The sequence below is a fragment of the Euprymna scolopes genome, chromosome 45 (assembly GCF_053919585.1).
Source record: "Euprymna scolopes isolate OS-2025 chromosome 45, ASM5391958v1, whole genome shotgun sequence".
NCBI classification, from domain to species: Eukaryota; Metazoa; Mollusca; class Cephalopoda; order Sepiida; family Sepiolidae; genus Euprymna; species Euprymna scolopes.
The window spans coordinates 32,621,487-32,765,665 of record NC_136526.1 but is presented as its reverse complement, the minus strand read 5'-3'; the positions used below and the strand labels follow the sequence as shown (position 1 = coordinate 32,765,665).

General features: G+C 35.4%; 1 protein-coding gene and 2 long non-coding RNA genes across 3 annotated transcripts; 2 read left to right on the top strand and 1 right to left on the bottom strand.

The window, feature by feature from the left end:
* Window positions 1-44,426: 44,426 nt before the first annotated feature.
* On the top strand, window positions 44,427-101,782 carry LOC145269376 (uncharacterized). Its single transcript, XR_013865019.1, has 6 exons — window positions 44,427-44,643; window positions 56,485-56,596; window positions 91,863-91,952; window positions 92,273-92,361; window positions 92,486-92,582; window positions 95,948-101,782. It is a non-coding gene; the product is annotated as an uncharacterized LOC145269376 (long non-coding RNA).
* Window positions 101,783-118,315: 16,533 nt separating this feature from the next.
* LOC145269078 (uncharacterized) lies at window positions 118,316-134,228 on the top strand. The gene is made up of 3 exons (XR_013864943.1): window positions 118,316-118,565; window positions 128,050-128,163; window positions 133,699-134,228. It is a non-coding gene; the product is annotated as an uncharacterized LOC145269078 (long non-coding RNA).
* An 8,357-nt stretch (window positions 134,229-142,585) lies between these two features.
* LOC145269151 (general transcription factor II-I repeat domain-containing protein 2-like) lies at window positions 142,586-143,230 on the bottom strand. Its single transcript, XM_080124758.1, has one exon. The coding sequence runs from the start codon at window positions 143,228-143,230 to the stop codon at window positions 142,586-142,588; it is 645 nt and encodes a 214-aa protein (XP_079980884.1).
* Between the last annotated feature and the right edge of the window lie 949 nt (window positions 143,231-144,179).

The following is a 144,179-nucleotide window of genomic DNA, read 5'->3' as shown; positions in this document are numbered from 1 at the left end:
GACTCTTGCAGTTAAATGCCATGTGACCACTCTGATTACACCTGAGCACACAGTCTTTCCCAAGAACTTCCTGCAGTCTCTCTGCAGGTGCGGGCCCCCACATTCAAAACATGCGCCTTGCGGTCTTGGGAGGCTTTTGCTCTCATCCTTCCGTGCTGTTGCTGCTGCTCCTATGGCCCCAAAGGGTTGGGTGCTCACTAATATTCTTTCAGTTGGGAGCAGATCACTCACCTCCAAAGTCTCGATACTTGGGACCTGCTGCAGCCTCTTGGTAACGGATGCCATCTTTGCTACATGATTCGCTACCTGTCTCCGAATTCCTGCCAGTTCCAATCTTTTGCCTTCATTTGCATACACATTGACGGATCCCTCCGTCAAACTCTTCTTTTTTAATTTGTTGTACGCCTGAAACGGTCCTTCTGCAAATGCCTGGATCAATCTGGCTATGATCGGCTCAGTGTCTTCCTGTTCACAGGAGCTCAGCTCCAAATATAGGGCTAGCACGTCACCCTCCAGGAACAACGGTAATCACTGTGGCAACGTCGCCTATCTTTTGGAGCTTTGCCACTAGGTCGACTTTCTTTAACCAAGCTATCACATCGCCTACGTCATTGAATGGCTTTATCATGTTGTTCAGGCCGGTAGCCATAGCCGAAATAGCTTGAAGTGTTCCTGGCTTAGGACAACATAATTCAAGAAATAAAAATAAAATTCGTCTTTGCAAGCCAACAACCACCAGGTTTGAGATCACTACTGTGAACAACCTTCGTCTGTCTGCCTCACCAGACCTAACCTGTCAACTCCTTTTGTACATGTCTCCCGCGTGATTTCATGTGACTTCCACCAGAGCACACCTTTTAAACCTATGAGCACCATCTTGATTTCTCTCTCACACCAGATACATACGCGGTAGGACTTCTGTTCGTTTGATCTGTTTTCCCCTTTCTTTTTCTCCTTTCCTTCTGCTAACTTTAAACAACAATAATAATAAATATTATTATTATTATTATCTATATATTGATACGTTGGTCTGACGTCCTGCGTTACAAAAATCCTCACCGCAAACATTAATTAATAAGAAACTAATTATCTCCCTTTATTAGTCACTCTTTAATAGTTCGATTGTATTCAGTTAAAAAAAAACAACTTTTTTCTACAGCGAGAGGGTAAAATCCCTTCAAAGCGTATTGAGGTTATATAAGAAAATAAAGCTGTGTACGCATTACAAATGTTTATTTTCTGTTTCTTATGTGATACATGAGTACATTAGGGGTCATTTCGAGTTAAAAATTTATTTATTGCACCCATCTGGACTAGAGAAAATCATGATTGAAATGTGTATGTCTCGTGGCCGACGTTCAGTAGACGTTCTTGAGATCAGGCAGTTGATCAAAAAGTCAGACCGAGCGTACCGGAAAACGAAATGAGACCAATTTGACAACTCGGAAATTCTAAAAGAAACAATTTAAACAAATTTTATTTTCTACTTATGTAGAATAAATTCAGCCGCAGCAACAAAAGAAAACATGAAAAATAATTATAATTAGTTAATTTGTTTTTTTAAATTTTTTTTTCAAATGTTTTTTTTTAATTAGAATAAGTGCACATGTTTTAAAATTAGTTCATTATCTAGGATTATTCATTTTTTTTTTTAAGTAAAAACATGAAACATTGGTAAAATCCCTTCAAAACGTATTCTGTTTCTTATGTTATACATTGGTACATTGGAGGTAATTTCGAGTTAAAAGTTTATTTACTGCACCCATCTTAACTGAAGAAAATCATGATTAAAATGTGTATGTCTTGTGTAAATAGCTAATGGAGAATATGAAATATGGCGGACGTTCAGTAGACGGTTAGATGATCAAAAAGTCAGATCAAGCATACTGGAAAACGAAATGAGACCAAATTGACAACTCAGAAATTCTAAAAGAAACAAGTTAAACACATTTTATTTTATACTTATGTAGAATAAATGCAACAACAAGAAATGAAAACATGAAAAATAATTTAAACAATTTTTTTCAAATGTTTTTTTTTTAATTAATTTTTGTTTCAAATATTTTTAAATAATTTTTTTCCAATATTTTTTTTTTTATGTAGAATAAATGCACATGGTGCACGCGATGCAACAAAGGATTTCGCCAAATTTATTTGTCCCCACTCGCTCTCTCCACATGAATTCATCAAGATAGGAGCTAAGTAGATTCCCTAAAGGTCCATATTGATAGTGCAGTTTACGTTTTACCCGCATCCAAGTGTTTTCAATTAATTGGGTGTTTATTGTGGTGTCGTTTCGGTCAACGAAATTCCTTTCGTGGACAACCACATCATTAACTGTATCAGAAGCGGCCATTAAAAATGCGTGATAAAAGTGAATAATTCGACCTACCTTTCGAAGCTTATAACTACTTGAAAAGTGTAATGCAACCCCTATTTTTTCAATTAAAGGAGCAAAGACCTTAACTTTAAAAAAAATAACAGGTTCAATAGCAAATTATGCAATATTTTTTTAAAATCTGGTTTCTTTAAAAAAGATTTAAAGAAAATCTACGAAATTTTACTTCGATTATAAAAATATCAATAAAAAATCACTTACCTATAAAAAATACTATTCAATGAGTACTTCCATTGTTAAGAATTTATCCATGTTTATATTTTATATTCCATGTCATTTTTAAATAAAAAATTTTTTAAGCAAGTATTCAAAAAAATGCGTGATCAGATGGTTTTCACAGTTGAAATAAAGGGAAACAAATGTTTTTTCGCGTTGAAATCTTAATCTTTGTTATAATTTTGTTAGGTTTTAAGATTTAAACAGTTTAATGATTAATAATATTATAAACATTTTTATATTAAATATGAAATACGGTTTTACTGAATATTCATTTGGTTACCTACGGGGTTCCATATTTTGTTCGGTAAAAAGAGACATACAAAATATGAGGGGAGGCTACAAAATGCTTAATATTTGTGCCATAATATTTTCAAATTGGTTTTAATCTGACGATAAAATAGCTGACAAGAGTCATGTTTATATTAAAACTTAATATTAAAAAAAAAAAAAATTCAACACAATTAATTAAAAATCTATGTTGTAACGGAACATTTTGGAACAATGGCATTTTAATCGTTTTAATCTTTAAAAAAAAAATAATTTTTAGGAAGTTTCTTTTTCTTGGCAATTCAACTGATAATAGTATATATTAATTTGAAAAACGCTCTTAAAAAACAGACGAATTTATATCATTTTTTATTGCAACTTCAAGGTCATTTTTGCTCAATATGTGTATTTAAATTTTTAAAAAATAAATATTTTTTACTTATTTGAACTCTTATGTTTCATAATAAATAGAAATGTCGATAGATTTAAATATACTTTGTTCAAATTTCGAAAAAATAAATATGAGGGGGGGCACGCACTAAAAAATATATTTTCCATGGTATACTTTACGGAAACTGCATTTTGTCAAGCTGTGTTAGCTCTTGTTGTGTGGTTGGTTAATAGACAGAAACGAAAAGACGCGTGTTGTTAGTTTTAAATATAAAACATGGAGGACTTTATTTTCAGTGCGCATGCGTGGTCGTTACAAAACAAGGATTGTCATGAAACGAAATGATAACGTTGTTACAAAACTAGGATTGTAACGAAACGAAACGATAACATCGTTGCATCCCCCCTTTACCAATATGAAGATTATGATATTGAGCATATTCAATATATGATAAAAGGTAAGGGCTAATTCAGGGTAGACTGCCTGAATAGCTACAGCGAAGTAGGGGATTATTCTGCCCCATGAATTGCTTGCTATACTTCTCTAGAAAATGTTCACAAGTTCATTTTTGATGGTGGTCGTACCATCCTGCCACTGCGAGTGTATTGTTGGGAGTCTCTTTGTGGAGACTGAGTTGTACATACAGGTGGTTCTGCAAATGTTACATGCTTTGGCATTTGTGGTGGTGTTGGCCTTATTGGAGCACTCCTAATATGCTGCCGGTTTCTCCGTAGCATATATCCGTTTGCAGTTTGTAGGAGATATGATCGGGGACCATCTGCTTGAGAAGCTACGGTTGCTAAGTCCCAGTTTCCGTGTGTAGGGTTTTGTGCTCTTACCCTCTGGCCAGGATATAAAGGTGGTAGGTCTTCCTTGAGCGCATGCTGGTCAAAATATTTCTTTTGCTTGTGTTGCCTTTGTTTAAAAGCATCATATATTTGATCCTGATCTTGGTGGTTGTTTTCTATTTTTGTTGCAATTGGGGATTGGATTCGTCTACCCATGAGTAGCTGTGCGGGGCTGGGTATGGCGTTTGAGATAGGTGTGCAGCGCCAGTGCAATAATGCAATTTCGGGTGTTGTCCTAGATTGCTTGGCCTTTTTAAGGATGGTCTTGATGGTCCTTATCTGGCGCTCTATGAAACCATTTCCCTGTGGTCTTCGAGGTGAGGTGGTCTGATGGTTGAAACCTCGATTCTGTGGCAAATTCGTGGTAAAGGGCGCTTGAGAAGTGCGGCCCATTGTCACTAACCACTTTTGACGGTATGCCAAACTCCGCAAAGGTTTGTTGCGTTATTTTTATGACAACACTGCTTGGTGAGTGGGCAGGTAACTGTTTGATAACAGGGTACTTGGAGTAGTAGTCTGCTATGATCAGCCATTGATGTCCATGGAGCTCAAAAAGGTCTGTTCCAACTACGTCCCATGGCTTTGTCGGAATGTCGTGCTGCAGAAGAGGCTCTGACATTTGTGATGGCTGATGTTGTTGACAGATGCTACATGAGCTTGTGAATTGTTTGATGTCTCTGTTTATATTTTTCCAATAGACAGTGTCTTAGGACAGGAGAAAACCAAACTCCTAGCCAAAGTGAGCAGTGTGTAGTTGCTTTAGGATATCTTCTTGGAGGGTCTGAGGAATGACAATTTGTTGTCCTTTAAGGATAACGCCGTCATCAATTGATAGCTGATCTCTTAGGCTCCAGAATTCTCTGATATCAGTAGGCAGTTGCTTGATTGTCTCAGGCCATCCCATGACAATGGTATCTCTTAGCTGGTTAAGCAGAGGGTCAGCTGTTGTGCAGTCTCTCAGTTTTTCAATGCGGTCAGCAGAGAAACGAATGGTGTCAACTCAAACATCCAGATCGATAGGGTCCGAATTACCAGGTGATGGCAGGCGTGATAACCGATCAGCCGATATGTTTTCGGATCCCTTGTTGTAGAATAATCTGAAATTATATCCCTGTAGCTGGATGAGCATTCGTTGTAGGCGAGCTGGAGCTGAGGTGAGAGGTTTGTCAATTATCATGACAAGAGGTTTGTGGTCAGTGACAATTTGGAAACCATGACCGTATAAATATGTGTGGAATCTATGTGTGCCAAACACGATTGCCAGTAGTTCCCGCTCGATACATGCGTATCGTTGTTCTGTTTGTGTCAGACTCTTGCTTGCATATAAGACAGGCATTAAATTGCCAGCTGAGTCTGGTTGTAGAAGCGCTGCTCCTATTCCATGAAAACTTGCGTCACAGTGTAAGTAGATTGGGCGCTTGGGGTCAAAGTAGTGAAGCAGGGACGTTTCAGACACTTCACTCTTCAGGTTTTTGAAAACCGTCTGGTGGTGTGGCTCCCATTGGAATTCTGACTCTTTGTGAAGTAAGTCACGTAATACAGTGGTTTTTGAGCTGAAATCCTTAATAAAACGGGATAGGTATGTCATTACACCTAGAAACTGTTGCAGTTCTGTTTTATTGTGTGGTTCTGGCATTTCCTGTTGGTCTCGTACCTTTGCTGGGTCAGGTTTCATTCCAGAATGGGTGTATATATTTCCGAAGAAGGAGATTTCCTGGCGTTTTATCTCGTATATCTTGGAAGTGAGGCCCTCTTGTGTGGCGACTTCCATGAGGTGCCTTAGGTTGTTGTCATGTTCACGTTCTGTTAAGCCATATACAACAATATCATCCGCTATACCGCATGCTCCTGTGCACTTCTCAAGTATTTTGTCCATCTCGAGCTAGTAGATGTCTTGGCTCACGTTTAAACCAAATGGAAGTCGTTGGAAGCAGTACCTTCAAAATGGTGTTTGAAAAGTGGTCAGGATCTGGCTTTCCTGGTCAAGCTTTATAGACCAGTATCCTGCCTTAGCATCCAGTTTTGAGAAGTATTTTGCACCTGCAAACCGGTGATTGAGTTCCTCAACTGTTGGGATTTGATGATACGGTCGCATTAGGGCTTTGTTTAGTGCCCTTGGGTCTAAGCAGACCCTTATTGTGTTGTCGCGTTTGGTTACATATGTAAGGGAGCTTACCCAGTCAGTTGGCTCCTCAATACGACGAATGACATTCTGTGACTTCATCTTGTCTAGATCAGCCTTGATCTTCTCCTGCATGGCTATTGGCGTTCTTCTTGGTGCGTCTGTGGCATGGAGTGTTAGGGTTGACAGTGAGCTTGTGTGTTTTCTTGAACTCGCCAATGCGGTCGAATCTGTCAGGGTATAAACACATCAGATCATCTATGCTGTTGCTAGGTTGTTGCTGAACGGATATGGCACAGTTCATTGTCACAACGTTGAAGGCTACAGATGTTGGCAGGCCCAGTATAGCTGGTCCTGGAGTGTTGACCACATAAAATTGAGTGTTGAGCCACGAAGAGTCCTTGTATTTGCACCTGATGTTTGTGGTGCCATGGCATTTTATTTCAGTGTTGTTGTATGCTGTCAGTACGCATTTCGTTGGGTTTAGTGATCCAGGTATTGGGTTTCCGTCTTCGTTTATGGCGGAGGGGCACATACTGCGGAATATGCGTAAAGGTAGTGTGTTTGCCTGTGCACCTGTGTCTACCTTCAGTTTGAGGCTGTGCGTACCTGGGTGGTCTGTCAATATAACGTTAATAATGACAAACGCTTCATTTTGTGTTGTTTTTTGCTTGTGCAGTGGATGTTCACTGTTAATAGTGCTGAATGTGAGGTGCTCCATCGCCGCATGTAGTTTTGTTGTGGCTCGGTCGTCATGTTCAGCAACGCTGTCGACTTTTCGGCCTGTTCCATGTTGTCTGTGCCTTGGCTGGCTGCGGCTTTTGTGCCAGGGTTTTTCTTGTTTCCTGGGTCTGAGTCTCGCTGAGAAGCACAATTTGGCCCAATGACCCATTTTCCCGCAGGAGCTGCATATGTCGTTCTTGGCAGGGTAATGCTCCTTGCCAAAACGGTGGTCCCGTCCACAATTTTTACACAAGTTGCTGGTATTTCTGTTGCCTTCCTGGCGTTCGCGACCACCGTGATTTATAGTGTCTATCTGTGACAGGCCATGTAGTTGGTAAGCCTCATATGTGTGTGCTAATTTCACAGCCTCTTCTATTGTGTAGCCCTTCGGCTTGTTCAACAGTTCTTTTTATAAGTCCGGTATGGGCGTGTTGGCTATCAGTATTTCTACTAAACGTTCGTTCATTTCATGGGCTGTGCAATCGCATTTCTTCGCCTGTAAGCGACACCTGTTTAGAAATATGTCGGTCGTCTCGGTAGGTTTTTGTTGGTATCTACTGAGTTCGAGCCAGCATATACGGTGGTTGGTTGCCGGTTCCAGCTGCTCCAAAAATGCGTTGAAAATTTTGTTGGCGTCTCTCCGGTCTTCGTTTGACATAGACCAACTGTTGTATCTACGAATTCCTTCTTCGCCAGTTGCGAGTAGAATGATAGGCACTTTCTCTTCTTCTTTAGTTCCCTTCGCTGTGAAATAAAGTTCCAAACGTTGTTGGAATATCTTGAATGACTCTGCAGTGTTAGGCGAGTCCCAGTCGAGAATGGGAACTGGTATCGATATATTAGCCATAGTAGTAGTAGTGTTGTTGCGAGCTTCAACGAGCGTGTGTGTGTGTGTTTTACGAAGTTTTGGTTCGAAAAGAAAAGAGAAAAATAAAAAATATAATGTCTTACTTTTATCGTTGTTTTATTTTTCCCTTTATCTCGCCGCCGTCACCATGTCAAGCTGTGTTAGCTCGTGTTGTGTGGTTGGTTAATAGACAGAAACGAAAAGACGCGTGTTGTTAGTTTTAAATATAAAACATGGAGGACTTTATTTCCAGTGCGCATGCATGGTTGTTACAAAACAAGGATTGTCATGAAACGAAATGATAACGTTGTTACAAAACTAGGATTGTAACGAAACGAAACGATAACATCGTTACACATTTTATATGTAATTTCATTCTAAAATGGACAAGTATCAAAATTTCACGAAAATCTGACAATTAGTTGCTTTTTGTTAGATTTATTAAACACGGGTATGTTTTCACATTCGAAATGCTTACTACATGGGAACGTTATTTTAAAGCGCCAATTATGTAAACACGATTTTCATCTCGCAATTTCATTATTTTCGTTCGATGAAAATTTTTTTTAAAATTATTACTAGTTTATTTTGCCCTTCTTTTAAATGGTACAAAAGTTATATTAATAATATTAATTTATAATAAAGTTACATCGTCTTACATATAGGGTGGGGTGATTCTGTGTTGAATTTTGGCAGTCTCTACATATCAATGTTAACATATAGAGCACACATCAGCCCCTTTTGAGTGGGTTTATTAAACCGAAGCCGAACGTACCTTGTATATTCTCTTTCGTAACTCTTGCCCATGTTCTTGACATGTTTGTTCAAAGTCGATGTAACAATGTTTTCCGGTGCACAAGTAATCTTTTTTACTATGAAAATCTGAAAAAAATCTTTATAATGTACGTACTTGTCACTGCATGAAAATGTCATATTCCAAAAATCACGTAAATCGATCAAGTAGTTCTTTTTATTTAAGAAAATCAAATATTATGAGACATTTTATCGAAGAAAAACTTTCCACCATCTTGTTTTTTTAATTATACACTGCTAGCGACACCTATTGGCAATGTTTGGAATATAAGATCAGCAAGGGGGGGGGCAGACAATCGACTTTCCACGCTTGAGAGAGAAAAAAAACTTGGAAAATTAAGACATTTATAAGTTTTTGAGGATGTTGAAGACGAAAATAACGTTTAAAATTCCAGCAAACGAAACGAGTAGCTTCCAAGATATGAAGAAATGTTAGTTTAAAGAAAGTGGGGTATCACTTTTCTATAATGATTTAACGTATAATGATCACCCACTATGTCCATCAGCCACCACTCCAACCACCACTAGTGTAAAACTTGAATTTACGCTGCTGAAATACACATTTGCCGAATTTTTGTTGGAGGAGCGTCAACGTGTGGGTGCTCAATTTACGTAAAATTCTTCAAATCTTGGAAACTACTCGTTTGCTGGAATTTTAAACTTTTGTTATTTCCTATTTTCATAGCAAACAACATGAAGCAGATTCAGGAGATTTTCAGTCCAAAACGGATACGTACAATATAACCATTTTCGATATTTTCATTTTTGAATGTCTTGATTAAACTGTACAAGTTCCAATTTATCACATATATATCTTTTTGGTACTAGTGCATGAGCTGGCCTGGGCGTGGCTTATCACTCGCTCGGATTTCTCCGTAAAATGACGTCACATGCTGCCATCTGACGGAGAAAATGGACGAAGGGTGGGGGTGGGGTGCGTACAGAGAGAGAAAACGCAAAAAAATAAATGGCCGACAGGGGGAGGGGGGGGGGCTAGCAGCGCCAAATACAAGTTTCCAGAACATTTCGACATGAAACTACTTGAAAAATTAATTCTAGCATTTTCTTTAATTACTATAAAATTAATATAGTGGTAAAATTATTTAAAAAAAAAAGAAAACAGAAGCCAAATTTGAAGCCAAATTAAAAAAAAAGAAGGCCAAACCATTTCAAAAAAGGTCAAATTCACGAAATTAGCCATTAAAAGAATAATAAATGGTAACAATAACATTATGAATAAAAGTTACTTTCCAACTTATCTGCATCATTCGTTGGTATTTTTAAGTAGTTTTAAGTGCTTTTTATTTCATATCGAATGTTAGAGCGGTTTCCGCTAACTTTGCCAAATTTTAAAATGCCGTAAAACATACCCTGTTTTTTTTTTTTTTTTTTTTTTTTTTAATAATTACTACTTTTTTAAATAGAAAAATGAATGATGCAGGTAAGTTGCAAAGTAATTTTTATTGTCAAATAATAACAGAAAAACTTACCGTAATTATTTTTCACATGCATGGGAGTCAAATAGAAGAAAACTTGTAATGTTTCCAAGGAAAAAAGCTAAACAAAAAAAAAAAAAAAAAATGGACGACTCTAGCAGCAACAGAAGCGCCAAGTACAAGTTTCCAGTGCTTGAAAAATGAATTGACGAATAACACCGACCACTCTAATTTTTTTTTTTTTTTTTTTTTTTTTTTAAAGGTAATTGAGGTCGCTGACAACGAATCTGATAGTCAAACTTGGTGCAAATTTACCGTTTGCATGGTATTTACCCCTGAACCCACGAACTACTTTTGACCATTTTGCAGCTTCCGTTTATGCTACGCGCATACAGGGGGGGGGGGGATGTGGTGTTGGGGCGCGCGCCCCAACACCACATCCCCCCCCCCCTGTATGCGCGTAGCATAAACGGAAGCTGCAAAATGGTCAAAAGTAGTTCGTGGGTTCAGGGGTAAATACCATGCAAACGGTAAATTTGCACCAAGTTTGACTATCAGATTCGTTGTCAGCGACCTCAATTACCTTTAAAAAAAAAAAAAAAAAAAAAAAAAAATTAGAGTGGTCGGTGTTATTCGTCAATTCATTTTTCAAGCACTGGAAACTTGTACTTGGCGCTTCTGTTGCTGCTAGAGTCGTCCATTTTTTTTTTTTTTTTTTGTTTAGCTTTTTTCCTTGGAAACATTACAAGTTTTCTTCTATTTGACTCCCATGCATGTGAAAAATAATTACGGTAAGTTTTTCTGTTATTATTTGACAATAAAAATTACTTTGCAACTTACCTGCATCATTCATTTTTCTATTTAAAAAAGTAGTAATTATTAAAAAAAAAAAAAAAAAAAAAAAAAACAGGGTATGTTTTACGGCATTTTAAAATTTGGCAAAGTTAGCGGAAACCGCTCTAACATTCGATATGAAATAAAAAGCACTTAAAACTACTTAAAAATACCAACGAATGATGCAGATAAGTTGGAAAGTAACTTTTATTCATAATGTTATTGTTACCATTTATTATTCTTTTAATGGCTAATTTCGTGAATTTGACCTTTTTTGAAATGGTTTGGCCTTCTTTTTTTTTAATTTGGCTTCAAATTTGGCTTCTGTTTTCTTTTTTTTTTAAATAATTTTACCACTATATTAATTTTATAGTAATTAAAGAAAATGCTAGAATTAATTTTTCAAGTAGTTTCATGTCGAAATGTTCTGGAAACTTGTATTTGGCGCTGCTAGCCCCCCCCCCTCCCCCTGTCGGCCATTTATTTTTTTGCGTTTTCTCTCTCTGTACGCACCCCACCCCCACCCTTCGTCCATTTTCTCCGTCAGATGGCAGCATGTGACGTCATTTTACGGAGAAATCCGAGCGAGTGATAAGCCACGCCCAGGCCAGCTCATGCACTAGTACCATCTTTTTTATTCAAATACAAATGTTTATTTACATAAAAGAAAATATTTGAAAAACTACGTAAATAATCGTACGTATTTGTAAAATAATTCACGAATATTTATTTTTATTAAATTAAAAAGCAATATTTTTTACAAAAATTGTACGTACATTGTGGAACGTAATTAGGCGAAATAAATACATTTATATGAAAATATAAAAAAAATACGAATATAAAGTAGTGTCGCTACATAAAATAAAATAAATTTATTCATTATTTTACTAATAGTAAAATAGTGAATGAATTACTACTGAAAATACATCACTTTTTTTTTTTAATTTTTCTTTATTTTAAAATTATATATATATATATATATATATATATATATATATATATATATATATATATATAATATTATTTTTAATATCCAACAACGGAGTTCAAGTCAATGTTTTCGATTGTAAAACAAAACTAATTTTTTTGATAAATCTCTGTTTAGCGTACTCATGAATTATTTTTTAAGAATAAAATTGAATAAAGTTTATTTTTGTAAATTTAGACATTTACCTAGCGAATAAGCATAAAAATATATAGGAAAAAACGTGTTTATTATTTAAAAATAAATCCAAATTATACACCGTGTATATCAAGTTGGCTTCCCTTTTTTTCTTAAGCGAAAGTGACTTTGTTTGATAAAATTGTGTTTGGCGTACTCATAAATTTTTTTTCTAAAGAATAAAATTGAATAAAGTTTATTTTTACAAGAATGTTTAGACATTTACCTAGCGAATAAGCATAAAAATATAAAGGAAAACCCGCGTTTATTATTTTTAAAAATTCGAAATTATACACCGGGTATGAAGTCGATTTCGTTTACGAAAAAAAAAAAAACTTCAGTCCCGGTGCAAATTTGGATCTTTTTTTTTTTTTTTTTTTTTTTTTAATGATAAACGCGGTTTTTCCTATATATTTTTTATGCTTATTCGCTAGATAAATTTATAAACATTCTTAAAAAAACAAACTTTATTCACTTTTATTCTTTAGAAAAAAAAAATTCATGAGTACGACAATACGCCATATAGAAATTTATCAAAAAAATAGGGTTATCTTTCAGATGCAAGGTTCATTGTTTACTTGCGGTTTTAACGATGTAAGATTCCGTTGTACGGAAGACCAAATCGGCCAAAATGTCTATGATGTTTTTTATTGGCGCTTTTCTTCGTATTTTTAATAACATTTTTTTGCACCATTTACAAGTTCTTTTTACAAATAATTTTTTTAATACTGTAATAGTAAAATAAAGATACATTTATTAATTATACGGAAAAAGTATCTCGTAATGTTTTCACACGAGATTTTTTTCCTGTTGATTTCTCTTTTTTTTTTTAATATTAAAATTGATTTAAAGTGATTTTCAAGCCTTTAACATGACGGAGTTTATAATGAAAACCAAATTACCGTTAAAATTAAAATAATCTTTATTAGAAATTTGTAACAAAATAACAAAATTATAAAACTATTAGATTAAAATAGAGAACTTTTAATTAAACAACGTGAACATTTTATAATGAGTGTTTTCATTAAATGTATTTTTAATAATAAAAAAAGTGAACTTTTTTTACTTAAACTTCATAAAAAAACGTATCCAATATAGAATTTTACTAAAATAATTTTACTATTACAGTATTAAAAAAGGTAGGCACCGCCAAAACTGGGGGGGCAGGTCAGTACTTTTTGACGGACCGTCTTTTTAAAAATCTACCAAAAATCAGGTAATTATCCGATCAATACGAAATTTTCAGCGATTATTAGGAGAAGAATGAACTTTATAACAGTGTACTTATTTTTCATAAACGATATTTATATATATATTTTTTTTTGCTTACAAAACCCCCCCTTGTTTTGAAGTGGGAACAAATATGCTTAAAATAATCATTTGAAACTGAACAAAACATATTGTGTTGTTGTAAGGGACAGAATTATAGATTAAAAAAAAAAAAAAAAAAAATGTTTGCATACCTTATTTTGACGTCTGAATATCAGAACTTCGATTGTGTTTAATTATCTCGCTTTTGAGTTTTGAAGTGTGAAATTCGGTGAATATGTTAAGTAAAATAATTAATTTAAGTTAAGCAAAACAAAAAAAAAAAAATTTTTATATTTATACGAAAAAAGCCATTTTAAAATTTTTGATAAATAAATTAACAATTTTTTTTTAGCGAGCCGAATAATGCATGACCATTATTAAACAGAGCATGCTTTGAATAATCGATACAAAAAAAAAAATTTCGATAAATATTGTGCCCTTTGTGTTAAAAATAGCATCATTTTTTTCGATCTCGTTTGAAAACGTTTGCCGCCTTTCGACTACGGTGGACCAAAAGCGCTGAAATAATTTTTTTTTATTCTGCTTTAAATTGCCCCCTCCCCCCATTTTGGGGAGCCTGGCCCCCACACACATACACATTAAAAACCAAACTCATACAAATGGTCACCCATCTGGTACTGGCCAGCCTCAGCTTAATAATACATTGAAATTTTCGTCACTGAAAAATAAGTTTTTTTGGCCTGTTTAGTCTTCCATAGTTTTCGTCTCATCGAAAGAAAACGTAAATAGAGTCGATCTGAACTCTTCGGCGACGCGAAATATCTGGTTACATATATGAATAAGTGGAATTATTTGAAATTCAGGTACTTATATTATAATATTTTTGCATATTCTCTTAGAAAATCATCCTAAATCTTAGTTAGACAATAAATGAATAAATAAATTATTTCAAAAACCCTTTTTTTTTAATATTTAAGTACGTTTTTTGTGCAAGACAAAAAATAACAATTGTTAACTTTTTGGGAAAATTTAACATTTAAAATTGAATTAAAAATAGTAGAAAAAGTTTTACATTATTCTGTTTTCTATATGATAAAATTCAGGGTTTTATCTTTCTGGAAAAAAAAAGTTACTCAGAAATAATGGATTTTAATAAATGTAATTTAGTTTTAAAAAACAACAACAACTTGATTTTGCGGCCATTTTTGGCGGTGCCTAAAAAAAAGTATTTGTAAAAAAAACTTGTAAATGGTGCAAAAAAATGTTATTAAAAAATACGAAGAAAAGCGCCAATAAAAAACATCGTAGACGTATATTATCATTTAAACAGTATATCAATTTAAATATTTAAATTCAGTAAATAAATTTAAATATTTAAATTATGGCCGATTTGGTCTTCCGTACAACGGAATCTTACATCGTTACAATCGCAAGTAAACAAGGAACCTTGCATCTGAAAGATAACCAAAAATAGTTTTGTTTTACAATCAAAAACATTGACTTGAACCCCGTTGTTTTATTTTTAAAATAATAAAAGCGGTTTTTAATATATAATTTTATGTTTATTCGCGAGACAAAAATGTAAAGATAAGTTTGTTTTTTTTCTGTAGAAAGTTGTTTTTATGATGAATTAAATTTGGCGTTGTATAATTATGAGGGAAGGACTTCACTCATAAGGGAAAGACAACAAGACACAGTAGTTAGCCTCGATAAGCGACGTACATGTGTACCTTTATTGGGTCCGCCATGACAGTCTTTTTCTCTCTCCTTCCTGGAGAGCTTGGGTTAAGGGTACATAACTCAGTGTTATGTTTACATGTTATTTTTATTTATTTATCTATTTTTTTATTTAAAGTTTATTATTATTATTATTATTATTATTATTATTATTATTACCACCACTATTATTATTATTATCTTCCAAGCTGGAAATCCTTAAATCTAGACGGTTATCGTCTGTTACGGATAGGTCTAGACCTAGCTTCAGATCTTTCATTCTGCCCTGTATCTGTCATTTTCAGGGGTTCATTCTTTATTTGAGTATCTAGTGTGGAAGGTGGGGTTAGTGTTATTTGTATTTGAGGGTGTTGTTGGCTGTCTGGGCGTACTGGGTTTGAGTTTGTAGGTGACTGTGGGGAATGGATCCTGATTCTGTTTGGTAGGTCATCTGGTAGGGTGTCATCATGAGCCAGGTTGCGGCTATCCGTGCTTATTTTGCGAAGGTAACGGCGGTTTCGGAGTGTGGTTCTTCTGCTGCCATCAACTAATACACAGTATTGTCTTGGGGGAGAGTTTCAACAATCGTGCCAGTGTTATCCCAGCGCAGTGGTTTGTGTCCATGTTGGTTTTGAATTGACACATGTTCCCCAATTCTTAGTGGGTTGAGTTGTTGCCTGTTTTCAGTGTGTTTCATGTTGTTGAGGAAACGCTGGTTAATGGCCCTCTCGCGCATGTCGGCGAGTTCCAACCATTCACGGCGAAATTTTGTGGGGGTTTGGTAAGTGGTCATTCAGGGAACGAGCGAATAGAAGTTCTGATGGTGACGCACCTATGTCAGGTGGTGGTGTTGGTGTGTTGCGATGGAGTAGCAGTGCTTTTGCCACTTCATCCGTATCCAGTGAACCATTGGGGCTAACATTTGTTGTTAATATCCTCTTCATATGCTTGACAGCTGCCTCAGCTCTGCCATTGCTTTGTGGATAATATGCCGACGAGACTCGGAGGGATATGCCCCATGTTTTGAGAAATGTCCTCCATTCATCAGAGTTGTATGGGAGTCCACCGTCACAAGCAGTTTCCTCCGGCACACCATAATTCACAAAATACCTGCGTAAGATGTTGCATACTGTGGAGATCCTGGCGTCTTGTTGCATTGAAGATACCTCTGTCCAACCTGAATATCTGTCAGCATATATCATATATTTCCGTCCCGCCATGTTGAAAATATCTGTTACTGTCGACTGGAAAGGGTATTTTGGGTGGACAGGCTCCATTGCAGGTTCTTTATGGTTTGATGGGGCAATTTCGTTACAGCGCTTGCACTGATTGCGCTTTTCCTGCAATTGTGCTCCCATACCAGGCCAAAAAAAAAAACGTTGTCTGGCGTTGCTTCTCATACTGAACCCCCTGGTGGCCAACATGGAGTTGGTTGATGAGTTGGTTGATGACGTAGGTTTTTCGGAATTAATATGCGGCCTTCCTTGAATACTAGAAACTGAACTGTGTATAGGTCGCTTCGCATATTCCAAAACTCTTTAATATTTGGCTGTAGAAGATCCTTGTGTTCAGGGAATCCTTGTTCTATTGTTTCCACGAGGTTCATGTATTGGTGATCCATCGCGGCTTCTTGCTGTATGCACACCATCTTGATAGGAGATGTTTCTTGGTTGTATCGGGATTCTATTCCAGCTTGCAACGCTTCTTCCATGCTATCCAATTCCGCTGCTGCGACCTTAGTGGTATGTGTAGGGATACGGGACATGGCATTTGCTCCACCATTGGCGTCGCCTGGTATTGATATGGCCCTGAATTGGTACATCAGGGTCTGCTCTCTGATATCCAAAATCCTGGGATTTTTTATTTCGTCCAAGCTACGATCATTGAATATCGGCACAAGGGGTTTGTGATCAACAGCAAGTATCAGGTGGGAGCAGCCTAAAACAAACATTTTGCAGCTTTCACATCCAAACTTTATAGCTAAAGCTTCCCCTTCAATTGGTGCATACCGGTTCTCAGCAGGTCTAGTGAATCGGGAGCCAACATATACAACTTTCCAATGTCCTGGCCCACAACGGTGGTCCATTGTGGACGGGCATGCACAATGTTTTTGGAGTGGGGTAAATCCTATTCCTGTTCGACTCCAGTCTGTAGTCAGACATGTTGGACGATTTATTTTGAATGTTCGAATGCCATCCCGGATGTTTTCTAGGATTGTTTCCTTGGATTGCTGGAAGAGTTGTTCCAATGTATCGTCCCAGTAAAACCTGCTGTTATGTTTCAGTAGTTCTCTGAAGGGTGACATGATGGATGCTTGGGCAAACGCATATGAAACTTGGTTAATCAAACCAAAGAAAGATCTAACTCCTGTAATGTTTGTCGGTGATGGGAAGTTTCTGATGCCCTCAAGTAATTTTTGAGATGGTTTGCACCCTGTTAAGCTGATGTCGAAGCCAGCAAACTCTACATTGTCTTTTGCGAATTGGAATTTTTCTGGGTTAAATACTATTCCATTTTCAGCACATAGTATGATGCATCTAACGGTGTGCCAAAAGGATAGTGCCATATCATCATCCCACAAGATAGAGTCGTCCACACAGCGAGCAACACGAGGGAAACCTTCTGTAATGGTGTCGAATCTCTTTGTGTAACCATCATTGGACGCTTGGAAACCTTGGGGGGCTCGCAAATACCTGTATCTGCCCCATCCTATTATGAAAGTGGTGGCATCCCGTGCCTTTACAGCCAGAGGAACACTGTGATATCTGTTCTAGGCATCCAGAATAGTTTTCTTTTTTCCTGGGGGTATCGTATTGACAATATTGAATGGGGAGGGTGTGTGGTGTGTTTCTCGTCTTGCCATTGCATTTAAATTTTGGAGGTCGACCATTCTACGTGGGCTGCCATTTTTTGGGGGCACGGTGATCATTCTCGAACACCATGTCGTTGGTGTCCCTGCTGGCACTGGTTCAATGATGTTCAGTGCTACGTCTGCATCAAGCTGGGATTTGACAGCTTCTTTCCAGTGGTGAGGGACAGGGATTGGTTTGTGAACAGCCTTAGGTTGGTGGTTGTCGAGGAATGTGATAGTAAGCGGTTCTCCGGTCATGGTCTGCAATTTCTGGTGTGTACATGTATTAAATGCACTGCTGGCAAAATAGCATTTGATCCAGCTCTCTATCTCTCCTCGATATTCCGGTGTGGCAGGAAACAGGAGCTTGTCTGGCAGTGGTGAGCATGGATATCTGTATGGGCATCCGCATGGGGCTAACATTCGGTCAGTTTATTTGTGGTCCATCTTCGTTGTAGCTACCAGATTATTAATTTGTGTTGGAAAGTCGTCGTTGATAATTTTGAGTTTTTTCAGGGCCGTTTGTGATATATACAGGCCCTTAACCCTTGGGCTGATGTTTATCACCTCCGAACATGTTTCCTTACCAAGTGGCATCGTGGCAATTAAGGCCACCTTAATGGGCAGGTTGTCATCATTAACGGCACGTAATCGATGTCTGGTGTGCAGCAGATGTTCAGAAGTGCACCCCAGATTGTTCAATAAGTCCACACCAGCTGTACTTGTCTGAGCTCCTGTGTCTGCCAAAGCGAGCAATTGGACGGGTTGGTGTTTCATATTTATATGTCTGAATCGTCCGAGATGTTGGTGGGCCTTTGTATCTAATGTGATAGTAACATTGAAAAATGGAGGTGGCTCTGGTCGGCTTGGTGTGAACTTGTTGTTGGTCCATGACCCATGCGGGATCCCCTCTTCTTTCTCTAGTCATTTAGGTTGCACAGTCATTGTCGATATGAACGAAGAATCTTCATCTTGGCTGTCATTTGAGTAGTCTCCCATTATGGCATTTGACGATGCTGTGCCATGGCATGTGGTTGAGAAGTGGTTCTCTTTGCCACATTTGTGGCATAATTTGCCCCAATCGGGGCATTGTCTTCGTCCTTTTGGGTGTGCCTTGTGTCCACAACCTTGCATTTGCCATTATCATTTTTGGTCTTGTCTGGTGGTGGAAACTTTCTTGATGACAGATTTAAATTGGGCCACTTGTGTGATCTCTGCTGGTCGGAAGTGATTTGATGCTCTGGCCGTAGATTCTAGAGTCAAGAGACGTCTAGTTAAGTCATTTAGAGTTGGCAAGGACGTAATCTCTGCTAAAATTTTGCTCTGGTGGGAGGTGTCCCGTAATCCGGCAATGATTTGAGATTTGATCATGTCTTCGGAAAATGACATTGTACATTGCTGGTTGCCACAATTGAAAGCGTAGAGCATCGCTTGTGATTTCAACTTGAAAATAAAGGATGTGATAGTCTCCCCATCACTTTGCCTCATTACAAAGAACTGCTGACGGTATACCTCGGGATGGACGGTTTTCACGGCAACAGATTTAATATATTCCAGCAGCTGCTCCTCTGTAGCATTATGCAGGGCATCCGGACCAATAAAATTGAACGTGGTGAGGGTGCGTCCTTCATCGTTCATACGTATTTTCATGTTTTATTTTTAGGATGGGTCGTTGTATTTTTCCTTTGTTTCGTTATTTTTGTTTTTATCCCACTTTTGACACCATGTATAATTAAGAGGGAAGGACTTCACTCATAAGGGAAAGACAACAAGACACAGTAGTTAGCCTCGATAAGCGACGTACATGTGTACCTTTATTGGGTCCGCCATGACAGTCTTTTTCTCTCTCCTTCCTGGAGAGCTCGGGTTAAGGGTACATAACTCAGTGTTATGTTTACAGACGTGTGGCGTACTTTTTGGCGAAGTGGCGCCCTGCCGGGCCAAAAAAGAATTACCGTATTTTAATTTATATTTCCTCTTGGGAATAATTTTTATAAATTTTCTCTATTACACCTAATAAAGTTTTATTCGAGACAGGATATACTTAGATCTATACAAAGAATTTTGAATTGCTTAAAAAAAGCTCAACTTTTTACTTCTTTATTTTAAAACTTTCACGATCTTTTTTTCACGATAGATTTTTTCTCTCATTTTTTATTCATTTTAAACATTTTTTAATTTTAAACTATTTAACTTTAAACAGAACGTTACACGATATCTTAAGCACCTTTTTTGAGCACGGTAACAAAAATACATAAGTACCGAACGTTTTATAATTAATAAAATTTAAATTTGAAATAGAGAAATAATAAATTGCAAGAGATTATACGCGTGTTTAATATTAATTTGTATCATTTATAACTACTCACGTGATTTAATAATCACGTGATTCAATTTTGAATTAATTTTTTTTTTTAAATATTGTTTAAACTTTAAAAAGTCTGATAATTTATTATTTCTTTTTATGCATTGTTTATCGTTAAAAAAGGTATTCATTGTGTACAAAAAAAACAAAAAACACGGAACATATAAGACATTTAAATATGAATAGAACTTTTCATAATTGTAACCTACGAAAACCTTTATTTTAATTAAAAGCAATATAAATAGAAGTTTTTTGTAAGTTATTTTCAAAAACAACTTCTGAAATACCTATATTATTGTTTATATATTATTGGCGTCGTACCGGTGATTAGGAAAATTAGTTCCTTTTATGTGATAAAGGGTTCGAGATTATTTTTCCACCTAAACTACAGTCTTGCCCAAAAACCTATCTAAGTGGAAAGTTTAAAAGAATTTTCGAGGGTGGGGTAATATTCTTCATATTTACCATAAATCTATTTATTTGAAAATGTTATTGTTTCTGTGAAAAACATTGAATGTTTTATTCATTATTTCTGTCAAAACATTGGCTTTGTTGGACCAAGTAAAGAATAGATACCCAGTAGCAGACGACGCCGCCTGGCGGTGCCAGGCGCACATTTCAACGAACACCGGTGATTCGACCTTGACATTGGCACAAGCACATGGCGTCGGTTGTTTTTAGACACGTCAAATAGCAAACATGCTCGAATATTCACCAGCATTTTTTAAAAATATATTTACAAAACCATTGAAGATTTAAAAGAAAAGTATATGTTTACAAAACATTTTTTTTTTAAATAACAAAACGAACGTATTTAAATAAAACATATTTAAATAAACGGGTGTCTCTTTCTGTTTCGGATTTTTGCGACCAAGATTGATTTTTATGTACCGTGTTTTGTGGGGGTGGGGGGTTCTGTGTGCGTTTTTAAGACAATTCAATATTTATTCTTTAAAACATTAACTTCAGCGACAATTAATATATTTTCAAAATATTTTTAAATATTACATTTTTACGAATATTCGCGAGCAAGATTTTTTTTAAAAATAAAAATATTTCAATAAATGGGTGTCTTTCTGAGTGCGTGTTTAATATATTTACAGAACTTTTTAATAACTATTTTATTCTTTTTATCAAACAAAAATAGAACTTTTATAATGACATATATTATGGACTGTTTCGAAATTTTAAAATTCAAGTTAGTTTTATTTAAAAAAAAAAAAAGACGAGTTGTTTTTTTTTCAATTAAATTATAAACTTTATTTTAACTTTCAACAAACTTTTACAGACATAATAGACTTTATAGACATTTTATAATAATTTTTTAAAAATATATTTAACGAAAAGTCTTTTTTTTATCATTTCATTGTTGAATAAAATTTCAAAGTAATAAATGGTGTCGGAATTTATCTTGCTTCCAGATAAATTCGACGCTAAAGTAACTAAGCTGAAAAAAAAGCATGAAACAAAGGAGGGGGGGGGGGGTAAAGAATGAAATATAAATGTCTTGCTTTAAAACGAAGAAGAAACTTTATTTACAATAAGTTGCAAATTTTTCCCTTTGCGGGCATTAAACTTAAAACGCCAATGTAACATATAATGAAAAGTAACATGTAAAGAAAAAATAACAACACTGCTGGTTCTTATAAAGAAGTTGTGCATATCCATTACGAATACAACAAGAATATACAAAATAGTACTATCTCCCATTCACACTCGCATATGAAGTTAATTTCAGGAGCGTACTCACAATTGAAAGCCTGTCAGGCAAGTGGCCTTTTTCTTTTTTTTGTTTAAAGTTCTTTGAGAATTTTCCTTCCCTGCGTGAAAACCGTAGACACACATGTATTACAGGAGCAAGACCTCGTCGCTTGTCCGGATAGGAAATTCCATAATACCTTGTCACGTAAAAGGTATTTTCTTTAAATTCCACTCCTTGTAAAATAATAATAAAATAAATACGTGCAGGACCGCAGCCACGTAGTTAATTTCCAGAAGCCTGTCTCGTCACAGCCGGGTATTAATTTCTTGCCGGGTTTACTTCTTTCGAGGAGGGCTCTTCAAAATTCCATCTTCAGCGCCGGGCAAAGAACACGTTCTCTCTCCTCGACAGCAGAATTTCAAAAAAGGGCGAAATCCGCGCTGAGCTCGTGACGTCATCACAGAGCTAGCATTTCTCTTTTCTCCAAATTGAAGGGAGTTTCGTACAAACCGAAAATATACGAAACTAAAAAGCATAATGGATATAAAACACAAAAAATCATATATAAGAACCAGATAAACAATAATAAATGTAAACAGGGGGGATGCACCATTATTGGTACAAAAAAAATTCCAACATTCTCCCCCAACAGGAAATGGCAGTCAACCTACAGTTGGATGACACCTGTAAAATTTACAATACAAAAAAAAATTTTTCTTTATATATACATATACTACACAATGTATGGGCAGGAGCTCTATAGGAAACACATATCAGAGCAAAAACGCAGAAAAATTTAAATAGGTTCATTCTATAAAATTTCACATGAAAACATTCATGCTTTAAGTTAGAACAGAGAATATTCTGCCAGGTAATCAACCATTAGCATATAAGAGTAAAGGCTTGAGAAGTTCACTTACCATCCACCCTCCTCATCCTTGTATTATCTCTGACGAACACCAAAATATCTCAGCTCCCTCGTAACCACAAGAGCCCAGTGAGATCAACACCGGTGCTACAAGAGGGACGAATCCAATCAGCTCTACGCTTGGACGAGTTCTTCAACTCGGTGAAATAAACTAAAACTGTAACCCAAATTTTGCACAAATTATTCAAGCTAAAAAAACAAAGTTGAGTATAGGTGTCAGAAACACCTAGGTAGCTTGAGATGTAATATTTATGGAAGACTCCTATCAAGGAGAGATCCAATCTTGTGTTCAGCACTGAAACAAACATCTCAGCATTAGAAAAATCATTTCTAACTAAGTATAGGATGGTTCTGAGCGCCCCTGGACAAATCAAGCTTGACTTCGATAGCTCTTGCAATACTGCAGTAAGCTACGTCAAGGCAGATCTCCACAAAATATTCAAAAACAAAAACACCTGCATGTGACTCCCAAGCAGGAACCGTCCTACTTAAAGGAGCAACTTCACAGAATGAAGGTTCTGCAAGTAATTTCTGCACAACATATCCTACACTCACGTAGGAACTCGGAGAAGCTGAAGTACACACCATGTAGTCAGTAAATTCAACAGGGTCCCTCATGGGATTCTTTATCGAGTTGCACTCAACCTGAATCTGGACTCCCCAGTCCAACTTGAGTTCACGTAACTCTTCAAAAACCATTCTCCTCTTGGTTTTTACACCTTCACAGGTGGATATAGTGCTTTCTGCCCTATACCCTTGATGGAGAATTTCTCTCCCAGTGATAACATTAGCACTTAAAGAAGTGCACAAAGCTTGCACTTCCACACAGGATAGACTCCTGTCCTTCAACCACTGACCATTGTCAGAACCACATGACCGGAGTAATATCCCACCGTCATGATTAAGTTCCTCGGTATTCTGACAAGGTTGTGGAAGATAACCACTTATGCAAGTTTTCGAACTCACATGGTTAGAGGGCAAAACAATTCCAACATCCCATGGAAATCCCTCCCTAAATTTCATAATATTCATGCCCACACTTAACAAGTCGTGGACACGAGTGGTATCATTCATGATACCTGGGAATCTCACTCCCAATACCTTCTTTAAAATACTACGGGCGAACTGCCCGCCAGAAAAATCAAACTTCAGTGCCTGACTACGCAGATCTGAAAGCTGTTCTTAACATGGGGAGATGGACGTGTTTATAATACGCTGGGGCACATCATAAAAATTTACCCCAAATAATATTTCAGGTTCGCAAGAAAATAAAAATAAATAAATACTTAAAAGGAGAGAACATTCAAACTCAACACTCACATTTGAAATTACGACTTTTGTTTTTTGAGTATGCTGAAAACGAATATCAGATTTAAATTTTCCACGGATTCCAGGAATTAAGATATCTTAGTAAAATAACATGGCAAATAAATAACAAGATTTCCCCCCCCCCCGAACAGAAAAATATTTGAAAACCAAAATAATGCGTAAGAAAATACAATTTTAATAAAACAATTTTTGAATTAAAGCAAGATTTTTATAAAGTAGAACTGTGAAAAAATGTTTTTTTTTAACGAAATATAAGAAAGTGAAGAAAAAATGAAATTCTTATGATAAAAAAATGTGAAAAAGTGTCAGTGATATTTTGAATGAAGTGATGTAACTGTTCAGTCAGAAACATTGTTTGGTGTGTGAATTATTTACAGCGCATGTGTATCAGATATTTTTGTGCGTATGCGCATCAGAAATGCTATAATACAGGTCTTTATATTTCGCAAACTACTTGTTTCTGTAAAATTTAAATGAGATATTCCTCTTCAGCATAGTGTTAAACCTTTAAACGTCATAATTTTTAAAGAATGTGTGAATTGTTGATCGCAGATAAATACTTGTTCTAGCACGCTTCAATATCAGTGGCACCAACAACGTGTTCATTTTTGGAGGCAGAAAATGTTAATGGAAAATTTAGGCCTTTTCAGCCTTCCGCTGTTGACTGGCGATCTTTCTGCTTGGAAGTTTGCGACAACTTGTGTCAGGTATATGGTTAGAAAAGAAAAAAAAATAGAAAAAAAGAAAAAAAAAACGTACCAGGCGTATCTGCATCGCTCTTTGGGAAAGAAGAAAAAAAGGATGGCCAGTGCATTTGTATACGCGAAGGGCATCTTGGGAAGGCAGAGCATGATGGGAGAAGCTATTTATTTTCCTGTCTCTTCCTTTTTTTTCTAGATAGGATATAAAAGCAGGGAAAAATGCCCTGGGGGAGCAGAGAGAAAAGAGTCGTGAACATCTCTTGAAAAGAATTATGTTTGGATTGTGCGGTGTGACATTGGTGGCGAGAGGCCAGGTGTGGTCGATTGGAAAAAAAGAGGGCAGAAACCTGCTGTTGTCGACAGAGTGACTCACTCCTTCCCGACCCCTAGAACCGAATCCTGATTATAACCCTAGAACTTGTTTCAAAACAAAGACCCAATAGGAGACCAAGTTATTGAGGTTGAAATCGATGAAACTTTAATCGTTTGACAAAAATATAACTGAAAAAGAGTCCTCAGTCAAATTTGGCTTTTTTCCAAACGAAATTTCGTGATCGCTCTGACAGGCCCCAACGACCGGAAAAACGATAATCTACATGTGATATTCGTTTTTAGCATACCCGAAAACCAATAAAGTAATTTTAAACGTGAGTGTTGAATTTGAATGTTCTCTCCTTTTATTTTATTTAACACAATTTTCTTTAAATGACGACATTTCTGGGTTTTCAACTATGCTGAATACGAAAATCATATTGAAATTTTGCAGATACAAGTAGTTATCGAGATATAAAGACAAAAAATAACCAATTCTTTGAAGTGGGGGGGGCATTGTCAGTCTCAGAAAGTGGATTTTTAGCGGATCTGTACGAGATTTCCCACCGCCTAAAAATGTGCATTTTTCACCTTTCTCACGTTTTTTTTTTCCGACGGTTATCGTAGGTTACGGACTTAAATATCATATTAACAGAAAAAATTGTTGAACAAAAATAGATTTAATGACTAAGAAGGGGTTCTAATTATGTGACACGTCGGTAGCAACGAAGTAGAACCTTATAATGAGACAGAACCAAACGACCTGCCCCAGCATAGTATAAACACCCTCAAACACCCATGTTAAACACGGTTTTCGGAATAAACCCCTGAACCTCCTCATGTTAAGAACGGCTTTCGAGGTTTGGGGTGTTTATTCCAAAAGTTGTTCTTAACATGGGGAGATTGGGGTGTTTATAATATGCTGAGGCACGTCGTAAAAATTTACCGAACCAATCCTCTTCTTAAAAGTCATTAAATTTATTTGCTTTCCAAATTTTTTTCAGTTAATACGATACTTAAGTCTGTAATCTATGATAATCGTCCCCCCAAAATTTATAAACAATTGTAAGACATATTTTAAGGGGGCACTCTCGTACATGCCGGCCGGCTGGATATTTCCCTGTTAGGTGGCAGGGAAGAGGGGGAAAGGGGGAAGGGGAGTCCCAGAAAAGTGCATTTTGTTTCTGCTAGATAGATCTGTCGGTCGTAGATAAGTAGATTTGTTTATGGTGCGTGTAAAAAGATGGCCGCCAAAGAATGCAATGCATGATAGTTTTTTTTAATATCTCGATAACAACTTATTTCTGCAAAATTTCCATGTGAGTTTCATATTCAGTGTTGTCAAAAACCTTAAAAAGTCGTCATTTTTGTGGAAAAAAAACTATTTAGAGGGTAAAGTAGATTACCCGGTGATAGCGTAAGCTCTGAGGGGTTGCAAAGGATGCCCTATGCGACCCCCCCCCCCCTACTGGGTCGAGTAACAAGTATTGTAGTACGGCGAGCAGCGAGTAACTAAGTTGTGCCAACCGTTCACCAGTAAGTCATTAACAGAACTTGTACTAGTCAGAGACACAATTCTTTTTTTTTTTTTTTTTTTTTTTTTTTTTTTTTACAAAGGCATCACCACATTATCAAGGCCCAGAGGCCACTCAAGGATAAGGGTTAAAGAGTGTACAGTAGAAATTGGTCAATATAGTAATCATTAGTAATGAAAATTTGGTAAATTTAATAACTTATATGGAACGGCTCATCAAGAACTTATTTACTTTAGACTTGAACACAACCATATTGTAGTCAGCCGGAAAGCAGGAAAACGGAAGACAATTCCACAGGCGTGCAGTTCTAAGAAAGAAGCTTTGTTCATGGAATCTACGTTTAGGTTTAGCCACAGATAAAGAGTGGGGGAAATTATTGATAGTGTTTACAGCTAGACGAGTGTTTCTTGTGAAAGTTTGGCGAGGGGGGACCAAAGATTGAAGCTCAGTTGAACACTTTCCATGAAAATAACGATACATCAGAGACAAACTCGCAACATCTCTTCTGTGAGATAGAGGTTGCAAGGAGGAGAAAAGGACATCTCCTACGAGGCTACGAAGTCTATTTTGAACTATATCAAGGCAGGACAAGTCCTTTCTAGCAGCTCCTGCCCAGATGTGGCAACAGTATTCCATCCTTGGACGTACCTGGCTCTTATATAGGTAGAGAATAGCATCAGCAGTGAGATATCTACTGGATCGATAGAAAGATCCCACCATTTTTCCAGCGGCCTTGGCAACAGATTTGATATACGTGTTCCATTTAAGATCAGGAGTAATGGTCAAGCCCAGAAGCTTGTCAAAACTTGAGGCCTCCTGAAGACGAGAGCCATTCATTTCAATTGATGACAAATGTGGATTAGAATGTTGATGATGTAAAGAGAGAAGCTTGGTTTTAGATGCATTAAAAGTAACCAGCCACTCCTTTCCCCATTGTACTACGTGCTCAAGATCAGAGGAGAGAGAATTGGAGAGAACTTGGTCGTTTACTGTCTTAGATGTAGTACCATAAATGGTAGTGTCGTCAGCATAAATGTCTACAAATGATGTAAGGATATGATTTGGAAGATCATTAATGTAGATCAGGAAAAGAGTTGGGCCCAGGATGGATCCCTGAGGGACACCGGCATTAATACTGTGAGCTTCTGATTTTTGCCCCTCAACTACTACTCTTATGAACCTATCAGAAAGAAATGATTTAATAATTGAGAAGACTTTTCCAGCTATACCATAGCTAGCGATCTTATGAAGTAAACCTTTATGCCATACCCTATCAAAGGCTTTAGATATGTCAAGAGCAATTGCTCTAGAAAGATTGCCACCGTCGAGAGATTCGCTAATCCTATGCGATATAACTGTAATGACATCTGCTGTAGATCTAGCAGAACGGAAACCATATTGAGTGTCACTAAGAAGGTTATTTTTGTTGAGATGTTTGATTACTTCTGTATTTAACACAGATTCTAGCAACTTACTCATGACGCACAGGAGACTTATTGGCCTGTACTGAGAGGGGGATGAGCGATCACCTGAATTCTTAAATACAGGGCATACTGATGAGGTTTTCCAGGGAGATGGGAAACTATTCTCCTTAAGACAACGTTTAAACAGTTTTGTAAGTATGGGCGCTAGTTCAGGTTGAAGTTTTTTGAGTACTATAATTGGAATATTCTTTTATAACAGAAGAATTGTGCCTCCCCCTACTCCTCCAAGTCTATAAGAGACTCGTCCTCTCAACCACTCAGATTAGAATTCCGCCCTCGAGGCCGGCGCCACCAAGTAAGCAATCTTCCTTTTTTATTTTTATTTTCTCACACACTCCCGACAAAAACGAGAAAAACAAAAGGTAGAAGAGAGAAAAGAAAAAGAAAAAGTTACATAAAAATGACAGAATACCAAAATACTTAATCAAAAAAACAACTGTTAGTACAATATAGCAGTAGTCGATCAGTCCAGATATCAATCAAGCAGGCAGCAGGCTAGGTCTACCCCGTTGTTTTTTCAGGGGCGCGCATTCTGGGCAATACCACTTTTGCCTGTTGGGAGGTTCTGAGTCGATACCGACACATCGGAAATGGTATCAATCGTCGCACGAGTCACACCCGATCACATTCTGATTCTGCTGCGGAGAACTGCACAGGGGACACAACCAGACCTGCTCCTCAACACTAGGGGGTGAACCCAACGTCTCCCCTCCCTCCGCAACAGGAGGTCCTTCAGGAGTCCTAGAAAGCTCTAAGGGGTACAGATGTTTCAGGGAATGTACTTCCTCCAAGCCCTCCCCTTTTTGAACACATATTGCTCTAACGACACTATCATGGCCTGGAATCAGTTCAGTAATAGTTCCTAAGACCCAAAACGGTCTGGGTTTCAAAGGAGTCTTAATCAGCACAACATCATCCTTCTGGAGGCGGGTTCTTGTACTGAGTTGGGATCGACCAGGAATCTTTCTTCCCAGCTCTAGCAGGTACTCCTCACACCATAGTTTGTGGAAATCTGTCAGACATTGGTCCCTAAGTTCCAAGGTTTGAATTAGCCTCTCCCTGCTGGGAGGCAACAAGGTTGTTCTATCCTCTCTATCCAGTCGTATCAATAGTCCGGGGCTCTGATTGGACTTAAGGAACATATTAGAGGTAATTGGAGTAGCATTTCTGTCGGCTGACACCTGGTAAGTAAGAGGCGGGTTATTAACAGACATCTGAATATCCGATAACACTGTCAGAAGGGTAAAGTAATCTAATCTACCCCTGCCAAGAATCTTAAATAGGCAGTTCTTCATGGTCTTGATACATCGCTCCCATGTTCCTCCATACCAAGGAGAGAACAAGGGAATGGTTTTAAGTTTTAACTTACAAGGACCGTATTTTCTTTGATAGTCCGTAAAAAGAGAGAGACGGTCGAAAATCTTTCCACTTCCGATAAACGTTTTCGCATTGTCTCTATAAAGGGTTTCGGGAACGCCATATCGGTTAGTAAATCGAACCAGTGCCTGGAAGAAAGAGGGAACGCTCATGTTGGGAACTACTTCAATGTGTATTGCTCTGATATTCAAGCAAGTGAACAGGAGCAAGTACATTTTCGTATCGCGTTTCCCGTCACTCACCCAAAGATGGCCAGTAACATCAATCCCAGTGTGTTGATAGGGGACTCTGAAATCGGTACAGTGCGATGGCAGGGCAGCAGCAGCATTCGGCGTCACTGGCGTTGAATTATGACGTTTACATCTGGCACAAACAGCCAGTACCTTATTTACAGCTTGTCGACCCTGCGGGACCCAATAACCGCTTCGCCTCAACTCCGCTAGAGTTGACCCAGTTCCAAGGTGGCAACACCTTTCGTGACAATCTAAAATGATGAGTCTGGTAACAGGATGATGTTTCCCTATCAGAATGGGGTTTTTAACTTCATAACCAAAGTGGGAAGATTGGTTGATTCTTCTCTGAGATTGAATCAAACCGTCCGGGTCCAGAAAAAGATCCAGAGCACGAACCCTAACTGGCATGGGTTTACCACTCGGCTCCTTTAGGTACTCCACTTCCATGGGAAATTCTTGCCGTTGCACTGTCTTCATAAGGTAGATCGCTGCCTAAGAGTTGTAGTCCCATTGTCGATTAAATCGGATGGCTAGAAACTTAAACACCAAGGCAGTAACAGTCAGTAAACCAGAGAATGAGGAAAACCTCTGAAAAGGTATGGCGGAAGTGTACTCTTGATCATGGATCAAAGAACAATTCGCTGAACTGCGGGCCATTCGCTGGCATATCTCACTCAAACAGGGCATATCCTGTCCTGGCCATTGAGATATTCCTTCGCATAGTCAGGAAGGGCCTGAACACCAAAATTCCATCTTAGATTGGAACTTTCTCAATGTTAATCCTCTTGTTAACAAATCCGCCGGGTTGTGTGTACTATCAACATATCTGAAGAGAGTCTTCAAGCCATAGCGAGACTCCAACTCCACTTTCATCTGCAGAATGTCTTTAAGTCTATTTTTTGCAAAAACATTTTTGCTAGCCATGTTTTGAGATAAAATCCAGGACAAGACCACCTGTGCATCCGTGGCTATACACAAATTCTCGGGGACAAATCCTTCACAATTTTCCAGGATTGTGGGGAGACACTTGAAGACGAGGAAGACGGCCATTAGTTCCAACACAGGCAAAGTCTTGTCCTTCATAGGTGCCACCTTAGCTTTCGTAAATAATAAGGATGACCGATCATTTTGCACGATATACACGGCAAACCCATATGCTTCCTTGGACGCGTCGCAAAACAGGTACATATCTCCAGGCAGCCCTGCCATAAGCGCCTTGCGCAAAAAACGGAAATCACTCAACCCTGAAAGGTCCCTGGCTAGTTCTCTCCAATCGCTCAAGATTGCTGGCTGGAGTGGATCATCCCAACCTGCACCATTCTTCCACATGGACCTGATTAGCACTCTACTGCGGATAGTAACCGGGAGACATAGGGACAACAGATCGAAGACCTTAGCTGACTCTGAAAGAACACCTCTCTTAGTTGTCACGTCAGGATTGCACTTTCCGAATGTGGGGAGTATCGGTAGCCCAGTACTCTCTCCCACTCCTCTTCATGGATACTTAGAGTACCAACCTCCCTAATCCTAGTGTGGAGCGCCTGACTGTTTGAGTTGCATGACTGGATAATAAAGTCTCCTTCCAGCAAACGCTCTCTAACAAGGGAATACAATGTAGTAAGCTCACTCGCGTCTGCCACGGCTGCCACAAGGTTATCCACATAAAACCGGTCCTCCATCATTCTGCGGCAAGCATCCTGAGGGTATTTTGGCGCATGCAATTTTAAGATGCACCCGAACACAAATGAGCTTGAGGTAAATCCGAATATCAAGGTGGTATAGCAGAAGCAGCGCAAACAATCTCCTTGTTTAAGAAAAAAGCAAAACCGGTTCCTATCCGCCTCCAGCTTAAGCCGAATCATTAGGAAGGCTCGGCGAATGTCTGCTAGTAGCACATAATTGTTGGCTCTAAAGGCCAGCAACAACTTTAAGATGTCCCCTGTTAAGTTAACGCCAGAATATGCTGCTTCGTTCAGCGATAATCCATCTCCTGTCTTCAAACTACAGTTGAACACTGATCTGATCCTGGTAGTTGCCGTAGGGTCCGACTTGAAAACTGGTCTATGTGATATCCACACATATTTGTCGAACTCCTGAGGGGAGACAAAAATCTCTTCAATTATACCGTCCTCCTGTTGCTGACGAAACACCTCCAAATATTCATCATATATTTTTCTTTTAATCAAGTTTGCTGCCACCCAGTCTAAAACATGCAAGGAAGTTGCATGATTAGAGGGGACTCTGGCTAATCTATCGTGATGCCAGGGGAGCTCCACATAATAGCTTCAATCCCGAAGCTCTACCGTTTCCTCAAATCGCTTTATCTGCACTTTATCGTAATCAGAAAAGTCCTCCTGACTGGGAAGCCCCAGAGATTCCAACGTATACATTTGTTTTAGTCCTCTTTGTACCATACTGTCTGGAAAGCACTCCACCATGGGATCCAGGTATGTTGATTGTGTTTCAAGGACAAAACATAAATGTGATGCATCGACCTGGGAAGTATGTTCCATCACCGAATTAAACCAGAGGTGAGTAACCTCAGAGAGGGGCTTATCTTCCACGAAAAAAGAGTCCACTGCTCCGAACGGGACCAATCCAGGCGGGGTTGCAAAGGCCCATCAACTCAAACACGGGATCAGCTTCAATGAGTCCAGGTGTTCAATCAGGTCTAACCCAATTATTCCCTTGATCGGTATTAAATCCCTTCCGGTCTCAAACTGGCCGGCCAAAGCATATTTTGCATCCTGAAAGACACGGAATAGAGATTCCAGGTTGGCCACTCGAACCGACAAGTCCATACCATCGGCTACCAAGACAGGAGATGTTACAGTCCTTCCAGAACCCAAGTCAACTCCCAGCACTACCTCTGTGAACCCACGCTGACACTCACCTAGAAAGGTAGACAATCTCAGCTGACAATTGACACCAAGGGTTTCGATTGGGCACAAAGTTCTCAGTACATCTGCCGCCAGATATGTCCGCCCATTACCCGTGTCCAGTAGGCAATTCACTGACACTGTCTTTGGTCCACAAGAGAATGTAACTGAGAGAATGGGTGGCAACGTGCGGGAATACCCGGTTGAAGTTGCATTGTTCACATCCACATGAAAAGAAGGAGTAATAGCGTTCCCCCTACCAAACTTTTGAGACGTATTCTGTCTTACTGTTGATGTAACTGCAGTGGAGACACCGCCCTTAATCTGCAATCTCTTTATTGCTTCTCCAGTTAGTCTCAATATGGAGGACAAAGGCGGCACTTGTCTATTTGTTAGCGCTATTATCTCGCCTTTCAGTTCGAGAGGAAATTTCCTAAATAGAATCTTAGCCATTAGTCTGGCTCCGCCAGAATCGTCCACAGAAAAGTCACACGAAAAGGAATTCCCCAGCTCTTCCAACAGCGATGCCGTCCTGGAAACGAAGTCCCCCAGCTCAAAAAGGGCTCCACCTTTCTTTGGTACATAATCCAGAATATCCTGGAATATTTGGTCAATGATTTCATCCAGGTCCAGATACTCCCTCTTCAGTATAGCCATGGCTTGCTGGTAATTGGTGTCAGTGCAACTCAGGTGATTTACCAGCCTCAAGGCTCTGTCTGAGAGTGAACACTTCAAGAAGTTCAATCTCTCGGCATCATTGGCCATGCCGATCACGCAGTTCTCAAACCTAGTCAAGAAGTTTCTGAAACTCATGCGGTCGGACTCCATTTCCTGTCCGCTAAATGTAGGCCCTGTGATCTGTATACGTGGGGGTTTAACAATGAAGGAAGAACCTCTCCCGGTAGTTGCAGAAGCCCTTGAGAACTCAAAGGCAGATTCCGAGTAAGGGCTGGGCTCTGGCTGTCGGTATGCTTGATCCAAATCGCCCAAGTCTTCATAATAATCCTTTAGTTGAGGCAGCCAAGCACCCTCAATCTCGGCAGGTGTACTCTCATCAAAGGAACCTAACTCCAGCTGTGTGATACAAGTCTCTAACTCGACAATGAATTGTCGAATCTCCGTCCTTAAGAATGAGTACGCCGATGGCCTAACTCCATCACGACACATCTTCAGTCGTCCCTGAATCTTCTGAGTCAATGACTCCCTTCTGCGTAGGAGCTGCTCTTTCGTGACGTTCATGACAGTAGTTAACCGACGAAAGAGTAAGCAGCAAATCCTTTGCAAGATGTGGAAAAAAAACTATTTAGAGGGTAAAGTAGATTACCCGGTGATAGCGTAAGCTCCGAGGGGTTGCAAAGGATGCCCTATGCGACCCCCCCCTACTGGGTCGAGTAACAAGTTTTGTAGTACGGCGAGCAGCGAGTAACTAAGTTGTGCCAACCGTTCACCAGTAAGTCATTAACAGAATTGGTACTAATCAGAGACACAATTCTTTTATAACAGAAGAATTGTGCCTCCCCCTACTCCTCCACGTCTATAAGAGATTCGTCCTCTCAACCACTCAGATTAGAATTCCGCCATCGAGGCCGGCGCCACCAAGTAAGCAGTCTTCCTTTTTTATTTTTATTTTTATTTTCTCACATTTTAAAGAAAATTGTGGAGGTGGACCTAACGTAAAAATTTACCAAATTATTTTTCGTTAAAGAAATTTTAACATTTTCTATTATAAAAGATCTATAAAGTCTATTATTTTATGCATGTAAACGTAAGGTATAGGCAATTCTAATACCTGCTTCGGTATGGGACCTGGTTTTGAATGCCGGGTAATCATAAAATTTTTAAAAATTTTTGGTTACTTTTTGATTATGTTTAAAAGATTGCAGCTTAAAGTTAATTTCTCAAAGAAAAAATAGCGTGTGAAATAAAAAAAATACAGGGAATAATTTTGTCTTCAATCTGAAAAATCGTATATTTCACGTAAAAATTCATGATGACAAATATCGTGTTTACATTTTTCTGGCAAGAGAAATATAAGTTTTCTGGAATTATTTCCAAGTGAAGTATTAAGTTAACGTCTTAAAATAATAAATTAATACAATAAATGTACTTAACTTTTGCTAAAAAGAGTAATAATTATCCAAAAACATGGCCATGGTAGCAACAAACTTAGTTTCGTTTCCCAAAAAAGTCATGGCGGCAAAAATTCAAGATGTACGGAAGCACATTCATGAGATAATTTCATTATTATATAACAATGTTCCGGTTCCGGCAAAACGGACAGGTTTCCTTTTTCGTTTCAAGAATGTGCATCCGTAGTTACCGATATGGAACATTTGTATAAATTTTTCCATTTTTTAATTTAATTATTTTTGTAGGTTCCTGTTTTTAAATTTAAAAAAAAAAATTATTGTTCAATATTATATAAAAAAAATATGTTACGCCGAAAGTTTCACATTCTTGCGAGCAAGGAAATTATTAAAAGCTTGCATATAAAAATTATGCGAAACCTGTAATTTAAAAAAAAAAAGTAGAAATATTTTTTTTCAAATATAATTTTTTTATGTGAAAATATTAAATAAACAATGCTAAATTTAATGGTACTATTGGTAGTTCGAGAAATTGATTTTTCTTCGAGTTATATCGATTTCATTAATTCGGCTTTTAGGGGCTTTTTTTCGTAATGTTCCTGTAAAAAAAAATTTATATTATTTTTATTGTTACAAATTACGATGCTTTATTCATAAAAGCAAAAGTAAATTCTTGCGCTTTTATTTACCACTGAAAACCATGCCTTTTATAATTGAATAACTTGAGTGTTATTTCTCCCGTCCGTCACACCAATGATTTCCTGGTTAAGGTTGTGGAAAAAAAAACTATTTAGAGGGTAAAGTAGATTACCCGGTGATAGCGTAAGCTCCGAGGGGTTGCAAAGGATGCCCTATGCGACCCCCCCCCTACTGGGTCGAGTAACAAGTTTTGTAGTACGGCGAGCAGCGAGTAACTAATTTGTGTCAACCGTTCACCAGTAAGTCGTTAACAGGACTGGTGCTAGTCAGAGACACAATTCTTTTATAACAGAAGAATAGTGCCTCCCCCTACTCCTCCAAGTCTATAAGAGACTCGTTCTCTCAACCACTCAGATTAGAATTCCGCCCTCGAGGCCGGCGCCACCAAGTAAGCAATCTCCTTTTTTATTTTTATTTTTATTTTTATTTTCTCACACACTCCCGACAAAAACGAGAGAAAAAAACAAAGGTAGAAGAGAGAAAAGAAAAAGAAAAAGTTACATAAAAATGACAGACCACCAAAATACTTAATCAAAAAAACAACTGTTAGTACAATATAGCAGTAGTCGATCAGTCCAGATATCAATCAAGCAGGCAGCAGGCTAGGTCTACCCCGTCGTTTTTTAAGGGGCGCACATTCTGGGCAATACCACTTTTGCCTGTTGGGAGGTTCTGAGTCGATACCGACACATCGGAAATGGTACCAATCGTCGCACGAGTCACACCCGATCATATTCTGATTCTGCTGCGGAGAGCAGCTGCACAGGGGACACAACCAGACCTGCTCTTCAACACTAGAGGGTGAATCCAACGTCTCCCCTCCCTCCGCAACAGGAGGTCCTTAAGGAGTCCTAGAAAGCTCTAAGGTTTACAGATGTTTCAGGGAATGTACTTCCTCCAAGCCCTCCCCTTTTTGTACACGTGCTGCTCTAACGACACCATCATGGCCTGGAATCAGTTCAGTAATAGTTCCTAAGACCCAAAACGGTCTGGGTTTCAAAGGACTCTTAATCAGCACAACATCATCCTTCTGGAGGCGGGTTCTTGTACTGAGTCGGGATCGACCAGGAATCTTCCTTCCCAGCTCTAGCAGGTACTCCTCATACCATAGTTTGTGGAAATCTGTCAGACATTGGTCCCTAAGTTCCAAGGTTTGAATTAGCCTCTCCCTGCTGGGAGGCAACAAGGTTGTTCTATCCTCTCTATCCAGTCGTATCAATAGCCCGGGGCTCTGATTGGGCTTAAGGAACATATTAGAGGTAATTGGAGTAGCATTTTTGTCGGCTGACACCTGGTAAGTAAGAGGCCGGTTATTAACAGACCTCTGAATATCCGATAACACTGTCAGAAGGGTAAAGTAATCCAATCTGCCCCTGCCAAGAATCTTAAATAGGCAATTCTTCATGGTCTTGATACATCGCTCCCATGTTCCTCCATACCAAGGAGAGAACAAGGGAATGGTTTTAAGTTTTAACTTACAAGGACCGTATTTTCTTTGATAGTCCGTAAAAAGAGAGAGACGATCGAAAATCTTTCCACTTCCTATAAACGTTTTCGCGTTGTCACTATAAAGGGTTTCGGGAACGCCATATCGGTTAGTAAATCGAACCAGTGCCTGGAAGAAAGAGGGTACGCTCATGTTGGGAACTACTTCAATGTGTATTGCTCTGATATTCAAACAAGTGAACAGGAGCAAGTACATTTTCGTATCTCGTTTCCGTCACTCACCCAAAGATGGCCAGTAAAATCAATCCCAGTGTGTTGATAGGGGACTCTGAAATCGGTACGGTGCGACGGCAGGGCAGCAACAGCATTCGGCGTCACTGGTGTTGAATTACAACGTTTACATCTGGCACAAACAGCCAGTACCTTATTCACAGCTTGTCGACCCTGCGGGACCCAATAACCGCTTCGCCTCAACTCCGCTAGAGTTGACCCAGTTCCAAGGTGGCAACACCTTTCATGACAATCTAAAATGATGAGTCTGGTAACAGGATGATGTTTCCCTATCAGAATGGGGTTTTTAACTTCATAACCAAAGTGGGAAGATTGGTTGATTCTTCCCCGAGATCGAATCAAACCGTCAGGGTCCAGAAAAAGATCCAGAGCACGAACCCTAACTGGCATGGGTTTACCACTCGGCTCCTTTAGGTACTCCACTTCCACGGGACATTCTTGCCGTTGCACTGTCTTCATAAGGTAGATCGCTGCCTTAGAGTTGTAGTCCCATTGTCGATTAAATCGGATGGCTAGGAACTTAAACACCAAGGCAGTAACAGTCAGTAAACCAGAGAATGAGGAAAACCTCTGAAAAGGTATGGCCGAAGTGTACTCTTGATCATGGATCAAAGAACAATTCGCTGAACTGCGGGTCATTCGCTGGCATATCTCACTCAAACAGGGCATATCCTGTCCTGGCCATTGAGATATTCCTTCGCATAGCCAGGAAGGGCCTGAACACCAAAATTCCATCTTGGATTGGAACTTTCTCAATGTTAATCCTCTTGTTAACAAATCCGCTGGGTTGAGTGTACTATCAACATATCTGAAGAGAGTCTTCAAGCCATAGCGAGACTCCAACTCCACTTTCATCTGCAGAATGTCTTTAAGTCTATTTTTTGCAAAAACATTTTTGCTAGCCATGTTTTGAGATAAAATCCAGGACAAGACCACCTGTGCATCCGTGGCTATCACAAATTCTCGGGGACAAATCCTTCACAATTGTCCAGGATTGTGGAGAGACACTTGAAGGCGAGGAAAACGGCCATTAGTTCCAACACAGGCAAAGTCTTGTCCTTCATAGGTGCCACCTTAGCTTTCGCAAATAATAAGGATGACCGACCATTTTGTACGATATACACGGCAAACCCATATGCTTCCTTGGACGCGTCGCAAAACAGGTACATATCTCCAGGCAGCCCTGCCATAAGCGCCTTGCGCAAAAAACGGAAATCACTCAACCCTGAAAGGTCCCTGGCTAGCTCTCTCCAATCGCTCAAGATCGCTGGCTGGAGTGGATCATCCCAACCTGCACCATTCTTCCACATGGACCTGATTAGCACTCTACTGCGGATAGTAACCGGGAGACATAGGGACAACGGATCGAAGACCTTAGCTGACTCTGAAAGAACACCTCTCTTAGTTGTCACGTCAGGATTGCACTTTACCGGAGCGACATACAACTCCTCCAAATGTGGGGAGTATCGGTAGCCCAGTACTCTCTCCCACTCCTCTTCATGGATACTTAGAGTACCATCCTCCTTCATCCTATTGCGGAGCACCTGACTGTTTGAGTTGCATGACTGGATAATAAAGCCCCCTTCCAGCAAACGCTCTCTAACACGGGAATACAATGTAGTAAGCTCACTCGTGTCTGCCACGGATGCCACAAGGTTATCCACATAAAACCGGTCCTCCATCATTCTGCGGCAAGCATCTTGAGGGTATTTTGCCGCATGCAATTTTAAGATGCACCCCAACACAAATGGGCTGGAAGTAAACCCGAATATCAAGGTGGTATAGCGGAAGCAGCGCAAACAATTTCCTTGTTTAAGAAAAAAGCAAAACCGGTTCCTATCCGCCTCCAGCTTAAGCCGAATCATTAGGAAGGCTCGGCGAATGTCTGCTAGTAGCACATAATTGTTGGCTCTAAAGGCCAGCAACAACTTTAAGATGTCCCCTGTTAAGTTAACGCCAGAATATGCTGCTTCGTTCAGCGATAATCCATCTCCTGTCTTCAAACTACAGTTGAACACTGGTCTTATCCTGGTAGTTGCCGTAGGGTCCGACTTGAAAACTGGTCTATGTGGTATCCACACATATTTGTCGAACTCCTGAGGGGAGACAAAAATCTCTTCAATTATACCGTCCTCCTGTTGCTGACGAAACACCTCCGAATATTCATCATATATTTTTCTTTTAGTCAAGTTTGCTGCTACCCGGTCTAAAACATGCAAGGAAGTTGCATGATTAGAGGGGACTCTGGCTAATCTATCGTGATGCCAGGGGAGCTCCACATAATAGCTTCAATCCCGAAGCTCTACCGTTTCCTCAAATCGCTTCATCTGAACTTTATCGTAATCAGAAAAGTCCTCCTGACTGAGAAGCCCCAGAGATTCCAACGTAAACATTTGTTCTAGTCCTCTTTGTACCATACTGTCAGGAAAGCACTCCGCCATGGGATCCATGTATGTTGATTGTGTTTCAAGGACAAAACATAAATGTGATGAATCGACCTGGGGGGTATGTTTCAGTACCGAATTAAACGAGAGGTGAGTAACCTCAGAGAGGGGCTTATCTTCCAAGAAAAAAGAGTCCACTGCTCCAAACGGGACCAATCCAGGCGGGGTTGCAAAGGCCCATCCATTCAAACTCGGGATCAGCTTTAATGAGTCAAGGTGTTCAATCAGGTCTAACCCAATTATTCCCTTGATCGGTATTAAATCCTTTCCGGTCTCAAACTGGCCGGCCAAAGTATATTTTGCATCCTGAAAGACACGCAATAGAGATTCCAGGTTGGCCACTCGAACCGACAAGTCCATACCATCGGCTACCAAGACAGGAGATGTCACAGTCCTTCCAGAACCCAAGTCAACTCCCAGGACTACCTCTGTGAACCCACACGCTGACACTCACCTAGAAAGGTAGACAATCTCAGCTGACAATTGACACCAAGGGTTTCGATTGGGCACAAAGTTCTCAGTACATCTGCCGCCAGATATGTCCGCCCGCTACCCGTGTCCAGTAGGCAATTCACTGACACTGTCTTTGGTCCACAAGAGAATGTAACTGAGAGAATGGGTGGCAACGTGCGGGAATACCCGGTTGAAGTTGCATTGTTCACATCCACATGAAAAGAAGGAGTAATAGCGTTCCCCCTACCAAACTTTTGAGACGTATTCTGTCTTACTGTTGATGTAAATGCAGTGGAGACACCGCCCTTAATCTGCAATCTCTTTATTGCTTCTCCAGTTAGCCTCAATATGGAGGACAAAGGTGGCACCCGTCTATTTGTTAGCGCTATTATCTCGCCTTTCAGTTCGAGAGGAAATTTCCTAAACAGAATCTTAGCCATCAGTCTGGCTCCGCCAGAATCGTCCACAGAAAAGTCACACGAAAAGGAATTCCCCAGCTCTTCCAACAGCGATGCCGTCCTGGTAACGAAGTCCCCCAGCTCAAAAAGGGCTCCACCTTTCTTTGGTACATAGTCCAGAATATCCTGGAATATTTGGTCAATGATTTCATCCAGGTCCAGATACTCCCTCTTCAGTATAGCCATGGCTTGCTGGTAATTGGTGTCAGTGCAACTCAGGTGATTTACCAGCCTCAAGGCTCTGTCTGAGAGTGAACACTTCAAGAAGTTCAATCTCTCGGCATCATTGGCCATGCCGATCACGCAGTTCTCAAACCTAGTCAAGAAGTTTCTGAAACTCATGCGGTCGGACTCCATTTCCTGTCCGCTAAATGTAGGCCCTGTGATCTGTATACGTGGGGGTTTAACAATGAAGGAAGAACCTCTCCCGGTAGTTGCAGAAGCCCTTGAGAACTCAAAGGCAGATTCCGAGTAAGGGCTGGGCTCTGGCTGTCGGTATGCTTGATCCAAATCGCCCAAGTCTTCATAATAATCCTTTAGTTGAGGCAGCCAAGCACCCTCAATCTCGGCAGGTGTACTCTCATCAAAGGAACCTAACTCCAGCTGTGTGATACAAGTCTCTAACTCGACAATGAATTGTCGAATCTCCGTCCTTAAGAATGAGTACGCCGATGGCCTAACTCCATCACGACACATCTTCAGTCGTCCCTGAATCTTCTGAGTCAATGACTCCCTTCTGCGTAGGAGCTGCTCTTTCGTGACGTTCATGACAGTAGTTAACCGACGAAAGAGTAAGCAGCAAATCCTTTGCAAGATGTGGAAAAAAAACTATTTAGAGGGTAAAGTAGATTACCCGGTGATAGCGTAAGCTCCGAGGGGTTGCAAAGGATGCCCTATGCGACCCCCCCCTACTGGGTCGAGTAACAAGTTTTGTAGTACGGCGAGCAGCGAGTAACTAATTTGTGCCAACCGTTCACCAGTAAGTCATTAACAGGACTGGTGCTAGTCAGAGACACAATTCTTTTATAACAGAAGAATAGTGCCTCCCCCTACTCCTCCAAGTCTATAAGAGACTCGTTCTCTCAACCACTCAGATTAGAATTCCGCCCTCGAGGCCGGCGCCACCAAGTAAGCAATCTCCTTTTTTTATTTTTATTTTTATTTTTATTTTCTCACAAGGTTGACACTGTTGTCCAAACTTCTGTATACGTAACGCAACGCACTTTCTCTCAACTCCAAACGAACTTCTGCTAATTCAACTTATTTCTTCGAAATCCAACTTCAAAATGAACGTCACTCTAAAAAAAAAAAAATAATCAACCCTCTTTTATCTCCAACCAGGAGCATCTCATCTGCATATCAGGTGATCACATTGCGGGCATATAAAGAGATAAGGCAGCCATTTTGTTTCTTTCTTCTTCATTCATTTCATTCCACGACCGGCCCGTTGAATTATGCACACGTGCTAGTTAGGTAAGTCCCACGTTTCCCTTTTATAAAGGTATTTTTTGTTTAAACAAAATAATACAGTTCCACTAAGATTTAAATAAAAATAATTAGTTCCTTATATTCCGCGATCATTATTTGATAAATACTGAAAATTTCATTAAAATTGGTCAAGTTTTGGTGAATTTTTAAGTAAAGGGAGGGGTCAAAATGTTTATACATTTTGAGCATCGGCATTGGCATTCACTTTGCCCGTACATAGCAGATAAACATTTAACAAATTGTGATAATTAAATTGATTGACTTACCGAGGGTGGCTCGCTCGGTGGGAAGGGAAAGACACTCATGGCTGTGAACGGCCCGGCCTGGTGTTTGTTAATGAAGAAAATAGGATGTCTATTCCTTATAGCTTAAATATACATTCCAGTCTCGTTTCAATCTCGCTGAACGAGAGATTGAGACTATAAAAAGAGTCACCTTTGTATAGGTACGCGCTACACTCACTACAGTGACCTATATTCTAGTTCGATTGTTTCTGTTCAGTGAGTAGTCGAGCAAACTCTGCGCTCGTAGTTGTTTGTTATTGTATTTTTGTGAAGTACGTAATCGGTTTTTGAGGGATTTTCAGGCTGTGCAGCTTATGATGATGTTTTAAACATGTTTTCCTCTCCATGCTGGTTTTTTAAATTTCCGAATACGCCCACGACAAACGGGAGAAAAAGTTGAGTGAAGTTTACGCTCATTTTTCTAACGCTACTGTTTATAAAGGTCAATAAGTTGTATTTTAATAACTTATAGAAGTGGTAGAATATTTATTTTTCTCCATAACTGCCAAGTTTCATGCAAAAATAAGCATTAGCACATATATTTCTAGACCTCGCAAATTCCCCCCCCCCCCGAGTATACAGTGACAGCCATTTTTGATTTCTGACGAAAATCCATTCGATCGTTGATATTTGCTAATCTGTCTCTTATATTTTGCTTTAGACACCAAATACTCAAGAATACAGATATTATATGAAATATTCAACTAAATGATCGCTAAATCTTTTCAATCAGTAACTTTTGACTAAAATAGTGACCGTGTTTTCAGATACAATTTGAGTGCCATGTGGTCAATTTATCTCCTTAATTTATCACCGATTTCATTTGATATATTGTATCTTGCACGAGCAGATATATATATATATATATATATATATATATATATATATATATATATATATATATATATATATATATATATATATATATAGATCAGCAAAAGATGGAGCCCCTAATGCTACAGTTGCTAATGCTACACTGAGTTTTATATCCTCAAAGATCAGGGCTAAGAAAAATAAGGTTGGCTCATATCTTGACTCACTTGAACGTGTAAAAAGAGAAAGATTGATAATGTTGAACATAAGGTGGAACATATGTTGTTAGTTACTGAGAATGAGAGTTCAGATGATGCAATTGATTTTGATTTGAACAAGTATGCCCTGGCAGATGATATGCTATGTGAAGACCTTACTATGTCATAAATGGGCAAAATTTTAAATGATTATTCACATTTAAAAAGTATTCTATGTATTGTAATGGAGACAATCTTACTATAATAGTCAATTTTGTCAGTGTAACCATTACCAATATTTAAGAGCCAAGTCAGGGTGACGATTTCCGAGTAATTGTAGCAAGTACCAATGCCAAATTAATATTCGTATTATAATAAAAATCAGTCAATTACTTTGAATCTTTGTTTGTGTTTTCTGTTCTTATTAAGAATTTCAAAAGCTTTCTAGTGGTATCTTACTTTTTAAGATCTGCCAAAAATTAAGAAAGTTATGATAGTTTAAACTGGACGAATATAGAACTAGGTCACAGATCTCCATTGACTTAACTGTGTAATTAGATACAGAAAATCTCCTCATATTTCCGTAATTAAAAATTCCATTATTTCCTTATTATTTGTCATAGAACAATAATCTATACATCATTTGAAAGCTTTTTAAATGCACTTTAATGTGGTATTAGTAAATATGTCATGAATTATTTTTGAAAATTTTTGTCACATCCCTAGGCTTGTTGTTGTTGTTGTTGTTGTTTGTTATTGTCGTTGTTAGAGATCTATCAGACCGGTACGACAACTGTTAACAGCGCGTTATATTTACAAGAATACGTTTGCTTGTAAGCAACGAGGTAATTTTTCGTTGCAAGTTAAACGTCTTTTCTCCCCCCCCCTACTCGTCAGTAGGAAATATGGACATAATACGTAGTTGACTACCGTCGTCTATTTCCTTTGTCTCGAGTAACTGAATATGCGTGATCACCAATAATCTTTAACAATGAAAGAATGTTTTGTAATTTAATATAACGCAACCAAATTAAAAAAAAACAAACAAACAAATAAATAAATAAAATCATGACAACGAAAAAATAAATAAATAAATGAAAATAATTGTTTCAATTTTCTGCGGAATTGCTTTTCCGGTCGCCATCTTAAAATGTTGACTTCTACTCGTCAAACTCGTCTCGTTTAAATTAACTCATCTTATAATCGTTTCTTTGTTAAAAACAGATTGGCAAACAAAAAGTAAGTATTTATTAATTTAATTGATTTTGAAGCTCTTTTGGCGAAAGTTAACAATCCTGCTACTTTTCAAAAATCGCTAAAAAAAACCTGGCGGACGACCTAGGCTATGCATGACACTGAAAGTAATTCACGTTCCCTCTAATTTATTTAGTTACATTTTTTTCACCATACTTTTATACTTAACAAAAAAGGCATTTGGTTCTAGTGAAGTTTCGCCAACACGAGAAATACGAACTTTAAAAAACCCAAAAAAACAAAATATTTTTCATTATATTCTTAGGTAAAAGAATGGTTCGCATGTTTCTAATTTATTTAGTTACATTTTTTCACCATATTTTTTATTCTTAACCAAAAAGACATTTGGTACTAGTGCGATTTCGCCAACGCGAGAAATACGAACTTAAAAAGAATATTTTTCATTAAATTGGTAGATGGAAGAATGGTTCGTACACTCGTGGCAAAACTACACAAGTACCAAAACGTGTTATTCGTTGTTCATTCACGTATGTAAAGTCAAAACAAATACACATATGCCCCCTAACTTCCGGTTACGTGTCAGAGGGAGCGTTAATTACCTTCAGTGTCATGCGTAGATCGTCCGCCATTTTTTTTTTTGTTTTTTTTTTAGCGATTTTTGAAGGGGCAGAATTGTCGGCAAGACTGTAGTTTAGGTGGAAAAATAATCTCGAACCCTTTATCGCATAAAAGAAACTAATTTCCCTAATCACCGGTACGTTGCCATGTCAATAATATATAAACAATATTGGTATTTCAGAAGTTGTTTTTGAAAACAACTTAAAAAAAAAAACAACTTCTATTTATATTGCTTTTAATTAAAGCTAAAAAGTTTTCGTAGGTTACAATTATGAAAAGTTCTATTCATATTTAAATGTCTTATATGTTCCGTGTTTTTTTTTGTTTTGTTTTTTTTTACAGAATGAATACCTTTTTTAATGAAGGTGCTAGTGCAGAGAGTGATCCGCGCTATTTTTAAAATCGTATTTCCAAGTTTAATTAAAGTTTTATGATATGTTATTTTTATTCAATTGTAAGGTTAAAGTATAGAATAGGTACAAAACACCCTCCCCTCCCCATGTTAAGAATGGCTTTTTAAATAATAACGTTATTTACGCCCGGATCACTCTCTGCACTAGTACCTTAATGATAAACAATACATAAATAGAAATAATAAATTAACAGACTTTTTAAAGTTTAAGTATAAACAATATTTTTTTTAAATTAAAAATTGAATCACGTGATTATTATTAAATAACATGAGTAGTTTTAAATGATATAAATTAATATTAAACACACGTAATCTCTTGCAATTTATTATTTCTCTATTTCAAATTTAAATTTATTAATTATAAACGTTCAGTACTTATGTATTGTGGTAAATAATACATAGCTTACCTGAGTGTTGCTGCCGGAGGTGAGGATGGTCTTCCAACGATCAAGAAGAACAATAGCATTGTGGTTATTTATGCTAATAGAGTAAGGTAAATTGTTATAAAAACCTTCCTCCTTTGTGAAGAGTCATTTCATTAGTTTTTTTTTTATGTTACTGTGGTTACAAGACCTGAGAAGAAGGTCGCGAAGAAGATTGTATTTTTTTCGCAACCTCACTTCAGGTTAGCTACTCTTAGTTATGACTTTTTTTTTCCAACAATTTGCAAAAAAAATACATTAGTTCAACACAATTTCTTACGGAACTTTGAAGTCATTAGTAACAGCAATTAGTGACAACTCTGGAAATTGTTCGATTACCCGTACAAGGATATGGAGACCTCTGATACTTCAACTGTGGCAGATTCCAGGGAGCGACACCGTAACCAGATTTCCATTCTGAAGATGAAAATCAAGGGTAGGCTTCATTTGTCCCGTGGCCCAGAGATCACTCCTGCTGTATTTTCTGTATTCCACAGGGAAATTTTGGAATATATCAACGAAGTTGAAATCTCCATCTGCAAGTTGCAACTTTCCTGTGTCTCTGAAGAGGAAAGAGAACTTATGGAGTCCGATTGGCTAAGTTACCAGCTGAATTTACGGAAGGAATTAGAAGATCCCTCACTCTTGTTACATCCTCCAGAGGCTATAAGCTATTCGGAGTGACCTTCCCTTCCATATACGCCTGGACCTTCTACGGATAGAGCTAATTCATCATTCACTGTTAGACTACCTCAAGTTCAAATCACTGGACCAACGTTCAGTGGTCGTGAAATGGAAAACGATAGAATGAGTTTTTACAATTTCTTATCTCGATTTGAAAATTGTGCAGCAGGCATGGCAAATGACGCAGAAAATTTAAACGTTTTAAAATGCTCTCTGTCTGGGAGACCTCTGCTGCTGATTAATCACTTAAGTTGCATCAATACAAATTATCAGCAAGCACTGGCAGTATTGAAACGAGAATATTTAGATGTGAGTGACATCATTGATAAGATATTCCAAGATATTATCGATTTCTCCCCCAAGGGGGAAAATTCTTATGAGGATCTTGGTAGTTTCATCTGCAGAACAGCTTCCATTCTGGAAGAACTGGCCAGCTCTCTCGATTGTGATTTCTCTGAGGATGGTTCTGCAGGGGCCCGATTAATGGCCAAAATACTTTTTTTGAAATTTCCGAGAGCATTGAAGGGAGAGCTTATACAGTTTTGTGGCTCTAGAATTCCTTCTCTGTCTGTTTTAATGTGAGACACCAGTGAGGCTATTAAACGCTTGCTAATTAAAGGCGGCGGGTTGCCTGGTTCTTCGGATATCCATCGAAACAATTCTCGGGTAACCGTTTCAAAATCTAGAGCCACTACAACCAGAGATGTTTCTTTCCGCATAGATTCAGATTGTCAGGCTCCTTCTGGTTACTCAAGTAAACTACCTCCTCTGATTTGTGTTACCTTCGGTCGAGGAGGAAGAACCATCTCTGTAAACTGCCTATTGGATACTGGCAGTGACAGAACGTATTTGTCTGGTGATGTCTTGCACTCCTTGGGTTCCTTGAGTTCTGACGGTTTGGATTGTCATTTGAGGCTGACTACACTTCTCGGAGAATGTGAGCAAGTATACAGAGAGGTGAAATTGGATGTGGACTTGGGGTCTGGTCATGTGGGGCACTTTCCGGTACTGGTTGCCAACTCATTGGACCTATCCTTATATCTAAAAAATTGGCATTTGCTGTTGGAGGAGTTCAAGCGAACTGGATGTTCTCTGGCTGGGCAATTTGAATCTGGCACTGATGCGGTGGCTATAAGTGGAATTATGGGTCTGGATCTGGTGCAACATTTGGGCCCCTTACAGTTGGTGCCTTGTTTGGGGGTCGGGCTTTCTCTGTTCCTGCTGGTTTGATTCCCTTTGGTGAGGTGGACACTTTTTTTCTACAAATCCTGCCCCTATTTCAAGAGATTATACGTTGTTCAGTGCAGTGATGGAGAATACTCCCCAAGTGGAATCTTCGCATGTTTGCTTCATCCTGGAAGCCGACCTTACCTATGTGGACCCCTGGGTGGATGTATTTCCCTCTAGCGATGTGGAAAGAGGATTAGAGAAAATGTTCAGCATTGAGTCATTGGGCATTCAGGACGGAGAAGAGATTTCAGGATATGATCAGGGTATGATTCGGCAGTTCCAGGAATCTATAATATTCAGGGATGGTAAATATCATGTGCAATTACCCTGGCATGCAGATAAGCTGGCTCTGGTTCCTTCCAATCATGCTATTGCTTTGCACGTTTTGGATCGTGTGGTCAGGAGCCTGGAGAAGAAGGGGCTGTACCAGGAGTATTTAGATGTATTCCTTCAGCAGCTACAAGAGGGTATCATAGAGGAAATACAGGTGGATCCTCAAAATTTTGTGGACTATGTATGGGTGCCTCATCGGCCAGTTTTCAAGACGGATCCGGCAGCTACTACTAAAATCAGACCTGTATTTAACTGTAGCTTGAAGGTCGGTAACTCTGCCTCTCTTAACGAGGCTGCATACTCTGGTGTGAATATGACAGGAGATATGTTGGACCTGTTGATGTCTTTTAGATCGAATAAGTTTGTCTTGATTGCAGACATCAGGAAAGCTTTCTTGATGGTTCGCCTTGCACTGGAGGCAGACAAGAACAGGTTCTGTTTTTTTGTGAAGGATGGTGATCACCTTCGATGTTTCCGCTATGCCACATTGATTTTCGGGTTCACCTCGAGTCCCTTTATATTGGGAAGTATCTTGAAGTTTCATGCAGGCCAATATCCCTTTGATGAATGTCGAGTTGCAATGGAGAACCAATTCTATGTCGACAACCTGGTGGTTACTGAGTCTGACCCAGCAAAGCTTGTAAGGCTGTATTCCCAGGTTAGGAGGCGGTTGCAGGAAGGTGGATTTGTGGTGCAGTCCTGTAACTCAAACTGCGACAGCCTTAGGGAGGAGATGAGGAAAGATGGTACATTGAGTACTCATGAGGCCGGATGGGAGATGGTGCTCGGGTACCAGTATGATCCTATTTCAGAAAAGCTCTGCACTGCTCCTGTTAAGTGTGATCCGAGTGCATCTACTAAGAGGCGAATCCTTTCGGAATCGGCAAAGGTATTTGATCCCTTATCTCTTTGCCTGCCTGTGACTATAAGGAGTAGGATTTTGGTGGGAGAATTATGGAAGCGAGGCGTGCAATGGGATGAGGAAGTCTCTCCAGAGTTTCAGTCTTCTTGGAGGAACCTGGCAGAAGACTTATCTAAATTGAGTGACATGCATTTCTGCAGACAGGCCCATGACGGGAACCGAACTGGAGAGTTATACCTGTTTTGTGACGCTTCTAAAGAAGCATATGGATTTGCAGCCTACTATGTTTAGGACAACAATTCTGCATTGATCTTTGCCAAAGTACGAGTGGCTCCAGTGAAGGATAAGACATTACCAACTTTAGAACTAATGGCAGTATTTCTTGCTCTGAAGTGTTTGCCCACTATCTTGGTAGGATGCAAGGGTGTCCGCCCTTCTAGGTTGTGTGTGGTAACAGATGCACAAGTAGTATTGTCATGGATTTTATCAGAAACGATGACTAGTAAAAGCATCTTTGCTAGAAACAGGTTAAAGGATGTGCTGCTAATGAGCTTGGATTTGGAAACGAATTAAAGCATCAGGCCAACCTTTAGGTATGTTTCTACCACCGAAAACCCGGCTGACTTGATCACTCGTGGATTAACGATAAGGAAGTTCCGAGACAACTTTGACTTTTGGTACCATGGCCCTTCTTGGTTGCACGGTGGGGTCTTGACTTGGCCGGAGCAGGAGTTGCCCTGTCTTGATGATAGGTGCCAGCAGATTGTTCGTTCATCAACAAATTTCGCAGTGATTGTGGATGAGGAGTGTGCTTCGGTGATCTCCATGCGGCGGTTCTCTACATTTACCCGTTTGTTGAGGGTAACTTCTTTAGTCTTCCGATTCATCGGCTTGATGAGGAAAAGGGAAGACAACTACAACAAGAAAGCCGCAATTTACTTAATAAAATGTTCTCAACAGCAGGAATTTATGGCTGAATTGAATTACCTGCGGAATCCTATGGTAAAGCCTGCACCTAATCGTGTTCGAGCACTAGATCTTTTTCTGGATGAGGAAGGGTTGATCCGCTCGCATGGACGGCTGGACAGGTCTTCTCAGTTTTCTTATGAAGTTAAGAATCCCTTGTTGCTGGGCAAGAATCATCACCTGACCCGACTTGTAATATTAGACTGCCATCTTAAATGTTCCCATCTGGGTACAGGATCAACCTTAATGGAATTGAGATGTCAAGGATACTGGGTGCCTCAAGGGAGGCAGGCAGTCAAAAATGCCCTGAATTCCTGCACAAGGTGTAAAAGATATAATTCTAGGCCAGTACTGCCTGAGAACATGGCCAATCTACCAACTTCTCGTGTTGAATTTGAGGTTCCTTATAGGAATACTGGAGTGGACTTCACAGAACATTTTTGGGTGAAGGAGGGTAACAGTGAGAAAAAAATGTATCTGTTGTTGTTCACTTGTTTGAGTGTAAGAGCAGTGCATATAGAGGTGGTGCCTGACATGAGTATATTGTCCTTTTTTCAGGCTCTAGTCAGATTTACTAATGCACATGGTGTTCCAGAGTCAATTCTCAGCGACAATGCAAAAACCTTTCTGGGTAGTGGAAGACTGTTTAAGGCCTTTGTCTTCTCCAGGACTACCAGGCCAAATTTGGGTCATGTAACATTAAGTGGGAGACAATTCCTCTATTTTCCCCCTGGGTTGGAGGTGTATGGGAGCGTAGCATCAAGACTTTAAAATCTTGCCTATACAAGGTTATTGGTAGGGGTAAGGTAGATTATTATACCTTCCTAACTATTGTCTCAGATATTCAGCGGGCTGTAAACAACAGGTCCCTTACTTATTAAGAGTCTGCTGACAGGCAACCAATGATTATCACACCCAATATGTTTATTAGACCCAATAAAAGCCCTGGTCTATTGGTACCGTTGGGAAGAGATGATCTCTCCACCATGGTTCCTCCCAGCCGGAGAAGGTTGATCGAGACGATTGGATTACGAAATGAATGGTTGTCAAGATTTAGAGAACTGTGGTACAAGGAGTACCTCCTGGATCTTAGAGGAAGGATGCCAGGAAGATCTCGAATACCATTTCAGAATCGCATTAAAAGAAATGATGTAGTCTTGGTCAAGAGCCCTTTAAAACCACGACCCTTTTGGATGTTGGGTACTATACTTGAGGTTCTCCCAGGACAAGATGGAGTGGTGAGGACAGCTTGTGACAGACAGGGCGATGGTGTGGTGAACGTCCATTCACTGAAGAATTTATATCCAATAGAAATTTCACAATCTGATGATGATCTTGGGGAAAGTGAACCAAATCAGGCGGGTGCATCCTCGCCTGTTGCTGCAGGTAGCAGTCAAAACCAGGAATCCTCTAGTTCATTTTCGGAAGGAGATGGCACCATTTGGTTGTGTCCTGCCTGCAATAGACCTCCAGGGAACCAAGATATGATATGCTGCGATTCCTGTGATGAGTGGTATCATTTTGAGTGTGTTGGAATTGACTTGGCTCCACCCGCTAGACAGAAATGGTACTGCAGTGATTGTGCACCTCAAAGGAGACGAAGGGGTAGACCTAGTCTGTTACCCGATCAATAGAAGTAGTCTTGGGTAGGACTATAAACTACAACCGACAGCGGGGCCTAGGCTAAGGGACAGAATGAGGGTACCCTGAACCACTGTTACCTCCAGGTGGCCCTTGACTGAGGCCTAGCACCTGTTAGTCCCCCTGCAGGGTCACGCCAACTTAGTTTTTTTTATGAAGATATATATATATATATATATATATATATATATATATATAAATAAAATGCACTTTCCTTTTTTTTTTTTCTTTTGTTGGGAGAGTGTGGTAAATAATACATAGCTTACCTGAGTGTAGCTGCCGGAGGTGAGGATGGTCTTCCAACAATCAAGAAGAACAATAGCATTGTGGTTATTTATGCTAATAGAGTAAGGTAAATTGTTATAAAAACCTTCCTCCTTTGTGAAGAGTCATTTCATTAGTTTTTTTTTTATGTTACTGTGGTTACAAGACCTGAGAAGAAGGTCGCGAAGAAGATTGTATTTTTTTCGCAATCTCACTTCAGGTTAGCTACTCTTAGTTATATGACTTTTTTTTTCCAACAGTATTTTTGTTACCGTGCTAAAAAAAAAGGTACTTAAGATATCGTGTAACGTTCTGTTTAAAATTTAAAAAAAATGCTGTTTAAAATAAAGAAGTAAAAAATGACAGAAAAAAGATATTGTGAAAAAAAGATCGTGAAACTGTTTAAAATAAATAAGTAAAAAGTTGGGCTTCTTTAAGTTGTTTTCAAAAACAACTTCTGAAATACCTATATTATTGGCATAGTAACGTACCGGTGATTAGGGAAATTAGTTCCTTTTATGTGATAAAGGGTTCGAGATTATGTTTTCACCTAAACTACAGTCTTGCCGAATTGTCAACCTCCACCGCTCTTTTTTTTTTTATTACATTATGATTTCCTTTAAAATGACATTCAGTAGTTCGATTGTAAAAAGTCTTGTCATATAATAGTTTTGGTGTTAATATATATTATAAAATTATTATTCTATGCATATATTTTGAACATAGTTCCTCACATTTCTTATCAAATTAAAATGATTTTGTTTATTATTACAAACTTAAATGAGTAAATCTGAACTGTATATACATAGTCAAAATTCTCAAGCATATTTAAGCAACTTTTCTAGAAAACAAGCTGCTCAATGTTTACTTAGTTTTTGAATGACTAGTAATTATTTTTATTTGTAAAAATGTTTAGTGTACCATTTTTTTTTAATGAATAAGTGTTTTTATTTTATTTTTTATTTGTAGAGTTTTGTAACGTCAATTAATTTATGAGTGTTCTGATAAGTTACAATATTATTATTGTAACGCTTTAGTGTTAAACATACAATAAAAATAAAATTTTATGATTACATTTTTAACAATGATATATTAGAATTCCTCATGTCTTTCTATTGTATTAAACTATTCTCTTTCATGTTAAATTGATTCATTTCTTGTTAAATGACATTTTACGTTATATGAATTATGGAAACCGGGTATATTTGTAATCATAATAGCTTGTCAAAAAAGTCTCTCATAACTTTTACAGGCAAGTAGCTTCTCTTAGTAGCAAAGATTCTTATTCGTTTTTTTTTGTCTCATTCCACGACAAACTGGAGGCTCTTTGAGGAGTCTGCTGTTGTGTTGCTTAGATATGTGTGCATTTGTTTTGTCCACATGAGATGAACATGAGATAATTAGAAAATATTCAGCTGACTTAATTGCATAAGGGAATTTGTTTACAAAATCCGAAATAAAAAATATCCAAAGATCACTGATTGGGGCTGACACAACAGTAACTTTGATCATTCTATTTCATGTTTAATTGATTCTATTTCATTATAAATTGAGTCTATTTAATGTTGAATTAATTCTATTTCATGCAAAATGATATTGTCAGTACTGTGAATTATTAATAAGGTATGCTGCTATCAGCAGTTGAAAAAATCTCTCATAATTTTTAAAGGAAAGTGGCTTCTCTTAGTAGCAACAAATCATATCCGTTTTTGGTCTGATTCCACGACTAACTTGAGGCCATGTTTTAGGAGTCAGCTATTGTTTTGGATATGTGTACATTTGTTTTGTCCACATGCGGAAAATAGAAGATGGGATACTCAGAAAGAATTCATCTAAGACTCAATTGCATGAAGCAGTTCGTTTATAAAAATCTGAAATAATAAATATCCAAAGATCACTGCTTGGGGCTCAATTGTATTAATGTGATGTTTATATATATATATATAGTCAGCAATAGCACCTTTAATCATTCTTTTGTTTAGGAATGATTTTATTATATTAAATATATTTGTAATACTATAGTAATTTATTTGTATAAAATCTTTATAGTAGACATAAAATGCATACATTTTAACATTAATCTCGTATTAAATTATTTGATTTAATATTTTACAGACTTATTTACTTGTAAATCTGAACTGCTTATACCTTTAACCCAAATTCTCAAGCCTATCTTAACTTTTAAAGAAAATAGACTGCTTAATGTTCAAATAGTTTTTGAATAAAACTCAATTATTTTATTTGTTAATTGTTTGGTCTTACATTAATTCATTTATTGCGGACTATTATTCTCCTCTTTAATAGTTGTTTCATAATGTTTCGGCCAACTATTCCTCTGGCCTTCCTCAGGTGGTAACCACGACTGATAGGAACTTTGAATCTCCTAACTGCATTCTCAGCAATCACTTCCATCTATAGTTCTGGTCGTCTCACCACATTTTTGGTGAAGTAAGCCTCTGGCCGACTTTGGGTAGGATTGAAACCGTTATCAAACACGTGGTGAGATGACAACAACTACAGATGGCAGTGATTGCTGAGAATGCAGTTAAGAGATTCAAAGTTCCTATCCATCGCGCTTACCACCTGACGAAGTTGGCAAAAACGTTGTGAAGCGACAACTAATAAAGAAATTAATATAAATAATACTCATCTCAATAATGAATTCCAATTAAAATAATATATGTTGTTTCGTTTTATTTAGTAAATGATTCTCTATTTTATTTTTTCATTGATAGATTTGTGTAAGGTCAATTAATTGGAACACTACAACCTTTATGAATGTTCTGACCAGTTGCAACATCACTAATGTGAGATTTATTTTTGCTGTTAAAAATATAAGTATAATATTAAAATTTTATTAAAATATTTTCACCAATGAAAAAGCTAACTGCTTTACATATTTTATTGTATTAAAGCACAATTATTTGATCTATTTTTACGGACAATTAGAACTGCCGATATCTATTAAGATCCTCAAGCAAAGCTTCATAACCTTTAAAGAAAAAATACAGCTTAAGGTTCAAATATTTTTTTAAATAAGAGGTAATTATTTATATTTGTAAAAAGTCTTACATTTTCTTTATTTCTTTAATGAATATTTTTATTGTGTGAGTTTTATTTTTTTGAATTGTAAATTTTTGTAAGATTAATTAATTTGAACACCATATACTTCATGAATGTTTTGCTCAGAAATTAATATGTCTAAAATTTAATAAAAGAAACGGATGGAATTATGAAATTTCAATAAGATAAAGTAAAAAAAAAATAAAAGTGTTATATTTCTGAATTTTTGAGAGAGGGATATTTTTAATTTATTTCTGTTTTTAGAAATACTTTTCTAATTTTGTGTATTTTCACAACGTTTGGAAGATCATAATTTTAACCTTTTTCAAGTGTATCTTGAATTTTGTAATCTGCCTTTTGAACTCGGATATCTCTACTGAATTTCATGAAATCTCTATACTTCATTCTATAGGAAGAAAATCAAAGAAAGCACAATTGACAATCAGTGGCTCGATTAAGATAGTTTTAACCTCTGCAGAGCAAAGTCAGTGTACTATAATTGACAGGCCATAAAATCTGTCAATCTGCAGTGTATTTTTTATAATATAAAATCATTCAATGTTTTTTTTATAATCATGAAATCTCTAGTGTTTTTCACAAAATAAAAATGAGAAAAACAACCCTTATTTGACAATTAAACTGTGATCAGTTTTAATGCATTAGCTTTTACATGTGACAGTAAACTGGCAATATGACAAGATGCAGCATGTCATATAGTGCCTATTTGCAGAATCAGGTTCACAGCATATCCTACCCTAGATAAGTAATATAATAATAATATAAAATCATTAAATCATCAAGAATCATGAAAACTCTAGTGTTTTCCACAAAATGAAAATTAGAATAGCAACCATTATTTTACAATTAAACTATGATCAGCTTAAATGCATTAGCTAGTGGCTGTGACAATAAACTAGCCATGTGACAATGTACAGTATGTCATACAGTGCCAACCTTGTTAACAAAAATTGACATGAATTTATCTGAATAATAAAACAATGAATTTCCTGACATTTTGTATGCAAATCGGAAATGCAGCCAGAAACACAAGCTTTCAGTAATATTTTTGAAGTTCATATTTAATGCTAACACTGTTAGAATTCTTCATGTTTGTAATTGTCATTTGTGTAGATCCAATCTCAAAATTACTTATTGAAGCAGTTAATTGAAAGGGTAACAAGCATTCAGAAATATTGGTTTCATGTATGCCACTTACATATATGTTGTAGATATAATATTGCTTTCTTGATTTATCTCATTATAAACTATGCCCATAATAGTCCTCATAATTTGCAATCATGTACACTAGATAAATAATACCTATTGCCAAGATAAATATGAGATGATAGATCAAAATTTATCTTTGACAGGCTCATTAACGTAGGCGGATCAAAGATCTAAGATCACAATATTTGATGAACATCAGCTGATTTTCATTATTTTTTGGTGCTAAAATCAGTATCAAAATTTGACCCATCGACGGTAAGTATGAATCCCTATTAGTCAATAACACAGCCAATGTTTGTTTTATTACTGCAAGTTTTCCTCTTTTCATTCCAGTGAATAGCATTAATGGATTTTGTTAATGTTACTAATTAATGCTGGTGCTACCAGATCAGGCTGCCCTGTGGCTTCCTGAGACGAAATGCACCTACATTGACGTTTTTTTGTTTTCTGATCTTTTTTGTAAAACTTAATTATGTTCTGCAAAACCAAAAACAAAAACAACAGCCTATCTCCCTCCCCTTTTTATTTTATTTTTTCCTACCTTACTCCCGGTTCTGGATATGACATTAAACTACATCCGATGGTGAGGTCCGGCTTACAGGCTTGGGGAGTGTGGAGCCACCTCTTAATTGCCATTGCTCCCAGGTCCACCCTGACCCGGAGTGGTAGTACCTGCTAGGGTCCCAACTATAGGGTAAATAGAAACAGATTTTAAAAAGGAAAATAAACAACAAAAATGAAAGAAAAAGAAAACAAATATATTCTATTAAATTATTTATTTATTTATTTATTTATTTTATTTTTTTTTGCCCTGTCGGTAGGGCATGAGAACAAACCGACTGTCCCCCTGCAGAGGGTAAAAATCCCTCAATGGGGCAACCAGTTAGCCGTGGGTTGCTACCCGTAATGTCTTAGGACATGATCCTGTTTATTGAGCGAACCTAAACCAGAATACATAGAAGTTTAGGCACCGCAACACATTACTTTGGCCCTTACTTCGATTAGATGGGCAGTTGGAGAGGCCCGATCAGACCAATCGGCCAGTAACGCCAAGCCTCACCATATATTGCCCATTCCAAAAACTCACTACTAACACAACACATCCCCCCTCTCCCACAAATAACCCTACTCCCTAATATATGATGGAAAGCGGTGGCTGAGGGTCAATCGATTAGGTGTGAATATCGATGACGAGGCTGTAAACCCCTCAGGATTGCTACAGATCCCATAGCAATATCAAGAGAGAACAGATAATCATTATGATACCACCAAAGTCGGTTATATCATCATTGTATCCCTGTGGAGGCTGGGCGAATGGGTTTCCCCCCAGGCTCTTCCCAAATAAGACTCCAAGGTGGGTGGGGAACAAAGATGACGAAAAAAGAAAACAAAATATATGGCTTATTCCTCCCAAAAACCACCCAACCACCCAAAGAGAACCCACTCTGATGTCTCTGACATCAGTAGCTCTGAGGAAGAGACGATAAAACCAAGGAAGTCAACATTCGTAGTAATAGAATCAATGGAGGAAACTCCTTTGAGCAAACTATCACCTTTAAAAATTGAAAAAAATCTTAAAACTCTAAAACCAAAGTCTATTAAAAAACAATTTAACGGCAGCCTACTAATAGAAACCCATAACGCAGAACAAACTAAAGAAATATTGAAACTAAAATTATTTGAAAACATCAAAGTCAAATGCTACAGACATCAAACCCTAAATACCTGCAAAGGAGTTGTGAAAAGCTACGAACTTGCACTTTGTCCCTTCGAGGAAATCAAGACAAACTTACAGAAACAGAATGTGTTAGATGTTCGTAGAGTTCAAATAAAAAAAAACAGTGAGAAAATCGATACCAATACATATATAATAACTTTTGATTCCCTCACCATACCCAAAGAAGTGAAAGTTGGATATATGAAAATAAATGTAGAAATCTATATTCCAAACCCCTTCCAATGCTTCAAGTGCCAGAAGTTTGGACACCAAGATCGGTGCACATGATTACCAGTGTGTGGAAGATGTGGAGAAAGCAACCCACACATTGACTGCAGAAAAGATTTCAAGTGTGCCAACTGCCTTGGAAATCATGGCGCTGGCTCTAGATATTGTGAAATATGGAAAAGAGAAAAAGAAGTGACCAAACTAAAACATATAAAGAATATATCCTACCCAGAGACCAGGAAAATCATTGAAACTAAAACATATGCAGATGCAACTAAAAAAACTACTCCAATCAACAATCAAAATGGTCATATACATGTAACGGATACAACTGACAAGAAAATTGATGTCCTAAGCAAACTAATAAAGGAAATGAAAGAACTATTAGAAGAAATGAGGAAAATGAATAGTGCAATGTCTGCAACCAATCCAAGGATAATATTAAGTAAAGACACTACTGACTCACAAAAAGAAACAAAACCACAAACCATTTCTACAAAAACAACTGAACAACCATCAAACACATCACAAGCCAGAAAAGAATCCAAAATCCCCCCAGACAAAAAAAAAAACAAAACAAACAAAAACAGGAAAAGAAAGATCCAGATCTATATCTCGAACAGGGACTCCGACAGAAAATAGATTTGAGGGATTGGAGATGATGGAAGTTGAACACAATTCCAAATGATGAACAAAATATTACAATGGAATATCAGAGGGATAAAAGCAAACCAAAATGAACTCACATTATTAATAACAAATATGAGCCCAGCACTTGTCTGTCTACAGGAGACCTTTGTGAAAGAAAATAATACCATCAACATAAAACACTACACATCTTACAACTACATAAATAAAGATACGGACAGAGCTTCTGGAGGCACATCAATACTCATGAAGAATGAAGTCCCTCAAAGACAAATAAATATAAACACAAACTTGCAAGCAATTGCAATTTCAGTGACTCTACATAGAACTATAACACTTTGCTCAATCTACATCCCTCCAAAAGATACAATCAACGAAACTGAGATAACTCAAGTAATAAAACAACTCCCTAAACCCTTTTTTCTACTAGATCTCAACAGTCACAATGTAATATGGGGAAGTAAAGAAACAAATAAAAAAGGAAAAGAAATAGAAAACATAATAAATAAAAATAATTTATGCCTCCTAAATAATCAAAACTACACCTATATGTACCCAGAAACAGGTACTTTCACCGCATTGACCTTACCTTATGTGATCCTTCCATATATATGGACTATGATTGGAAAGTACACAATGACACCTGTGAGAGTGATCATTTCCCAATCATCCTGGAAAGTCTAAGTACTAGTACTGAACAAAAAACACCCAAATGGAACCTACATAAAGCGGATTGGGAAGATTTCCAGGAACAGTGCAAAAACCAATTAATTATCGAAAAGAAAGATGAAGATGACCATTTGGATTACTTCATTAAAACACTCGCAAACATAGCAAATAATACCATACCGAAAACAACCAAAACCAACAATCACAACAAACCTTGGTTCAAAAAAGAATGCAGAAAAGCCATCAGAGCTCGACGAGCTGCCTTGAGAAAATTCGAAAAATACCCAACAAGCGAAAATCTGGATTTCTTCAAAAACAACAGAGCAAAAGTCAGATGAATCATAAAGGAATCCAAAAGAACAACATGGAGAAATTATATATCCAAAATTAATGTGAATACCAAGGCAAAAACAGTTTGGAACATGATGAGGAAAATAGAAGGAAAGTGTAGTAGTACACCAATATCCCACATCTCTAAAGGCAACAAAATATACACCGATCAAAAAGACATTTCCAATAACCTAGCAGATAATTTATCAAAAATTTCATTATGTGACAGACAGAGAAATTCAAAAAGATTAGAGAAAAGGAAGAGAAGATAATTCTATTTACATCACAAAATACTGAAAAATACAACCAACCTCTTACCTTGCCTGAATTAAAAGAATCGCTAACCAAATCCCATGACACAGCTACAGTGTCCGATGAAATTCCATATGAAATCCTCCAAAAACTTCCAGAAACCTCAATGAAATACCTACTTGAAAGTTTCAATATTATATGGTCCAGTGGAAACGTACCTGAGACCTGGAAAGAGGCCACAATAATACCAATCCCCAAATCTGAAAACTCAAACATCCAATCCCAATCAAGTAACATCTCAGATCCATTGAATTTCAGGCCAATAGCTCTAACAAGCTGCATTTGTAAGACCATGGAAAGGATTATAAACAAAAGACTAATTTGGTTCCTGGAAACAGAATCTTATTACAGCATTTCAAACAAGATTCAGGAAAAACCGAAGTTCAATAGACCACATAGTCAGACTTGAAACCTTCATCAGAGAAGCCTTTGTAAGGAAGGAACATTTAACAGCAGTGTTTTTTGACATGGAAAAAGCGTACGATACTGTGTGTAAGTATGGTGTTACAAGGGATCTAAAGGCGCTTAGACTAAAAGGCAGAATGCCAATTTTTATTGAAAATTTTTTAAAAAAATAGATGGTTCAGAATAAAGGTTGTCACAGCTCTCTCAGACTTAAAAGAACAAGAGAATGGAGTACCTCAAGGGAGTATACTGTCAGTGACCCTGTTCAGTATCCGAATTAACAACATTGTAAAAAACCTTAACCCTGGGGTAGATTGCTCCCTATATGTGGATGACTTCCTAATATGCTGTAGATCTAGATATATATCTATAATAGAAAGGTAGCTTCAATTGTGCTTAAACAAAGTAATGAGATGGACGGAAGAGAATGGATTTAGATTCTCCAAAAGAAAAACGAAATGCATGCATTTCTGCAAACTAAAGAACATGCATAATGATCCTGTCCTAACCATGGAAGGAACGCCCATACCCGTTACTGACCAGTACAAATTCTTAGGGATTTTGTTTGACAAAAAGTTAACATTCATCCCACACATAAACTATCTGAAAAAAAAATGTAACAAAGCTGTAAATCTTTTGAGAGTGGTAGCACATACCGATTGGGGTGCAGACAGGGAAACACTCCTTAAACTTTACAGAGCACTAGTCCTCTCAAAGCTAGACTACGGTTGTTTTATATATGGATCAACCCGAGCATCATATATAAAAAGCCCAGACCCTATTCACCATACTGGCCTAATATTGGCCCTAGGAGCATACAGAACCTCCCCCGTGAACAGTTTATACACGGAAGCACATGAACCCCCACTAGATCTAAGGCGAGAAAAGTTAGCCCTTTAATATTTACTCAAACTGAAGTCTTGCCCAAACAACCCTGCATACCAATGTACCTTCTATCCTAAATATGAAGAACTCTTCAACATGAGAGGAAAAACTATCAAAACTTTCAGGCTCCGAATGAAGGAAAGCATTGAAGAATCGAAAATTCCAATTTCCAGCATTCACAACTTCATACTGCCTAAAACACCCCCATGGACCATGAAACAAGTAGAAATAAAACTGAACCTAAACAAAAAGTCCAAATCTACCACAAACCCTATTGAATACCACGACAAACTTCAACAATTAAAATTACGATATTCAGACTACACCTTTATCTACACAGACGGGCCTAAAAGCAACAATCACACTGGATGTGCAGCAATGTACAATAAAACCACAATGAAGAGAAATCTTCAAAATGAAGCATCTATATTCACTGCAGAGACTATAGCTATCGATCTAGCACTCAGCATAATTTCAGAGGAAACCATCAAAAACTTCCTCATTCTCACAGATTCTCTATCAGTCCTATTATCTATACAAAATCAAAAACAAGAAAATCCACTAATAACAAAATTAATAGAAAAAAATCAATATCCTTTCAACTACTAAAAACATTATTCTTGTCTGGATCCCCAGCCATGTGGGGATCAAAGGCAATGACAGGACACATACAGCTGCAAAAAGATCTTCTCACCTTCCAACTGACAATTTTAAGATTCCACATACTGATCTTAGACCCCAGATAAAAACATACATACAGGAAAAATGGCAACTGCGGTGGAGTCAGCAAGAGGGCAGCAAATTATACTCAATCAAACCTGAACTTAAGGAACGATGTCCAGACATCAAGAGATCACGCCGAGAAGGTATGATACTGACTCGGCTGCGCATAGGACACACCAACTTTACTCATTCCTGTATACTAAATGGAGAATCGGCGCCAGAGTGCATCCCATGCCAGGAGACACTCACAGTAAAACATATCTTAGTTGGGCGTGATGACGTCGCCCCAACTAGAAAATTATATTATACAGAAAGCAATATGGAGGACCTTTTTGAAAAGGTCAACTCAACAAATATTCTAGCATACCTAAGGAAAGTAAATTTATATAAGAAAATTTACGGAAATTTTAAAGTCACTCAAATATACACATCCATGTATAAATACATGTAATTTCTTAGTTCAATTTTATAAAAAAGGGAGGAAAGGCTGAAAAAGTCCCCCCCCCCAAGAAAAAAAATAGTTTAAAAAAAAAAGGACTCCGGCATTAAATGACCACATAGGTTGATATGCCGTAAAACCACTCAATCAATCAATCAATTAATCAATCAATAAAACTAATTAATGTTGTAAATACGACTCGTTTAGAGGTAAAACTACATTATTTCTCACTACTTGCAAACCATGAACATATGTATGGAGGCCAACAGTCAATTTTCTTCTCAAGCATAACTAACAGACATGCTTAGCTACCTTAATCTATTTGATAACAGATTGATATCTGTACTCATTGTGTTTAAATATTTAACACAACCTAGCAATTGTACATGACACAAACGACCCTATGCCAAAAGGTTTTGTCTCTTACAATGTATTGCAGTGAGCACTGTATAAACTATCAGCATTAAATTTATACTTTCATAATAAAAGAACGAGTCTTCTGTATTGCGAATGGTTTCTTTTCAATAGCAATTACACAACTTTTTTTTCATAAAAAGCAACACATAATATTAAGTGATAAACAACTCGTATATGTGTATAAATAAAACCAATTTTAATAAAGTAATCAAGTCATAAAAATACAAATATTTTAACTTATGTTTCTTTCATATTTTAATAAAATATGCAAAAATATTTCTCATGAATAATGACGTTTTTTTTTTTACATTTTTAACCTTCCACTTCCTGTTATATTTATAAGAATAAAACTGTTACATAAATTTAAGACGTCTTCATTGTATTAAAAAAAACATTCTTATTCATTTTAGGTTTAATTGAAAGAAAAAAACATAGTATGGGTAAAGAAAAGAGTTACATGTTATTAGACATTTCGATTTTTTCTGTGAAAAAGATAAATTTTTTGGTTTTGTTTTAGCAGTAGTAGATGTCCCAAACATCTATGTAGTAAATATTAGTAATAATAGAATAAAATAAATGTTCAATTACACATTAATTACATGCGACAAAAAACAATGACGAAAACACAACATTAATACACTTCTTGCCTATGAGTAGTGATGTATCTTTACCTTTTAAGAAAGATCGCTGTGGGTAGGCTTTCCGATCGTTTGAACCCTCTAAACCATTTGATGTTGTGTCCGCATTTATAAATGTTAAATTTCACTTAATTCTCGTGGCAATTTTTAGTGGCCTGGAGATAGTGTCTTAGCAAATGGAGTCAAAACTGATGTATAACTGAGTTCGAATTGTCATTTCCTGCACTGATAATAGCGAAAGCATGAAACACTAGTATCTGTTAATAGTTACTAAAAGGATTTATTTTTAATGATTTAATTTTTTGCCCAATTAAAACGAATATTTGGTAATTTACATCATTAATTTTTTCGCTGATAAAACATAAGCATACATAAAAATGAAAGTATAATCACCATCTAATACTTTCCATTATCTGCTCATTTTTTTGTTTTGATGACATTCAGTAGTAATATGTATATATTTTTAAAATAGTCCCTCACATTTTTTTTAAATTAAAATTATTTTATTTATTACAAACTTAAATGAGTAAATCTGAACTGATATACATATAGTCAAAATTCTCAACTTTGTTACTTTTAAAGACAACATGCTGCTCAATGTTTAATTAGTTTTTGAATGAGTGGTAATTATTTTTATTTGTAAATAGTGCACCATTTTTTTTTAATGATTAAGTGTTTTTTTTTTATTTGTAGAGTTTTGTAATGTCAATTAATTTATGAGTGTTCTGATAAGTTACAATATTATTATTGTAACGCTTTAGTGTTAAAAATAAAATAGAAATAAAATTTTATTATATTTTTAACAATGATATATTAGAATTCCTTGTGCCTTTTTATTGTAGTAAACTATTCTCTTTCATGTTAAATTGATTAATTTCTTGTTAAATGATATTTTACGCTATATATATATTAGTGTAAAAAATAAAATTTTATGATTACATTTTTAACAATGATATATTAGAATTCCTTGTGTCTTTCTATTGTATTAAACTATTCTCTTTCATGTTAAATTGATTCATTTCTTGTTAAATGACATTTTACTTATATGAATTATGGAAACCGGGTATATTTGTAATCGTAATAGCTTGTCGAAAAAGTCTCTTATAACTTTTACAGGCAAGTAGCTTCTCTTAGTAGCAAAAATTCTTATCTATTTTTTGTCTCATTCCACGACAAACTGGAGCCTCTCTTTTGAGGAGTTTAAGACTCAATTGCATTAGGAAATTTGTTTAAAAAATCCGGAATAATAAATATCTAAAGATCACTGCTTGTGGTTGACTTGCATTCATGTTGCTTGAATATATGGTCAGCAATAGCACCTTTGATCATCTATTTCATTAAATCAAAACAAATACAAACACATCTGCAGCCTCATTAGAATATAGCTTTTCAATGACCTAGTTGTATACAGTATCTATGAACTATTGAAAATATCAGGCAGAATTCAGTAGAAAGGGTTTTGGCATTAAGAACCAATTGTTGATTAATAAGAACATCATGTAAAAAAGCAGATAAATCTAGGCGCTGCTTTGATTAATTACCAAAATGCATATGATCGTCTTCTATCATTTCTTGAATTATTTGTCTAGTAATCAAAAATCATGTTTCTATAATGTGAGAGTAATGTTAAGATGTGACAAAACACTTTGTAATTAAACAGCACCAATTCTATTTCATGTTAAATTGATTAATTGATTATATTTCATTATAAATTGGGTGTATTTCATGTTAAATTAATTCTATTTCATGTAAAATTATTATTGTAACGCTTTAGTGTTAAAAATACAATAAGAATAAAATTTTATGATTACATTTTTAACAATGATATATTAGAATTCCTCGTGCCTTTTTATTGAATTAAACTATTCTATTTCATGTTAAATTGATTCATTTCTTGTTAAATGACATTTTACGTTATATGAATTATGGAAACCGGGTATATTTGTAATCGTAATAGCTTGTCGAAAAAGTCTCTTATAACTTTTACAGGCAAGTAGCTTCTCTTAGTAGCAAAAATTCTTATCCATTTTTTGTCTCATTCCACGACAAACTGGAGGCTCTTATTTGAGGAGTCTGCTGTTGTGTTACTAAGGCTGACTGGGATAGCTTCCGTACATTTATAACTGATCTACCTCTGCATTCCATATTTAAAAAGGATGTGTCCTCTATAGTATTAGACCTGACGGAATGGTTAATTGTAGGTATTGATCGTTTCATACCCTCGAAAAAGTTTCAGCAAAAACCTAACAGCCAGCCATGGTTCTCTCCAGAATGTGCTGCTGCCATTGCGCACAGAAATCACTTTTTCCACTGTTTCCAACGTAATAGATGTATGGAAACTAAAGCCGCTTTCAGGACTGCCAGCAACCATTGTAAGAAAGTAATAAAGAGTGCAAGATGGTTGTATACTCAATCTGTTAAGTCCAAAGTAGCTGAGCAGCGGCTTGGTTCCCACCAGTTTTGGCAAATAGCAAACAGAATTCTGAACAGAAGTGTGTGCTCCATCCCAACTATCATCAGAGAAAGCCAAACTCTTTGCCAAGAACTTTGCAGTTAATTCTACCTTTTGCGATCAAGGCCGCCAACCCCCAATATTTCCTCCTGTATCTGAAAACACACTATGTGATATACGTATATCTGTACGTGATGTTGCCAAGCTAATCAAAAGCCTTGATTCCAGTAAAGCAACTGGCCCGGACGGTATTCCAATTATGGTACTCAAAAAACTTCAACCTGAACTAGCACCCATACTTACAAAACTATTTAAACGTTGTCTTAAGGAGAATAGTTTCCCATCTCCCTGGAAAATTTCATCTGTATGCCCTGTATTTAAGAATTCAGGTGATCGCTCATCCCCCTCTCAGTACAGGCCAATAAGTCTCCTGTGCGTCATGAGTAAGTTGCTGGAATCTGTGTTAAATACAGAAGTAATCAACCATCTCAACAAAAATAACCTTCTTAGTGACACTCAATATGGTTTCCGTTCTGCTAGATCTACATTAGATGTGCTTACAGTTATATCTCATAGGATTAGCAAATCTCTCGACGGAGGCAACCTTTCTAGGGCAATTGCTCTTGACATATCTAAGGCCTTTGATAGGGTATGGCATAAAGGTTTACTTCATAAGATCTCTAGCTATGGTATAGCTGGAAATGTCTTCTCAATTATTAAATCATTTCTTTCTGATAGGTTCATAAGAGTAGTAGTTGAGGGGCAAAAATCAGAAGCCCACAGTATTAATGCCGGTGTCCCTCAGGGGTCCATCCTGGGCCCAACTCTTTTCCTGATCTACATTAATGATCTTCCAAATCACATCCTTACATCATTTGTAGACATTTATGCTGACGACACTACCATTTATGGTAGCACATCTAAGACAGTAAACGACCAAGTTCTCTCCAATTCTCTCTCCTCTGATCTTGAGCATGTAGTACAATGGGGAAAGGAGTGGCTGGTTACTTTTAATGCATCTAAAACCAAGCTTCTCTCTTTACATCATCAACATTCTGATCCACATCTGGCATCAATTGAAATGAATGGCTCTCGTCTTCAGGAGGCCTCAAGTTTTGACAAGCTTCTGGACTTGACCATTACTCCTGATCTTAAATGGAACACGTACATCAAATCTGTTGCCAAGGCCGCTGGAAAAATGGTGGGATCTTTCTATTGATCCAGTAGATATCTCACTGCTGATGCAATTCTCTATCTATATAAGAGCCAGGTACGTCCAAGGATGGAGTACTGTTGCCACATCTGGGCAGGAGCTGCTAGAAAGGACTTGTCCTGCCTTGATAGAGTTCAAAATAGACTTCGTAGCCTCGTAGGAGATGTCCTTTTCTCTTCCTTGCAACCTCTATCTCACAGAAGAGATGTTGCGAGTTTGTCTCTGATGTATCGTTATTTTCATGGAAAGTGTTCGACTGAGCTTCAATCTATGGTCCCCCCTCGCAAAACTTTCACAAGAAACACTCGTCTAGCTGTAAACACTATCAATAATTCCCCCCACTCTTTATCTGTGCCTAAACCTAAACATAGATTCCATGAACAAAGCTTTTTTATTAGAACTGCACGCCTGTGGAATTGTCTTCCGTTTTCCTGCTTTCCGGCTGACTACAATATGGTTGTCTTCAAGTCTAACGTAAATAAGTTCTTGATGAGCCGTTCCATATAAGTTATTCAAATTTAACAAATTTTCATTACTAATGATTATTATATTGTCCAATTTCTACTGTACACTCTTTAACCCTTATCCTTGAGTGGCCTCTTGGCCTTGATAATGAGTTGATACCTATGAATGAAAAAAAAAAAAGAAAATGTCCAATGTGAACAAGTTCTAATTGAATCGTCCCCCTAAGTAATCCAAGTTACAAAATTCCCACTGTTTACTATGCTAAAATCACAATGACTAATGTATACCTATTAACCCTTATCCTCGAGTGGCCTCTGGGCCTTGATAAGTGGTGACACCCTTGTAAAAAAAAAAAAAAAAGACATGTGTGCATTTGTTTTGTCCACACGAGGAGAATAGAACATGGGATCATTAGAAAATATTCAGCTGACTTAATTGCATAAGGGAATTTGTTTACAAAATCCAAAATAAAAAATATCCAAAGATCACTGATTGGGGCTGACAGCAACAGCAACTTTGATCATTCTATTTCATGTTTAACTGAATCTATTTTCATGTTTAATTGATTCTATTTCATTATAAATTGAGTCTATTTAAGGTTGAATTAATTCTATTTCATGTAAAATGATATTGTAAGTACTGTGAATTATTAATAAGGTATACTGCTATCAGCAGTTGAAAAAATCTCTCATAATTTTTAAAGGAAAGTAGCTTCTCTTAGTAGCAACAAATCTTATCCGTTTTTGGTCACATTCCACGATTAACTTGAGGCCATTTTGTAGGAGTCAGCTATTGTTTTTGATATATGTACATTTGTTTTGTCCACATGCGGAAAATAGAAGATGGGATACTTAGAAAGAATTCATCTAAGATTCAATTGCATGAAGGAGTTCGTTTATAAAAATCTGAAACAATAAATATCCAAAGATCACTGCTTGGGGCTTACTTGCATTAATGTCATGTTTATATATATGGTCAGCAACAACACCTATGATCATTCTTTTGTTTAAGAATGATTTTATTATATTAAATATATTTGTAATACTGTAGTAATTTATTTGTATAAAATCTTTATACTAAACATAAAATGAATACATTTTAACATTAATCTTGTATTAAATTATTTGATTTAATATTTTACAGACTTATTTACTAGTAAATCTGAACTGCTTATAACTTTAATCCAAATTCTCAAACCTATCTTAACTTTTAAAGAAAATAGACTGCTTAATGTTCAAATAGTTTTTGAATAAAACTTAATTATTTTATTTGTTAATTGTTTCGTCTTACATTAATTTATTTATTGCGGACTATTATTCTCATCTTTAATAGTTGTTTCATAATGTTTCGGCCAACTATTCCTCTGGCCTTCCTCAGGTGGTAACCACGACTGATAGGAACTTTGAATCTCCTAACTGCATTCTCAGCAATCATTTCCATCCATAGTTCTGGTCGTCTCACCACGTTTTTGGTGAAATAAGCCTCTGGCCGACTTTGGGTAGGATTGAAACTGCTATCAAACACGTGGTGAGATGACAACAACTACAGATGTCAGTGATTGCTGAGAATGCAGTTAGGAGATTCAAAGTTCCTATTGATCGCGCTTACCACCTGATGAAGTTGGCCAAAACGTTGTGAAGCGACAACTAATAAATTAATATAAATAATACTCATCTCAATAATGAATTCCAATTAAAATAATATATGTTGTGTCGTCTTATTTATTAAATGATTCTCTATTTTATTTTTTCATTGATAGATTGCTTGAGGCTCATGTTTTTTTGCCCAATTAAAACGAATATCAGAAAGTATGATGATTTTTATATCCAATTTCTTACAAGTTTCAGACATTAGTCAAAATGTATTGCAAAATATAGACTTCCCCAAAAGAGTCATTTATTTTTATAAACTATAAAATTTTGTAAATTAAAAAATTCTCAACTGAAAATTTGGAAATCAGTAAGGAAGCTTTTGTGGATATTTAGTTGAATATCTTTAAAAACAGAATTAATTTTCTGCATGGATAAGTATTGCAATCCTGATTAGGTTTTTAGCTTAATTAAAAATTAATTTGGAGATTTCTTTAAAAACTGTTCATGATTATTTAATTTAATTCTGCCTTTATCTCACAATGCAGACGTCTATCTTTAATTACTCCATTAAAAAAGAAGCAGTGTATGCATATAAGCACTTCAGTATTTTGCAAAGAACATGAATAAAATTAAATAATTTCATGAAATGTTTTTTTGTAAATTTTGAAGAATATCCAGCAATCAAGGCAAAATCCTGACAACTGAGTTTGTATTTCTTCTATTCTCATGCTTATAAAATATGGTATTAGTTGAAATGATTATCGCAAGTGCATATGACTAATGAACTCATTGACACTTTCATAAATGCAGTGAAAAGTAGAATAATAAAAACTTATGGGAGACTTTAATAATGAAAAATGGTGTATTTGTTAGAACTATCCATTAAAATACACAGAAAATCATTTCTATTTAATTGAATTTAGAAAATCTATATACATTATATTAATATGTAACATAGAGTTATCATCTTTGAAAATGCATAACCATTTACTGATTCTATCATACGTTTAATATTCATCAATACACATCAAACACATTTCATAAATGCAGTGAATAGTAGAATAATAAAAACTTATATAAGACTTTAATAATTAAAAATGGTGTATTTTTTTAGAACTATTCATTAAATTATACGGAAAATAATTTATATTTAATCGAATTTGGAGAATCTGTATTATATTAATATGTAACATGGAATTATCATCTTTGAAAATGCATAATCATTCACTGATTCTATGATACATTTAGTATTCATCAATACACATCGAATATTGATTTGATGTGGATTTGTTCAGTTGTATAGTGAGCCTTCACATAGAGGAGCATATATATATGTTATCACATGTCCTCATTGAAATATAATTAAATGTAAAACATACTGAATATACAATATTAATCAATCTGTATTGATTTGAAGTGTAACCTTGTGAAACGTTTTCAATGGAAATGTATTTTATAAACATGTAAAAACTGACAACATTTTACTAACAACTATGCATTATCACTTACCTTGGAAAATGTAAAAATTACCTAATACATATTTGATAATGATCAATCTAAAACGTTCTTATGGGAGATGTATTTTAAAAATATGTAAAAACAAGCATTATACTGATAAAATTTTACTAACAACTGTTTATGTATTTTTCCTACTCTTAGGCTTATCAAATGAAACACTCGTATGAATAATTGTCTCAAATGCATACATACTTTTGGTTGCATATGACTAATACATGCATGAGCCCTTGAATAAATGCACTATTTTAGGTACACAAATCATTGAAAAGAAACATACTGCTAATAGGGCAAACTTTTATGCAACCCTGATTATCGGTTGCAACAATGATCGTTTTTAATCAATTATAATGCAGAGAAAGTTAAATTTAACTGAAGTTTTAGATATCTATATACATTACGTTATTTACATAAAGTGTAAATATCTTAAAATGGTTAAACTGATTTATCATACATGAGGTGGAAATATCATCAATCATTTTCCATTTGGATACTTGAGAGAAACCATATGAAGTTCAAAAACCTAATCACCTGTGCACAGAAATGTTGTAATTACATTTAAACATATTTTTTAATGTCAACATGATAAAACTATAAATTGCAAATGATCTAAGTTTGAAGACCATAAAACTTAAAACTGTTTCTTATTTGTTTATTCTAAAATAGAAAAATAAGAAAAAATAACGAAATTAATTCAACGAACAAGCGTAAATATCTCATATTTTAAAATGACTACACAAACAGATACTAAAGAAAAACCTTATTTTTGCGAAGTATGTGGCTCTTCTTTTAAAAGTAAACAATATTTGGCCATTCATATGCGAATACATACTGGAGAGAAATATTGGCTGCACAAGACCAGGGCCTCATGAAAAACGCCTTCAAAAAGATGTGTGGTCTAAGCAACAATAATAAATACAAGTTCTGTAGCACTGAGGTTGAGAGTGTGGGCCACCTGATTTCTGGTTGCAAAGTCGTTCTTGGAGATGGTTATTATACAGATCGCCATAACAGAGTTTGCAAATACCTTCACTGGAAGATATGTAAGAAACTCAACATTCAGTGTAGTAAAAAATCCTGGAAACATATACTTGAACGAACAGTTGGGAATGACAACTACACTATTCACTATGACTACATAATCCCTACTGCTACATATCTAGAAAACGCAGCTGTTAAACCAGATATAGTGATTTGGGACAGAGCAAACAAAAAAGCGACTGTAATAGAGGTCAGTGTACCCAATGATACAGGGCTTAACAGAGCTGAGAGGGAAAAGATAAAGTATCGATGATTTATGTATGATATGAAACGAAATTGGAAATTAAAAGACGTTTCAATTATACCAGTCATCATAGGAGCAACTGGGCTTATGAAAAAGAACTTTAAAAAGTACATAGCAAGCATACCCGGTGAACCAAGTGCAAGTGAAATACAAACGATTGCACTGAAAGGGACGGCTAGAATCCTGAAGAGATCTCTTGGTTGGACTCACTAAAATAGGGGTAAATGTCAGACATCTGGTTGGGTGTCACACCCCTAGAAGAAAAAGTTTAAGAAAAATGAAAAAAAAAAGAGAGAAACCATATTCTTGTGATGTATGTGGTTCTTCTTTTACAGTTAAACAGACTATGTTGACACATGCGAGCACATACTGGAAGAGGAGACTGAAAAAAGACTAAAGTCCAGATGGAGTAAGGATGAAAAGTGGACTTTAATTTGGGCCATTGAATACGCTAAGAGCAAATGTGTAAAACAAAAGCAAAGGATAGAAACCTGGAGGGAAATCTTCTTCTATTTCTGTCCATGGAAGAAGAATGTCCCACGGAGTAATTTAACCTCTCAAAAATATAATATTTTAAAAGAACGAGTGTTTAATGAGGAAGAACTAAAATACATGAGAGATGAAATAACAGTCCTAATAAGCACACAGGCTAACCCACTAGAGAAACCTATTCTGTATCCCACCAAATTTGATGAGACCACAAATGTGAGCCTGCAACACCACCACCTTAGATCAGTGCAACAATTGTCGGTAGCTACCCAACAGATAACCCTTACAGCACAAAGTCCAACAGAAGTGCATCACTCTATATCAGGAACTCAAATGCCTACAGAATCCTCTACACCAGCTCACTCTTACTATAAAGCAGGTAACACATCTGCATTTCCATCAACGTGTGAAATAACTCCTTCACCAGGAAAAACTCCACCTTGTGTTTTGCTTCCAGAACCAGATGATGAGCAATTGGAAATAGAAGAGGAACTCTGTAACACAATAGAAAAAGTCAACAATATGAGCATGGAAGAAAGGCCTAGGTTACCTAAAATACAAGCCTCAAGATTCTTTAAGTCATTGATCATCAAAGTCAATTTTTCTCTTATAAGGCTTGTTCCAGAAGAAATAGACCTCAGGCAGCTAAATAACGTCACATATGCAGCTGGGCTGTACATTAGCAACAAAATACTTCCTCTGAATAAACACCAAAATAGAAATAAAATACCTAATGTAACCAAAGCAACACCAAAATGGAAAGCCAAGCTGATAAAAAAATAAACACCTGTAGAAAGGAACTTAGCCAATTAAAGCAGTTCATGAATAATCCCACAGTGGAAGGTAGACTCAGAAACATCATCAAAAGAATCTGTGCGAAATTTAAAACAAATTGTAAAAATATCAGAAGCATAGTGAAGGAACTGGAAGGCAAAATACCAGCCATTGCCCAAAGAATTAAACATCGCATGGCAAAGATTCATGCAAAGACACAGAATAAGCTTTTTGCAAACAATCCCAGAACTTTCTACAGGAATCTAATAAGAGAGGAAATTAAAAACCATGATCCTCCATGTAAACAGGAATTAGACGATTACTGGAGACCCTTATTTGAAAAACAGGAAGTACATAATGAAGAGGCCCAGTGGATCAGGGATATTATCAATGCAAACAAAAATAAAAGAGAAATGCCAGAGCCAGAAATAACGCCAGATAAAATAAGATCAAAGCTGGCACGAGCTTCAAATCACAAGAAACCTGGCATCGACAACATATCTAACTTCTGGTTAAAACAGCATTGCATGATCATTATAGCAGATGTTTCACCAGAATGTTGAAAGCTTATGAAGCGACACCATCATGGCTATTAAAAGGCGATACAAGCTTAATAGTTAAAAGCACAGAAACCAAAAACCCTAGCAAATATCGCCCAATATGCTGCCTAACCACGACTTACAAGCTGTTCACTGGATTAATAGCTGACAGCATATACGACCATCTTTCATCTGGTGATTATCTTGAGGAGGAACAAGCAGGATGTAGGAAAAACTGCCTGGGCACCAAAGATCAATTGCTCATTAATAAGACCATTTTGGAAGATTGCAGGAAAAGAAAAAGAAATCTAAATATGGCATGGATAGATTATCAGAAAGCATTTGATAGTGTACCCCATTCGTGGATACTAAAATGCCTTGAATTATATAAAATCCACCCGACCATACGAGAAATTTTAGCTGCCCAAATGAAGGAGTGGCAAACATCCATCCATAACGGGGGAAGGATATCCATCCCAAATATAAGAATAAAAAAAGGAATCTTCCAAGGAGACAGTTTATCTCCTCTACTATTTTGCTTGGCAATTGATCCTCTAAGTAAGCTTCTAAAGAACTACCAAGGTGCTTATAATCTAAGCTACAGCCGCCAAAGAGAATCCTCCAAGTTAATAAACCATTTATTTTTCATGGATGATCTTAAGCTTTATGCTAGCTCGGATAAGGATTTAGATAATCTACTGAAAATTGTCCACACTTTTTCTAATGACATCAAAATGAAGCTCGGGCTGTATAAGTGTGCTATGTGTACTCTGAAAGCTGGCAAGAAGATATCTACTGAAAATATACAGCACAATGAAAATAGTGTAATCAGAGAACTGGATGAACAGGAAACATACAAATACCTCGGCATTGATGAAAATGAGTCCATCCAGCATTCAAAGATGAGAGAGAAACTAAGCCAAGAATATTTACGCCGGGTAAGAAAAATCTGCAAAACAAATCACAAACAAGAACAAAATTACGGCAATTAACCAACTTGCCATGCCAGTACTAACATATAGTTTTGGCATTATTGACTGGCCTCAGAAAGACATAAATTGGCTTGACACAAAGACAAGGAAAATGTTAACCTTGTACCGAGTTATTTATCGAAATCAGTGCATGCCTCGTTTATACCTACTCAGGCGAGAAGGAGGTATGGGACACTCGGAAGTCAATCATCAACACAGAGCCACAATCGTCAGCATAGGTCAGTACATAATAAGTTCCTGTAACCCCAAGCTTATGAAAATTAAAGACCATTATCAGAATCGAGCAAGTAGTACAACATCTATAACACAACTTGCCACTCATTTTGGAAAAGATTGCCTTACAAATGATACTGAGAACCCAAACAAGCCTGCCACTGACATAGCCCAGAAAAGTCGGAAAAAATACACTAGCCAGTTCGATAGTGATAAAACAGAAAAATGGACCAACCATAAACGGGCAAAATACCTACCGACTGAACTATCCCAAGAATATATTGATAGGGATGGTTCCCTGGACTGGCTTAAAAGAGGATCCCTCCATTACGACCAAGAGAGGTTGATATTGGCTGCACAAGACCAGGACCTCATGACAAACACCTTCAAAAAGATGTGTGGTCTAAGCAACAATAATAAATGCAGGTTCTGTAGCACTGAGGTTGAGAGTGTGGGCCACCTGATTTCTGGTTGCAAAGTCGTTCTTGGAGACGGTTATTATACAGATCGCCATAACAGAGTTTGCAAATACCTTCACTGGAAGATATGTAAGAAACTCAACATTCAGTGTAGTAAAAAATCCTGGAAACATATACTTGAACGAACAGTTGGGAATGACAACTACACTATTCACTATGACTACATAATCCCTACTGCTACATATCTAGAAAACGCAGCTGTTAAACCAGATATAGTGATTTGGGACAGAGCAAACAAAAAAGCGACTGTAATAGAGGTCAGTGTACCCAATGATACGGGGCTTAACAGAGCTGAGAGGGAAAAGATAAAGTATCGATGATTTATGTATGATATGAAACGAAATTGGAAATTAAAAGACGTTTCAATTATACCAGTCATCATAGGAGCAACTGGGCTTATGAAAAAGAACTTTAAAAAGTACATAGCAAGCATACCTGGTGAACCAAGTGCAAGTGAAATACAAACGATTGCACTGAAAGGGACGGCTAGAATCCTGAAGAGATCTCTTGGTTGGACTCACTAAAATAGGGGTAAATGTCAGACATCTGGTTGGATGTCCCATCCCCTAGAAGAAAAAGTTTAAGAAAAATGAAAAAAAAGAGAAAAACCATATGCTTGTGAAGTATGTGGTGTGTCTTTTACACAAAAACATCACATAGTGCAATATATGCGAACACATACTGGAGAGAAATCATATTCATGTGAACTATGTGACTCTTCTTGTACACATAAACACATATGCAAACACATACCTTTAATCTTAAAAGGATCCCCTGATTGAAACGTATAACATTGAAAATTTTGAAATGTATAATATAGATTGATTCTTGTGAAATTTGTGGCTATTTTACAAATAAAAATATGCGAATATTTGCCTCTTTTACAATTAAAAACTCCTAGGGCATTTATATACGAACACATATTGGAGAGAAACGATATTCTTGTGAAGTATGTGTTCTTCTTTTACACAGAAACAAAATATATAACACATACTTGAAAAAATCATCTAGGAAAGCATGCCACTTGTACAAGGAAAGATTATGTCACAACATATGCGAATGCATACTAAAATGAAACCATATTCTTAATTATCTTTGTCATCTCTTTAATCAAAAATCCAATATTCATCATATTACTGTAATGGGCTTTGTATTTTTTTGTGATGCTTGGTAATCGTTTGTTTGTACCTGATGATTTTTGAACTGTCTATATCGACTGACTTCATAGCTAAGTCGTGATGTACATAGTCTTATCAATATGGGCCCTTTTTGAATTCACAACATTGAATATTGCCCTGACAAATTTGTTGTGGTAACTCATTCCTAGCTGACTTTTTTTTCTTGGTCAATTGTTGTTCCACCAAAGGCAATTATCCGTATAAATGTTGCTTTGAGTAGGAATACATGTAGTTTTTTGTATATTTCCTTAGGTAAAAGGTTGCTCATAGCACCTGTATCAACCTTCACATCAATATCTATTTCCTCTGACTATTTCCAATTTTTAATGTACCATATGCCTTGGTAGTGGATGATGGCAAACTGCTGAATGGAGTTGAAATAAATGTCATCTCTTAAACTACTAATGTTACTTTCACCTTGCGTGGTAATGTGGATTCGCCTGTTTTTATGCCACTGTGACTCTGTCATTCTTTTTTGTATTGTTTTAAAACTTCCATCTTGGAGCGGCAAACTTTGGCAATGCTCTCTTCCACTGGGTTGTGTATTGCTTCAACTTGCTTGCAAGTCGCCCCTTCTGTCTCTACTATGCATGGCAGTCTCGCTATCTTAAGATAATTACCTTCATGGGTTAAGGATTTCTGCGCTGATTTTCGATAAATTCTGAATATGAAGAGGTCGACTACACGGGTATCCTGCACTATTTTGTTGTATTCACACTGTTTGGCTATTTGCTGAAGCCGCTTCAAAAATGAGTGTGCTGAATAATTTGAATTTTGTCTGCAGCAGTTTATGTCTTGCCATGCAAAAATTCGATCTTGGGTTTGCATACTATCTAAAGTATTTAACGTAATTTTCGACTGTTCTTTCTTCTTCATGCCGAAAGACGAATGTGTCACTTATTTCTTGTTCTTTGACAACAGCCATAACAAAAGATATCTAACCTTGATATCATTGTTATCATTGTGCATCGGACCTGATTTGCCAAATAAATCTGTCCATCAATTTTGCATAGGTTGCACTGAACAAATCTGTTTTTGTTGGTGGAACTTGGGATAAAGCTGCCATGCTAAATAATATCGATTTGGTATAAGATAATTATCTTACTGTTTGTGTTTGGCAGCTACGCACGTGGTCATCTTTTTTTTTTTTAACTTGTGTGGAAAAACAAATGTCACTGCTTATTCATTATTTCCAATTCGATTCGATTTGGTAAAAAATATCCTTGTAATCCTGCACTTGACATTTATTTTCAAAAGACGACATGACTGAAAAAACAGTGTACAACGGATGCAACTCTTCCTAACTTCCGATTTATCTAAGAGACTTAACAAACACAACATACCTATTTTTTATTCTTATAACCGAGGTTTGTTACAAACTTAACTACTTAAATGTTTAAAAATCTGTTAAAATTAAATAAAAATGTGTCTTTTGCTTAAGAAAAAACAAAAAATTTGGAGTTGAAATTAAGTTAAGATTGATGGGATTTTTATTGAAATTAAGATTGATGGGATTTTTATTAGCCACCCATATTAGCCAGATAATCACCTTCTACCTTATTCGGGCATGGGACTTGGGACAATAACTATGGGCGCCATCTTGATTTCTCTCTCTCTCTCTCTTTCGCCCAACCTCGCCTGACACACATACAGTAAGACCTCTGTTCGTTTTTCCCTTTTTCTCCTTCTCTTCAGTTAACTTTAAACAACAACAATTATTATTATTATTATTATTATTATTATTATTATTATTAACTATATATTAATACGTTTGTCTGACGTCCTGCGTAACAAAAATCATCCTCATCGCAAACGTTAATTAATGAAAAACGGATTATTAGTCATTCTTTAATAGTAAAAAAATAATTTAAACTATTTCATTTCCAAAAACTTCCCGATCAGAAAAAACATACACACACACACAAAACAAAGCATTTATGATTCGAAATTATTTTATAGATCAATTTGCAGAGGAGGTATCGTTCGACTGTAAATAGTATTTTAATTACATTTTTACGATAGCTTCTATTTATTAGAATATTAAAAACATAGTTCTGGATTCGCACTTACGGTTTACTTTAAATACTTTATAAAACGGTTTTACTTAGTTTATGTCTTGTATTACAGAACATTTATTCTATTTTATTCAGTTTAAAAAATATTTTTCTACAGAGAAATGGTAAAATCCCTTCAAAACGTATTGAGGTTATATGAGAAAATAAAGCTGTGTACGCATTATAAATGTTTCTTTTCTGTGTCTTATGTTATACATTAGTACATTAGGGGTCATTTCGAGTTAAAAATGTATTTACTGTACCTATCTGAACCAAAGAAAATCATCAATAAAATGTTTATGTCTCGTCTAACAATGAATATGTAATATGGCTGACGTTCAATAGACATTCTGGAAACCAGACGGGTGATCAAAAAGTCAGATTGGGCATGCCGGAAAATGAAATGAGACTAAATTGACAACTCTGAAATTCTAAAAGAAACAATTTAAACAAATTTCATTTTCTACTTATGTAGAATAAATGCAGCAGCAGCAATAACAACAACAAAAGAAAACATGGAAAATAATTATAATTAATTAATTTTTTTTCAAATGTTTTTTAATTAATTTTTTTTCAAATGTTTTTTAATCAATTTTTTTTCAAATGTTTTTTAAATTAATTTTTTTTTCAAATGCTTTTAATTAATTTTTTTTCCAATGTTTTTTAATTAATTTTTTTTCCAATGTTTTTTTAATCAATTTTTTTTTCCAATATTTTTTTAATCAATTCTTTTTCCAATGTTTTTTTAATCAATTCTTTTTCCAATGTTTTTTAATCAATTTTTTTTCCAATGTTTTTTTAATCAATTTTTTTTTCAAATGTTTTTTTAATCAATTTTTTTTTCAAATGTTTTTTTAATCAATTTTTTTTTCAAATGTTTTTTTAATCAATTTTTTTTCAAATGTTTTTATGTGCAAGAGAGGAACTAAACAGACTCCTCAAAGTTCGGTATTGACGGGTGCAGTTTACGTTTTGCCCGCATCCAAGTGTTTTCAATTAATTGGGTGTTTATTGTGGCATCTTTCGGGCCAACAAAATTCCTCTCGTTGAAAGACAATTACAAGAAATAGATGGCATTAGTAATTTTTGCGCATTCTCGCCTCACGAATTACGTTGCATGACTTCTTGTTTTTTCAATTTCAATACTGTGTTTAAATCAAATAACAATATTTGTAAATTGATTTTTTTCACATAAATGTTTATTTATTTGGTAAATTTTTAGTTTACTGACCCCTCGGCATTCACCTTTAATTTGTCGACTTTTAAAGGTTTTCTTATATGCCGAAAACGAAAATCGCATTTATTTTTTGCGCAAACATGCAGTTATCCATATATGAAGACATTCGGTATCCAACGTAATCCCTACCATTTTAATGGCGGGCATCTTGTTTTCCAATAATGAAAAAAACAAAAGGCCAAAAAAGGCTAAATATGCCACATGCAACTGAATTCCCCACTCCCCACTATCGGCGTTGGCGCAAAAAAAAAAAAGGTTTATTGGAGGAGGGAAGGGATAAATTCCAAGAAATCTTCAGCAAAAGGAAAAAACGTAAAGACAAGGCCAGAAATTAATAACAGTATTTCGAATAATATTTATTAAAATAAATTAAAAAGGTAAATATTTTGCTACAACAGAACGCCAACCACTAGTTTGTTTTTTAGGGCCATTCGATGTTGCTGGCCACAAATCTGATGAACAAATCCGTCGCAAATTTACGGTTTGCATGGTATTAACCCCTTTTAATTGATCTAAAAAAAATTCACAAAAGCATTTTTATGTTTTTATTCTTTTTTTGCCGCCACAACACACCTACCCCTGCGCCTCCACCGCACTCCCCACCCCAAATGTAAATACAGAATTTCTGTGAAATGTTAAACGGTATTCTACTTGGTAAATGTCGGTGCGTTACTTATGGAAAAATGGTTAATTAAACTGCAGAAGCACCTGTTAAAAAACACAAGTTCTTTAATTGAATGCCCCTTCCCTCCCAAAAGAAGAACGAAAAACATAAAATATGATTTTGTAAACCGTTCGGGGAAAACTTATGGACAGCATTATTTTTACTATTAATTGAGGTGAAAACTTTATTTTAGGAAAAATATTTCTTGTCTTAAATGACAAGAAATATTTTCCATCATGTATTCCTGCACCTAGTGAAATGTCAAGTGACTATGCGTGTGCGTGCATTTTACTAAGAAAGTGAAAAAAATGAATATAATTAAGTGAAAAAATTAATGTAATTAAGAAAGTGAAAAATGATTGTCCATTTAGATATTGGGAAGCGGAAAAATATAAGGGTTGGGGTGGGGTGTCATTTTAGTATTGAAGCCAAAAAATGTTTAAGGGGCCATGTTTTGATCTATTTGGCTCTTTTTCGTGTTTTTTTCCTAAGTGAGAAACAAGATGACCACCAGCAAAAACAATAGTGATTACGTTGGATACTGAATGTTTTCAAATATGGATAAGTACTTGTTTGCGTGAAAAATAGACGCGATATTCGTTCTGTGTACGCAAAAACTTATGGAGTCGACAAATTAAAAGTGAATTCCGAGAGGTCGGTAAACTAAAAAAAAAAAATACCATTAATTTTTTTTAATTTTTTTTTTTCATATAAATGTATTTATTTTACCTTTTTAGGTACGGGCAAAATGAATGCCGATGCTCAAAAATTATAAACATTTTGACCCCTTACTTAAAAATTATAAACATTTTGACCTCTTACTTAAAAATCCACCAAAAATCAGGAAAGTAACCAATTTTAATGAAAATTTCTGTATTTATCAAATAATAATCACGGAATATAATAAACTAATTATTTTATTTAATTCTTAGTGGAAATGTATTATTTTGTCTAAACAAAAAATACCTTTTTTAAAGTTATGGTTTTCAGTAATTAAAAAAAACATTAATGAATTTATTTTTGCTTTTTTATGAAAATAAAGCATCCTAAAATATAACACTTAAAAAACTATATTTAGTTTTTACATGGACATTACAATAAAAGCCGCTAAAGCCCATATTAATGAATTCGATATAACTCTAAGAAAAATTAATTTCTCGAACTACCGATATTATCAATCAATTAAGCATTGTTTATTTAATATTTTCACACACAAAAAATTATAATAGCAAAAAAATATTCTTACTTTTTTTTTTAAATTACAGGTTTCGCAAAATTTTTATATATACTGTTGTGAGAAATTAATCTCACAAACTCAATACTCCCTGGCAGAGGCAAAATAAATCCACAAATTACAATTTAAACTCAAAATTTATTCAGTTATAACAGCAAAGAAAAGTTATTGGTCCTAGTATAGTCCATAATAAAACGGTTGGCCAATTCTGCCTCCCTAAACAGGGAGCCGGTGGTTAAACTTCTATTGTTGGGGTGTTAGTTAATTTTTTTCTCGAAAGGATCCATGATAATTCACGGTGTTCTCGGTAAGAATACTGGTGCCTTTAATTAGGCATAAAGTGAGTCGCTTGGAACTCTAATTGAAGTGAGAAAAGTTCCAACATTTAGTAGATATAAACGTGAAAATGTTCAAAGGATGCCATCCTGTAATCAGGATATCTTCAGCAATATAAAGGTGTCTCTGCTTGTAGAGATGTAAGTCCTTTTTTTCACCAACACTTTGGTGACATAACCACAAAGAAATTGTGGCGGCTCCATTCTCGGCAAGATCTTCTTCTCTGAGCTGCCTTCTAGTGAGTCTTTCCTGCTGATCGTTTTAACGCAGACTGAAATGAAAAAGCATGATACAAAGAAGGCGCCAAGTAATTAACTTGGCTCATACAAACTAACCAATCACAGGCCGCCTACTAGAATTGTGTAGGCTGCTTGAAACAAAGAAACATGGCGTTGTAAAATGGAATTTCTCACAAGATTTTAATATTTTCCCTGCTTGAAAGAATGCAAAACTTTTGGCATAACATAATTTTTATATAATATTGCCCAATAATTAAAAAAATATATATAATTTAAAAACAGGAACATAGAAAAATAATTAAATTAAAAACTGGTAACAGTTTTACAAAGGTTTACGATAGAAATGTACGGATGAAAGTCTGGGGGGAAAAAAGAAACCCCCTTCCTCCTTTTAATTACATGACGTCATTCTCAGACAGTTTTTCGACTGTTACAGATTTTGGGTCTCCGTATATTCCGTGTTTACAAAAGCCACCGTTTCTTGCGCTTTTGTGAACGGTAAAATCACTCTGTTTTGGGGCTAATTCAGCTATTTTTTGTGCAAATAAAGTGGATTTTTTTAAAAATTAAATTCAATATCTTTGGGTTTTACTTTACTAATTATCTTTGAAATAGACCCAGAAAACTAATATTTATCTTTTAAAGGATTTTTACAATGAATTTATTTAACTTCAAAATTTAGTTGAATTGGTTAGCTCACTGTGAAAACATTTTTCATAACTTTTTTTGTTTTTTACGTGTACAAATATATATTTTTTTTCCTTTGGGAAATTAACTTTAGTCCTTAATCTTTCAAATACAATCAAAAAGTAGTCGGAAACCTAAAAAAAAAATTGATAAATTAGCTTTCAAAGCTATGTCCCCCCCATCCTTATTCGTTTACTTTTGCCCGTAACTATTATCTAAAAAACAAAACAAAAAAAAACAACGAAAAAAAAACTAATTACGTTTCATAGTTTCTGGGTTTTTTTTCATTTCATTACGTATAACATCTTGATAAAAAATATTGCATTCAAATCAATTTTTAGTTTTAAATATCGTACGTAATTAAATCAATATTTTTTTGTAAAAAAAATTGCACGTAATAAATGAAGTATTTATAAAAGATCGTACGTAATTAAATGAAATATATTTATTAAAAAATTGTGTGTAATTAAATGTAATAATGATAATAATAAATATTCATAAACTTTTTTTTTCAACTACAGATGTTTATTTACGTACTTTTAAAAATATTTTAATATTTATGTAAATAAACATGTATTTGAACAAAAAAGAAATATGTGCGAAAAATTCACTGAATAAACATATTTATTTAAAACTGTCATTGTTTCTGTGAAAAAAACATTCGATATGTTGTACATTAAATATTAATTATTTCTGTTAAAATGTGTTTGTAAAATAAACATTTAAATAATGTAATTGACTATCATCGTCTATTTCCAATGGCCCGAGTAAATTAATATGCGTGATCGCCATTAATTTTTAACAATGAAATAATATTTTGTAATTTAACACAACGAAAAAAAAATCACGATAAAATGTAAAAAATATTTTAATTTTCTGCGAAATTGTTTTTCCGGTCGCCATCTTAAAATGTTGTCTTCTTCCACAATCGTTTCTTTATTAAAAGCAAATTGCCAAACAAGAAGTAAGTATTTATTAATTTAATTGCTTTTGAGGCTGGTTTTTTTTTCTTTTTTTTTTACTTTATCATGATTCCGATTGTTCAATGATTGCATATAAACGAAGAATCATACTATAGAAATCTCTGGTTTGTTTTACTATACACATAGATTCGAAAAGTTGTCAAAAAACAAACATATAAAAAAACATAAATGCGATTAAAGTCAAGATAAGTTACTTTTCTACCTATCTGGATAAGTTTATAGTGTTTTAATTTAATGTAAGATGTTTATTCGGTTCGAAAATTGGCCCTCTTGCAGTTTAAGAAAACTAAAACATGGAGAAAAAATGGGACATAATCGTGTTACACCGGTAATAAGAATCTCACTTGATTGGATATTGAAATTGGCGTCATTTATGAATAAAATGAAATATTGAAATTGACGATATTAGAAAACAATATTTTTTTTATTAAATAATTTTTATTTTTAAATGATTTTTAGCAGTTTAGATCTTTTTTATTGAATCACTCCCTCAAAATTTTATAAAAAATGACAAACAAATAAAGAAATGATGGTACTTGTACAGTTTAGTCAAGACATTAATAAATGAAAATATCGAAAAAAAAGTTTAAATTGTACGTATCTGTTTTGGAATGAAGTTCTCCGAAAAAAAAAAATTAACTTAATTTCATCAACTAGTTTTTATTTTACAGCGAAGAAACAATTTGTTATGATACCGAGCAAAATATTCGAGTTTTAGGAAGAAAAGCTAGTTATTAAAGATGGGGAGGGAGTATCGTTTCTAAACTTCAAACAAAAATTTTAAACAAATCAAAGATGTCTGCCTTCAACGTGCTCTCATAAAAACTTGTTTTTCCGCTGTAAAAAAAAAAAAAAAAAAAAAAAAAAAAAACTACTCGATCAAGTTAAGTGAAATTTTTTTTGAGATATTCATGTCAAAACGGATATGTACAATATAACTTTTTTTTCGATATTTTCATTTTTTAATGCCTTGATTAAACTGTACAAGTCCCGAAATGATATTAATGAAACGATTTTAAAATATATATATACAAAAATGTAGTACAATTCGTTTGGCTATTAAAAATGAAACATTTTAGGTTTTTTTTTTTTTTACACGGTGGTCACCACTTATCAAGGCCCGGAAGCCACTCAGAGATAAGGGTTATTGCAAGTACAGTACGTTAGTGCGGAGATTTGATGAAGTGTTTACTTAAGGGGGCGGTTCATTAGGAATTTGTTTACGTTGGACTTGAAGACATCCAAGTTGTAGTCCGGAGGGAAGAAGGCAGACGGAACAGAGTTCCACAGGTGTGCAGTTCTAAGAAAGAAGCTTTGTTCATGGAATCCGCGTTTTGATTTAGCCACAGATATAGAGTGGGGGAAATTTTTCACAGTGGATTCAGCTAGACGGGTGTTTTTCGTGAAAGATTGGCGAGGGGGGACCAGGGATTGGAGTTATAACGAGCACCTGCCATGAAATAACGATAAAACAAGGATAGGCTCGCAACGTCTCTTCTGTGGGAGAGGGGTTGCAGGGTAGAGAAAAGGGCATCCCCCACTAAACCACGAAGTCTATTTTGTACTCTGTCAAGGCAGGATAGGCTGTTTTTGCAGCTCCTGCCCAGATATGGCAGCAGTACTCCATCCTTGGACGTACTTGGCTTTTATATAGATAGAGAATTGCATCAGTAGTAAGATATCTTCTGGAGCGGTAGAAGGATCCCACCATCTTTCCAGCGACCTTGGCAACAGACTTGATGTACGTGTTCCATTTCAGATCAGGAGTAAAGGTCAAACCCAGAAGCTTGTCAAGACATGGGGCTTCTCCCAGATGAGAGCCATCCATCCCAATTGATGCCAGATGGGGATCAGAGCGTTGATGATGTAAAGATAGGAGCTTGGTTTTAGAGGCATTAAAGGTAACTAGCCACGTCTTCCCCCACTGAACCACACGCTCGAGATCAGAGGGGAGAGAATCAGAGAGAATTTTGTCATTTGCAGCCTTTGATGTGTTGCCGTAGATGGTCGTGTCATCAGTATAGATGTCAACGAATGATTTAAGTATGTGTTTAGGGAGGTCATTGATGTAGATCAGGAAGAGAGTTGGGCCCAGGATTGACCCTTGAGGGACTCCAGCATTAATACTGCAGGCCTCTGATTTTTGTCCATCGACCACTACTCTTATGAGCCTATCGGAGAGAAATGATTTAAGGATTGAGAAAACATATCCAGTTATACCGTAGCTGGAAATCTTGTGAAGTAGGCCCTTATGCAATACCTTGTCGAAGGCCTTTGATATGTCAAGAGCAATTGCCCTAGAAAGATAGCCTTTGTTAAGAGATTCACTAATCCTGTGAGATATAACCGTTAGCACATCTGCGGTTGATCTTGCAGACCGAAAACCATATTGTGTTTATTTTAAAACTTTAAGAAATAATTAGATCTCCATCTATTACTATGAAATACAATGAAAAAGTTGTCGAAAACCTACAAAAAAATTATGATAAATCGGCTATTTTAAAACTGTATATAATTTAAAAATTGAAATAAATCTAAAAAAATTTAATTACTAAGTATTTAATAATTAAAATACTAGTATAGAAAAAAATTGTTTTCTAATATTGTCAATTTCAATATTTTATTTTATTTATAAAATGATGCGAATTTCACTATCCAGTCAAGTGGCATTTTTACTACCGGTGTTACACGACTTATGTCCCATTTCCTTCTTCATATTTTAGTTTCCTTAAACTGCAAGAGGCCCCAACAATCATACAGTGTTTATCAATATGTTTGAAAAAGACAAATGGTGGCGAGGTCTCTGTTGAATACGTTAAGTTAGAGAAAATGAGTTCAAACTAAAAAAATTATACAAAATACTGTTAGAAACTCACTAAATATGTCAGCTTATGTCATGGTAACATATATTGGGTTGGTTTCTAACAGTATGTTGCATAATTTTTTAGTTTGAACTCATTTTCGGGTTTTATTGTTTTGTTTTGTTTTTAAAGTTCCTTTTTTTTCCGAATGTCTGGAAATTATTTTCATATTGAAAATGTCGCAATGTATTATCACAGACTCTAACATAATCCCTAACGGCTCAAAATACATGAATGAAAGAAAAACAATAAAAACTGTTTGAGATATGATTCAGTTAATATAAAATATGTAAACTTTGCTACTAAAAACATCACAAGAAGAGATGTAACATGTTAAGAACATTTTCCATGTGTATAAAAAAAATTATATTTTTTGAATGAAAATATAGAAAAAGATGGCAGAATAATACGGAGACTGCAGATAAAAAAGACAGGAATTGTGTCTCCCTTCACTTAAAAATTTACTAAAAATTCAGGAACTGAACTAATTTTAATTAAGTTTTCTGCATTTATTTATTAACAATCACAAATTATAATAAACATATTTTCATCTTAGTAGAAATGTATTATTAATTATTATTAGTAAACAAAATAACAATTTTTTAAGTTCTATTTTAATTACTAAAAACACATTGATTTATTTCATTTTTTAATGAAGATTTAGTGGACTGGTGGATATGTTATACATCCACCAGTCGTACAAAATATGAAAAATGAATTGAATTGAGAAAGAGACGAACTACGTGCTAAATTGAATTAAACGAACAGGAATTTATTTCGTGAAGAAACTAGTAAAAGAAAAAGGTACTACACATGTTTAGTTTGGCGTGCGTCTCTCGCTGTTTATTGGTGAGAAGGAAAGTCTATTATCATAGAGAGAGAAAGTCAATCCAGTTTGGTATGCGTCTCTCGTTGTTAGCTGGTGAGGAGGAAAGTCTATTGTAGTATAGAGAGAGAATGAGAAAAAGTCAATCCAGGCCAGGGAGATAGAAAGCGTATAAAGTGTACATACTCTCTGTTAGCTTTTGCCCCATACATAGTTGCAGAAAATGTGACGCGCGCGAGCGCGCACCTCCCAAAAGGGAGGTGGCTGGTTCGCTGAACCTCTCAGCTCGAGAGCTGGTACGAAAAGATAGATGCTGCTTATTGCTCTTGCTTTTATAATTGTTTCCGGTGGTCTTTTGCACATGTGTGGATTTCCTTTGAAAGGAGAAGTGATGTTGTCCTTGTGCGCATATGTGAGTACATGTGTGTACGTTAGCATATGTGTGTATATACATGAATGTGAGTGTATGTATGCGAACGTGAATATATGTACATGTGTGGACGTGCGTGCATATGTTTGTGTGCACATATGTATATGACAAGTAATTTAGCTTGAGATGTGAACGCATGTTTTTGTGTGAGACTAGGAAAGACTCCCACAAAGATAAAACATCGTAGATGTTATTTATTTATTTTTTAAATATTTCTTATATATTTTACAAAAGACACTAAAGTCCTGTAAATATGGAGGATATTGTTCTACAATTCATTGTTGATATTCGCTCAAAACAAAAATGGCTTTTTCCATCTCTTATATAATTTTGAGTGGCAGATAATCACTGGTACTTCCTGTACAATGGGAAGATAACTTCTAGATACTATTCCAATACATTAGTCGATAATTTCTTTTTTACTACATCCCTTATGTTCTGATCACAGGATGAATTATCATGGTATATTGTGTGTGCAAGAGAGAACTTGTACCAATTTCTATGCATTAGTGGTGACAAGTTTCTTGGCATTCTTGTTCTGCGACATGAAGGTTATCTTAATGATGTAAATATGTCGTTTAAAACGATTAACAAAAAGTCTTGTACCACTTACAAAACAAGCCCTTGTTAAACTGTTTCTGATATTGTGCCTTTATTCCCTTGCCATCACAGTGTCCTCCACATAATTTATTCACTTTTAAAAATTTTATTCACTCCAAATAAGACGTACTTCCACTTGAATGTAGGGGGTTACTATTCAGGATTATGACTACAGGCAGACTATGTAAGGAGTTTAGCAGTAAGATATCTGGTTGCATTATATTTAAATTTTTGTATGTTAGTAACAGTCAAATAGGAATGAAGGAGGGAATTTAAGTCTAACAGTTTGAGGTAAGAAAGTATTATAGTAGAAAAATGTCCGTGCTCTAGAGACTTGTACACTTCAGTAAGATTTTCTTACCTATTTGGTTAGTTTTGGTAATCCTGTCAAGGGGCAAAAGTGCTATTTTGAAACATACACCTGGATGCAACATTATCGCGATGGGACCAGGGCTGAAGCTTGGATGATAATATGCAATTTATTAGATTGGAAATTCTTTTAAGGATTCTGTCTATATGGAAAAGAGTGATAGATGCACCAGCCCAGATGTGGTAACAACACACCATTCATTTGCCAATCGTGTCTTTATAGAGATACAGGATCCTGGCAAGTGTTAATAGTTTTCTAGCATGGTACATGGAGCCCACCTTATTTGCGGTTATCTATTTGTTCCAATTCATGTTGCCTATTGATATTATGCTGATAGTTTGAACAAAAACCTTTCAAATAATATGTCATTAGTCATATCTGTCAGTAGCCCAGAAGCGTTTTATAATTGTTAAACGAAAGAAGCTTAATCGTAGCAGCAACAAATGCTATTATCTATTTTGACTCGTTTGACTATAGACTGATAGGAATTTTCTAAGCTTTTGTACATTGCGTACATATGTGTAAATTAATTTTACTTTCAATGTCTTAAAAGTGTGGTGTTATTAGCAAATATATCAATCTCCGACACTAGTTCATCAAGTTTCTTATGAATATAACGACTAATAAAGTCTAAAGCTCCAACTCTGTTGTTTTGATGTACAATTACCGAGGACAACCTGCATTTTTTCTCTTGTCCAAGAAGAATCTAATTATATTAATTATTTGCTCAGTAATACTACGATTTGATTTTTATGTTAAAAGGCTTACTTTTTAAATTACATAAGCATAGATTATTCCTCACAGAAACAAATGCCAAGATGAACAACTTTAAATACTGCAGCGATTGAATGAGATTCTTGTTCCTCATTTTCTACTAACGATCTTTTAATAACTTGTCGATAATATATTTCATAGCTGCGTCTACCTCCTCTCTATTCTTCTTCGTTTGTTTCAGCTTTTACTTTTCTGCCCTTTAAAACATCAGTGAAAACAACTGATTCTTTTACAAGCGTGTCACTATCTTCCTCCTTCTTACAGAATGAAACATTGCAAAAGAATTTCTCAAATTGAAAATAAAAGAATCACTTATTAAATAAGTTCCAGTTTTGCGGCCATGAAAAAGACCAAGTTGACTGATGTCAATTTTATCAGTCTAGTCCATTTGTGCAGAATGCAATTGTCAACAACAAATTGACAACTTGTGATTTTATCCAAGAAAATGATGAAGAATATCTTGGCATTCACTGGTTCCTTTGCATACACATTCTGTTTCACTTCCTTACTTTTTAATTCTTTTAAAAACAGAATTAATGATAACAACAAACCATCTTGCTGTGGACTGTCCTAAACTTTTACCAGAAACAGTCCATCTCCTCCTGTTTTGCTGATGTTTTTAGACAAGAAATCTTAAGAGAACTTGCACCATTCAAGCTTCTTGCAGATTCATTTATGTTGTTTGCTTCAGCTTATCTTAAGCCTGACATACGACATTAAACTTCCTACTCCACATCTTATGTATTTTTCTCTCGTTTTAAAATCTGTGGAAAAAATTTGATAATACTGACAATGACAGCAGAAACGACAAAGCAAATCATTGTTTATTAGTTATGCTATTCTGACAATATGCTTTTAGTACGAACACGACTATAACCCCTAAAGGATATTCATTCATTTAGAAAACTACTGTTAACCTGTTCCTACAATTGTAATTTTATATAACCCCTTATACACGGCTACCCCTAAGGGTTATTGCCTTGGAAACCATTGATACCATTCCTCTTTATTTCACTCTAAAGAATTTGTGGATTAACTTTCAGTTTTGTTAAAGTTGCAAACTCGGAGTATTTTGACGATAAAACTACTTTCTAATATTTACTTTCACAAACTAGTAAGTATGAAAATAGTTTAATACTATACAGAAACTTCATAATGATGAATAGAAAGAAATAACTGAGCTGAAAAAAGAAGTAACTCCGAGTGTAGTTTTTCAATTCAATCTTATTTTTAAAAGTAATTTGTAGCATTTTTTTCTAGTTTTTTTTAGGTAATTTATGACACTTTTTAAAAAATATCCACTTTCTTTGATAAATCACAAAAATACATAAATATAATCTCCAACAAATATTAGTTGCTTATTTTTTGTTTTATAAAACATTTTTCAGTAAATATCTTCAGTTTTGAAGTTATTTACTCTTAAATAACAGGTACTTATTTCTATTTCTATAATTGAATTATTATTACACACTAGTAAATCTAAACTGCTTAAACATCATAACTTTTAAAGAAAACAAACTGCTTAATGTTCGAATAGTTTTTAAATGACTGGAAATTATTTCTATTTGTACAAATGTTGAGAAATCCATATTTTTCATGATTATTTTTAATTGTTTTTTTCATTTGTAGATTTTTTGTAACGTCAGTTTTGCTGTAACATCAATTTATTTGAACACCACAACTTTCATGAATGTTCTGATCAGTTGTAACATCACAAATGTAAGATTTTATTTTTGATGTCAAAATATACTATGAAATTATAATTCTATGTATATATTTTTACATAATTCCTCACACCTGTTATAAAGTTTAAATGATTTTATTTATTATTCCAAACTTATACAAATAAATCTGAACTGAATATACATTTCGCCAAAATGCTTAAAGATATTTTCATAACTTTTAAAGAAAAACAGTGTGCTCAATGTTAAATTACTTTTTGAATGACTATTAATTATTTTTATTTGTAAAAATGTTTATTGTTCCATATTTTTGAATGATTATTTAAGTTGTTTTTATTTTATTTTTTTTATTTATAGATTTTTGTAACGTCAGTTTTGCTGTAACTTCAATTTATTTGAACACCACAACTTTCATGAATGTTCTGATCAGTTGAAACATCACAAATGTAAGATCCATTTTTTTTTTGTGAAAAATACAAAAATAATAATTTTTTTAACAATGAGAATTTAGAATTCTTCACGTCTTTTTGCTGTATTAAACCAAAATTATGTAATTTCTTATTTTTGCAGAATTATTTAAAAAAAATTCTAAACTGCCTTCATCTACTGCTTCGTTACCTTTAAAGAAAACATACTGCTTAAGGTTCAAGTATTTTTTGAATAACAGGTAATTATTTCTATTTTTTAAATGTTTATTACTTTATTGATTATATTAATTGTGTAAGGTTATTTTTATTTTTTGAATTGTAGATATTTTCAAGGTACATTAATTTGAACGCCACAAACTTTATGAATATTCTGCTCAGAAATTAATACTCTCCATAATGTTTTTGAAATAAAACGATGAAAGCATGAAAGTTTTAATAAGATAAATTAAAAATATAATCTTAATGGAAATATATTTGTACTACAAATAGTGTTGTATTTCTGAATTTATTAGATAAGTATTGATAATTTATATTTATTTCTATTATGAGATTTGAACCGTTTGAAAGATTTTACCTTCAACCTTATTTAGGTGTATCTTGTTGAATTTGAAAACCTTACTGTTGAACCCGCTATTTAATCTATGTATAGTCTCTGTTATACCATGGGTCGTTCCAAAACATGTTAAACTAAACAATAAGAAAGGGACAATTTGTTTATAGAAAATATTTCTAAATGTTTATTGGCTTAAAAAACAAAAAATAGAAACTTGAAAAGAAAGCAGAAACGTAACGACTAGTTAATATTTGTGATTTATTTGTCTAAAAACCAAAGCAATTCATGAAAAAATAATATTTTACGTGCTAATTCGAAACATGATTAAGCTTGCTATTCTTTTAAAAGTAAAGTAAAAAACTAACCAACTATAGATACAATGATTTTATGTGTTTGTAAGAAAATAAAGACATCTATATATATAAAAGCGAAAATGTATGTGTGTATGTATGTACGCTTTTCCTCAATGTCCACAAAAGGCTTCTTTCAGAGAAGCGCTTGCTCGGTTCACAACTTCTTGAAACTTTTTATATCATCTATAAATTGTAATATCTCAGAGTTATCCACGGAGCTCGCCTGTCTATTTAATTTTATTGACTTTCAAACGTTAATTATTCGACATTTCCCGCATCGGCATGCGTTACATTCAGTTTTCGGTATAAAAAAAAGCGAAACTCGACTCTAATCACAGGCTGAAAGCCAGTTGTCTCAAAAGAGCTAAGTAACGTTTGTTCAATGTCAACTTCGTCATATCAGACTGTAGCTTTCATTTCGGTCCTCCTAATAAACAGGGAGCGGGTTTTTAAAAACAAACAAACTGATTCATTCACCTCATTCAAAACTGTCCTGCACAAAATCGTAACTGCTGAATACCTATCGCCGTCACGTCAATCAAAAACGCGCACCTGTTTTTTTTAAACACTTTACTATTTTCCAACTGCGCGTCGTGAAGGCTTTGTTTTTTTTTTTCACAGGCACCTGTTTTTTCACATTTTCGGGGTTTTTTCACATACCCCGAAAAACACCTGGGCAACGCCGGGTACCCCTCACTAGTACATTGTAAATGACATATTGAAATGATGCAGAAACGTTTTTGATTTGAAAATATATTTGACATTTAATAAATAAAATTTTACTCAGTGTGTTTTAAATATATTCTTTAAAAGTATAAATGCATTAATTTGCATATTAGGGGGGTCTGCATTAAGGACAGATTGAGTAGGGCAGCAAGTCGACTGCTTGGCAGCTGAGAAAAAACAGCAAAGTAAATTGTCGTCAATGAAAAGGAGTGTTGTAAATTTTTATTTAAATTACAAATTATCTCTGTGAAAAAAAACAGTTGATGCAGCTGGTTAGGATCATGTGAAGTGTTCACCAAAGTAAAACAAAAAGAATTTCGAATCATTGTTAAATATGATTTGAGATGCAAACTTTCAAAGTTGAAGTCTAGCTTTCAGCAATATGTTATGATTTGAGAATCATATCTTTTGATTTTATTTTTTGTGTGCTTTAAAATCAACAAGAATAGGAAGGAGTAGTAATATTTAGCTGTAGGCTAGTGTAAATCTGGCTGTTATGTCTTGCTGTGAATAGAGGCTTGTTACGTGTAACCATGTATGGAGTTCACCTCTAGGCATGGGATTGTGATATGAAAGTGATCTTTAATGGGCATCCATGCATATGATGGGGCTGTTTGTATTAATTTCGAAGGACAACAACCCGAGTAATTGATAATAAAGACACTACATCAGAGGAAAAGGTTAAAAGTGCAATTTATGGCATCAGTGAAAATGAGTGCTGTAAAATTTTATTTAGATTACATAATACTAATTTTATTTCTTATAAAGTTTAAAATGTGCTGGAATGTTTTCACTTTCCTTCATGTAATTCTTAGCGAGGGCGAATAAAGTGTAGCAAAGTTATTGTATTTTGTATACTATTTTAATGGTTTTGTACATATACACGTTACTAACAAATAGAAGACATTTTCTAGCACAGTAAAAGAGACCCAAGTCTTCATTATGGACTTAATGGGTTTCTATTTCATGTCAAATTTATTCTATTTTATGTTAAATTTATTCTATTTCACATTAAATATATTCTATTCAATGTCAATTTTATTCTATTTCATATTAAATTGATTCTATTTCATGTTTAATTGATTCTATTCCATGTTTAATTGATTCTATTCCATGTTTAATTGATTCTATTCCATGTTTAATTGATTCTACTCCATGTTTAATTGATTCTATTCCATGTTTAATTGCATCTATTCCATGTTTAATCTATTTCATGTTAAATATATTCTAATTCATGTGTAATTCAATATATTTCATATTTAATTGAATCTTTCATGTTTAATTGGTTCTATTTCGTGCTAAATTGATTTTATTTCATGTTAAATTGATTTTATTTCATGTTAAATTGATTTTATTTCATGTTAAATTGATTTTATTTCATGATTAATTTAATCTATTTCATGTTAAATTAATTGTATTTCATGTTAAATTATATTGTAAGTAATGTGAATTATTTATAAGGTATGCTGCTATCAGCAATGTTACTAGCGTGTTGAAAAAGTTTCTGATAAATTTTAAATAAAAGTAGCTTCTCTTAGTAGCAACAAGTCTTATCGATTTTTGTCCCATTCCATGACAAACTGGATGCCCTCCTTTGAGGAGTCGGCCATTGTCTTTAATATGTGTTCATTTGTTTTGTCCACATGAGAATAAAACATGGGACAATCAGATAATATTCATCTAAGACTCAATTGCATCATGGAATTCATTTAAAAAATCTGAAATAATAACTATCCTAAAGTCAAAACTTTGGGATCACTTACATTAATGTTGTTTATATACATATATGATCAGCAACAACACCCTGGATCATTTGCTTGTCTAAGAATGATTTAATTATATGAAATATTTTTAGTAGTACTGTAATAATAATTTGTATAACATCTTTTTTATGACATTTTATGAATACATTTTTAATATTATTCCCCAGGTCTTGTATTAAATTAAAATTATTTGATTCATTATTTTACAGGCTTATTTCCTAGTAAATCTGGATACCTTTAGCGCAAATGCTCAAAGATATTTACTTTACTTTTAACGAAAACAGACTGCTTAATGTTCAATTAGTTTTTGAATAAAAGTTAAATATTTTTATTTGTAAAATGTTTAGTATTCCTTAATTATATAATGATTATTTAAATTATTTAATGATTATTAATACATTTATAACAATAAGAAAGCAGAATTTTATAATTGTATTAAATCAGACTTATCCATTTAGTTTTATAGACCAATTCCAGCAAATCCGAACTGCCTAGATTTATTGCATATTGACCGGTTTGATGGGTCTGTAGATCTTATATATAAATTATCAATTATATTTAAAATCATATGATTTATATTTCTCATTTAAATATGAAATTATAAATTGTAAATAGTCTACTAAATTTTAAATCCATACAACTTAAACAAAATTCTTTCTCATTCATTCTGTTAATTCTAAAATAGAAAAATAAGAAAAATACTAAGAAACAAATTCAATAAAAATCGTAAATATTTCGACTTTGAAAATGAATATTAAATCAGAGACTGAAGAAAAACCTCATTCATGTGAAGTATGTGGCTCTTCTTTTAAAAATAAACAAAACTTGATCATTCATTTGCGAACACATACTGGAGAGAAACCTTATTCTTGTGAAGTATGTGACTCTTCTTTTAGAAGTAGACAACAGTTAGTTCTTCATATTCGGACACATACTGGCGAGAAACCATATACTTGCGAAATATGTGACTCTTCTTTTATAAGGAAACACAATTTAGTCGTTCATATGCGAACACATACTGGAGAGAAACCATATTCTTGTGAAATATGTGGTTCTTCATTTGGAGAGAAACGAAACCTGTCACACCATATAAAAACGCATACTGGAGAGAAACCATATTCTTGTGAAGTATGTCACTCTTCTTTTAGAAGGAGACAACACTTGGTTCTTCATGTTCGGACACATACTGGAGAGAAACCATATTCTTGTGAACTATGTTGCTCTTCTTTTACAACCAAACACAGCTTGGTTATTCACATGCAAATACATACTGAAGAGAAACCATATTCTTGTGAAGTATGTAGCTCTTCTTTTAAAATGAAACAGAGCTTGTTCATTCATATGCAAACACATACTAAAGAGAAACCGTACTCTTGTGAAGTATGTGCCTCTTCTTTTACCCTAAAGCAACACGTGTTTCAGCATATGCAAACACATACCAGAGAGAAACAATAGGCAAAATGAGTCACCAGAAATACACAAAGAACTTTCATTGCAAAAAAAAAAAAGAAACTGGAAGAATGGGCCAACCAATAGCGTGGCAAGTATTTTTTGGATGAAGTCACTCAGGATTATATAAAGAAGGCTCTAGAGACATGTTTAAAAGGGAATCGCTCCACTACGACCAGAAGAAAATTATAATGGCTACTCAAGATCAAGGCTTTTAAGAAAATGAGAAGGCAAAGCTATGCCAGCAAGTGCAGGGTCTGCTATACCGATGTAGTGAGTGTGAGCCATCTGACATCTAACTGTAAAGTTCTGCTGGCAGATAGCTATTATACACACTGGCACAATTGAGTGTGTAAATGTCTCTACTGTACGATCTGCAACAAGCTGAATATTGAATGCAGCAGCAAATATGTGGAGCATATACCAGAAACAGTCAGGAATAAGTCATACTATGACTAAGCAACTATGACTAGGAGCAACTGGACTCATGAAAAAGGATTTCAAAAGCTACCCGGCAAATATTCCTGTGCAAAGAAGATAACGCCAATTGCAGTTAAGGGGACTGTCAGAGTCTTAAAAAGATGTATTGGTTGCAATATCTTAGTGGATGAATGTTTGGCATCTGGTAGGATGCCCCATCCCCATTGTGGACAAACTTATAAGAAAATTAAATAAAAAGAGAGAAACCAGATATGTTGCAACATTTCCGAACACATGCTGGAGGGAAACCATATTCTTGTGAAGTGCCTGGCTCTTATTTTGCACTTAAGCAGAGTACGTTATAACATATGCAAGGACATACTGAAGAAAAATCATACTCTTGTGAAGTATGTAGCTCTTTTTTTTTACAAGGAAACAATATTTGGCAATCCATATGAGAATGCATAGCCCCAGGTTGTGGGCCACTTGGTTTTTGAGAACTTCGACTGAAGTAAAATTAAAAAAGAGAGAAAGCATATTCTTATAGTATCCATAAACAATATTTTGCCAATTCATCTTTGAACACATACTTGCAGGCTTTGCAGTGCTGAGAGGAAAAAGATAAACATCTCAAGGATTTATTTATGACATTAAACGAAATTGAAAACTAAATGTCGTTTTAATTATACCAGTCATCATAAAAGCAACTGAACTTTAAAAAGTACTTACCCGATGAACCAAGTGCAAGTGAGATACAGTTGTATACTAAAATGAAAAAATGTTTTAATTATTTTTTCACTTATTTTATAAGAAATCCAGTATGCTGCATGCGCATACTTATTGTAAACAAAATTATAATCTTTTATAAAGCTTTCACCTTTTACAAACAGACATGTGGTTCTTTCTAGTAGATGAATCTAATATTCTCATGCTACAAAGCAATCATGCATTGTTATAATACATTTATGTTGAAACACTTATTTTGCAGTGTGTGACCGCCTTAGACATGCAAACACATATTCCTGTAAAATGTTTGTTTTTTTACACAGAAATAAAGTTGCAGTATTTATATGAAATGATATATGTAGCGCTGCTTTTTAAAACATTCAATATGTATTTATTCTAAACATGAAGATTTAATATGAAACGATACTTGAATGATACAAAAATATTGTGATTCTCTTTGATATTTCCAATAAAACCTTATGTTAGGAAAGCACAATATTGAAATAAATTTCAGTAATTATCGACTCAACATTAATCATAAAAACATTTTTTTTAATTTCTTGTATAATATATTATAATACAAATTGTACATAGAGGAACTGTTTGAATCCTAAAATGATCTTTCAAATAAAATAATTTGATAGTTTCCAAAGGAACAACTGTTGATTCATGTGTTAAAATACATTAAGAATAAATAAACTTAACCAACTTACAAGACTAATAATTAATTTGATATTGAATCAATACAAAAGCGGAATAACTTTTTCAATTAATTAAAATAAGTAGTTATTACTTTAAACATTTTTTGATTTATAACAGAAAAAGATTGTAATTTTTACATTTCGTAAAATTGGAGTCTGATCTTTCGGTCATATCAGAAATCAATTTTTACTTAGAAGAAAAGATAATTTCTGAAATCATATTTTAATTATGCTTTTATATTTTAACACAGAAATAAAATATCTCCTAAAATGTAACTAATTATTTTTATTTAAACCTGAGGGCAAATGTATTGTTTAAACAAAAAATACTTTTACTAAAGTTATGGTTTTCATTAATTAAATTTAAATTATTGGTGATCACGCATATTCAGTATTTAAGTATATTTAAGTACTAAGTACGGGCAAATGAATGCCGATGCTTAAAATGTATAAACATTTTGACCCCCTCCCTTTACTTAAAAATTCACCAAAACTCAGGAAATTAACCAATTTTAATGAAATTTTCAGTATTTATCAAATAAGGATCGCGAAATATAATTAACTAATTATTTTTATTTAAATCTTAGGGCAAATGTATTATTTTGTTTAAACAAAAATACTTTTACTAAAGTTATGGTTTTCAGTAATTAAATTTAAATTATTGGTGATCACGCATATTCAGTTACTCGAGACATAGGAAATAGACGACGGTAGTCAACTACGTATTAGTTAAATGTTTTCTGCTAGGTACGGACAAATGAATGCCGATGCTCAAAATGTATAAACATTTTGACCTCCTCCCTTTACTTAAATGATCACGGAATATAATGAACTAATTATTTTTATTTATCTCTTAGGAGAAGTGTGTTATTTTGTTTAAACAAAAAATACCTTTACTAAAGTTATTGTTTTCAGTAGTAAATAAAAACGCAAGAATTTATTTTTGCTTATATAAATAAAGCATCGTAATTTGTAACAATTAAATAAAAATAAAATAATTTTTACATGAACATTACGAAAAACGCCTCTAAAATCCATATTAATGAATTCGATATAACTCAAAGAAAAATGAATTTCTCAAACTACTGATATTACATTGAATAAAGCATGGTTCATTTAATATTTTCACACAAAAAAACTATTATAATAGCAAAAATATTTCTACTTTTTTTTAAAAAATTACTGATTCCGCATAATTTTTATATGCAAGATTTTAATAATTTCCTTGCTCGTAAGAATGTGAAACTTTTGGCATAACATAATTTTTATATAATCTCGAACAATAATTACAAAAACTTAATTAAAAAACAGGAACATAAAAAATAATTAAATTAAAAAATAATAAAAATTGATACAAACGTTCAGAATAGGAATGTACAGATGCACATCTGGGGAGGGGGAATCTGACACCCCTACCTCCTTTTACTATCATGAATTCATTTTGAAACAGTGTTTTGATTGGCTATAATTTTGGGCTTTCGTATAATCATGTTTATAAACCTTCATTTGTTGCGTTTTCAGCGAATGGTAGAATTAATTGCTTTTTGAGGCCTAATTAAGTTATTTTTTGCAGAAACAAGGTGTTTTGTTTTTTTAATTTTATTCAATATCTTAGGATTGTACTTTACTAATTATCTTTGAAATAAACCCAAAAAACTAATATTTATCTGTTAAAGGATTTTAACAATGAATTTTTTAACTTCAAAATTTAGCTGAATTGGTTTGCTCGTCATGAAAACATTTTTCGTAACTTTTTTTTTCACGTGTACAAATATTTTTTTCTTTAGCAAATTAACTTTAGTCTCAGATCTTTCAAATACAATCAAAAAGTAGTCGGAAACCTACAAAAAATTATGATAAATCGGCTTTCAAAACTAGATCCCTCTATCTTTATCCGCATATTTTTGCCCGTACCTAATGATATTGCATGGAAAACGTATAGTAATATTCCGTTTTATTTATGTTGGAAATAAATAGTTGACTTATTTTATTTATTAAAAGAAAAATGGTTTCTAAGACAATATCGATTTGAAAATAATTTCAATGTAAATATTTTGAACAATTTTTGGTGCATATGTTTAAACACATTTTGTAGAAATTAAATCAATACAAAGCTGGATAACTTTTTAATTGAAATGAAATTATTAACATTTTTTGCAAACACATCGTTTGTTTTATAATAGAAAATAATGTAATTTGAATATATTATGAAATTTATGGCTGAACTTTTGGACTTATCAGAAATCAGTTTTTATTTAATGCAAAAAGATTATGATCTTTAAATAATATTTCTTATACTTTTTTGTTGTAACACAAAAAAAATACCACCCAAATTGCATAAAAAAATTTGTGCAGTTTTTTCTGTATTGGTATATGAATGTGTCTATCTTTAAAATATTTTCCAAAATGCGCAAAAATGAAACAGTTTTTTAATAAAATTTATGAATTATACAAAATACTCTGAAAGTGGATTATTATTCAGAATAAAATATTTTATAACACAAAAGCGATTTGAAACAGTTTTGTGCTGAAAACCTTATTCCTATAATCATTGGCATACTGGAAACTAATTGGTGTATGAACTATTGTATTTCATTAATATTTTTACAAAGATTACGCCAGTACTAATCAAAAGTTCTGATTTTTTAAAATTAACTTTCATTTAAAAAGCACAGCATTTTTAACGTGTTGATTTCCTTTTAGTATTGGATTTTGTAAAATATTGAAAATAAATCCACGTTTATTTCATTTTTGTTTGTTTGTTTTTTTGCAAAAATTATTTCATTATATAAAACTATTAAAATAGTTTTGCTTTTCTAGCAAACTTCCATTCCATATTTTTTGCTTTTTTCTAAAAGAAAATCAAACTAAAATCTTTTTAGGAGAAAAGATTTACTCCGAGCTTAATCAGTGATGGAGAAGGTAATGTTTGGGAGGAGGAATTAATTTCTTTGGTTCAATGCGTTTTCAGATTTTGTTATTGTAAAAGTAAAAATTTGCAATGTAAGAGAACAAACCAATAGAATTACAGTCAAAATGAAGATTGAAAATAAAATGAAAGAGAAAATGGAACAACTGGAGTAGGAGGAGTAGAAAATGCAAGAAACAAAAGTAATTTTTAAAACAAGGGAAAATTTTTTTTTTACTTTTTACATATCATAGGAAAAATTGTAGTTGTAATATAGACAAGTTAAACACTTGCAATTTGAAACAATATTTACGAAACTGAGTCAACCTTTAAAAAAGACATTACACCGACCCCATTGTAGGATTTAGAAGGAAAATCTAGTATTAGAAATTTATTGGCTGAAGATATATGTCTTGGTAGAATTGTTTTTTAAACGGAAATCTGCATATTGTCGTTTATAAATTGTCTGGATTTCCTCTAAGCTTCCCAGAATGGAATGTACTGCTCGCTGCCGTTGCTGGACTGAATTATTGAATTCAACGCTATATATTGCATAAGTGATTGTGTTTTATTACTTTTCTGGTGCTGTAAGAGTGGATTTCCTATGTCATCGAACTTATCAAGGTTTTTTTGTTCCTCCTCACTTTTTGTATCAGTTAACGTCATAACAATCCTCTCTTGATACTTTCTATATGAGACGAAATATGTTATAACTTGGCCACATTATAAAGAAGTATATAACATTAACAACAAGCCTATATAATTACGAACACAGCAAAGCATATGAGGAAATACATGCAATTTTCGTGGATATTTTTTATGACAAAAGAGATACAAACATTATTCAATAATGCAAAACTATAATCGAGATAATGGCACATTACACTACAAAACATGATCTGGACCAATGGACATTTTCTGAACATCGATACTATTATCGTCAGCTAGTATTTAGCTTGTATATACAGCGTAATCATGTTCGACACGCCGTTTCTCATCAGATAACCGAAGTTAAGCAACACTGAGTCTTGCCAGTACCAGCTGGGTAACCATTTGGATTTTCCGGGTGCTGTATGTGCTCTCCACTTATCTCAGCATTGTTTCCAGTCGTCCTGGACTTCTCCTTGCCATTGGAATCAAACAGTGCCGATTCAAGAGCGGTTTGTTGGAAATTGCACAAACGTTGCCACATAATTACATACACAGCTGCCCCTACAACGGGTATCCTTTGTCTCTGGAGATTGGATCGCGGCATCGATATTTAGCTGTAACTGTTCAGTTGAGCTATTAAAAAAGTTAATTGAATAATTTTTAAATGTAAACCATCAGTGATTATCAAAGATGATCTGGTGACCTATAGAGCAAGATAATAAGAATAAGCTGAATCTAAAACTATATCAGAAATACTATATAATATACGAAATATAATATAGAATACGAAATATAATATATAATGCGAATAAAGGTCAAGCCTGAAAATCATAATTGTAATAATAGTTAACAATAAAAAAAATCACATCGAACCAAGAAAAGTGAAACTGCATATGTAAGTTACCCCCGCCCAAAGTATCAATAATTGTTTATTTTTTGCAGTCTTTGTGTTCCAGGTCCTATGCTCGAATAAGGTGTTTGAAAGTGATTATCTGGCTACCCTGGATTGCTAATAAAAATCCCTTCAATCTTAATTTATTTTCAATTCAACATTTTTGTGTGGACTTATAAAAAAAAGTCAGATTTTTATTTTATACATGCGGTGCTACCCGGCGTTACTTGGGGCCGTATAAACTATGAGAAAATTGAAGTTGATTTTGAATATAATTGTTATTCTTTGAACAGAGGAATGTTTAATGTCTATGTATTATTTACTATTTAGAGGAAAGAATATTTAACTACCCTAGGACGGCTATTACACATGTATGAAATAATTGTAGCTTCCCTAGGACAGATAATTTACAGAATGTATATGAAATAATTTTACCTTTTTGGGGCGGGTAATTTACAACACACATTTAAAATATGTTTACTTACCTCCGGACGGGTAATTTATGTACATATATGAAACAATATAACATATTCTCAACACGTATTGTACAACATATAGGAAATAATTTCCTTTCCCACCAAGGCTACCATAATTTTAAGAAAATTAAAATAATTTTTAGTAGATCATTAAGGTTTCCAACTTAATACATAAATACACTGTTTTGGTTAATGGGTTCACAATCCTTGTTTCACCATAAATTTCAACATTACTGCGTTTCTTTCTTCCTCACTATCGGCACTATAATTGTAAGAAAAATGATGTAATTGCTGGAAGATGTCTGAAGGATTTTAAAAATGATGCATAAATACATTGACACAGTTAAGTGATTAGACATGTTACTAATTTCGACAATTATTTTTAATAATATAAGCCCACATTATTCCCCCCTTGCAAAAATAATAACTTTGATAATAACTTGGTTGATTATTTCATTAAAGATAACACCAATCAATTAACTCAGATTTCATTATTTTTCATAATTTTAATCCACATTATCGCCTCTCCTTACAAAAATAATAACTTTGATATATTGTCTGGGTTTATTATTTCATTACAAACGCACTAATTAACTCACATTTAATCGTTTTTCATAATTCTTGGATATGTTACTTATTTCAACAATCAATTTTTCATAATTTTAACCCATATTATTGCTACACCTTACAAAAATAATAACTTTGAGATATTGTCTAGGCCGATTATTTCATTATAAATATACTAATCAATTAACTAAAATATACATGAAATAAAGTAATGTTTAAATCGTAAACTGTTTCAGCCATTTCAGGCACTTACTTCTTATCCTCCACCCCACTGTTAAAAATATACATTAAATAAATTAATGGTAAAATGTAAAATGTTGCAGCCATTTCCGGGACTGACCCTATATTTACTATCCCACTGTTGAAATTATGAATGATGTATCATCACTTCTTTTAAAAATATATATGAAATAAAGTATTTTTGAGATCATAAACTTCTTCAGAGATTTCTGGGACTTACTTTATATTCCGCTCCCCACCTCTTAAAATATATGCTGTGTCGGTTATTTTGTATTTTTTTAGGAGGTAATGCCTAGTAGAAAACTATATTACGCTTACTTGGCCTTTTGGCTAAGATCAAAGTGTAGTATATTTTCTGATGCAGAATTTCAGCGAAATCATCTACTGGCCCCCTCTCCATAAACAGAAAAGGTGGTGGTAATGCTTGAGAGAATGAAGAGGCACTAATTCACCACACCCCAACCTCGCCTAAACAAAGGAAGGTTTGGTAATCCCTGGCGGCCTCCAGAATACTTTTTAAAGCAACATAATCGTGCTTGTCCCCCACCATCATCAACACATGATGTCACTTCAGGAAAATGACTCAGCAGTTTTTTGAAATACATGATTTAATTATAAATTGTTTGTATTTTTAATATGGGTACTACTACACTGTAGAAGCACCTTATTTAAAATTTATGCTACTCAAAATATAAATATTTCAAAGTGCAGTTAGTAATTAGGCAACACTTGCTTTATAATATACTAATCAAGAAATTGGATTGAGAAGTAGATACTTAATGTTAACTAATACTAAAAAAATACAGATGATACATGTTAGTTTGTTATTTAATAAATTGTTAGGTGAAAGTACACAATAGTTTAAATATTACCTTCCCCTCTCCATATTAAGAATGGCTTTCTAAATAATAAGGTTATTGTTGTATTATTTACATGTGCTGATGATTAGTGATTAACTAGAACGCTGAGAGACTGGAATGAAACGCGTTTATTTTCTAGTCTTACAAACCGGAACTGCTTGGCGGTGAGCCCGAAACCGGAAGTGGGGTTATGGGAGAAGAGTGGGAGGAAGACTGGATGGGGGTATTAGTATTGGTTCTACAACATCTCCCTTTCTATTGAAGGAGAAGTATATTGGGTTGTGATGGTCTGGGGACGGTTTGTGGGGAGGGGGTAATAGATCGTTTGTTATGTCACAGGTCGAGTCTCTGTATAGGTTTGCTCGGCCTGCTTGATCTGCGTGGTTTGGCAGGCGTCGATGGAACTGATGGATGTGTCCTTGGGATGGTTGATAGGTGACCATCAGTTTGCCTTGGGTTTTGTGCTGGAATAGCGTTGTGAAGATAAGGAACTCTGTGTGTTCCGCAACAAGTTTTCAGTTGGTGCTGACACTTCATATTGGCTGCCTTGCCCTTTGTTGGCCTTAATGACTTTCTGTTTCTACGATGTATTACACCACTTGCAAGTTTCACCTGGTATGACCTTGGCTCATCAGCAATCTGTACAATCTTTCCGGGTTCCCAGAGTCTGGTTCTTTTGTCTTGAACATAAACCTGTTGACCGGTCTGTAACTCTGTGTGTTGGTGGCTATTCTTTCGGTCGTACCATTTTTTTGTTTCTTCTTTGTTTTTCTCAAGCTCTACCTTTTTTTGTTCATCTTCTAGTTGTTGTTTCGATATCAGTGGGGTCCTCATGGGTCTCCCATTCAGTAACTCTGCTGGGGATTTGATTTGGGCTGATAGCGGTGTGGCCCTGTAAGCCATCATTGCTAAGTGGCTGTCTGTGTTTGTCTCTCGAGCTTTCAACAATAGCTTTTTACAGATACCCACCATCCTCTCTGCGAATCCATTTGACCGGGGGTGGTGTGGTGACGAGGTAGTGTGCTGGAAGTTGTAGGATTTGGCAAAATCTGCAAACTCTGTACTGGAATACTGTGGCCCATTGCCACTGTATACCACCTCTGGGACACCACGTTCTTCAAACAGGAGTTTCATTTGTCGAATTATTGCGGCTGATGTGGTGGAGTGGAGACGCCGTATGAATGGGCTGCGGCTGTAATGGTCTCCCATTAGTAAGAATTCCTTATCTTCCATAGCAAAGATGTCTGTACTGATATACTGCCATGGGTAAGAAGGGGTTTCATGCTGGTTTAGTGTTTCTGATGGGATACTGGGTTGGTACTTCTGACATGTGGAACAGTCTCTAATTAGTTCTTCTATGTCCTTGTTGATACCGACCCAGAAAACTGCTGTTCGAGCCAGTAAACGTGTTTTCTCTATCCCTTGGTGGGATGAATGTAGTTGTAGGATGTCTGATTGAAGTGAGAGAGGTATAATTATTTTATTGCCTTTAAGGAGTATCCCATCCTGGAGTCCAATTTCGTCCCTATAGTTCCAGAAAGCTTGTATATGAGGGTGGGAGTTGGATCTATTTGCTGGCCATCCTGACGTAACGGTGTTGGTGAGCTCTTGTAGTACTGGGTCCTTGAATGTTTCTGCCTTGATATCTTGCAGGCGAGTTGGAGATGCATTGAGGTGTGCGTTAAGTAGATGTATGTTAATGTCCACATCTCTGATTGGTTCCCCTGGTCTTGGTGATACCCTGGACATGCAGTCGGCTATTGGGATAGACTTTCCTGGATTGCATTTAACTGTGAAGTCATAGCCCTGGATTTTGAGTAACATTCTTGCTAGCCTTGGTGATGCATTAGCCAGATTCTTTAAGGCTATTGATTCTAGTGGTTTGTGGTCTGTTTGTATTGTCACTGCTTGGCCCCATACATAGTGATGAAATTTCTCCAATCCAAAGACCACTGCTAGCATTTCACGTTCTATGTTGGAGTATCTTGTTTCTGGCCCTGACAGGGTTTTGCTTGCTAGAGCGACTGGCATTCCATTTGGAATGAGGGCTGCGCCCAGTCCAGCTGATAATGCGTCTACTTGTATACTGATTGGCGCTTTTGGGTCAAAATATTTGAGCACAATTGCTTTTCCTATTTCCTCTTTTATGTTGTTGAATGCCATCTGTTCCTGTTCTGTCCAGATGAACTGCATTTTTGTCGAGAGAAGGTCTCGGAGCGGCTTGGTCAGCATTGCCAGATGTGGTGAAAATTTATTCAAGTAATTTGCTAGCCCAAGAAAGCTTGTTAGTTGTTTTTCATCTTTTGGTGGTTTCATCTGAACGATCGCTTCTATCTTCTTTGGGTCTGGTTTCACTCCATCCCTTGATATGACATGTCCAAAAAAAGAAATTCCTTGTGCGCGGACCACTAATTTGTCTGGGTTGAACTTGCAATTCTTAGACCGAGCTCTTTCTAGTAGTTCCTTGAGCGCTTGGTCATGATCGCTGCCACCCTCCTCAAATCCGACAATAACAGTGTCATCTGATATTGAGAGAACATTCTTGATGTCTCCAAAGGCATCAAACATAGCTCGCTGAAATTCATCTTGTGCGCTCTTAACTCTCATTGGGAAGCGCTTGAACATATAGCGTCCTTCAGGGGTGATGAAAGTGGTTAGTTCTCTTGATTTCTTATCCAGTTTCATGTTCCAGTAGCCAGATTTCACGTCGACTATTGAGAACCATTTTGCTCCATGGAGTCTGGAGATGATTTCCTCAAATGTCGGTGTGACAAAATGTGGTCGCAACACCACCTTGTTTAGATCTTTAGGATCCAGGCATAGCCTGACAGATCCATTGGGTTTTGTGACACACACAAAGGAGTTGACCCAGGATGTCGGTTTTGTTACGGGAGTTATTATATCCTGGGCTACAAGGGAGTCTAGCTCTGCTTTGAATTTCTCTTTTAAAGCTATTAGCACCCGCCGGGGTGAGTGTATTACTGGAGGTATTGACGGGTCAATCTTAATGCTGTACTCCCCTGGCAGGCACCCGATGCCCTTGAACACGTCAGAAAACTCTCTCAGTATGCGCTTTCTTTCTTTCATGTCTCCTTCTGGTTTTGCATGCGTTGCTGCAGCTGAATCGGTGTGGTCATGCTCCACTGTATTGGTCCCTATTGTAAAATTAAGGGTAACTAGTCCCAGTTTTCTAGAAGTCTGGAGGCCAAGTAGTGCGGGTCCCCTGCTTTTTACCACGTGGAAGTTGGCACTCGTAAATTAGTCGCCATATCTGACTCCTAGGTGACATATACCCACTTGGTCGATTGGGACACCACCGAAGGCAAATAGTTTGATTGGAGTGTTTAGAAGTTGCACATGTTTGAGTAGTTTGTAACACTCCCATGGAATAAGGTTGCTCAAGGCTCCTGTGTCCACCTTCGCATTTATTTTTATTTGTGATTTTTTGTTCCCTATTTTCAAGTCTGCATATGCCTCTCTAGCATCTGCTGGGACATGGGATTTTGTTATTTTTGGCCCTGATATGGTATGGAAATATACCTCTGTTGGTGAGTGGTCATCTTCCTCATCGCTCTGCATTGTAATATTATGGGCGTTTCTGTTTCTTGGGTTTCTTGTTGCTCTTGGGGGCCTGTCTTGTTTCCAAGTTGAATCTTTTGTGTCTCTGGTGCGGCAAGCGACTGCAAAATGTCCCGTCTTCCTGCACTTCCCACAAGTTTTCCCTTTTGCTGGGCATTCGCCTCTGTAATGGCTTTTCCCACAAAAATAGCATTTGTTATAATATTCTTTCCCAGCCTTTATTGCATGGGCATCTTGTGGTTTTTCCTCGGAAAATTGTGGGACACTATGCGTGTTTTGTATTGCCTCTACCTGTTTCAATGTTGCTTCTTCTGTCTCTGCAACATGTAGTGCTTCTGCGATGTTGAGATTATATCCTTCCTTAAGTAAGGATTTTTGTGTGGACTTATTGTTCAGTCCAAAAATGAAAATATCTACCAGAAGAGTTTTTTCAACGGGGGACTCGTACTCGCATTGTTTCAATATCTGCCTTAATCTTTTAAGAAATGCATGGGCTGGTTCATCAGGTTGTCGTCGACACTGTAGAAGCTGATACCTCGAGACGCGGAAGTTTGATCTTGGCTCTATACATGCACGAAATTTCTTAATATAATTTTCTACATTACGTGTTTCACTGTCTTCAAACTGAAATGTGTCACTCAGATCCTGTCCTTCAATCCCTGACCACAATAACAGATAATTAACTTTTACGTCCTCACTTACATCCTTGAGAGGTCCGTTAAAGTGCAACATGACCTGTCGAACGAATCTATCAAAATATTTTGCTAAATTATTACTCTGCCAATCCATAGAAGGGGGCGGTATTTGACAAGCCATTGTTGATAAGGAATTAGCACCTGAAGAAATAAGAATTTTTTTTTTATTTATAAAAGTGTCTGATTGGCGTATGGTATTTGTTTGCTTTTGTAAAAAAACAGTAACAATAACGAATCGCCTACCTTGTGTCGTGTCTTGTCTTCACTTTTTTTCTTTTCTTTTTTTTAAGTGTCTGATTGGCGTACGGTATTTGTTTGCTTTTATAAAAAATAATAACAATAGCGAATCGCCTACCTTGTGTCGTGTCTTGTCTTTATTTGTGTTTTTTTTTTACTTTTATTCCTCAGTCTGTGACTTCGTTTATTTCCTTGTTCTTGAGTTATTCAGTTGACGCGTGTATTTCGTTAGTTCACTTTACACCGTGATGATACAACGTTTTTGAGTTCCTGCGTCGCGTTTTCACGTGGACTGATGGGTCGATTGGTTTTCGTTTTTTTTTCTTCTCTTTTTTGTTTAAATTTTTTTCCTCTACTATAACCGTAGATATCTAGTTATATTTAACCACTTCTAACACCATGTTGTATTATTTATATGTGCTGATGATTAGTGATTAACTAGAACGCTGAGAGACTGGAATGAAACGCGTTTATTTTCTAGTCTTACAAACCGGAACTGCTTGGCGGTGAGCCCGAAACCGGAAGTAGGGTTATGGGAGAGGAGTGGGAGGAAGACTGGATGGGGGTATTAGTATTGGTTCTACAACAGCATCTTTTGAACATTTTCATCGTGTTTTTATCTACTAAATGTTCGAACTTTTCTCAAGTCAATTCGAGTCCCAAGGGACTCGATTTATGCCTAATTAAAGGCAACAGAACTCTTGCCGAGAACACCATGAATTATCATGGACCTTTTCGAAAGAAAACCGAACTACCACTCCAACAGAAAGCTTTAACTACTGACCCCCTATTTGGGAAGCAAAACTGACTCACAGTTTTGCAAGGACTGTACCAGGACTAATAACTTTTCTTTGCTGTTATAACTGAATAAAATTTGAGTTTAAAGGTATGGTTTTGTAATTTGTGGAATTCTTTTGTCTCTGCCAGGGACTATTGAGTTTGTGAGATTAATTTCGCACAATATGTATTCCTGTACTTGGGCTCAGTCTAGTCAATCATTTTGTGTGTGTTTTTAAAATATTTTCTGCTTCAGGAATTTAATTAATAATAAGAACTTAAAACTTACAACAAGAGTAAATAGATAGGCTCGGGTAATTTTCTTACTAGACATTTCTGATACTAGTCTTATAAAATAACGGTATGGTCGTAAGAAAAATATAAATTAAGGGATTTTAATATTACATGTAATCATTACATACTTTTATTTTCGCTTTGGTATTGAGATGTAAGCAATCCCTTATTATTGTTCTGTTGCTGGTTCTGCTGAATTGATAGATCGTCTGTCGTGATGGTTAGATAGATTGTCAATTAACAGATGGGCTTCTGTGAATAGCTCCTCTTCTGCTCGATCGTTTTTAGAGCACTGGGGTGGTTTCGGGTCGGCTCTGAACGACTTGGCGAACATTTGACTGCAGAATGTTTCGGTTGGTTGAAGAATTTATTTTTAATTTTTCAACCGAAACTCATGTGCGGAGCCTACCTTAACTGAGATTTGTAGCTATTTGGAGTCTGCATTTTTCCAGGATACATCCGATTTAATTTTTTTATGTATGTTTTTTTCTGTCATTACATCGGGGTGCGTCGTAATTTTTTTAGGGTATATGGTTAAAAAAAAAATGTACCAGGCGTATCTGCACCGCTCTTTGGGGAAAAAGAAGGAAAGGATATCTAGCTCATTTATATACACGACGGGCATCTTGGGAAGGCAGGGCATGATGGGAGAAGCTATTTTTTTCTTGTCTCTTCCTTTTTTTTCTAGATAGGAGGATATAAAGCTGGGAAAAATTCCCTGGAGGCGGATAAAGAAAAGAGTCGTGAACATCTTGAAAAGTATTTCGTGTTGCTGACGTTCAGATTGTGCAGTGTGACATTGGTGGCGAGAGGCGAGGTGTGATCGATTGGAAAAGAAGAGGGCAGAAACGTGCTGTTGTCAAGCGAGTGACTCACTCCTTCTCAAACCCCAGAACCGAATCCTGATTGTAACCCTAGAAGCTATTTTGGCGTGTCAAGCAGATTAACATGGCTGACTGGAGACTGAACACTCAGCTGTTGAGACCCTTCACTGGGGAGGGTGACCTAAGTAAATGGCTGGAAAAATTAAAGGTGATGGCAAGTTTGCAAAAAATCGAAGATGTGATCACCCTGCTGCCGCTATACTTAGAGGGGGAAGCCTTCACTATTTAACCGCAGATGTGCAATGAAGATAAGGGAGACCTTGTCTCAATGGAGCAAAGACTGAAATTGGCTTTCATTGAGAGTCCATTTGAAGCACTCGGCAAGCTTGCAAGTTTGAGGTGGACTGGCGAGTCTGTTGACGTCTTTGCTGCGGAGATTAGGAGACTGGCAGGATTGGCTGGTTACATGGGGAGGAGCCTAGAGATGACGGTAAAGCTATACCTAATGAATGGTTTCCCAGAAGAAATCTCCGCGAACATGCAGAGAACCACTGAGATTTATATGATGGAAGTGGACGATCTCTTGGTCCACGCCAGAGTCCTAGTCAAGAATGTCAAGGGCCCAATCGTGGCTGCCATTGTGAGGGTCACCTGCTACTGATGTGGATGAGTGGCATTAGCCACTATTGCGTTGCTTCACGGGACCAGGGAAATGAGTGAAGGGGAGCCATTACGCCAGTGGTTTCCCTTTCTATGTGGAAATGGCGCACAACGAAACGTTGCCTTAGTGAAGAATGTGGCTAGATCATGTAGCCGAGCCAGGAATATTAAGACCGTGGATGGCAGGGAGGTGAAATGCCTAGGAGAGACAACAGCAGAAGTACTGGAGCAAGGTGTGCCTAGTAGACTACTAGCCCTGGTATTGGATCGTCTGGTTGGTGATATTGATGTGGTTTTAGATGTAAGTGCGATCAACCAACTGGGGGGCGCTACGTTGAGAGGGGGCCAGTAACTTTCGGATGCCTCGGTGCAGTAAGGAATGGCAGGAGTGGAAGGTGATAGAAACATCAGAACACAAAAACCAAAGGCTTGCTGCATCGAGGACAAGGATTTCCTGGCGAGGTTCAATGGTGAGAGGTGGACGGTGGAATGGAAATGGATCTCCAGAACTACGAAACAAAGTAAGCTGCTACGTGAAAACACTGCAAGGAGAAATAAGAAAAGGATTTGAGGAAGAGGTGGATAGAAGAGGGAATTCTGAAACCGTGGACAGGGGAAGAAAAAGGAGTTCTACCATTACTGGCGGTTGTTCAACCCACAAAGAACAAAGTTAGACCGGTACTGGATTTCAAAGAATTAAACAGACACGTAGCCTGCCACACTGGAAAGGATATTGACGTATGTGAAGAGGTTATGAGGAAATGGAGAAAGATGGAGCGGGCCACTAAGATTGTCGACCTGAAGTCGGCTTATCTCCAGATCCATGTAGATGAAAAACTCTGGCAACATCAATTGGTCCGGTACAAGGGGAAGATGTATTGCCTGATGAGGTTATGCTTTGGGCTAGGCTCAGCCCCCAAAATTATGACTGCTGTGCCTAAGACGGTGCTGAATAAAAACTGTAGAGTGGACAAGGCCACTAGTTTGTACATTGACGACATTCTCGTGGAGGAAGCAGAGGTGACAGCGGAGAAAGTGAGAGGCCATGTCGCAAGGTATGGGTTGACTGCAAAACCGGTGGAGTCCCTGGATGGAGGAGCGGCATTGGGGTTGAAACTATGCCGAGACCGCAAAGGAAGCCTTGTTTTTAGACGAGGGAATGCAATACCTGAAATCAGAACCGACCTAACAAAACGAGAACTCTTCTCGGTCTGCGGAAGACTGGTGGGACACTATCCAATCGCCGGCTGGCTCAGGATAGCGTGCAGCTTTATTAAATGACAAACGGGTACTGATGGCTGGGAGGGCTGTGTGACGAAGGAGGTAACGAACATGCTACAAGAAATCATTGCGAGAGTGACGAAAGAAAATGGTATGTCAGCGGCTGAGATGCAGGTGTGATTTGGTGTGATGCCAGCAGCCTGGCATTGGGCATCGTATTAGAGATGGGAAGTGTGACTGTGGAAGATGTGGCTAAGAAAGAAAAACGACTATTCCCATATTAACGTAGCTAAACTGGAGGCCGCTATGAAAGGCATCAATCTGGCCCTGAAATGAGGATCGAAAACGATTGAAATCAAATCCGATTCGGCAATGGTAGTTTTATGGATTAGGTCGGCAGTGACTGGTGATAAGAGAGTCAGGACTAGAGGTGATGCAGAAATGCTGATCAAGCGCAAGCTCGGAGTACTTGCAGATTTGATAGTGGAATTCCAGTTGAAGGTATCTGTAGTGCTGATCCCATCAGAAAAGAACAAGGCAGATTTGGTGACATGGGTAAAGAAGGCCTGGCTGCAAGAGGGAAAGGAGGTTTCCTCCATATGCTCTGCAGGGGAGGAAGTTAAAAAGTTACATGAAATGCACCACTTTAGTCGAGAACGGACATTATTCCTGGCAAGAGAGGTTTACCCGGAAACCACCAAGAAGGAGGTCAGGGAGGTAGTGGAGCACTGTCAGGAGTGCCAATCGATAGACCCTGGACCATCCAGACACAAAGCAGGAGAGTTGCACATTGCGGAAGACTGGAAGCAATTGGCCATTGATGTGATCCATTGTCGCCATAAGTTGTATCTGTCGATGGTCGACTGTGGACCGGGGAAATTTGCCATATGGAGAGAGATATGGGCAGAAGCTGCATGGGCGACCGGAGGGGTCATCGAAGAAATATTTTTGGAGAGAGGGCCGGTTGAGGAACTATTAATGGACAATGGCTCCGCTTTCCAATCAGAAGCCTTTAAAGAGGTGTGTGATAGGTGGGGAGTAAGGCAGTTTTTTAGGGCAGCGTATTGGCCGAGTGGCAATGGGATAGTGGAGAGGAATGATCGCACCACCAAGGCTGCTGCGGAAAAAAGCAAGGTTTCACCCAGGAGGCAGTGTTTTGGTACAACATCTCACCGAAAATCAGACAAGATGAGACAACTGAGCCTCATAGAGCCATCTTCACATATAAGTGGCGGCATCCGTGCCACAAAACGGTAGGAATTGAGGGTGAAGAAGCTACCATTAAAGTGGGTGAGGACGTGTGGGTGAAGTCCCCAATGCAAAATATAGCACTCGTTGGGGAAGGGGGGGTTGTAACGGGAATACAGCCGAAGAACAACGTGATGGTGAATGGCGTTCCCTGGCATATCCTAGACCTGCATCATGTAACCCTGCCCGTGTGCAGTGATGGCAGTGAAGAGGAGGAAGTCGAGATCCACCAAGAAGTTAACGATGCACTCCAATTCGACTTAACCCCACATTGTGGTTCTTTACAACCGGACGAGAATGTCTGTAGTGAACCTGAAAGCATCAACTCCCAAGAAGTTTTCCCCCAGAGACCTCAACTTGAGAGGAGAAGGCCTGCTTGGATGAAGGATTATGAAGTGTCTTATTGATCTCAAAGATCAGGGGGCGTGTGGGGTATATGGTTAGAAAAAAAAAACAAAAAAAAAACATACCGGGCGTATCTGCGTCACTCTTTGGGAAAGAAGAAAGAAAGGATGGCTAGCTCATTTATATACACGAAGGGCATCTTGGGAAGGCAGGGCATGATGGGAGAAGCTATCTTTTTCTTGTCTCTTCCTTTTTTTTTCTAGATAGGAGGATATAAAAGCTGAGAAAATTCCCTGGAAGGGACAAAAAGAAAAGAGTCGTGAACATCTTCTCTTGAAAAGTATTCCGTGTTGCTGACGTTCAGATTGTGCATTGTGACATTGGTGGCGAGAGGCCAGGTGTGGTCGATTGGAAAAGAAGAGGGCAGAAACGTGCTGTTGTCAAGCAAGTGACTCACTCCTTCCCGAACCCCAGAACCGAATCCTGATTGTAACCTTAGAATTTGTGTTATAAAAAGAATAATTATGTGTTCGATTATGTAACCCAATGCATATTTTATTTTCTGTTTTTTTTTTAAATTTTATTTTGGTACATACATTTTATTAGCTGTATTTTATACTTTATGGAATTTGGTTTCGTTGCTTTTGATATCCGAACGAAACAACCTACTATTCTAGCTCCTTTGGACTAACGTCACGGAATCTAGAAGGAAAATCTTTCTTTTCGAATCATTCCAAGCAAGAGAGTGGACGCGTGTCCATTGATGCTGTATTGCTGTGGACAAGGACTTCTTAGCCTTTCCCTCTGGAGCCACATGTCGTGACGAGTTGAACTCTTCCCTACAACTTTATATACATAGCAGTGGCATGTTTTACATTCATAGTTTAGTATTGGAATGAGGACAGCAACTTTCTTAAGCGACCATTTTACATTAAGTTTTCCTCCTTTTGTCAGAGACTTATATAGGAAGGGAATTTAGGGTATTGTTACACACGTCATCTCCCCTCACCAGGGAGATTGTTTGTTTCTTTTGTTTTCTGCATAAATAGAAGGTGAAGGGACAAGGTTTTTAATGGCAAAATGGAAAGGGTGGATTTGTCATTTGGTATAGCATGCGAGGTTTTGAATAACACGTCCTGAACACGTAGTCAGCTGTTGGTTATCATTCTTTACATTAGGTACGGGCAAAATGAACGTCGATGCTCGAAATGTATAAACATTTTGACCTCTCCCTTTACTTAAAAAAAAAAAAAAATCAGGAAATTAACCAATTTTAACGAAATTATCAGTATTTATCAAATGATGATCGCGGAATATAATGAACTAATTATTTTTATTTAAATCTGAGTGGAAATATATAATTTTGTTTAAAAAAATACCTTTACTAAAGTTATTGTTTTTAGTAGTAAATAAAAACCGCAAGAATTTAATTTTGCCTTTTTTTTATATAAATAAAGCATCGTAATTTGTAACAATAATAATAATAAAAAACTTTTACAGGAACATTACGAAAAAAGCCCCTAAATTCCGTAATAATGAATTCGATATAACTCAAAGAAAAACGAATTTCTCGAACTACCGATATTACCATTGAATTAAGCATTGTTTATTTAAAAAGAATAAAACAGTTAATAAATACAAAAAAAAAACAAAAAAAAATTCCATTATGTTCAAATAAAGACTGTTTGAATAAAATTTATATATATATATATATATATATATATATATATATATATATATATATATATATATATATATATATATATTATATGTGTGGTATATAAGGTTCATTCTATATAGTTTTAGCCACCCGTAGATAAAAATATGTCTGACGTTTCTTCCGTCAAATGGCTTTTTAAACAAAGGAAAGCCAAACTACACCATTACCATGTTTATTTACGTACTATTTTCAAATATTTTCTTTTGATATATATGTAAATAAACGTTTGTGTGAATAAAAAGATATGTGAAAAATACATTAAAATAAATAAACCTATTCATTTGAAAATGTCATTGTTTCTATGAAAAACATTCAATATTTTACATTTAATATTTATTATTTATGTCAAAACCATTCAATAATCATTTCATTGAATATATTTTACATGTGAAAATGTGTCTATAAATAAACATTTAAATAATATGTAATTGACTAACTTTGTCTATTTTCTAAGACATGGCAATGGCTCCAGTAAGTTGATATACGTGATCGCCAATAAATTTTTACAATGAAATAATAATAATAACGGGTTTGTATTACTGTACACATAGATTCGAAAAAGTTGTCAAAAAAACAAATATAGAACAAATAAATGTTATCAAAGGCAAGATAAGTTACTTTTCTACCTAACTGGATATATTTTTTGTGTTTTTATTCAGTGTAACATGTTTATTCAGCTCGAAAAACATGTAATGTTTACCGATGTATTGGAAAATTCAAAATGGCAGCCGACTCTCTCTCGGAGAGGGTACGTTTGGGAAAAGGTATTATAAATAATAAACTAGACAAAATACTGTTAGAAATTCGCTCAATATATGTTACCGTGACATAACTTGACATATATTCGGTGTTTTTTTAATAGTATTTTGTCTAGTTTATTATTTATAACACGTTTTTCCAAACTTATCGTGTTAAAGAGAGAGTCGGGCGCCATTTTGAATTTTCCAATACATCGGTAAACATTGCATGTTTTTCGAGCTGAATAAACATGTTACACTGAATAAAAACACAAAAAATATATCCAGTTAGGTAGAAAAGTAACTTATCTATCCTTTGATAACATTTATTTGTTCTATATTTGTTTTTGACAACTTTTTCGAATCTATGTGTACAGTAATACAAACCCATAATAACTTAAATAATTTAACACAACGCAACAAATAAAAACATAAAAACAATTGATATCACACAAAACTTTAAAAATATTTTAATTTTCTGCGAACTAGCTTTTCCGGTCGCCATCTTAAAATGTTGACATCCACCCGTCAAACTCGTCTCGTTTAAATTAACTCATCTTATAATCGTTTCTTTGTTAAAAGTTGATTAACAAACAAAAAGTAAGTATAATTGATTTTGAAGCTCTTTTTATATTACATTATGATTCTTTTTCTTTTTTTTACTACAGGGGCGTGTCAAATATGAACGAAAAAAAAAAACAAATAAACAAATAAACAAAAAAATAAAACGATTTTTTGGTATTATTATACAAACACCGTGACAGCGTTAGGGTTAGGGTTAGGTTTAGGGTTAGGGTTAGGGGTTAGGGTTAGGGTTAGGGTTAATTCGCTGTCACGGTGTTTGTATAGTTTTACCGATTTTTTTTTGTAGGATTCCGTTAAAATAAAACCTTGGTAAATGTTACCTTACGCTACAACAGAACATCGATCACTCTAATTTGTTTTTTTAGGGATATTCGAGGTCGCAGACAACGAATCTGATAATCAAACCTGCCACAAATTTACCATTTGCATGGTATGAACTCCTAGACCTTGGGACTATTTTGTGCCATTTCACGGTAGTATTTTTCTTATATGCGTTCGGTTAAAAACGGTTAAACTGCAGAAGCACCTGTTAATGGAATATCCCCCCCCAAAAAAAAAAGAACGAAAAACATAAAAATGTTTCGTGCTTATGTTTTTGCAAACCGCTCATGAAAACTTTATTTTTTGATCAATTAAAAAAGCATCAAAAACTACGTAAGTAAAAAAAATGAACCACATTTATTTTTGAAAACTTTTTTATTTAAAAGATTACTACGCGATGAGATAAGACACTTCACTACGCCCGTTCGCACGCGAATGTATCATGTAACAAAAACACTACTGAAGACGATGAAATGGCACAAAATAGTCCCAAGGTCTAGGGGTTCATACCATGCAAACGGTAAATTTGCGGCAGGTTTGATTATCAGATTTGTTGTCAGTGACCTCGAATACCCCTAAAAAACAAATTAGAGTGGTCGGTGTTTTGTTGTAGTGTACCAAAACCTTTAAACACATAACTAAAAGTTATTAAATATGTTTATTAGGAAAATTTCAATATTTATTTTTTGAATGAAAATTTTGTGGACAAAAGGTGGGAGACATTACTAATAATGAGGAGAAAAAAACTCAACAGGAAATGCAGAATAAATTGAATCCCAGGCACATGTGTGGATGAGTAAGTTTTTAGAAAGTCAACGTAGCAGCAATTCAAAAAGAATGCCACGGCTACCATGTTCCTTTTATTGTAAACTTGTTCTCCTGCAAAAATCATGGCTGTCGGTCCGGAATGATTATTTGTAGTCACGGGCAAAATAAATGACCAATCACCAAAGTATAAGAATAAGTTAAAAATTCATCAAAAATCAAAACCCTAAACATTTTAATTAAATTTTCTGCATTTATTTATTTACAATCACAGAATAAAATAAACATTTTTTGTTTTATTAAAATATGTTAGTTTATGTAATCAAAAAACAACTTTACTAAAGTTCTATTTTAAGTACTAAAAAAATGTATTAATTTATTTCTTTGATGAAAATAAAGCATCGTATATGGTAGCAATGAATTTATTTTGTCAATATTTCTTATATATTTTACAAAAAAACACTAAAGTTCTGTAAATATCGAAAACGTTGTTCACTGCTAAGATTCACTCAAACCCCAAATAGCTTCTTCCATCTTTTCTTGTATAGTCTTAAACGGCAGATAACTCACTAGTACTTCCTGTACAGTTTACAGGAAACTCGTAGATACTATTCCAACACATTAGTCGATAACTCTTTTACTTCTACATCCCCACCACGTGACCACAGGATGAATTATGGTCATTTTTATGTCCACCAGAGAATTTGTGTGTATATCATCCAGTGTTGCTTTCTACTATTTCTGTGCTATCATCAATTTCCATTTCTTCTTCATCAGGCTCATTGGTCAACCTGACAAACACATACACTTTACATTTAAATGTATATACATAGTTTAATAAAAGCAACAACAATGATAAACAAAAAGTCATTCTCAATTATATTTAATCAGGATTTTTACATTACGATTAAATGTAAATGTATTGCTTAAAAAAACAAGAACAGATAGCATAAAGGTCTACTCCACAAGGTCCTCAGCTATTGTATAGCTTGAAATCTCTTCTCAATTATGAAATCGTTTTTCTCTGATAAATTGATTAGAAAAGTGATTGATGTGCAGAAATCAGAAGCTCACAGTATTAATGCTAGAGCCCCTGAGGGTTCTACCCTAGGCCCACTCTCTCTTCCTTTCTTTTATTAACAATCTTCTGGGTCTGACCTTTATTCCTGATCTGAAATGGAATACGTACATCAAATCCATTGCCAACGTTGCTGGAAAAATGGTGGAATTATTTTATCACTTCCATAGATATCTCGCTGATGATACAATTCTCTACCTTTATAAGAATCAAGTACGTCCAAAGATCGAGTACTGTTGCCACATCTGGGTAGGAGCTGCTAGAAGTACCTTATCTTGTCTTGACAGAATTCAAAATAGACTTTCTAGTCTAGTGGAGGATGCTTTTTATTTTCCCTGCAACCTCTTTTCCACAGAAAAGACGTTGCAAGCCTGCCTCTGCTTTATCATTATTTTTAATGCAAGTGCTCCTGTGAGCTTCAATCTGTGTTGAAATAGTATCTACAAGTTACCTGTTAATTGTTAATCAATAATTACCTCCACTCTTCATCTTTACCCAAACTTAAACATAGATTCCATAAACAAAGCTTCTTTCTTAGAACTGCATACCTGTGGAACTCTCTTCCATTTTCAGCTGACTACAATATCGTCATCTTCAAGTGCAACGTAAACAAGCTGTCGCCTTAAGTAATCCAATTTACCAAATTTTAACTACTGACGATTACTACAATATTGTCTCATCGACTACCATGCACTCGTTAACCTTTATCCTTAAGAGGCCTTGATAAGTGGTGACTCCTTTGTAAAAAAAGGAAAAAAAATACAAAATTTGTCAGCACATTAAAACGGAGCCTTAACAGCCAACCTACCAATGCAGTCACTTCAGTGGCCTACCAATACATATAACAGAATGCACATATGCATATAGCAGCTGTGTGCAAATGTCTGACCCATGTGTGAGATGACATCATGGCAAGAAAGAAGAAAAAAGATTATAAAAGAAGAACATGTGCATAGAATGATGATCACATTAGAGACATGTGGGCAATGTTACAGCAGAGACGAGAAGTAATAGGATCCCATATATAAATGACTACATTACATACATAACTGTTTTTTCTGGACACAACTACTCATACCTGATTGCATTCTAAATTCTTGCAACATCTGTCTGAAATCTGGCAGCTTTCAGCTCATCCTGTTTCTGAGTCTGAATATTTTGAAGCAAAAATTTATTCCATTGAAACTTCTAATTGTTGCTATGACACCCACTGCTTGTATAACCGATTCATCAGTAGCTATTGGTGCTGGTGTCAAATAGGTTAGGTAAGATAGTTTTAGAGCCACTGTTTTAAATGCTAGCATCATTTCTGTATATGCACCAATAATCAATGAAAGTTAAGAGGAAAAGGACACTTTTTTTATCATGAACTTTAGTCTACTGTCGACCGTAAACCATCGTCAGATCTCCTGTTTTTAGTAGTCAGGGATTGCAATGTTCATACAGAACTAGGAGACCAAAAATCCCAGTCATGTTCTCTCAGTACAAGATGTGATGCTGGCTAGTCCACTTTGCAATTACTAATTGTCTTGTGGTAATCAACATTCACTTCCAGCACCCTCGTTGTTATCTTATCACTTGGTGTTCAAATGAGAGTTACATAACCCCCTCCCACCAAAAAATCAAGGTTTTACCCTGAGCATAATTCTTTTTTCTTTCTTTTCCAAGCTTCTTGGTCTGACCTTTATTCCTGATCTGAAATGGAACATTTACATCACATCCAATTGCCGATGTTGTTGGGAAAATGGTGGCATCATTCTACCACTTCAGTAGATATCTCAATTCTGTACCTGTTTAAGAGACAAGTACGTAAAGTAAATACAAAAGTTGTCAGCACCTTAAAACAGCCTTAACAGCCAGCTTACCACTGCATTCATTTCAGTGGCCTACAAATACATGTAATTGAATGCATATGTGCATATGCCAGCCATATGTAAATGACTGAGCTATTTTTCTCTCGGTACAAGATGTGACATTGGCTAGCCCACTTTGCAATTACTAATTGCCTTTTGGCAATCAACATTCACTTCTAGCACCCTCATTGTTATTTTATCACTTGGTGTTCAAATGACAATTACATTGCTAATCAGATAAATTATATCTTGGTACATGCACATTGGATGGGCTGTCTTTTACTCTTACACTTTATGAGTAATGGTTACTTCCTATTTTGCAGAGCAAGTGTTTATTGCATGTGTGACAGGTGATCTGTAATGCTGTGTTTCTCAGTCTATCTTCGTTGCAAGAAACGTACTAGCAAACGTTTTGAGAAGAAACTAAGCTCGCATCAGTGAAAGAATTCCTTCACATGACTGCAGTATCATTACAAAATGAGGTGAATGATTGCAGTGTTCAAAAGAGAACTTTGACAAATTTCATTATCAACTTGTCCATGCGATGAATGTGAGTGTGAATCAAGCTGATACATATGACTGTAACACAACACTGATTGAAGGAAGAGATATCTTACATTATTGAAAAACAACAGGATGTGAGAATGGGATACCAGTAGAAATCTACAATACTTTTTCTGTGGGTCTCACCCTGTGTGTTCTACAAGTCTAGAGGAAATTTAACACTGAAACATTCTCCTCTTACTGGAACGAGAAACTTCTCTCCTTCTTCAAAAAGAGGAGAGTAAAATCTGCTCCAATTACTTGTTTGATTCCAAAGTACCTGTGACTTCCATACACCCCATTCTCAAAGGGGCTTTCAATCAGGCAAGAGTTGAACCAATCATATTTTCAACTTAGTATCTTAGCATAATACTTGTGGATTGTTGAAAGGTGTATGTAGCTGTTAATGGGAGGTCATTGCATGATTGCCAAAAGCTATTTTGAATAAGATCTTGTAATGCCCTGCATTCTTCATCTGTGGCAGTCATTGCAACAAGCTTAGTCCTGAGGAAAAACAGGATTATGAAAGGATTAAGGCAGCATTATACAAGGTGTTTGCTATCGAGCAATTTGAGGAAAGAATCTTATATCCCAGCGAAACTGTCAATGTTTATTTGGCCAAGCTGACAAAGTTGACGGTGTTGTTTGGTGGGCTGCCTGAGCGGGTCTTGGCATGCAAAATTTTGGCTGGGCCCCCAACCAGAGCAAAGCAACTCCTGCAGGCTAGCTAAGCATAGCTTTATGGTCCCTTAATGACTTGGTAGACCAGGCCAGGACTGTGATGAAGAATACTTATGAGATGAGAGAACCGGTTGTCATTGCTGCATGGCCCACATCAAGTGATGATGGACCGTCCAAGGTACTTGGCCTGCATAGTGAAGTCGTGTGTTATAGGTGAAATGGCCAGGGCCACATTGCGAGGAACTGCCAGTGGCGACTGACAGCTGTTAGCTTCTATCGATGTAATGAGACTGGTCATATAACCCAGGATAGTTTGGGAAACGGGGTCAGGGACAAGGTGCCAGTATTGACCTCTTCCCCAAACAGAAATTAGACAAGGCGCTTCTGACCATTCAGGTCTATATCAATGAGACACTGTGCTCAGCACTCCTTGACTTGGAGTGGTCTCGCACCATAATGAGCGTGGACCTCTGCCGCACTTGGAAGAAAAAGACTGCTAGAGTAACCACTCTCAGTGGAGCAACGTGGACATGTAGCGGGTTGGGCACTGTGAACATTCACACTAGAACTGGAAATTCAGCTAATGTCGAAGTGCTGGTAGTAGTCGAGAAACTGCTGAGCTTTTACCTATGATGCCATCAGAGCCCTAGGTGGTGCTCACATAACGCAGACGGGGGCGATACAGTTTCAGAAGAAGATTCCAGTGTGCGCTGCTTTGAAGATTGATCAGCAAGACTTTATTGTCGAATTTGACCAACAGCAGAAGGCTTGGACAGCCGCATAGAAGTGGTCGTAAAACCAAGAACCAGCCAAACTGCGAAATGAGGTAACAGATTACTATGTGCCCAACCAAATAAGGCCTGCATATAAAGAGGAACTTCATGATTGGATCAAGGATGGCTGGTTAATTCCCTACCCCTATGAGAAACTTGGACCTCTCAGAGGCCTGATTCCACTGATGGCAGTCGCTCAGCACAACAAAACAAAGGTGAGGTCAGTAATGGACTACCGTGAACTGAACATGCATGTTGATGCGTACACAGCAGATGCTGACGTTTGTGCCAGTAAGCTACAAGAGTGGCGTCAGCAAGGTTCCAATGTATCCCTGCTGGATCTAAGAAAATCATGCCTGCAGGTCCGAATAAGTGAAACTATGTGACCATTTAAGATGGTGGTGTTTGCTGGCAGGAGGTACTGCCTTACATGACTAGGCTTCGGGCTGAACGTGGCACCCCAAATAATGAAGACCATCATTAACGCTGTGTTGTCATAGGAAGAGACAATAAAAGATGGGGCATTGGCGTACCTTGATGACATATATGTGAATGAAGACATTGTGTCATTATCATAAGGTCCAAACTGGCTGAGTTTGGTTTGACGTGCAAGGACCCAAAACGTTTGGAGAATGGCGTCCATGTCTTGAGCCTGAATGTTCGACAGGAGCGAGGAACTTTGAAATAGAGGCGCAGAACGGCAGTTCTTGAAGTGCTCGATGTCTTCATGAGGCGAGCAGTATTCTCCATGTGTGGAAAACTTGTGGGGCACCTACCAGTCTGTGGGTGGACTCGTGTGACAACAGGCATCATAAAAAGGAGGGCAAGCGCAGTCATCAAAGGCTAAGATGATGAAACAGCTGACGATCTGTTGGTTTGCATGGTAAGGAGACGATCGCAAGGGTAAAGCAGGATGACCCCGCCAAAGGAGACTGGTGCGTGCAAGGAGACAAACTGAACATGTGGGTGGATGCGTGCTCTCTGGCAATTGGTGTGCTGTTGCAGAAGAAAGGGGCTGTGATTGAGGACGGCTGCTGGTTGCAACCGGCAAATGACGTTGCTCATATCAACCTGGCAGAGCTTAATGCAGTGATAAAAGATATCAACCTGGCACTTCAGTGGAAAGTCAGGAAATTACGCATACACACGGATTCACTATGCGTGTACCACTGGATATCAGGCACACTGACAGGCAAAACCACGGTATGCACTAAGGCAGCCAGCAAGACGCTGATCAGACGGAGGTTGGAGACTGTAAAATAGCTGGTAACAGAGTACAACCTGTCTGTGGATGCGGTACTGTTCAATTCAAATTGCAATCTTGCTGATAGGCTCAGTCGGGTGCCACAGAGATGGTATGACACCATGAAGAAGAAAGCCGAGCCAGTACCATTATGTGCTGCCTCTATTGAGATGGCTGATAAAATCAGGAAGATACACCACCTCTGTGGGAACCCCAAAGTGAGACATATGTTATTTTGTGCAGTTGTCCAATCCGTTGGTGTCCAAAAATGCAGTAAAAGCGGTAGTCAAGGAATGCCAAACATTCCAGTCAATCGACCCCAGCCCTGGCCAGATGGCGGAAAGGTCAGCACTTGGAGCCGACTGGGTAACCCACTACAGCAGCCAGTACTTCCTCGCCCTGATCGCTTGTGGACCGACAAGGTGCGCGATCTGGTGCTTGTTAATAATAGGACGGGATTCCTCCAGTGTCATCCGTGAATTGGAGTCCATATTTTATGAAGGGAGCCACCTGAAGAGATCCTCACAATGACACAACCTTCTGCAGTGGGAAGTTCAGACGTTTTGTAGACAAGAGATCCAGCTCAGACACAGATGAGCATATATACTGAGTGGCAACAGCATAGCAGAACGGTGCCATCAAAGCGTGAAGAGAATTGTGGCAAGAAAACAATGCAGCACCAAAGGATGGCATGACTGCTACAAGCACACCCACCAATGCAATCAATTGTTATTGACTACGCATCAAGGACATTGACGCCCGTTGGACTGATCGTCAGGAAACCCGAGGGCCGTATGAGTTAGGCGACATTGTCTGGGTGAAGCTTCCCAATAATCGATGCACCAACAGCTTTCAAAGAGGGCGAATCACTGGCATCACCAGTGAGCAAGCCATGCTAGTCGATGTTAAGGATATTTGGCCTGTCCTAAATACGAACCAATTGATGAGTAGCAGTAATGGTGAATCATCCAACGATGACCTGTGGATCCGAACTATTCCCCATGATGGTACAACTGCGAACCCCAATACTGATGCTGATAGTTCCAGCACACCTTCTGAGAGCTCCGATGAAGATGAAGAAGCCGAGCTTGATGGTATGACTGTATGCCCTAATGCCGATGCCAATGGTTCCGACGCCTCTTCTGAGAGCTGCAATGAAGATGAAGTAGTCCAGCCAATGCCCCTTCATAGGAGTGCTTGCTACAAATGACCACGTCCACCATGCCACATGTGTGGTCTGGAGACCAGGGGGGAGTGTAGAGTTGGATGTAATAATCTAAGAAAGCACCTGCATGTGTGTGTATTGTGCAGTTAGGCAAATTACCTTTGGATGGGATCTGAGAGAGAGAGAAATTAAAGATGGCAGCCATAAATTTATAAAGTGGAGTCTCGTGGAATCTCACAAGATCTCATCTTCCACTACACACGAATGCAAATCGAATGCGGTCAGTTTTCTAATAAAATGCCTGTTGGCAGAGGGGTTAACAGAACACGTGCTGGAAGTTGAGAGAGAAAGTTGGCAGTGACGAATTCTAGCTGAACTTTGGCTTATTGTATTTATTTTATTTTGTTTTGCTGTTTACCAGCCCATTTAACTGTATCTTACTAGCAATAAATCTTATCCATTTATCGTGTCATACCACTAAAAACTAGAGGTTATCCCCTAAGTATTTGGCCATTATGTTGGATATGTGTGCATTTATTTCCCCCAAGAATAGAACATGGAGTAACTAGTAAATATTCATCTAAAATTCAATTGCATCAGAGAGTATAAAAATCTGGAAAAATTAATATCCAAAAATCAACACTTTGGGATCACTTACATAATGTCATGATTTGATTTTATAGGATATTTTTAGTAATATTGTGTTATTAATTTGTATAAGATCTTCATACTAGACATTTTATGAATACATTTTTAATTTGATTAATGTTCAACTAGTTTTAAATACCTATTAATCATTTTTATTTGTAAAAAGTTTAATGTTGGATATTTTTTAATTATTTAATTATTTAAATTGTGTGTTTATTTTATTTTTTTTAATTTTTAGATTTTTGTAAAGTCAGTTAATTTGAACACCACAACCTTTTAGGAATTTTCTGATGAGTTGCAACATCACTTATGTAAGATTTATTTTTGTGGATAAATTTAATTTTAAGACTACATTTATAACAATGCGAAATTAGAATGATTCACATCTTTTTATTGTATTAAAGCAAAATTATTTGATTACTTTTGCAGACCTTTTCCAGAAAATCTGAACTGCCAATATCTATTGTCAAAATCTTCAAGCATAGCTTTGCGACCTTTAAAGAAAACATATGGCTTAAGATTCAAATATTCTATTAATAACAGGTAAGTATTTCTATTTGTAAAAATATTTAATTTTCAATATTTCTTTAATGATTATTGTAATTTTGTGAATTTTATTTTTTTTAATTGTAAATTTTGTAAGGTCAATTAATTTGAACACCACAAACTTTATGAATGTTCTGCTCAGAAATTAATACAGTCTATAATATTTTTGAAAATAAAAAGACGGAACCATGAAAGTTTTGACAAGATAAATTAAAAGAATAAAAGTATTATATTTCTGAATATTTGAGATAGGGATTCATATTTATTTGTATTTTTAGAAAATGTTTTGATTTTGAGTATTTTCACATTTAGAAGATCTTACCTTTAACTTTCTTTAAGTGTATCTTGAACTGAAGAATTTTTCTGTTGAACTCGGAAATCTGTATTGAATTTCATGAAATCTCCATAGTTCATTCTATAGAAAGAAAATCAGAAACTACAATTGTCAGTAAATGGCCCTACTCAGATTGTTTTTATGTCTGCTGGACGATAGTCAGTGTACTATAATGCTGCATCAAAGGCCATAAAATCTGTAAATTTGCAGTTTTTTTAATATAAAATCAATGAATGTTTATTCTATAATTACGAAATTAATAGTATTTCTCATGAAATGTAAATTGGAATAACTACCCTAAATAAAATACATAAATATTTAAACAACAAATATTATGTACAGTATAACTATAAATATATATATTGCCTGGTCATAAGATATGCTTAAATATGATATTTTAATTCATTCATATTGTGTAGATTACTTATGCAGAGACCTATCTATTGATTATTATATTAAAAACCTTATATATAGTGGTGAGAGTTAATATATATATATATATATATATATATATATGACTTGGGTGCCATCTATATATATCCTGAGTGTATATATATATATATATATATATATATATATATATATATATATATATATGTGTATGTAACTTTTTTTTTCTCTCTCCTTTTTCTTCCTAGATCTTTTTTATCTATAGTTATGTCTCGGAAGTAGAGTGAAAAGCACATCTTATTTTTCTTTTATTAATATTATTTTTCTCCTTGTACACATGTTTGTCAATTATTCCATGGATTTCTGCCTTTGGAGTATTATGGACCATCTTCTTCCATTTACGGGAATTCCCTTGGATTTTACTTGTACAAATGGAAATTCTTTTAACTTTCTTGAAGTTTTACATTTGGATTTTACCGTCACTGGATTTTTTATCTTCCACCAGACTATCCATTCATGTGTAATCACCTTTTTCTTTACCATATTCCCTCTGCGTAACTTATTTTGTTTTCACGTAAGATCTTTGACTTACTTGTTGTTTCATCAAATACTTCTGCATGCAAAATCCGATCCCGCATTTTGCTAATTCCTTCCCTCTGATGAGAAGGAGAGTATTTCTTCGAAACTCCGCGGATTAAGGACTATCCATTTATCTAGTGTTTCCTTTTCAGATTAAATATGTTTTTAACTCATTTCAAAGTGTTTTTTTAACATATTTTATTAACTGTTAGCTTATATATATATATATATATATATATATATATATATATATATATATATATATATATATATATACATATAGATATTGAGATAGTTTTACTTCTACAGGAGGACAGTCAGTGTACTATAACATCACATCGACAGGCCATAAAATCTGTAAATCTGCATTCTATGTTGTATAATATAAAATCGTTAAATCGTCAATGTTTATTCCATAATCATGAAATCTCTTGTGTTTTTCATAAAATGAAAATTGGAATATCTACCATGACTTTGTATTTTCTCGATCATGATATTTACTTGAAAAACATATGAATGTGTTTTAAGCTTCATATTTTTTAAATAATAAATATTTCATTATTATACAATTTCTTTTTGTAAAGAAATTTTTGGCTTTACTTCTTAACAACAATTAGTTATTTATTTGCAGCATCATGTTTACCGCTAATCTCACCCTAGAAAATAATATACATTGTCACGCTAAACTATGATATGATAGGTCCTAATTGATCCTTGGCAGGCTCTTTAAGGTAGACAGAACAAAGACCTAGGAGCACTGTTGTCTTGTTTTCAAATCGGTATCTGTTGAGTTGTCAAAGAATAAATCGTATGTATTCTTAATTAACAGGCCATATATATGTGTCTATGTGCATATATGTTATGTTTGATATATAACGGACTGTTCTCCTTGTATCCTAAATGTCTATCTAAATGTGACTTATGTCATGAATGTGTGTGCATGTCAGACATGATACACATAATGTAGAGGACATATGATGACATACCTGTCTGCTACTGGTCACTTCTAGAGTATTCACCAACTGTCCATGGGAAAGCCGGAACCTGCTTTAACGAAGATGCTTGAAGAAATGAACCCAAGACGATATATGTTTTTATATATATTTTATTCACTCCCAGGCATCATGTCAGCAGAAATGGAGGATTGATGACTATTGGCCTGTGGGTTCTCTGCCTCCATTTTGAAACTGTCAGCTCCCTCAAGGAAAGACCCGTTTTAGCCCATCCTGCTTCTTCAGCTTCTAGGACCCAACTCAACTAAACTTGCTCAAGCGGAACACTAGACATATCACGTCAGCTCCCCACTTGCATACATGAACACCATTACATGTCACATTCCGCTCACATACTTCCAATGCAACTTACTGTCAACGCACTTTCATACATGGCACAACATGACTTTTTGACCCTTTCTGCACCTGCATACTCAACGATGATTCAATCTCTGCTGTTTAGTCTGCTAGATAGATAGATTGATAAACAGGTAATAGACATATGCTTCTACCCGGCTATTATCTAACATGTATATGATATGTGATCAACATTTGCTTTTTGTTATTTTGTTGGTGCTGAAATCAGTATGAAAATTTTATGCATCAACAGTAAGGATGAGCTAATAATAACATAGCAAACTTTTGCTTTTTGCTGCTTGATGACAATCATGAGCATGATTAGTCATTATGGGAACTCAGAGTTTGGTTTATGTTAAAAAGCCATCTAACAATAGTGTATCACTTTAATTAGACGGTTCTGTTATTCAGCTTGCTTGATGGCTTGGATCTTTAAACTGTTTATTGACTAAATTGAATTTCACCTAACTTAGAGATAGAGAATCTGGTTTTATTGTTTCTATTTTCATCAGAGGATCCAAGCTAAGTAGGCCTTTCACAATTATCAGTTTATAAATAAAAATTTTACTTTCACCTGCTAGCTCTATATGTTTTCATTACAATGCCAAGAGTGATCATCTAAACAGTTTAATTTTGCCAAGTTCAGCATATTACCGTGCTTGATATTGTGTAGAAGCACTAAGAATAACAATAGTGTTTCAGCATGTTCAACTTGGCAGAGAAATATGGCTGCAAGCCTTTTCCTTTTCATTCTAGTAAATGGTACTAATGAATGTTGTAAATACGACTTTGTTTAAAGACAAAACTCCATTATTTCACACTTTACTACTTGCAGACCATGAAGATATGTATGGAGACAAAACAGTCAATTTTCCTGATCAAGCATAACTAGCACACATGCTTAGCTACCTTAATCCATTCAATAATGGATTGATATTTGTCCACATTACAAGAATATTGTATAAGTTTTTAATTACAATTGTTTTTATAGAAGCAAAACATCCTCTATTTATTACAGAAAGCCAAGCCATTATATATGACACGGACAACCTTATGCTTTTATGTTTTATAACTGCATAAACTTGCAGTATTAAATTTATACATTTATAATTAAAGAAAACGAGTCATCAGTATTACAAATGATTCATTTTCTATGGCAATTACACGAAAACATACTTTCATAAAATTGACTTTATTCAACTAGAGTAATATAAAATATTAAATGATAATCAACTTGAATACAAGTTTAAATAAAACTAATTTTGATAAAGTAATCAAGTTATAAAAATATAATAATGTATGTTTTTTTAATATTTTATTAAAGTATTCAAAAATATTTCTCATCAATAATAACGGTTTATTACATTTTGACCTTCCACATAATATTTTTATTACATTTTGACCTTCCACATAATAATATTTTTATTACATTTTGACCTTCCACATAATGTTATTTTTTGTTACATTTTTAACTTCCACATAATGTTATTTTTTGTTATATTTTTAACTTCCACATAATGTTATTTTTTGTTATATTTTTAACTTCCACATAATGTTATTTTTTGTTACATTTTTAACTTCCACATAATGTTATTTTTTTATTACATTTTTAACTTCCACATAATGTTATTTTTTGTTACATTTTTAACTTCCACATAATGTTATTTTTTGTTACATTTTTAACTTCCACATAATGTTATTTTTTGTTACATTTTTAACTTCCACATAATGTTATTTTTTGTTACATTTTTAACTTCCACATAATGTTATTTTTTTTACATTTTTAACTTCCACATAATGTTATTTTTTATTACATTTTTAACTTCCACATAATGTTATTTTTTATTACATTTTTAACTTCCACATAATGTTATTTTTTATTACATTTTTAACTTCCACATAATGTTATTTTTATTACATTTTTAACTTCCACATAATGCTATTTTTTTATTACATTTTTAACTTCCACATAATGTTATTTTTTGTTACATTTTTAACTTCCACATAATATTATTTTTTGTTACATTTTTAACTTCCACATAATGTTATTTTTTGTTACATTTTTAACTTCCACATAATGTTATTTTTTATTACATTTTTAACTTCCACATAATGTTATTTTTATTACATTTTTAACTTCCACATAATGCTATTTTTTTATTACATTTTTAACTTCCACATAATGTTATTTTTTGTTACATTTTTAACTTCCACATAATATTATTTTTTGTTACATTTTTAACTTCCACATAATGTTATTTTTTGTTACATTTTTAACTTCCACATAATGTTATTTTTTTTAATTACATTTTTAACTTCCACATAATGTTATTTTTTTTAATTACATTTTTAACTTCCACATAATGTTATTTTTTGTTACATTTTTAACTTCCACATAATATTATTTTTTTATTACATTTTTAACTTCCACATGTTATTTTTAGTATGTATAAGCATTAGTCCAAAAATGTTTAAAAAAAAAATCATAAATAAAATATTGATGCTTCTCTGAAAGAATAATTTATTTTTATAAACTATAAAATTTTGTAAATTAAGAAAAAACTAAATTGTTAAATTATGAAAATCGGCAAAAAAGCTTTTGTGCATATTTAGTTTTATATCTATGAAAAATAATTCATTTTCAGCATTGCAATGAATGTTCTGATTATATTTTAACTTTAATGAAAAATGAATTTGGGGACTTCTTAAAAGCTAGTACATGATTAGTTAATTGTGTCTTTATCTCACAATACAAACGTCTATCTTTAATTAATCCATTTAAAAAGTAACCGTGTATACACCTAAACATCTTAGTATTTTGCAAAGAACATGTATGAAATGATATTATTTCCTGAAATTTGTTTATCTTTCATTTTGCAGAATATCCAGCAATCAATACAATGCAACTCGCACAAAGTTAAAGGTCGGAAAAAAGAGAAATCAGATCCAAGTTTTTGTTTTATAAAACATAATTTTATGAAAATATATTTTTAAAAATCCTGACAACCAAGTATGTATTTCTTCTATTCTTAGGCTTATTAAATATGGCAATAGTTGAAATAATTATCACAAATGCATATAACTAATGGAGTCAGTGGCAGTTTAATAAATACAGTGAATATTAGAATAATAAAAACTTATATGAGACTTTAATAATGAGCTGTAAAATGGTGGATTTGTTAGAACTAACGACTAAAATATACTGAAAATGATTTATATATAACCGAATTGTGAGAATCTATATACATAAAGTTGAAATAAAATAAAATATAAAATGCATAAATATTCACTAGATCTGTAATATATGTTCAGTATTAATCAATCAGTCGGCATCAAATATTGATTTGATGTGGATACTTTTGGTTTTATAGTGAGCTGTCAAACAGAGAAGCATACATCATTTTGTATATATATATATATATATATATATATATATATATATATATATATATATATATATAGTTTTGGAAGTTTTTTACCCTTTAAAACTATATATAAAAAAGAAACTTATTTAATTTTTATATTTTTTATCATTCGTTAGAAAACTTTTTAGTCAGTAAGTCATTTAATCACCTTCAATACATCAACTTGCTTTCTCGAATTCATTTTATACATATATATATATATATATATATATATATATATATATAGTTATCACTTATATTGAAAAACAAATGCAGAAAAATTCACTAAATCTATAAAATCTATTTGTAATATTCATAAATCTGTATATTGTAAAACGTTTTCATGTGAAATGTCTTTTATAAATATATAAAAACGTTTTACTGAAACTATTTATGTATATTTTATATGCTTCGGCTTAATAAATGGAACACTTGTTGAAGTAATTGTCTCAACTGCATACGAGTAATGTAGTTTTTGGTGCATAAATGCAGTATTTGAAGCATTCCAATTATTAAAAAGAAACATACTGCTAATAGAGAAAACATATACGAGACCCCTATTATGGGCTGAAAAATTCTCGGTTTTGCAGAAAAGTATATATGAAGTTTTACATGCATTGTGTTCGTCATGTAATATTGATACTATTGATTTATATATTTTCCATTCACATAATTGTTGTGTATATATATATATATATATATATATATATATATATATTATCAATTATATTTAAAAACGAATGTTTTTGTTTTAAAACGACAGAACATATAAGTTGTAAATAATTTACTGAATTTATAATCAAACTTAAACAGAAATCTATGACATTCTCTTTATTTTAAAATAGAAAAATTCCCCCCAAAAATCAAAGAAACTAATTCAACTTAATATTTAAATTAATTTAAAATTTGAAAATGAGTACTAAATCAGATACTGTAGAAAAACCTTTTAAACGTAATATTAATATGCAAACACATACTGGAAAGAAACTACATTCTTGTGAGGTATGTGGTTTTTCGCTTACAAGTAAACAAAACTTGATCATTCATATGCGATCACATACTGGAGAGAAGCCATATTCTTGTGAAGTATGTGTTTCATCTTTTAAAAGTAAACAATATTTGACCAGTCATATGCGGACACATACTGGAGAAAAACCATATTCTTGTAAAGTATGTGGCTCTTCTTTTACAAGGAAACAAAACATGTTGCAACATATACAGACACATACTGGAGAGAAACCATATTTTTGTGAAGTATGTAGCTCTTCATTTACAAGGAAACATGACTTGGTTATTCATATCCGAACACATACTGGAGAGAAACCATATTCTTGTGAAATATGTGGCTCCTCTTTTACACAGAAAAAAATTATGTTGCGACATGTGCGAACACATACTGGAGAGAAACCATACTTTTGTGAATTATGTGATTCTAGTTTTAAGCAGAAAATAAGTCTCTTGCGACATATGCGAACACATACAGGAGAGAAACCATATTCTTGTAAATTATGTGGCTCTTCTTTCACAAGTAAACATTATTTGGCCATTCATATTAAAACACATATTGGAGAGAAACCTTATTCTTGTGAAGTATGTTGCTATTCTTTTCCAAGGAAACATGACTTGGTCATTCATATACGAACACATACTGGAGAGAAACCTTATTCTTGTGAAGTATGTGGCTCCTCTTTTACACAGAAACAACACATGTTGCAACATATGTCGACACACACTGAAGAGAAACCATATGCTTGTGAAGTGTGTGGCTCTTCTTTCACAAATAAACATTATTTGCCCATTCATATGCGAACACATACTGGAGAGAAACCTTATTCTTGTGAAGTATGTGGCTCTTCTTTTACAAGGAAACAATATATGTTGCGACATATGCGGCAGCATACTGAAGAAAAACCATAACTATTGGAAACTCCTTTTCAAAAGGGAACATCATATATTGCAACAGACTCGGTACTATTCTTAAGTGTTTATGTATTATTTTTGTCAAGAAATAGTATTTTGCATGCAAACATATACTTACAAGAAATCAATGCAGACATAACAAAATATATGGGGGAATATTGTGCAAACCTCTCCTTTATTAGCACGTATATAATATAAATTTTAACATTCTTAAGGACATATCATGAAGCATATTCGTATATGTAACAATACTATGAATACACAGTTTGGTCATTCATATGCGAATCAACAGAAGAATGGACCAACCATAAACGGGCAAAATACCTACCGACTGAAATATCCCAAGAATATATTGATAGGGATGGTTCCCTGGACTGGCTCAAAAGAGGATCCCTCCATTACGACCAAGAGAGGTTGATATTGGCTGCACAAGACCAGGGCCTCATGACAAACGCCTTCAAAAATATGTGTGGTCTAAGCAACAATAATAAATGCAGGTTCTGTAGCACTGAGGTTGAGAGTGTGGGCCACCTGATTTCTGGTTGCAAAGTCCTACTTGGAGATGGTTATTATACAGATCGCCATAACGGAGTTTGCAAATACCTTCACTGGAAGATATGTAAGAAACTCAACATTCAGTGTAGTAAAAAATCCTGGGAACATATACCCGAACAAACAGTTGGGAATGACAACTACACTATTCACTATGACTACATAATCCCTACTGCTACATATCTAGAAAACGCAGCTGTTAAACCAGATATAGTGATTTGGGACAGAGCAAACAAAAAAGCGACCGTAATAGAGGTCAGTGTACCCAATGATACAGGGCTTAACAGAGCTGAGAGGGAAAAGATAACAAAGTATCAAGGACTTATGTATGATATGAAACGAAATTGGAAATTAAAAGACGTTTCAATTATACCAGTCATCATAGGAGCAACTGGGCTTATGAAAAAGAACTTTAAAAAGTACATAGCAAGCATACCCGGTGAACCAAGTGCAAGTGAAATACAAACGATTGCACTGAAAGGGACGGCTAGAATCCTGAAAAGATCTCTTGGTTGGACTCACTAAAATAGGGGTAAATGTCAGACATCTGGGTGGATGTCCCATCCCCTAGAAGAAAAAGTTTAAGAAAAATGAAAAAGAAAGAGAAGAAAAGGACATACAGGCGGCAGACAGAACTACGAACATCTGGAAAACATGTTCTATGACAATGACTCGCAGGTGGGCAGAGACATAAACGACAAGGCCATCAAACCATATATAATATGGAGCAAGCCTGAAAGAACTACACTCATTATCGATGTCACAGTTCCAAATGACTTTGACCTTAATAGAGCTGAATAGGAAAAGATATCAAAAAATGATCTAAAAACGACATGGTCTCTGAAAGAAATAAACGTTATACTGGTTGTGATGAGAGCAACTGGCCTAATAAAAAAGGACCTTCAGAAATACTTAGAAGCATTCCTGGCAGACTAAGATGTAAGGAAATACAGATAGCAGCCATAAAGTGTCTATTCTTAAGAGCCCTCAGATATAAATTTAAATTGTAACAGTCAAGTGTTAGCTCCAAAAGAAAGCCCCTTGATCTCTTCAAACTAACAAAAATGAAGTAAATAAAAAAAAGAGAAACCATATTCTTGTGAAATATGTTTGTTTTGTCTTACATAGAAACAAAATATGTTTAAACAACACCAAACATTCTTGCAAATATGTAGCTCTTTCTTTACAAGGAAAGAACTTACGTTGTGATATATGCGAGTTTTTACAACAATTAAACCATATTATAAGAAATTTAATATGCTGTAAGCTTATATATATTGTAAACAAAATTATATTGTTTTCTAAAACTTTTACTTTTTATAGACATAGATTATGTAGTTCTTTCTATCAAATAAATCTCATATATTGCAGTGTGCGGCTGCTTTATATATATATGCAAATATAATATCATTATTATTAATATTATCATAGCATGAGCCCAATGTCAATACTATTGATATTGCAAGGAAAATTAGTTTTAGTCCGTTTTATTGGTTTATTCTATATAGGTTTATTCCATTTAATGAAAGAAAATGGTTTCTAATAAAAAATTGATTGGAAAATAATATAAACATTTGGAACAATTTCTTGGTGCATATGTTTATATTTTGTAGCAAATAAAGCAATACAAAGCTGAAAAATTTTTGGAATGAAATGAAAATATGTAACAGAAAAATTTTTGGAATGAAATGAAAATATGTAACAGAAAAATTTTTGGAATGAAATGAAAATATGTAACAGAAAATTTTTTGGAATGAAATGAAAATATGTAACAGAAAAATTTTTGGAATGAAATGAAAATATGTAACAGAAAACAAAATAGTAAATCACCCAAATTCCATGGAAAATCTTTGTAATTAAAATTCATATTTCTGTTACATTTATATTTTAACAAAAACAAAATCACCCAAATTCATATTTCTGTTACATTTATATTTTAACAAAAACAAAATCACCCAAATTCATGGAAAATTTGTGTAATTTCCTATATTTTTATATGAATTTGTATATTTTCTTTCAAGCATGTATGTTACCAAAAATTGTGTACTTTCTCTTTATTTGTATATGAATTTGTTTATTTTCTTTCAGATGTTTATAATGTTACAAATAAATGAAACGATTTTTTAAAATAAAATTCATGATTCATACAATATATTCTGAAACTGGATTATTAGTCGGACCAAAGTATTTTCTAACACAAAATCGATTTGAAACAGTGTCATGTTGAAAACGTTCTTCCTATAATAATTCATATACTGGATCCTAATTTCTGTATGAAATATTGTATTTCATTAGTTATTACTAAGATTACGTCAGTTATAATCAAAAACATTTTTTCTGTTATCACATATGTAAAATTTACTTTCATTTTAAACACAGCATTTGTGATATGTTGACTTCATTTTTGAGGTTTGTTAGATATAGAAAATAAATCCGCGTTTTATTTTGTTTCCCAAAATTATGTAAAAACTGTAAAAATATATTAATTTTTTCTATGAAAAGTCTATTCTATATTTTCGTGTTATTCTTTCAAACAAAAACTAAAATCGTTTAAGGAAAAAAAAACTTCAAGTTCAGTTGGTGATGGAGATGATAATGTTTGTGAGAAAGCAATATCTTTGGTGAAACACGTTGTTAAAAATTTGTTATTGTAAAAACAACATTTTGCAATGTAAGAGAAGAAACAAGTCGTATTGCAGTCAAAATTTAGATTGAAAAATAAATTGAAAGAGAAAATGATTTCAAGGAAACAACTGGGGTAGGAGGAGTAGTAAAAAATACAAGGAACAAAAGTCATTTTAAAAACCAGGGAAGTGTTTTTCGGTTTTTAGTTGTCATAGGAAAAATTGTATTTGTAATATAAAGTTAAACACTTGTAGTTAAACACAATTTTTTACAAAACTGAATAATCCTTAAATAAAAAGTCATTGAACGTTATATTGCACATTGCATAGGGGGCTTCATTTTCATTTTTTTTCCAAACTCATGACAGTTGATTTCTCATGTCATCGAACCTATGTAGGTGTGCTTCTTTAATCGCTATCTTCAGACAATTCTCACCTGGAACTGTAGAGATTAGACGTTTCTATCAACTGCACCACGAGCTCTGCAATAAAATAAATATTTAAAAATTAATAAATAATACTCATCTCAATAATGAATTCCAATTAAAATAATAAATACCATTCGGGACGGACCCGACCATGGAAGATCAGATAATAAACATAAATTTATAAGACCAAAAAATTCAACCTTGATCGCCCCTTCGAGACCCGTGGCGCAGTTGATAGAGACGTTGAATCTCTATGGTTCCAGGTGAGAATTGTCTGAAGACAGCAGTTTCAATCCTACCCAAAGCTGGTCAGAGGCTTACTTAGCCAAAACGTGGTGAGACGACAACAACTACAGAGGGCAGTAATTGCAGTGAATGCAGTCAGGAGATTCAGAGTTCCTATCCATCGTGGTTACCACCTGATGAAGCCAGACGAATAGTTGGCTGAAACGTCATGAAACACCTAAGAAAAAGATGAGGATAATAGTCCGCATTAAAATAAAAAAAAAATTAATGAATCATTTTTGTTTGATTACGAAGGAAAAATGAGTAATGGGATTTTATTGGCTGAAATTAAATGTCTGGGTAGAATTGTTTTTTAAAGGAAATCTGCATATTATAGTTTATAAATTGTCTACATTTCCTCCAATCTTCCCAAAAGTGCATGTACTGCTCTGTCGTTGCGGGACTGAACTATTAAATTTAATGCTGTATCCATATTGCTTAAATAATTGTGTTTTCATTTATTTTCCAATAATGTGAGAGTGAATTTTCTATGTCATCGAACATATCAAGGTCTGCTTGTTTCTCCTCACCTTTGTATCAGTTAATATAATAACAAACTTCTTTTGATAATTATTATATGAGGCAACATGTTACTATAACTTGTTCACTATAAAGAAACATATAACATTAACAATAATGCTATATAATCACAAACTTCTTTTGATAATCATTATATGAGGCAAAATATGTTATTATAACTTGTTCACTATAAAAAAAACATATAACATTAACAATAATACTGTATAATCACGCACACAACAAAGCATGAGAGGGAATAAATGTGAATTTTCGTGGATATTTCTCAAGACAAACATACAAAAATATATCGATAACGCAGAATTATAATCGAGATAATGACACATTAATCTATAAAACCGATGTCTTAGACCCATGACTACTTTCTGAACATCGATATCATTATCGTCACCTATTATTTAGCTTTAATTGTACATTGAGCTTTATAAATAAAAAATTATTAGAATAATCTTAAAATGTAAAGCAATTTATTTATGTAGAAGATTGTGTACTGAATTACTTCATGAAATACAACGTCAAGGATTGTATAGTCATTAACTCAGAAAATATGAAAACCGTCAACATGTTACGAGGAGCAGAAATCATGATATCTCATAGTAGATTTCCTAGCAAAAAAAAAAAAACTCTTGTAAAGACGCTTATAAAACAGGTTGTTGTAAAATTTATGTAAACAGGATATTATATCGCTTTATATCGAATTTTAAAATCGGTACAAATGGGTGCAATGTGCTTTTGTTTTGTAATCCCATGCTGAGGATTGACTTCAAAACGTATTTTAGAGTTCTATTAGAACATATAAGGAGTTTTCCCCCATTTCTTACATTACAGGTCATTGCATACCTGTTATAAATGAGTTAATGTTGACAATATGATATTAGGACCCAATATTTTTCTTTAATTAAAATCTTACTTTAAAACTGTATTTTAAATTTTAAAGTATCTAATCGTCAATGTATATCAACAAAATACTTTTAAAAAATGAACTGATCATACCGCCATTGCTCAGGATTCTACCTCAATTTGCATAGTTCAAATTTGAGCATATAATAAGCCCGTATTTTTTTATTGGAGGGAAGATTTTTTGGGGTCAGAGTCATTTTATACGTACATCACGTGTCAGTGAGAAAACAATGACGGATTTGTTTTGTTTCATATGGTTGACTAACGTTTCAGAAAAACAAAAGAACAACGGCGTATTTTGTGCGCAAAACGGTATTCGGCAGTTTAAAACTTAGATTTCAATACATCAAGCTATTTCGGCCATTATTATAAAAAATACGGCTAAAAGCAGCGACATGGCAAAGCTATTTACTAACGAGGGAGATGTAGCAGCGTGACTAAATAAGTGAAGTTTGGTTGCAAAACTCAAAAAGATGTGGCAAACCTTCTGCCATTATATCTGGAGGGGGATGCATTGGCCCTCTACTTAAAAATGAGCGAGATTGACCAACTGGATGTCATGCGGATAGAGACTCGATTAAAGAAGGCATTCGCGGATGGTGCGTTCAAAGACCACAGGAAGTCAACTATGGTAAAATGGTTGGTAAGCCAGTGGATGTATACACGACAGACAGTTGGTTAAACTGACTGGTTTTTAGTGAGTCAGACTAGAATAACTTGTCAAACTGGCGTCTCTCACAGGATTCACTGATGCCATTTCAATCGAGCTCCAACAAGCACCAAAAATTGAGAGCCTAACCATGGGAGACCTAATAGCAAAAGCAAGGGTATTGGATGTTAACCAAGTACCAAAGCCTTCACGTTGCAGCCGTGAGTCCATCAAATGGTAAATCTGCTGTTCCTATCAGGGATAGCTCTAGCAAAGGAGTAAACTGCTTCAAATGTTGCCACGAGGGTCAGATAACGAGAAATTGCTGAAGACATGGAACGCATTGCTACCGACTCAGTATGGTTAACACTGGGCCCAGGATTGTTCGGGAAACAAAAGAGACGAGGCATAAGCGCCAGCCCTACTCCCCCACAAAGATGTAAATGTGACACGTCCTGAGATTGTTATCTATGTGAGCAACTCCTCCATCACTTCAAAATTGTCATCCACACCACGGACATAGATTGCAAGCTGGGCAGTATCGGTGATGTCTGTGGTCTCATCAAGAGCGACTGAGTATGCACTGAAACATTTGGCTTTCTCACATAATTGATAATAAATGTCACTTGACAGGTCAGAAATGCGCTCTGCCACAGTGTTGACAGAAAGGCTTATGTTGCTAAACTGACCTTTCTTTTCTGGACAGACAATACTTGCAGCCTGTAGTATGCACTTTTTGACAAATTCACCTTCTGTGAATGGCTTTCTCGCCTTAGCAATCATCTCACTAACCACGTAGCTTGCTTCGATTGCTGCATTATTCTCTTTGGTAGCTTTCTTGAAGAAATCTTGTTGCCTCAGTAGACATGCTTTAAGATTGGCAACCCGGTTGGCTCTCTCATCTCCCTGGTATTTTGCATACTCCTCAGCATGTCGAGTTGTGTAATGACGTTTCAAATTATATTCCTTGTGCACCACAACTTTCTCAGTGCAAATAAGACAAGTCGGAGTGCCCCTGTGCTCAATAAAGAAATATTGCATTTCCCACTTTTCCTGAAATTGTCTGTGCTCATCACCAACCTTTCTCTTCACTGCAGGCTTTGAAAAAGACATGTTTCGGGCTGTAATATATATGATCCCACTTGATGTCGCTGTCGCACTGAAGTTTCAATCAAATGTTTAGCCGACGCACAAAAAACGTTTTTTGTGTGTGTATGTAAGATATTCAATTATTTTTTTTAACTGAAGAAAGGTGGGGAAAAAATGTGGTTTATTTTACTCACGTCTACGATTCTCTTTGAAAGCGTTTGCGACGTAAATTTGACAGTTACTTGTAATTTTCCAGGAAAACTCCAAAATGTGTTTCTTTTCCTTTCTTCAAGCCTGGTTAAAATTGGTTGTTGGTTCCTTGAGGTTGTAAGTTCTTTAAGTCGGATCGGGGTCAGAGAAAGAGAGAGAGGGGGGGAGAGTTAGTAGTAAATAGCAGGAGAGAGGAAGTTCAACTTGAAAAGAATTATATTTGTATGTTGAAATTGTCTATATGTCTATCAAATGTATATATTATAAATTTGAAGAAAGGGGGTGCAAAAAGTCCGCAAAGCATTTGTCATTTTTCTAAAAATGAACTTGAGAAAGAAAGATTATATTTATCTATTTCAACATATAAAAAAAAATTAAAACATATATACCCTAATTTTAATCTTAGCGACATCAATTACTTTATGATAGCAAAAACTATTCTGGGCAAAAACTGGATGGACAGTCGGTAGACAACTAACTTCAAATGGATAAACCCCTATTGCCACCACTGAGCCCATCCCTTCCTTGTTTTATTTCAGATTGGGGAAGTTAAAACTTTTGAAACTAAAAACAAAATCAAAACAAAACTCAAAAACAAAATAAATTTAGTTTTAACATAAGCAGAAATGAATTCTTACTTTTCATTCTTTTTGTTTTTTAGAAATTTAAAATATATTCTAAAAAACGAATTAAATATTGGCAATAGCCATCTTTTATGCTAATACGAATATGAACAAGAATAAGTGACCATTTTATATTGAAA

Bases quoted from the DNA above. Each gene is read 5' to 3' on its own strand.
- LOC145269151 (XM_080124758.1), bottom strand. From the start codon at position 143,230: ATGTCTTTTTCAAAGCCTGCAGTGAAGAGAAAGGTTGGTGATGAGCAC.